The sequence below is a fragment of the Phyllostomus discolor genome, chromosome 9 (assembly GCF_004126475.2).
Source record: "Phyllostomus discolor isolate MPI-MPIP mPhyDis1 chromosome 9, mPhyDis1.pri.v3, whole genome shotgun sequence".
NCBI classification, from domain to species: domain Eukaryota; kingdom Metazoa; phylum Chordata; class Mammalia; order Chiroptera; family Phyllostomidae; genus Phyllostomus; species Phyllostomus discolor.
This window is the reverse complement of record NC_040911.2, coordinates 57,606,703-57,750,881: the sequence shown is the minus strand read 5'-3', so window position 1 is coordinate 57,750,881 and position 144,179 is coordinate 57,606,703. Positions and strand designations below refer to the sequence as shown.

Here is a 144,179-nt window from a genome sequence, read left to right as displayed (position 1 = left end):
CTCATTAGCTCTAAAAGGGAAAACACACTTGCTTCCCCAATTTGAATAGCCAAAGGGGTGATAAGTTTCTCAGATCCCTGAACCCAGAGTGGCAGAGATGGATGCCTAGAGTTGTCTGTTGAGGTAGCATAGCTAATCCTGATCCCAAAGCCGGTGGGAGCCCTGAGGAGAAACTCAGGGCAACCTGAGAGAGGGACCAGTGCCTTGGAAAACGTTGTGATTCCAACAGCATCTGGTAAGCTCTTACTGGCCTTTGCTCGGATAATCTTAGGTGACTAAGAATCTGTGGGATAGGATGGAAACAACCTCAGGCCAAGATGGAGGCGTAGATAGATACTCTTTGCATTGTCACACAACCAAAAGGACAGTAACAAATTTAGAAACAAAAAATAACCAGAACTGACAGAAAATCTAAATATATGGAAGTCCAACAGCCAAGGAGTTAAAGAAGAAATGTTCATTCACACTGGTAAGAGGAGTGGAGATAGGCAGCTGGGGAGGAGAGGACACACAGTGAAGAGGTGGCCGGAGGACAGGGCAGTCCCACATTTGCCTGCAGATAAACCGGGAGGAACAGGGGAGGGAGACAGACCACACAACCCACAGTTCCAGTGCAGGGAAATAAAGCCTGAAAACCTCTGGCTGTACAAACCTGTGGGGATTGTGAAACTCCCAGCCTCACAGAAGAGCGTGGGAGAAACGAACAGGATCCTGAACATACACAAACCCACCCACCCAGGAATCAGCACCAGAAGGGCCCAATTTGCTAGTGGGTAGTGAGGTAAATGACTAAAAGCCGACAGAGAGCCAACCAAGTGGTACTGTTTCCTCTCTGAACCCTCTCCCACATATAGCGCCCCAAAAGAGCAAAGTGGGTTGCCCCGCCCTGGCTAAAACCTAAGGCTCTTCCCCTTACATGTAACTAGCATGCCAAGACAAAGAAATATAGCCCAAATGAAAGAACAGATCAAAACACCAAAACAAACAAACAAACAAAACAATACAACTAAGTGATGAAGAAAAGCCAACCTGTATCAGATGCACAGTTCAAAACACCGGTAATCAGGATGCTCATGGAAATGGTTGAGTATGGGCACAAAACAGAGGAAAAAGTGAAATAAAAATATATAGGGAACCAACAGTGAAGGAAAGGAAACAGAGACTCAAATCAATGGTTTGGACCAGAAGGAAGAAATGAACATTCAACCAGAACAGAATGAACAAGAATTTAAAAAAAAAAAAGAGACTTTTGAACCTCTGGGACAACTTGAAATGTTTCAATCTCTCAATTATAGGGGTGCCAGAAGGAAAAGAGGAAGACCAAGAAATTGAAAACTTATTTGAACAAATAATGAAGGAAAAATTCCCCAATCTGGCAAAGGAAATAGACTTCCAGGAAGTCTAGGAAGCTCAGAGTCCCCAAGTTGGACCCAAAGAGGAACACACCATAGCACATCATCAAGTTACCCAAGGTTAAAGACAAAGAGTGAATCTTAAAAGCAACAAGAGGAAAGGGAAGAGTTACCTACAAAAGAGTGTCCATAAGACTACCAGCTGATTTCTCAAAAGAAACCTTGCAAGCAAGAAGGGGCTGGAAAGAAGTATTCCAAGTCATGAAAGACAAGGACCTACATCCAAGATTACTCCATCCAGCAAAGCTTTCATTTAGAATGAAAGGGCATATAAAGTGCTTCCCAGATAAAGTCAAGTTGAACAAGTTCCATCATCACCAAGTCCTTACTATTTGAAATGTTAAAGGGGCTTACCTAAGAAGCTCAAAGGGATGAACAGTAAAATGACAACAAACCCACATCAACAACTGAACCTCAAAGCCAAAAACAAACTAACCAATTAGAACAGTAACAGAATCACAGAAATGGAGATCACATGAAGGGTTATCAGTGTGGAGGGGGAGAAGGGGGCAAAAGGTGCAGGGACTAAGGAGCATAAATGGTAGGTACGAAATAGACACGGGGATGTTAAGAATTGTATACGAAATGGAGAATACAAAGAATTTATATGTACAACCCATGGATATGAACTAATCAGGGGGAATGCTGGTAGACGGGGGTTGCAGGCAAAGAATAGTTAGGGAGGAAAAAATTGGGACAACTTAATAGCATAATAAAAAAATATATTTTAAAAAAAGAATCTGTGGGATACCATAAGGAAGTATTTCCTCTAGGGAATGAAACAGTCGTATAAGAATATCCACTACATTTAGCTCATACGGAGATGTGCATAGAAGAGCTGACTTTTCCTAGAAGTGTTTACACTCTACGAATCTCAAAATTAACATGGGAAATCATACCTCGGAGGCCAACAAGCCCCATTAACTGCCAGTCTCTCTAATACTTCAGATGGCTGAAGTATCCTCGATACTTCTAATTTTTGTACAATTACAAAAAAACTACTATAAAATAGGCATGATGAAAACATTTAGTTCGTCTCTCAAAGCTTTGAAGAGGATTTAAGTAATTATCAACCTATGATGTCATTTAGGTGTCAACACAATTCTTTGAGGTATTAAAAATGGCTGCTTTTATTTTAAGAAGGAAAGTCATTTGTTACCTGACTGGTAAGGACAGATATAAATTGTAAATGCCTCCAGGGCAAAATTTGTATACAATTGTTCTTTTATAGTTTCTCATAGCTAAAAGGTCTGTGTGCATGTGGCTATATATGTATGTTGTAAATATGAAATAATTTTCTACCTCTAGATGGTATTGTTAAATTTTTTAAAGGCAAGCACTTGTAAGAATTGACTATTCTAAAATTCTCAGAAGCACAGAAAGTAACTCAAAAGCTTTTCAAGTTCATGTGATTGAAGATCAATCCTTAGTAAATACAAGCTAGCTTAAGTTTTTGGTTTAAGTAAAACAGACACGTCTTTATTTTGCCTGGGTTTTACAAAAGCAAGTTTATATTAATAACTTTTTATGTCTATGATAAGTATTTCTAGAGGTTATATAATGCCCAAGCTAAAGAATGCTAATTGATTACTTACTAGTTTTCATTACACATTAAGGGATTAAGGTTAAAATCTCAAAATACACAGAAATAACTCTGAGGTGTTTCAGAAGATCCCTGTTAGGTAGCAGCTAGGAATGAGCGGCCAAATGCGAAATAAAGGCAGGGCCCTGGCTATTACAATCTAATAAATTAATAGAGGAGAGTTAAAGCAAAAGAGACATGCACCAATTAACTCAGCAGTCCTGAGTTCGGTTTTATAAAATTACCAGGTGTCCTGAGCATCACAAGAAAAAGGAGCACAGAAGGGGAGTCCTTGAAGACTGCGCTTAGAAAGGGGGCTTCTGTAACAATCTAAGATTGCAGGGAGTTCTGAACATCACAAGTGGGGACTGAGTGGGAAGAAGAGAGGAGCTTATGCTGGGAAAGGGAGCTTCTGTAACAATTTCACTAAGACAATGAGCCTTTACTAACTGAAAAAGGCCTTTATAGCTGTATATTATTTCCAAAGGACAAAAGAGGGGAAACCTTGAAACTCACTATAGTATATATCCCCTGAACCCCAACAGTCCGCATACTTAGACTAGCTAAGTACCCACTTGCAGCCTTGGCTCAAGTGTATACAATAAACTTACTTTCTTTCCTCAGTACCTGGAGCAGTTCGACTAGCTGGGTGCCTGCTTACAGCTTAGTGCTCATGTATGTTTATTAAACTTTCTACCTCATTTCCACTATGTGTTATCTCTTGCTTGAATTCGTCTCTTGCAGCGAGACAAGAATTGAGGCGGGGAGGCGGGGGGTGGGGAGGGGGTCTCCTGACTTGGATCTGTCTCTCCCTTCCATAACACCTTAAAACACCTGAAGATTTGAAATCCCATAGGAAGAATTGTAAAATAAGTGACGAAAACCTCTATGGTGTATTTTATTGGTAAATAGTGGTTGTCAATAGTCAGGTCTATGGGAAACCAGGACGGCTACCTGCTTTTCCCATGTTACCGGGATCCCTTTCTTTTCTTTCTTTCTCTCCTCTCTCTCTCTCTCTCTCTTTCTTTCTTTCTCACAATGAACTTACACTAGACTCAGATAAGGGAATTTATGAGTTGACACTATTGAAAGGAGACATCTTACACCACTGCCAAAATTTCACCAAGTCACTTAAAGAAGATGGTAACAGCTTCCTTTTATAGCAAGCTACCAGGAGACAAAGACTTTAAATATCATTGACTGACAGCTGGAGATTTTGATTTTTGGAAAGAACATTTTTAAGACAGCCTCCAGCCTCACTGGAAGGGACTTTACCAGGTGCCTAACCACAAACGGACATCTCCCTATCTGTGGAAATAAGACTCCTTGAGGATGTGAAACATCCTCACTTACATCAATACAAGAGGTAGACAGCAATCCCAAGACATCAACAAGGCCTGTATACCTATGGATTGATATTGAACTCAGAATTCAATGTTTATCTGTATGTTAAATATGAAACATTATATAGTTATATATATAATGATATGTAATTATATAATACTATATATTACATAGTATCAGCCATAATAGTTACACTTGTTCTTTGGGTTTTTCTATATAGTCCAACTATTTGATTACTGAACATATATAACTGATAGTACATGGCTTATGTAAATGTAATACTATCTGCCAAATATAGAAAAAAAAATGAGACACAAGGAAATACAGATCATAGGATGGAAACAATTCAGAGTGCTTTTTATTGCAATAAAGGCTGTTAAGACCTGATTGCCTCCAGTCTACCTACCTTTCCTGTTTTTGAAAAATTCAGCCTCAACTCATATCCCATGGTATTGACATCAATACTGAGACTTCCTAGGAATGAACCATCCTACCACTGTCAGATGGCACTATCCATCCTAAAGCTTGGTCACTGATGACTCCTTTTAAATTGATTTGACCAAAAGAGGGAACTGTGGATGAAAAAAAAGGGGGGGGGGGAATTCTATGAAAGTAATTTACAGGACAATCTGATCACGAATTCCTAACTGGGCAGGTCATGGTGGACAGTAAGCCTCAGGCATACAATTTTTTAAACTTATAAAAATTCTTTAAGGCAAGATGGCAGAGGAGTGAATGAATTACAATTAAATTGTGAGGAAATCACCCAGAACAAACAACTGAACAATAGTGAGAGAAGCCTTATAACCTCAGATAGCCACAAGAATCAGCTTCACTGCCACCTGACTGCACCTGTACAGCATCATACAAGACATGGTGGGCAGAGTGAGCCCCAGTCACCCAGCTGCAGGGAGGACCTACTGAAGAATGACCCAACAACAATCAAAACCCAATTAACATCGAGAGAGCCAACACAAATGGCAATAAAGGGCATTCCAAGAGCATCAAGTTCAGGAGATCGAGACAGCACCACTGACCCTCATAGGTTTCCTATCATAGAAGTTCATACCACAAAATCAGAGAGTCAAAACAGATCAATTTAAGAAACAGAAGCAAACAATGAGACTCACCAATATCAGCAAGACAAAGAAACAAACCCCCATCAAAAGGAAAGGAAGAATCCTCAGAAAGAGTACTAAATGAAATAGAAGCAAGGCAACCATCAGATACTAAGTTCAACAGTTATAAGGAAGCTCAATGAGCTCAGTGAGAATTACTTAAAACTACAGGGAAGCTACAAGGAACCTACTACAAACTATATAGGCATGAAAACAAACATAAAAACAATCAACAAGACAAGAGGAAATAAAGAACATATTTTTAAAGTGAAGAACACAGTAGAAGGAATCAAAAGCCGGCTAGATTAAGTAGAGGACTGAATCAGTGAGCTGGATGACAAAGTACAAAAAGACTCCCAAAAAGAGCAAGAAAAGGAAAAAAGACTCAGAAAGAACGAAGAGGGGTTAAGGGAACTGCAGGATGACATAAAATACAACAATATCCACATAATAGGGATTCCAGAAGAAGAAGAGGAACAAGGAATAGAAAACCTGTCTGAAAAAGCAATGATGGAAAACCTCATCAATTTGATTAGAGAGCAAGTCTCCAAACTTAAGAAGCACAGGGTCCCAATCAGGAGGAACCCGAAGCCTACATCAAGATGTATCATAATTAAAATAGCAAAATTCTAAGACAAAAAGAGAATCTTAAAGGCAGCAAGGGAACAGTAACATACAAGGGAGTCCCAACTAAGGCCAGCAGCTGACTTCGTAACAGAAACACTAAACCAGAAAGGAATTGCAAGAAATATTCCAAGTAATGAAAAGCAAAGGCCTGCAACCAAGACTACTCTTCTCAGCAAGTGTATGAATTAAAATGCAAGGTGAAATACGGAATTTTCTAGACAAAAGCAGGCTGAAAGAATACACCTCCACCAAACCAGTACTGCAACATATAGCAGACTACTAAAAGAAGAGGAAGAAAAAGAGTAAGAGAGAGGAACATAGGTACGGGAGCAGAAACTAATAAGCATCTATCAATAATAACCTTAAATGTAAATGAACTAAATGCTCCAATCAAAAGACATAGGGTAGCTGAATGGATAAGAAAACATGGCCCACCTACAAGTGACCCATCTCGGGACAAAAGACCTACACGGACTGAAAGTAAAGGTTTGGAAAAAAATATTCCAAGGAAATGGACAGGAAAATAAAGCCAGGGTAGCATACTTGTATCAGACAAAATAGACCTTGAAACAATGACCATAAAAAGAGATTTAGAAGGACACTTCATAATACTCAAGGGAAGCTTCCATCAAGAAGATAAACACTGTAAACGTATGTGCACTGAAAATAGTAGAACCCAAATATATAAGAAAAATCTTGGAGGACTTTAAGAAAGATATTGACAGTAACACAATTATAGTAGGGGATTTTAACACCCCTCTGTCAACAATGGATAGCTCTTCCAAAAAATATCAACAAGGATAGAACTGAATGACACATTAGATCAAATGTACTTAACTGATGTATATAGAACCTTTCATCCCAAAGAAGCAAAATACACATTCTTTTCAAACACACAGGGAACATTTCCAAAGATACACCACATTATAGGACACAAAACAAGCCTCAACAAATTCAAGAAAACTGAAATTATAGAAAGCAATTTCTTGGACAGGGCCTGAAACTAGAAACCAACCTCAAGGAAAAAATTCAAAAGCATTAAAAACTCATGCAGACTGAATAGCATGCTATTAAACAATTAATGGGTTAATAATGAGATGAAAGAAGAGAAAAAGTTTCTGGAAACAAATTAAAATGAACACACAACAATCCACAACTTATGGGACACAGCAAAGACAGTGCTGAGAAATATATGGTGATACAGGCCTACCTAAAAAAGACAAACATTTCAAATAAACAACCTAATCCTACATCTACAAGAACTGGAAGAACAATAAAAACAATGGTCAGAGCAAGGAGAAGGAAGGAAATAAAATCAGAGCAGAATTTAATCTCATAGAGACTAAAAGAACAATACAAAGGATCAATAAATCCAGGAGCTGACTGTATGAAAAGATAAACAAAATCAACAAGCCTTTAGACAGACTCAACAAGAAAAAAAAGGAGAAGTCCCTGAGAAATAAAATAAATCAAAGAGGAGAAATTACAACTGATACCACATAAATACAAAGGATTGTAAGAAATTAATATGAACAAGTATATGCCAAGAAATTTAAAAACTGGGTGAAGTAGACAATTTCTAGAAAAATACAATCTTCCAGAACTGAATGAAGCAGCACAAAGCCTGAACAGATCACTAACAGCTGGTGAAATTGAAGCAGTAATAAAAAAACTCCCAGCACACAGAAGCCCTGGACAGTTTCACAGAAGAATTTTACACATACATTTAAGGAAGAACTACCCTTATCCCTCTCAGACTATTTGAGAGAGAGAGAGAGAGAGAGAGAGAGAGAGAGAGAGAGAGAGAGAGAGACAGAGAGAGACAGAGAGACAGAGAGAGAGAGAGAGAACTCCCAAACTATTTTTATGAAGTAAGGATTATCCTAACCCCAAAACCTGATAAACACACAACAAAGAAAGAAAACTACAGGGCAATATTGCTGATGAACAGACACAAAATTCCTGAACAAAGTTATTGGCAAACTGCATCCAACAATACATTAGAAATATCATACACCATGATCAAGTGGAATTCACCTCAGGGATGCAAGGATGGCACAACATTTGCAAATCAATAAATGTAATATATCAAATAAACAAAAGGAAACACAAAAATCACATGATTATATCGATGTATACAGAAAAAGCATTTGATAATATACAACAGCCATCTATGATAAAAACACCCAGCCACATGGGAGTAGAGGGAGCATTCCTCAACCTAATAAAGTCCATCTATGAGAAACCTACAGCCAATATCATACCCAATGGGCAAAAACTAAAAGTTTTCCCACTAAATCTTAGTGGGAAAGACAAGGATGTCCACACTTTCACCACTTCTATTCAACGTAGTAGTGGAAGTCCTAGCCACAGTAATCAGACAAGAAGAAATAAAAGGCATCCAAATTGAAAAGGAGGAAGCAAATTAGTCACTGCTTGCAGATGACATGATAGCGTACATAGAAAACCCTATAGACTCCACCAAAAAAGTACTCAATACAGTAAGTGAATTTGGCATAACAGCGGGATACAAAGTCATTATTAAGAAATCAAAGGCACATTTGTACATCAACAATGAAATATCAGAAATAGAAATTAGGAAAAAAACTCAATTGATATAGCAACAAGAAAAATAAAGTAAAGGGAATAAACTTAACCAAAGAGGTAAAAGACCTGTACTTGGAGTACTCTATACAACACTGAAGAAAGAAATTAAGGAAGACACAAATAAATGGAAGCATATAGTGTGTTCCTGGATTGGAAGAATTAACATCATCAAAATATCCATACTACCCAAAGCAATGTACAGATTCAATGCAATACCTATTAAAATGCTAATGACACATTTCACAGATCTAGAACACTCCAAAAGTTTATATGGAACCATAAATGACCCCAAATAGGTGCAATTTTGAGAAAGACGAATAAAGTAGGAGGGAATACAATACCTGATATCAAAGTATATTGCAAGGCCACTGTAATCAAAACAGTCTGGTACTGGCATGAGAACAGACACTGGAACAGAATGGAGCCCACAAATAAACCCGTATCTCTATGGTCCCTTAACATTTGACAAAAGGGACAGAAGCATAAATTGGAGTAAAAGTAGCCTCCAACAAATGGTGTTGGGAGATATGGACAGCTACATGCAAAAAATGAAACTCAATGACCAACTTACACCATACACAAAAGTAAACTCAAGATGGATAAAAGACTTTAAGTCGCAACAGCATGAAATTCCTAGAGAAGAACATAGGAAGGAAAATATATGATATTCCACACAGTAATACTTTCAGTGATACGCCCCCTAGAGCATGGGACATAAGGGAAAGAATAAATAAATGGAACTATATAAAATTAAAAAGCTCTCACACAGCTAAAGGAATATCAAGAAAATTCTTGATATTCTGTCTAGATGACCTCACACAAAGAAGACAAACAATCCAATTAAAAAATGGGCAAAGGACCTGAACAGACACTTCAACAAAGAGGACACACAAAGGGCCCAGAGACATATGAAAGGATGCTCAGGATCACTAGCCATCAGAGAGCTGCAAATCCAAACCATTTTGGGATACCACTTCACACTAGTCACAATGGCTATCATAAACAAATCAAGAAACAGGAAGTGCTGGCAAGGTTGTGGAGAAAAGAGAACACTAGTACATTGTTGGTGGGAATACAGAGTGTAGAAGCCAGAATGTAGCCACTGTGGAAAACAGTATGGAATTTCTTTAAAAAACTAAGAATGGAACTGCCTTTTACCTGGCATACCCATTGCTGGGATTATACCCTAAGAATCCTGAAACACCAATTGAAAAGAACCTATGCACCCCAATGTTCATAGCAGCACAATTTACAATAGCCAAGTGCTGGAAGCAACCTAGGTGCCCATCAGTAAATGAATGGATCAAAAAACTGTGGTACATTTACACAACGGAATTCTATGCAGCAGAAAGAAAGGAGGAGCTCCTACCCTTTGTGACAGCATATATGGAACTGGAGAGTATTTTGCTAAGTGAAATAAACCAGGCAGTGAAAAACAAATACCATATGATCTTACCCACAAGTGCAACCTAATCAACAAAACAAGCAAACAAAATATAACCAGAGACATGGAAATAAAGATCAAAGTGACAGTAACCAGAGGAGACACAGGAGGGTGATAATGGGCAAAAGAAGGGGGAAGTTAGCCAAGGAACATGTATAAAGGACTCATGGAGAAAGCCACAGGGGGGAAGGATAGAGAGGGGGCAGGGGAAGGTGGTGGCAGGAAAATGGAGACAATTGTAGCCGAACAACAATTTTTTTAAAAAGTACAAAAAATACTATTTAGAAAATTTAGATGGAGTTCTCAATTAGAATATTGATACTGAATATTGATACTAAATAAGCTTTCTGCTGACTTCCCAGGAAAAAATATCTCATGGTCTGCAATGATCACAAAACCAAGTATCTGGCCTCCTGACCCTAGAATTGCTACATGCTAAGAACAGCGTGTACCAGGAATAATCTATTTAAAAAATCAAAAAATAACTTAAGTACAATAGCTACAATCTTCACAGGCAAAATTTTTCAAGATACTACATATCAATTTCAACAGAAATGTGACTTCCTACTAAGGAAACCAACTTTTTCTTATATGTTTTTTCCAAGTGATATTCCATATTTATAAATAACTTCAAAACCATGTAAGTGTACTACATAACTCTCAGTGTAACATGGTTTTCCTAAGTCAGAATTACATTTCTCTCCTTTTGTGTCAATTTATGAACACAAATGGATAAATGCTAAAAGCATTAAATGAGGGATACTAAAAGACAATTACTAAATTTTCAAGAGAAATGCCTATCACTATAATGAAAAAATGAGATTACTGTAAGTGACCAAGTTCTGTATCAACAGTATAACTAACATAATGCAACATTACACACATTTAAAATATTGTCAGAGCAAATGCAAGGTGAACACAATAATCAAGCCTCTAGACTAGAAAACAATAAATGACACCTGAAGAGAAAAAAAAAAAATCAGTAAATATAGGACACTCAAGAAAACTGCTGTTTTCTTAAAAAACTCAAAGTTACAAAGAAAAAAAGTGGGTAAGTGTTGAGAAATTAAGAGATTAAAGAATTTAACCAAATGCAATTTATAAACCTTGCCCGGACCTAGTTTGGAAAAAGTGGCTATGTAAGACATTGATCCATTTAAGTCAGTGATGAATCTTCAAGATACTAAAGAGAAACAGCTTATAGAAGTAGGCAAAAAGGCAGCAAAACTTAACAGGGATGCAAGAGCAAGATGAAGTCTTATCCTTTAGACAATGCAAAATTCATTATATTACCTCTCTTTATCTTCCTTCATCTATTCTCTCCAACCAATGTTACAAGAAAAATCCTTCATCTTTTGTATCTAGCTTACAGGGATGGGAATGTCAGCAAAAACTAGAGAAACACATGGCAGTGGTTTCCTTGTAGTCCATACCTCCTCCTGGAAGAATTCACTTCGAGTCCAGAATTGGTTTTCTTACCCACTGGTTCCTAATAATTAGCTTGACATCAATACTTACAAATGTTCTTACCAAAGAACACTTTGTAGTCTGCTGTAAATAAATAGATCTTAATTATGCATATCAAAGGGTGCCACAAAGGTACTTACAAATGCAGCCCAAAGAATGGTGTGAAGCAAAGCAGCTCTAAATATCTCATTTGCTATATTTTGTTTCTCTACTTGAGGACAGAAACCTTGGGAGAAAATAACCCCATGCACAAGTACCACCACCTCACTCCTGAATATTACATTTAACAGTGATGCCTTGGAAAACAGGTCTTCTGTTATGCTATCTCACATTGGTTGTAGAAACCAAGATTATCAAAATATTTAACATGCTTAGTTAACATGTGGGACAGTTTGCTGAGTAAAAATATAAAATGAAAAAGAAACATGTAAGCCTGTATTTATAAAGTAATAAACCTGCTATGACTTCTTTCTTGCCTGCTTTGAACTATTAATTTGACAAAGTTGGAACTGGGACAGCATAGGTGATACACCAATATCTTAACACTGCAGTGATTGATATACCATCAAAAATTGACCAGGCTCTATTTGAAGGATGGAAAATTTACAATACACCCAAGAAATCACATGGCACTGTGAAGAGAAAAAAGAAGTCAGGGAAACATGCCACTAACTGTAGTTTAGTGGGGGACAAAAAAAAAGAATGGAAGGCATTGGGTGGGAAGGATACTTGAGGTTCTAAGCTTTATATAGCTGTACCTTCTTTGAGCAAATTAAACTTCTAGTAACTCATCTAATAAAGTGAATTCATTAAACTAAATTATTTCTAAGGTCCATTTCAAATCTAGGTCTCATTGTAGAAAAAAAAAGGAATACAGTATTTCAGATCCTTGTGAACCCCAGGAAAAATACAAAACGCTGAAACATAGTAATGATATTATAACTGGTCATTATGAACATACAACTGAAGGACACTGTTAAAGTGGAACAGAAAAAAAATCAAATCTTCTATATCCCTGCAAAACTGACACCAAAGTAACTACCTTATGCTTCCTTAAAATAGGTTATTTTTCACTACTGAAGACGTAACTGAGTTAATACAAAAAGAAGAGTCCAAACTGTCAACTTTCAGTACTCCACATTCCCCTCTTTAATATGGCATTTTGCACTTATATACATCAATGAAAATTTGAAACAAAAAGAACTTTAGTCAAACTCCCCTTCCTCCTCCAGCTTTATTGGATAGTTTAAAATTACATTTCTATTATCTAGGACTTCAGTTGCTTTTTCCATGACTTTTAAAACTGATTACATCAAATGAAACACAGTTGTGTAAGTGATATAGTATACAAAAATAACATCTTGATTTCTGTGAAAATGCATTTCTCTGCAATTCCTGAATAGCTCCAAATTATGCTTACTCTGAACATAGATGTTTACTCAAAAAACCCATAGATGGGTTTTAGATTTCGTCTTTGCCAGAGAATGTGTTCTAAACCTTTGTCATTTGCATATCAAGTAGCAACATTAAGTTGTTCCTGTTTAGGCTTTTATACCAATTTTCCTGGCAGACGTTAAACACACATTTATTTTTTATTTTGTTTACTCCCACTCAACTGTATGATCTGTGTAGGGCCTGATACAGATGTTAATTGATGTTATTTAACAGCTACTGAGGTCAGACAATCCAAGACCATCATTATGCTAAAATTAAAGTTATTTATGGAAGCTCACAAACACTTCCAGAATTGGTTTTTACCTTCGACCTGGGAACATATTCAAGAAACCCAGAACGGGCTTACTAGTCTGATTCAGCTCTTCCCATTCATCAATCCCTATTCACCAGTGGCAAGGAAAGGGGGTTCTTTAACAAAGCATTATACATAACACCTCTACCAAACTAAACATAAACTTTTTTTTGTAGTTAAATGCAGAAAGTCGATTTTTTTTCCACCCCTTTCCTCCTTTTACATGGCAAGTAAAGCTCACTGGCCTGGGAGTAGCCTCTATCTGCCAACCTTTGGCCAGTGAAGAGGATCCAGAAAAAATAATACAACCATCAATCAGAAAAAGGAGGGGCGACAAAGGAAAATAATTAAGCTGTGGCCTCAATTGTGCATTCCCGTGCAAGGTGCCCTGATTCACCACAGCGGTAGCAGTTGACTTCACTTGTCTTGCTGCAGTTGATGGCTACATGACCAGTTTCACCACACCTAAAAAAATTAAAGTTTTCACAATGGAGCTCAGAAAACATAAAACTATATTCAAGTAATAGTCATTGCATAACAAAAAGCAATGATAAGTGAATTAACATTTATTTTCAAGACAGTAAATCTTATCATCAAACTCTAACCTAAAAGCAAAAAGGAACAAAGATATTCAGTTGTATGGCAAAACCACAAAATTAAAATTTCCCCAAAATGTATAAACCAACATCAAAACCTAAATACAGGCCAAGATATCTTTTTTTAAAAGAGATTTAATTTACTTTTAGAGAGATGGGAAGGGAGGGAGAAAGAGAGAAACATTGATTAGTTGCCTCTCATGTGCCCCATAATTGGGGACCTAGCCTGGAACCCAGGCATGCACCTTGACCAGGAATCAAACTGGTGACCTTTTGGTTTCCAGAACAATCCCCATCCCACTGAGCTATATACCATTCAGGACCAAGATGTTATATCTTTATGCAAAATAACCTCTAAGATCTGAGAGGTGTGTATATATTAAAACTTACAACATTCTTATTTTTAAGACATTAAAAATTCCAAAGTTGTATAAGCTGTCCAATTGCCATAAGATATCGTGGCAGAATACTGACTAATGTACAGACAGTTAGCTGGTTATGTATGCCAAAAATCTATCTCATCTGGTCACAGCCAACTTTTACTGAATGTACTCATCCATAAGTTTTTCCATTTATAGCTAATTCATCTCTAAAACATTATCTACAATAAGCAATCCAGCATCAACATTCTAACTTACCTATAGCACTTCACTTTGGTGCAGTCTTTTTGAATATGTCCAAATTCTCCACAAGAATAGCACTTCTGCTCATCTGCATGGTCACAGTCACGAGCCAGATGGCCTGGTTTGCCACAGTTGTAGCAACATTGCTCTCGCTCTCTCTTAGGCTCCTTGCAGTCCTTGGCAATGTGGCCACCTCGACCGCAGTTATAGCAGGCTTCAACAGTAAGAAAAAGAAGCAGACCAAGACTATAAAATCTTTACAAAATGTTGCTATGTTTTAAACCATACAATATGAAATCGCAAGGGTGGAAAATCTTTTCCAGTGTTATGTGCATACTCATCTCTCTACTTTCTAGAAGATATGAGAAGTGTTAAATACTTACCATCCTCCTGAAGATCACAATCCTTCGCAAGATGACCAGACTCACCACAGCGGTAACAGATGTCTGAAAGAGACGAGGAAACAAACTGGAAACCTATTTGGGGCAGAAACAAAAATGATTTAGCTAATCAGATGAGTCTTGATACTAATGAATATTCAAGTACTTAAAATTTTTTATTTGACAAAAATACCTCTATCCGAGGTAAAACCACCTCTGCCACGGCTTCTCATTCCACGACCACGGCCTCCACCAGTAGGGCATTCCCGGGCCCAGTGGCCAGATCGTCCACACTTGAAGCACTCATTGCTGCTCATGGCTGCAGTTAGATCTTCGAAATATTAAAAATGACAATATTTAACCACTTAAAATTATTTTTTACCTTTTATTTACCTTCATTGTGTTTTCAGATATTATTGTGGGGGAGTGGGGTATAGGAAAGCCAGAAAATATACTGGTTAGAAAAATAATCACATAACTATCTGCTTAAGGCATTATATGTATAATATAAAATATATAAAAATGAAAAAGTGTAAAACATTATATATATTTTCATACAATTTTTATTATTAAAAATATCAAGATTATGCATGCAGAGATCAATACTCAAATGTTAATTTGGTTATCGATTGAGTGATGGAATTTTCAGGGTATTAACGAACACCCATTATTAAACATAATTAGTAATACTTCATTCCAGGTCCAACTCAATGGACACTTTTCATGGTTATAAGTCAGTAAACTTTATTTTGGGCAACTGAAGTAATTTACTGGCCAGAAAATTGGAATAACACAAGATGGAGGCATAGGTGGACGCACCGTACCTCCATGCACAACTAAGATTAGAACAACAATTTAGAGCCAGAATAACACCTAGAACTGACAGAGAATTTATCTGAATGGAAGTCGGACAGCCAAGAGGTTGAAGTAGACCCATCCAGACTGGTAGGAGGGGTGGAGAGGAGGAGCGGGTGCGGGTCGCGGCAAGAGGAGATCAGGGAGAACTGGGCGCATAAGCCTTCCGGGAGGCAGCGGTGGGCCCTGAGTAAGCAAGCGGCGGCTGGCGGACCCAGAGAGGCGGCATTGTGGACCAGGGCAGAGCGTGCAACCCAGGATCCCAGAGAAGGGACTGAGATCCCAGGAGAATGGAGCTACCGCCATTATTCCCTCCCGCCCCCGCCCACAACGTCACAATCTAGCAACTGGGGTGCCCAGCCCAGGGGAACACATAAAGCTCCACCCCTCATTGTAACAAGAGCGACCAGACCAAGGGGGGCGGGGGGGAGCCAGAGCAAGACAGAGAGACAGAGAGACAGACAGACATGTCTCCAACAGAAGAACAGATCAATCCCCCAGGACTCATTCTTTTGAGCGACCAAGAGATAGCCGATCTATCATATCAGATGCACAGTTCAAAACACTGGTGATCAGAAAGCTCATGGAATTGGTTGATTCTGGGCACAAATTACATGAAAAAATGCAGGTTACCATAAAAGAGATGAAGGGAAGGAAACTGGGACTTAAAACAATAGAGTGGACCAGAAGGAAGGAAAAAAACAATCAAGCAGGAAAGAATGAAGAAATAAGAATTCAAAAAAAAAAAAAACGAGGAGAAGCTTAGGAACCTCCAGGACATCTTTAAACATTCCAACATCCGAATTATAGGGGTACCAGAAGGGGAAGAGGAAAAGCAACAGATTGAGCATGTATTTGAACAAATAATAAAGGAGAACTTCCCCATTCTGGCAAAGGAAATAGACTTCCAGGAAATCCGGGAAGCTCAGAGAGCCCCAAAGAAGTTGGACCCAAGGAGGAACACACCAAGGCACATCATAATTACATTAACCAAGGTAAAAATGAAGGACAGAATCCTAGAAGCAGCAAAAGAAAAGGGGCAGTAACCTACAAAGGAGTTCCCATCAGACTGTCAGCTGATTTCTCCAAAGAGACCTTACAGGCAACAAGGGGCTGGAAAGAAATATTCCAAAGTCATGAAAGGCAAGGACCTACATCCCAGATTGCTCTATCCAGCAAAGCTCTCATTTAGAATGGAAGGGCAGATGAAGTGCTTCTCAGATAAGGTCAAGGTAAAGGAGTTCATCATCACCAAGCCCTTATTTTATGAAATGTTAAAGGGACTTATCTAAGAAAAGAAAATAAAGAAAAAACATGTATAGTAAAAAGACAGCAAACTCACAATTATTAACAACCACACCTAAAGCAAAAACAAAAGAAACTAAGCGAACTAGAACAGGAACAGAACCACAGAAATGAAGATCACATGGAGGATTAGCAACAGGGGAGTGGGAGAAGGAGAGAGGGTGGAAAAGGTACAGAGACTAAGTAGCACAGATTGTAGGTTGAAAAATAGGGGGAAGGTAAGAATAGTATGGGAAATGTAGAAGCTAAAGAACTTTATAAGTCTGACACATAGACATGACTAAAGGGGGGGATATGGGTGGGAGAGGGTGTACAGGGTGGAGGGGAGTGAAGGGGGAAAATGGGACAACTGTAATAGCATAATCAATAAAATATATTTAAAAAAAGAAAATTGGAATAACACAAACAAATTGAGCTGTAGTTAGGATTCTGTGAGGGGTTGGTGCAAAATAATTTCTCTGTGTAACCACAGTACCTAACACAGTGCCTAGTTATACTATAGCTCTTGCTTGCTAATTTGAGTCTTCAGAGCAGATATATTAATAGAAATGCAAGATATAAATTTTACCTCTAGAGCAGGGGTGTCAAACTCATTTTCACCGGGGGCCATATCAGCCTCGAAGTTGCTTTCAAAGGGCCAAAATAATTTTAGGACTTTAACTACTCCTTAACTGTTAAGGAGCTGAAATTACATTTGGCTCTTTGAAGGCAACTGCAAGGCTGGCGTGGCCCCCAGTGAAAATGAGTTTGACACCCCTCTAGAGGGTAAAGTAAAAAAATATCAGAAAAACAACAAAGAGGTACACCAACGTGCTAATACCATCTAAAGCACTGGGAACATTTATATTTTTCTATTCTTCTATTTTCAAATTGTTCTATAATTTTACGTTTAAAACAAAGTTACTTGGAATTTCATAAGACTCCTTTATTTTATATTGTTTCCAAATGAAAGCAAACTCCTACTAAAGCAAATGGATTTTATACTTTTGTGTAATGATCTAAAAATAAACAGACTATTCCTGGAATGGAAATGGAATGTTGCAGGACAAACTCCTAGTAAAGTGGCCTTTAAAAAAGGAAATAGCTAGAAATAATGTAACCTTTACATTGCCAAACTTCCACATCTAAACATTTTTTACCCTTAATTCCAATTTCAAGCAACAGCACACAAGTTTTTAATTTAATTTTATTATTATTTTTTAAATCCTCACTCAAGGACAATTTTTCATTGGTTTGAGAGAGAGGGAGAGAGAGAGAAACATCAGCCTGCTACTTCCTATCTGTGCCTGGACCAGGACTCAAATGCACAACCCTTTGGTTATGGGACAATGCTCCAACCAAATGGACCACACTGGCCAGGGCAGTACACACATTTTTTATTTATTTATTTTTGGCTTCACATCAATTGGTTGCCTCCTGCATGTGCTCCAACCAGGGACCAAATCTGCAACCTAGGCATATGCCCTGACTGGGTATTAAATCGGTGACCTTTCACTTCACAGTAAGATGCCCAACCAATTGAGCCATACCAGTCAGGACATTTTTAAAATACCCTCTCAAAGCCAAGCATGAACACCATGATCTAGCAAAACACAGTTCCATATGGACTGATTGGTGGAATCACCAGACAAACCATAGCATCTTTAAGTCAGCACATGGTACATAATGGTTTATTAAGTTGTATGGGAATCTAGTGACCAAAAAATTAAGCTGCAATTGAGTTTCACAAGTTTCCATTGTGAAGTATTTTTTTAAATTCAATATTTACTTATCCTAACTCTGCATCAGATTCAGAATAAACTTTCAGAGAAATCTTTCAACCAACTCTTGCCACTTGTCAAAAACTTATTATTGTCACCACCCAAAAAACACACATGGGGCAACACCTGCATGGGATACTTGTACTTAGTGGTTTCACATATATAATGCACCTTTCTAGACAGAAGAGACCAGTCAGGGAAGATTAAAAATGTATTTTTGCAAAATTTGAGATTACATTTGCTTTCTTATAATGGTGTTATTCTAAATCATGTTACATACTGGTTTCCACCTAAGAGAACAGCCAGGATTAAAAAAAAAAAAAAAAAAAAAAAAAAAAGAATGGCATATAAAATAATTATAGATAAAAGCTGATTACAGCACCTCATCCTTCCTCATTTCCATTTTCTTCATTTTGCATCTTCTCCGGTTTATAGTCAGATCTATTTGAGCACATTTAACTACTGCTTTCAATGGGTTCTTTACACAGAAACAATCACTTCCTTAATATAAGATAATCCAGGGTAGCCCTGGCTGGCGTAGCTCAGTGGATTGAGCGCAGACTGGGAACCAAAGTGTCCCAGGTTCGATTCCCAGCCAGGGTACATGCCTGGGTTGCAGGCCATAACCCCCAGCAACTGCACATTGATGTTTCTCTCTCTCTCTGTCTATCTCCCTCCCTTCCCCTCTAAAAAAAAAAAAAAAAAAAAAAGATAATCCAGGCAATGTGAAAAGTCCTGAGTATTTTAAAATTTAATATTTAAACAAAACACTATCTTTTAGAAAATATGATAATCCAATAGTCAACATGCATTTAAGCCAAAAAAAAAAAAAAAAAAACCCAACAGTTTGGGCAATCTCCCCTTTAGACTACTGCTTTAAAAGAACCTCTTATTTATTTCATAATAGTGAAGTACAAAAAGAATATGTTATAATGAATCATCAGGTGTTTATCAGTGAAATAAAGTCAGCAGTTAAAAAATTTCGGGTTTACTTCCAGCACAAAAATACTAGTTTAAAAATATTCAGCTACTCAAGAAAAATCTATGTGTAGATATTTCATGAACTGTTTTTTCCTCCATTCTTAGAACCCAGATCCAAAGTGAACAGAGTAAAAAGAAATGGCAGAAGTATTTTAGAAAGAAAACAATTAACTAAAGTAACACTTTCACATTAAACATAAAACTCAACTTCTTCCAACCCTGATTCCTAAATGAAAGTTGGTTAAAATGTGATTTCTATATAAACTGCAAATTTAGGGAAAGCAGTATATCTCCATTTAGATTGCAATTAAGCCATTCTGTGAAAGACATGCACAATTCAGAGGGAAAGGCAGAACTTTATACATTGACACTAGTTTTGGTTGTTTTGGCATCAACAAATTTTAATCTCACATAAATTTGTTTACTGGAGCATCTTATTTTTCGGACCATGAGACACACCTAGGGTTTAGAGGAAAATAGGAACAAAATTTTGAAGCAAAAAATGTGGTAAAGTATTTAATAAAATAACAATTATTTCACCAATGTAAATGTAAGCAGAATTCAACAGCAGCATTAACCATTACTCCTCCCAAACTTGGGAGGGGTTGGGGGGGGGGGGGGGGCGGCGGCGCATCTTATTGTCCATAAAATAGGCAACGTTTTAAAAGCCCCACTAAGTCTTAAAGGGAAAGGAAACATTAACTTCATTAATATTCCAAAATCCATCATCAGTGGAGCATATCCCAGTGGGCTTAGATAATGTGTACACAATCTGCCTTCTTCCCTCCTAGGCACAATCACAGCCAATCAGCTGGTCTACATTTTCACTGAGTCTCTTGCCATAGATTCATCTCTGTAGTAACATTAAACCAATTGGTTCCCTGTGTGTTTCAGAGGCCTGCTACTTATCCTAGGAGGAAGGTCCCCATCCCAATAGTTATATACAAATGTACTTAGCCAAAAGGTCGTCAGAGAATTTCATGCTACTCCTTAGGAAAACTAAAGGCAGGAAGGGTTAAGACAGAGTTGAGACTTACGGCTTCATGATTCTCAAGACCTATGGCTGCTCTTGGCTAGAATTTTGCTGCACTGTCCTACCTCTGCCCAATCCACCACCTGTCACAACCTTTCCCAAACTTCAAGGGCCAACTCAAATGCCAACCCTATGAAAGAATCTGATGTCTCCCAGCCTGGAACTCTCCTTCCTATTATTAAGACCCAGGACACTTTGTTAACATCTGCCTGATGGCACTACTATCCTTGCCTTTTATCACATTCCTTGAGGGCAGAGACCAAATGATTCATCTTTGAATTATCACAACACCCCATGATTATTCTTTTAGTAGTTATATAGTTCTATTTTAACTGCTTTTGAGGGAATGGGAGGCCTAATAGTCATTTGCTGGATGAAAACAAACTGTTTCTTTTACAGACACAATTCAATCTAATCAAGTACTGACAATAAAAATACCTAAATCCTTGCTATCATGAGTCACTGCATCATTAGTTTAAAGCGGTGATCTGCAACCCTTTTCATCTCAAGGCACACATAAAACTATTTACTAAAATTCTGCAGCATGCCAAAAAAATGTTTTTCGCCAACCTGACAAAAAATAGGTGTAATTTTGATTCATTCACACAGGATGGCTGTTGTTGTTAGCCCCTGTCATTTTTTAAAATTTGACAATCTAAGGGAAGAGATTAGTGCCCCTGACTATTTTAAAAATTCTTGCAGCACACCAATGTGCAAAGCAACAGTGTATTTTCAATTAGGTACTCATTAAGGATTGACTACAATCACTCTAAAACTCAAGAATATTTAAGATTATCTAGTAAAAACCCCCTATAAAACAGAAATTTTCATTCCGGTTTACTAAAAAAGTCAGCAGTCAAGAGCCAGGACCTGTAATCTGCCCCCTAGGCCCTTGCTATTACTCCAAGAATTCACAAGCAACCTCAGTAACATTTTACAGAATGCTACAAAATACACATATATACTAACTTAAAAGATAAAATACTGTATTTTCACTGTTGCCAGCAAGAGAGCATATCTTTTCTTTTGCTGCTAAAAATCAACTGCAGTATCTACACCAATATATCCTTACACAGTAAGATTTGGGACCATTAGGTTACTGTGGGTTAACCATTTGACCCTCAGGCACTTGACCCCCCATCTGTCCTTAATTTGGAAAAGATGGTAAAACTATCTTTGATGAGAATTGTTCCCAGGCACCTCGTGCTTAACAGATACTCAACTAAAAAAACTGCAAGGGTTTATGTCCTCTGCTTACATAGTTTCTTATCCATTCTCCCCTCAATTAAGTCAGACTGCTTAAAAGTAAACAGAACCCAGATTAATGTCTACATAGCAGGCTTAAGTGGGCTATTATACTCAAGTTTCCCCATTTCATAAAGTCTACTTCCTGAAGAGAAGAAACACAGTTGAATTCTAAATGACTTCACATTTTCAACAGAAATCAAATTATCTGTTTCCATTTAGGTTTTTGTTATCAGATTTTAATGACATAAACTACACCTAAAGATATGGTCAGAGCACAGGGCAACCAGGTAGCAGCTGTAAACTCGGTCAAGCTATTGCTTGAAAAGACTGAAGATTCACTGTGTGGGGCCATAAAGTATATTGTAAACTAAGAGGTCTGTTTTACAGATTTTGCACTCCTCTAGGCTTTAAGGTTTAAATCCTGGAATTAGTACCAAAACACAACTGCTTACACTAGTTTATTTCCATTAATGTCAGTAGTTATACCACATTTTTGATACTAAGAGCAAAGCCAGTAAACTACTTAAATCTTAACAGTACATGGCCAAGACTAACAATGAGATCCAGTGAATAAAAGAATGTAAGTCACCCCACGAATACATTTAAAATAAGTAGCAAAAGGAAAGTTGTGTGTGTGTGGGGGGGGGGATCTAGCTAGCTCTAATTTTTTTATACAATTTTCCTAACACTGCTGTATATACTCACGTTTGCTCTATGTCTAGTTATTTTCACCAAGTTTAGGGTTATCCCTGACTCATCCACTTTGTTGACCTACATGGAGCTTTTGCTCCCGTGAAAGCACTCACTCATTTTTATGCTTGCTCTAATAAATCAGTTTAGGTTCCAACAGGGTACTGAAACACTTCAGACTGTTAACAAAAACAAACTACACAAAGACTGGAAAGAAATTACATTATGTATTACTTGCACTCTGGCCAGAATAATGAAGAATAGAGTACAATACTGGGAGCAATTCTATGTTTTCATACTGGTTCCTGCATTTACCACATGACCTTATTTATTATTTACAGACAATTCTGCCTGCCCTGGTTACCCCCAAGGGTTTCAATTAATAGCTCATCTACGGTGAGTCAAGGGTTAATCAACACATCTATAGTCCTTAAAAGCCTGCAAGTTATATATTCTTGCTCCCATTTTACTCATAAAGTGGGGATCTGAGACCAAATGACTTACCTAAAGCCATGTAACTAGAAAGTTCTAAAGTCAGGATTTCAACCGTAGAGGCTTTTGTTAGGGCTAAGGGATAATAAAGTATACGAAAATGCTATTATTAGAAGAGTATACCAATTCACTCCCTAATTCAAAAATATTATACAAAATGTTACTACTATAAAGCAAATAATTGTACGAAGTACATGCTAATCTGAATTTTAATGAAAAAAGTTATGTTTTCAAATATATTTTTCAGAAATAACTTGTTTCAAAAAGTTCTCTACATTTCAAATATATTTTAAAACTCTATATATTTAAAAATCCACAGCCATGAATGAATTTATTCACAGCATACTATCCCACAGCTTTCTTGAATTTTAAGCCAAGGCAGATACTCTTCTTAACCTTTCTCAAGGTGTAAGTTAAGAGTGCCACCAAGACAGAAAGACTGGCATCTGATTTCATTAGTTAATACTCTTATTTGTAATTCTGGAACCACTCCAGGTAATCACTGTACTATACTCTCATACTACTGATTAATAACTAATTGAGTTACAACTTGAATTCTGGGGGCCACAGCTCTCATTTCATTATTCCAGCAGCTTTTTACATACAACATGAAAATGGTGCAGTTTTACTGGAATCTCTCAGTGGCACACCCTTAACTGCAACAGCATGTGACACTATCAGAACAGGAGTTCTATTAAGTGAGACAGTACCGAAAGAGCGTTCTTCACACAGCAGGCCAGAAGGCTTTGGTATCAGTCTCCTGGCTCTCCACTTACTGTCAGGAGGCTAGGAAGAGGAAAGCCAAAATTCTGAAATACACACACAACACAAAAACAACTCTCATTCCTGCAGGGAAAAATAGAAGAGCAAAATCTCTCCTGGGGTCAAGTGTTTAGTTAACAGACCAATCTTTCCAATTAAAGGTGCATGTCAGAGATATTGTGGGTTTGGTTCGTAGTAAAGTTTTAATCTTTTTGCTGATAGAAGATCCAGCCTTTGATTTATAAAAAATGCAACACGTGCTGCAATAAAGTGAAGTGCAATAAAATGAGGTATGCCTGAAGTCAAATCGTGGCTCTACTGCTTATGAGCACTAATTTGGCATGTTCCCATACATATACCATGTATTTTTATTAGATTTTAAAAGATAAAAGGAATCCAAACAGTCATAAAGTCATACTACAAAACTCACTTATAATACCTTTAAAAAGATCACTCTACCTGCCCCAGATGTTCAAAGGCTTGACGTGCCTCAAAATATTTGACCCTTGGTCTTCCACTGATTTGGCTCAAATATTTGAGGCCGCATGTTTGAAACATCACCCTCAAAAAATAACAAACGAAGAAACGTATCACCCCTTACTATGAATATGAAAAGAAATGTGGACCTTTGGTTGCCAAAAAAAAAAAAACTTACCCAAGTTTTCTAATGTGACATAAGTACACATATACTGTTAGCCTGTTAGCTTTCTTCTTCTTTTAATTCTGTTGCCAAGAGTTGCAACTTGGAAAAATATTTCTTTGTTCAGTTCTTGGGAATCTAATAAATTATTCTTGTTATATTCCAGCACACAGAGAGCTTTTCGTAGACAAGAATAAGGCTCAACAAGCTAAAAATAACAGGAACCTCCATATGTGACACTTGGAGGTGTTTGATTAAGCCATGACCAGTGTGATTTGTTAGAAGCATTTGAAAATAATTGCTTTGCAGGGTGAGGAAAAAAGCCTAAGAGGTAGGAACTTCATTTCATACATCTTATTAAAGACCTCAAATTCTAATTTGCGATTATGGTGCTTAAGCAAAAGAGAAAGTGGTTAATTTAAGATTCTCAGTGATGCATAAATTAATTGGTTATGGTGCTGTTTCTAAAACTGGGCCATACAACAGAAAACAAAGAGAAACTATTTTTAAAAACTTGGAATTTGGGGGCAAGACGACATAAATGAATCCTCCTTCACCTTATAAGAAACAAAAAACGAAATCAGCCTTTTACACACTATCTGAAGTCACAATGAGCAATGTTTTCTTTTCCTAAGGCCCCCGAAGACCAGATGTCACTTCCTTGGAAGGGTCTGACACCATGTGGTTAACATGTGGCAAAGAGCAAAATCCTTACCCATAATAAAATTAACACGCAAACCCAAATGTGAGCGATGATGCCTTTCTAAAGCAGGCTTTCACATTGGGAAAATCTAGGCGGAGGCTGGCTAATTAACCATCGTGTTACTTTTCGATTCACTTTTAGAATCAATAGTATTCGTTTAATTAATGTAATGAATGATGTGATATGATTATGGAGACTTGACAAATTCATGTTTTTTTTTCTGATAATGGGATTTTTTTAAAGGTCCCTCTAACTTAAAATAGTGTTGATTCACGGAAAGTGGGCCTCAGCTGCAGCTTTTCGAATTGCAACGGACGATAAAGATTCAAGAACTGGGAAGCTGTCAAGTAGAGAGTATGAATTCCAAAAACTCTCAGGACTTCCAGAGGGGTGTCTCACCACTCTAAAAGCAAAAACTTCTCCCAGGACCATTTTCTAAGTCCAGGAAAACCTCTGGCACATGGCCCGCCAGACCCACTACCCCAGCACACGGCCCGTATCCAACCCCATCCCCCTCCACCCCCGCATCCACACCAAGGGCTTTTTCCCACCAGACCGCCTCCTTTTACAAGTTCCCGCCAAAACCCCCCCCTCCGCCCAGCATTCTGAGTCCCTCGAAGTCTCAGAGCCTCAGTCCTCAGGGCGTCCGAGCCAGGGCCTCATTTGCTGGAAGGCTATGGCTCGAAATGAGGCCTTGGCACTGGGAGAGACCACATACCCGAGTGGGCCCAGCTTCCCAGGACGGAAAGAAGGATGGGAGGGTCGCCCGACTGCAGGAGGCCAGAAACCAGGCCCCGAGGTGGCGGTGGCAGCCAAGTTTCCCGCCTGACGCAGCAGAGCGGAAAAGGCCAAAGTGCGGCCGCCATCTCCGCCTCACCACTCCCTACCCTCTTCTTCCGCTTCAGACCAGGGCCCGCAGGGCGGTTAGCCCCAGCCCCAGCCCCAGCCCCAGCCCCAGCCCCCACTCTCGGTTCTCACCTTCGGTGTCTGAGCCGGCCCGCAGCGGCGGAGACTACGACGCAGGCCAAAGTAAGCGGCTCCCACGGCAGCGGCTGTTTATTTTCAGGAGTGTCCTTGCCTGCGCCACACGCGGGTCTGCACACGGCCCCACACACGCCGCTGCGCACGGCTCTCCTCCGCCTCGCCCACGCGACCAATCAGCGCGCAGAGCTCGGATGTCCAATCAGAGCTTCTTGCAGAGATGACCGCCCAGCCAGAGCACGGCGTGGGGAAGCGCGGGGCGGGCGTCTTCCCTGCTCTTTGATTTTTCCAGTAGTTACCTCTGCGGGACCTTAATTTCCTGGGTTCCCAAGCCTCAGTCCCACTTTGGCCTTTTTCGCTTACTCCACGCCCCTCCCGACCAGGTGTGGATTGGTCTGTGTGTCCGCGAAGTCTCCCAGCAGCTCGCGACGAGGGATTCCAGGGGACGGGTCTCAGTCAAGTGTTTGTGATAAACGTGGGCTTGGAAAAAATTCCTTTCCCTTCTTGGCCACCAAAAAGAGTGCCCGCCCTTATACTCCTGGCTGGCGGTGCTTTCAGAGGTAGGCCCTATTTCCGGATACTTCAGTTTGGGAAAAAGTGGCCTGTCTAGTCACAGAAGAGGCTGGAGCTGTAGCTGTAGGCCACAGCCCCTGAGATTTGTTTTGGTTTTTGTGTGAGCCAGGGGCAAAGCCCAGATGTCTACTGCTTTCACTTTTAGGTCTATATACCCGCCTCAAAGTAAAACTGGCTCTGGAAGTAAAGGCGCCAGCCCTGGAGAGGGTGTGAAGATGGTGAAAGGTTGTCACTAAGACTTAATAGCATCCCAAAAAACCTTGTGACAGATTTAGCACATTTATGAACATTCCCTGTGACCTAAGGTGTAATCGCGAGTGCCAAGAGAGCCATGTGGCCTAGGCTATCACATTCAGGAATGGCCTTTTAGATTTTGTGTTTTCTCCAAAAAAGATTGTGTCATATATATATTCATAGATACTGTTAAGATAAAGTCAATTTAAGTTGTTCAATGTGAACAAAAAATTAACAAAATTCTGTGTAACTTTTGTGTAACGGGGAAAAAAAGCGTTGTCCCCATTCTCTTGAGTTTTAAAAGGCCCCAAAATTACTATAGGCTTATACAGACTTAATATGCAAGGTGAAATTAGTATGCAACCCATGTTGGTGTCAGCAATGTACTTTTTATTCTCTTCATGACTATCTGATTCTTTGCCCTAGTTTGACCTCGCTGAATCCTTCCATTCTCAAGGCAGTATGACTTTTGAAATCATGTTTGTGAAGTGGCTGTACACTGTTTAAGAGCACACGCGTTAACAGGCGTTAAATCTGGGTTCAAATGACTAGTGATTGTAAAGCATTTAGTAGATTGTGCTCAACATAGTGCTCAATAAAGGGTAGCAATTATTAAAGAAGAAATGGACTATTTTAAAGATCAAAGTTTTTTTTAACTTTTGTTAACTAAGATATTTGAAGTAAACTTATTGTTAAATTCAGAATGAAAATGTCCCATTTCCAGTAAGATAGAATTGCCCAGCACTTTTTGTATTGAATTGTAACATTGTAGTTACCAGTAACAAAACAGTATTTTGTATTTATACAGGTGTGTTACCAAGAAGCTTGTACATCTTTATAAATTTCCCCTCCCTGACTGATTAATGTTTATAATATCCAGGTAAGTAGTAGTGTAATTGTAGACATTTTAGTAGTGATTTCCTGAGTGAATCAGTGGAATGTGTCAAAGGTTCGGAAATAGCCAAAGTAAAACCAAAGAGTCAGTGAAGTAATCATTGGTAAAAATTTACTGTGCACATGCCACAAAGACAGTTTGTAAACTGGGAGCACTCAAACCAAAGCATGGAATGAGATTCAGGGGTTTACCGTTACAAAGCAGCTTTTACAGTGAAAAAGTAGTGTCTTTGCAGTGATTGGTAATTAAGCTAAATTAATGACTGAACTGGTTTTGTCTCAGGAAAGCTTCAAGGTTGGTCTCTGCTGCTGCTGCTGCTTTTTTTTTTTTTTTTTTTGATATCACTTAATCCAAGGAGAGGTGTAAACAGTTTTTGGCTTGTCTGTTGCATTTGTTGTCTGTTCACTGGTGTCCTAAATTATCAGTCTCTCTCTCTCTCTCATCCTTATCCAAGGTTTATTGATTTTTAGAAAGAGAGAGAGAGAGAAACATCAATGTAAAAAAGAAACATCAATTGCTTGCCTCCCATATGCACCCAAACCAGTGATCAAACCTGCAACCTAGGTATATGTCCTGACTGAGATTGAACCCATGACTTTTTTGTGTACAGGATGACACTACAACCAACTGACCCACCTGGCCAGAGGTATTTGTTTTTCATTTTAACAAATGTAAGAGTCTAGATAGGAAGTCCACATTGGGTGCATCCATGCCCACTAGGAAGACAAGTTGAAACTGTAATAGGAAACATAAATTATTATTTCCTGGCTTGACTTTTGTTTACCATTCCAACCATAGAGCTACATAAAAATTTTGCTATTCATTATAGACCCAAGGATGAATATTACTTGTATTTTTTTAAGTGGGGCTGGGTATGAAATAGAGAAACTCAACATAATATTCTTTTTTTAAAAGATTTTATTTTTCAATATTTTAAAAATATTTTATTGATTATGCTATTACAGTTGTCCCATTTTCCCCCTTCACTTCCCTCCACCCTGCCCATCCCCTCCCACCCATAGTTCCCCCCTTTAGTTCACGTCCATGTGTCATAAGTTCTTTAGCTTCTACATTTCCCATGCTATTCTTGCCCTCCCCCTGTCTATTTTCTACCTATTGTTTATGCTACTTATTCTCTATATCTTTTCCCCCTCTCTCGTCCTCCCACTTCCCTGTTGCTAACCCTCCATGTGATCTCCATTTCTGTGGTTCTGTTACTGTTCTATTTGCTTGCTTAGTTTGCTTTTGTTTTAGGTATGGCTGTTACTGTGAGTTTGATGTCTTTTTTTTTACTGTTCATATTTATCTTCTTTTTTTAAAATTTTATTTATTTATTTTTAGAGAGGGAAGGGAGGGAGGGGGAGGGAGGGAGAGAGAGAAAGAGAGAGAGAGAGAAACATCAATGTGTGGTTGCTGGGGGTCATGGCCTGCAACTCAGGCATGTACCCTGACTGGGAATCAAACCTGCGACACTTTGGTTCACAGCCTGCGCTCAATCCACTGAGCTATGCCAGCTGGGGCCATATTTATCTTCTTTTTCTTAGATAAGTCCCTTTAACATTTCATATAATAAGGGCTTGGTAATGATGAACTCCTTTACCTTGACCTTATCTGAGAAGCACTTTATCTGCCCTTCCATCCCAAATGAAAGCTTTGCTGGATAGAGCAATTTTGGATGTAGGTCCTTGCCTTTCGTGACTTGGCATACTTCTTTCCAGCCCCTTCTTGCCTGCAAGGTCTCTTTTGAGACATCAGCTGACAGTCTGATGGGAACTCCTTTGTAGGTAACTATCCCCTTATCTCTTGCTGCTTCTAGAATTCTCTCCTTCATTTTTACCTTGGCTAATGTAATTATGATGTGCCTTGGTGTGTTCCTCCTTGGGTCCACCTTCTTTGAGACTCTCTGAGCTTCCTGGACTTCCTGGAAGTCTATTTCCCTTGCCAGATTGGGGAAGTTCTCCTTTATTATTTGTTCAAATGACTTTTCTACTTGTTTTTCCTCTTCCCCTTCTGGTACCCCTATAATTCAGATGTTGGAATGTTTAAAGATGTCCTGGAGGTCCCTAAGCCACTCCTCATTTTTTTGAATTCTTGTTTCTTCATTCTTTTCTGTTTGGTTGTTCCTTTCTTCCTTCTGGTCCCGTCCATTGATTTGAAACCCAGTTTTCTCTCCATCACTATTGGTTCCCTGTGTATTTTCCTTCATTTCTCTTATCGTAGCCTGCATCTCTTCATCTAATTTATGACCAAAGTCAACCAATTCTGTGAGCATCCTGGTCACCAGTTCTTTGAACTGTGCATCTGATAGGTTGGCTATCTCTCAGTTGCTTAAAAAAACTGGCTCTGTTTGAGCCATATTTTATTTTATTTTATCTTATCTTATTTTATTTATTATTTTATTTTATTATTTTTTCCTTTTTGGTCTGGTTGTGCCTATTATGTATGAGGGGCAGAGCCTTAGATGTTCACCAGGACGGGGCACCCCAGCTGCTGGGTCATGATGTTGTATGTGGGGGCGGAGTCCAAGAGGTAACAATGGTGCCTGCTCCGCTCTCTCTAGGACTTCAGTCCCCTTTGCCACTTCCCACAAGCAAATTGGGCCCTTCTGGTACTGGCTCCTGGGCGGGTGGGCTTGTGTACTTTCTCGGACTCTGTGGGTTTCCCCAAGGAGCCTCCTGTGAGGCTCAGAGAATCTCCTGGCCTCAACACCCCCCCCCCCCCCCCCCAGTGTTTTCAATCGGTGCCTTTAGGCTTTGTTTCCCAGCTGGGTCCCTGGGTTGCAAGGTCTGTGTCGCTGCCCAATTTTGCTTAGTTTGTCTGCACATGAATGTGTGGCTGCAGACTTGCAAGCCTCACTGGATCTGCTCATTGCCTCCCATACCCAGGGTTTGCCACCAGTCCATCAGCTGCCCCTGCGCTTCTGGGGTCAGCCAACTGCTGTCTGCCCCCTGTGCGCCCGTGTCTGCCAGCTGCCGCTTTTTCCTGCCGGGACCCCTCGATCCCTCTCTGTAGGCCTTGGACCCCGCCTCCCCTTACTGGTCTGGATGTATGGTAGTCAGACTTCCGTTCGGTTCATTTCTCTCTGTTCTGGTTGTTTTTCTGTTTGTAAATTTTTGTTGTCCTTAGTTATGGTTGTGCGAGGAGGCACAGTGCGACTACCTATGCCTCCATCTTGGCGGGAAGTCATCAGATACTGGACATAATATTCTTTTACAGGTTTTAAAAATTTAAAAGACTTTAGTAGAAGGAATAGAAACATAATATGGTCTTTGCTGTTTGGCTTTGGAAGCAGTAACAGCTAATGGTTCTTCTCTACCTGGCTTCCAGGTTTCTGTAATGACTATTATTAATAGAGCCAAACTGATCATGAGGCATTCTGTCTCCAGAGAAGGTCTCTGATGAAATTTAACTGCAGTGACTCATGTTGCCTGGATATGCCCTTGGTACACCTATTCATTAGAGATGTTTGAAAATAAGAAAGAAAAAAGCCAACCCACTCAAAAGATAAACTTCCAATTGCATTTGAAGAAAGAGGTTCCTATTACATTTCCATTCCACATAAATGTGTTTTATCCCCCTCCCCCCTTCCAGTATTCAGACTTATCCAGGTACTGTGTTGAATACTGCAGTGGTTACAAAGGTGACCATTTAAGACATGCACTTTGCCCTTCATCTTGTAGGATGACAAGGGCCATAAGAAAGTATTAAGTGTCCTGAGAGAGGACCAACTAAAATGCTGATTCAGCATGATTCAGGATTTCTTAAAATGCATGCCAGCTGAGTAATAATGCTTGCTAACTCTTAATTTCTGCTAAAGAGCCCAACTGCATAGCACATACCTCAGCTTCTGCTATTAAAAGGAAGTGATATGGGTATACGAGAGCTGTCCAGAAAAACTCCATCCATTGTTATAAAACCAGAATAGTTTGTGCGACATTGATGTAACCTGGAAGCCAAGGAGAGTGGACTGGAATGCACCTGCATGAACAATGACAACTTCACTGTACTAGTCAGTGTGGGTGGTATACACTGTTTAGTGAACATATGGACTGTGTGGCCCTCACATTCAAAATGACTGAGCAAATAGAGCAATGAATCTGCGTCAAAGTTTGCATTAAGCTTGACACTTTATCCCGTGGAAACTGGGTGATTCAGAAGGCTTTGGGGGACAATGCAATAAATGTACCGCAAATAAAAGTGTGGCACAAATGCTTCAAAGATGGTCAAAAATCTGTTGGAAGTGATCTGTGTTCTGGAAGGTCTGAAACACAGGTTGAAGACTTGAGAATGTTGAACATGTACAGGCTGCCATCAACAAAGAATAGTGATTGTACTGTCTTGTACTGTCATACAAGAACCAGAAGCTAATCTGGGGATTCCAAAAACTACTGTGTCCAAGATTTTGAGTCAGGATCTTGGCATGAAACATGTTGTGGCAAAATTCATTCTGCAGCTTCTGTTACCAGAGCAGAAGGAATTTCATGCTGCTGATGGGAGAAATGTGTGAGGTCCCAAAGGCACCTACTTTGAAGGGGACTGAGGTGTAACTGTCCTATGTACAATGTTTCCTGTATCCTTTTTCTTCTTCTATAGAAGAATATGTGTCTCTATTTTTCTGTAGAAGAAATGTCTCTATTTTTTAATATTACATGGCTGGATATTTTCTGGACAGACCTTGTATATCCTTTAAAACCCGTCCATGTCTTCTTCTCTCTGCCAGCAGAAAAGTAGTCTTTGTGACTTTACTTGGAAAGCATGCAACTAATTTTAAGGAAAATACATTGTTTCTATCTCTCCTGTCTGCTTCTGAAGCAGAAACATAGTTTACTAAGCTAAATCCTGAAATAGGCATCAGTTATATTAATAAATAGCTAACAGTTAACATACATAGTTTCTGTAACAGTGTGTGGCATAGAGTAATATCTACTAAAGTGTTATCTATTATGATTGTTGTTATTATTATGTATTGAGTGCTTGCTATATGCCAGGCATTGTTTATAACCTCTTTATAAGTTTTTACAACATCCCTATGAGGTAAGTACTATTATTATCCCTATAAGGAAACAGGTTCAGAGGATTGAAGTAATCTTTTAAAGGTCACAGAGTTAATAAATTACAGTACAGGCTTGAGAGGCAAAGTGCTTAAACACAAAGCTTCCAGCCTCAGTAGTTATTAAGACCTAATTCTACAATTTTTCATTGACCCCTTAAAGTGAGTGTGGGGCCCTGGCCAGTGTGGCTCAGTTAGTTGGAGCATCATCCCATGACCAAAAGGTTGTGTGGGTTTGGTCCCTAGTCCAGCCACACATACAGAAGCCAATCGATCAATATTTCTCTCTTGCATCAATGTTTCTGTCTCTCCCTTCCTCTCTCCTTTCCTTTCTCGCTAAAAAGCAATGAAAACATGTCCTTTGGTGAGGATAAAAATAATAATAAATAAAGTGACAGTGTAGGGAATATTAATTGATAAGGAAAATATGAAACACTAATAACTTAGCATTCCATCAGTTGGCTTTGTCCTCTGTGACCTCATATTGAAACTGTCTTTACTTCTGCAAACTAACTGTTAAGAGAAAAACTTTATTTGCAAATACTTTTTCAAATTTCAAAGTAAAGGGGGGAAAAAGGAAAAAATTTCAAAGTAAAACCACCTATTCTCTTTTTTTCCTTAAAAGAAATGTAGAGCCCTGACTGGGTGGCTCAGTTGGTTGGAGCGTCATCGTCATCCTGTTACCTAAAGGCTGCAAATTCGATTCCCGATCAGGGTATATACATACCTAGGTCTCAGGATGATCCCCGGTCAGGGTGCGTATGGGAGACAACCAATCGATACTTTTTTCTTATACTGATGTCTCTGTCTCTGTCTCTGTCTCTGTCTCTCTCCCTCTCTCCCCCTTCCTCTCTCCATTTCTCTCTCTCTAAAAGCAATGGAAAAAATAAGTTCTCAGGTGAGGATAAAAGAAAAAAAAGATGTTTTCATTAAAAAAAAGTAATTTCTTATCAAGCATCTACATTATTTAAACTTTGAAATAGGTAAGAATAGAAAAATAATGTTTAAATTGCTTCCAAATACTTTTTTAAAACAAGATGTCTTAAATTATTCTGAGACAGCATTATAAAGTGCAAAATTTGATCATGTAGCTCTCATAATTTACAAAATAATGTAATTTATTTTTAATTGACAAATAACTCATATAATTGGGTGAATTAGAATTTAAGATCCAGAAGAGTGTTAAGTCTAATCTCAGAGTATGTAGTTTAATTCTCTAGTTTTAAATGAGCACGTGGGACCTATAGAGTTGCAGAGCTCCTCTTACGAGTCCCAAAAAGAACTGATGTTTTTAACCAGATGCCACCCATGTATTGTAAGGTCCTATGCTTGTTGGCTATGCTAGTAACCTAATTAATCCAATTAAATGCAGTGGTGGTAAGAAAAGCAGAGCCCATATCTAATCTATACATTTGTTCCATGTGTCTCCATCCCTTTTCTTTGGAAAATAACACAAATGGGCATTGTACTTTATAAATTATTCACATGTTTGGCAAGAATCAGTAATCAATTTCTCAATCTTGAGAATTATCGTCAGACTTCAGTTTAAGAAACATTAACTGTAGACTGTAAATTTTTATGCTAGAAAAACATAACTGAAAGACATTTCAGTTATGTATTATTACTACAAAAGAGAACATTTGAATTTACACCTGGCAGTAGAATGGCTTTTAGGCAATTCAAATATGACAGATATAACTAATGTGCCCTTTAACTCTCTTCAGCACAAGTCCCACTTCTTTCCTTTCCTCCTGATATAAAAATGGTGTATATCCTTCTGGTCTATTTTTTATATGTGTGTCATAAAATTATGTATATATCAAACCATACATGAACAATTAAACATTTTACATCAATATCTTTTTACTAATTTTTTGTGTTCCAAGATTATAACATACACAAAGCAATGACTTGTCTGGCTTTGTCTATTTTCTGCTGTATTTCCAGGTTCTAGAAAAGGTCCATATACTGGGTAGGCATTCAAATATTTTCTGAATACATAAATATCAATCTGTGCCTCACTTTTCAAAGTTGATATTCTGTTTCTAATATATACCAGGTCTGTCCAGAAAAAAGTCATTATTAATATAACAAGGACCGTTTGTGTGACATCAATGTAATCCAGCAACCAAGAGTGGACTGGAATGTGCATGCATGAACAATGATGACTTCACTGTACTAGTCACTGGGGCTCATAAACATTGTTGAGTGAGCACGTGTACTGTGTGGTTGTTAAATTCAAAATGCCTAAGCGAGTAGAGCAACAAATCTGCATCAATTCTTGTTTCAAGATTTTATTTATTTTTAGAGAAATGGGGAAGGGAGGGAGAAAGAGAGACAAACATCAGTGTGTGGTTGCCTTTTGCACACCCCCAACTGGGGACCTGGCCTGCAACCCAGGCATGTGCCCTCACTGGGAATCAAACCAGCGACCCTTTGGTTCCCAGGCTGGTGCTCAATCCACTCAGCCACACCAGCCAGGGCTGCATCAAATTTTGCATTAAATTTGAACATTCCTCCGTGAAAACTATTCAGATGATTCAGAAAGCCTTACCTACGGGCAACTGGTAATTGGCAGCTTCATTACTACAACAAGCCCACACATGCATCATGTCTTGTGCAGAGTTTTTTGGTGAAACATCAAATCACCCAGGTGGCTCAGCCCCCTATAGTGCAAATTTGGCACCCTGCGATGTCTGGCTTTTCCCAAAACTAAAATAATCTTTGAAGGGAAGACATTTCAGACCATTGACAGCATTCAGGAAAATATGACAGGGCAACTGATGGAGACTGGGAGAACACTGTGAGGTCTCAAGGTGCCTACTTTGAAACGGACTGAGGCATCATTGTCCTATGTACAATGTTTCTTGTGTCTTGTGCCAGGGTCCAGCGTCAGCAGGGTCTCAGGGTCCCCAAAGGATGTGTGGCTAAGGCGTAGAAACTGAAGGGAGACACCCAGTAGGGTGCCGGAGGACAGCCAGGCTTTTTGGGCCTGACTGACTCACCGAGAAAAATCAGTCTTTACTTTTATAGGGGAGGTTATACAACATTCAATGCATAGTTTGATTATTAAAACAGAAACGGTTACCATAGAAATAATTTCTAAAAACACAGAAGGTTTTACAGATCGATCATGTTAAACAAATAACTGAAAAGTACAGGAGGTCCCACAGGTGAACCATATTAAACAAAGGTTGTTTTGACCAAGAGGGTCATTAATCAGATAGCCAACGAAGCTATATGGGCACAGACTTTCAGGTGCCATATTAGTAACTTGGTGTCTATTAAGATTCTAGGGATTGGTCTAAATTAAAAGGGTGCAAGGGGTGATTTATAGGTTATATAGAAATTAGTTACTGTCCATTAAGGTTAGATTTGTCTCGGTTAGGTAACTGATTTTTTGCCTAGGTTTTCTGATTTATACATCTTGTGGGGGGGCATGTTTTGTGTTCATTTCTATGTATTGAGATTATTATTTTCAACTAGAACTCCTTGCTTCTATATACTCCTGTCCAGGGTATGGGAGGGGTAGTAGCTTTAATAAATCTTAAGCTTTTAAGTGGTGACTCCCTAAGAAACATTCCTAGCAACAGCTTCCTTCAGCATTCTGGCAGTTGGTCTGCCCATAGTTTAATTTTTGTCCTTAACTTCCCAGATGGGGGAAGCAGGCAGCACTAGGGTTACTAGGGGTCTCTATTCTGTGGTCAGCAAGTCATTTCTCGCAGAATCAGAGGCATCGTGCAGATTTTTTGTTACAACACACAGGTACCCCAAAATCCTACCACCTATTGCTAGCAGGGATAGGCATACAGGAAGAGATAGACAGGAGATCCGACCACAGTCGCCTCTGCTGTGCAGATGCATCTCATCCGACCTGACTGTGTCAAAGGTCAGCTGTTTGTTGGCTCCTCACAATCTTGCCTTTAATAAATGTCTCTATTTTTCATATTACATAGCTGGATACTTTCTGGATATTTATCTAGTTCATTATTTTTTTTTGCTGTGTATTATAAGTATACTGTATTTTATTCATTCATTCCCCTGTTGGAGGACATTTATGCTTTGCTATTACAGACAATGTTGTAATAAGCCCCCTTGTATACAGGTGTTATCTGGACATGCAGGAGAGTCTCTCTAGCGTGTACAAACCCAGAGGGAAAATGGCTGGATCAATGAGAGGTGTGTATTTTAAATTTCACTGGTTGCCTGCCATATTACTCTCAAAAGTGGCCATACCAAATTATATTCTCAGCAGCAGTGGTAAGGGCACCATGTTTCTGAATTTTTGGCCAACACTTTATATTGTGAGATTATTGAATTTGTTTTGCCAACCTGGTGGATGAAATATGCTGCCTCTTTTTTTGTTTGTTTTTATTGAGATAATGGTGAATTCACATGTAGTTGGAAAAAGTAATACCAAGAGATCCATATACACAATGTCTCCCCCAATGATAACATCTTATAAAAGTATAGTATAATATCACAACCGGGATATTAAAATTGACACAGTCCACCAATTTTACTCAGGTTTCCCCAATTTTATGTGTATTCTCTCTGTGTGTGTTTTCTTTAGTTCTATATAATTGTATGGCATGTACAAGTCTGTATATACACCTCTACACTCAAAATACAGAAAGAACAGTTACTACACCACGTTTCACTCCTATTGCCCTTCTATAGTCACACCTACTTTCCTTCAACCCTGTCCTTCCTTCCTAATCCCTATTCTCCATTTCCAAAATGTCCTTTGTCCTTTCAGAGATGTTATATAAATGGAACCATGCAGTATGTAACCTTTTAGGATTGACTTTTGTCACTTAGCATAATCTCCTGGAGAACCATTGAATTGTTATGTCTATCAACAGTCCATTCCTTTTATTACTGAGTTGTATTCCATGATCTGTCTGGATGGACCAGTTTCTTTAACCATTATCCATGGAAAGACTCCTGTGCCATTTCCAGTTTTTGGCTGTTGCAAATACAACTACGAACATTCGTGTACATTTTTAGGTGTGAATATGAATTTTCATTATTTCATTTTTTTCAAATAGTATTCCCCAGATTACCAATGAGGTAATAATACATCTGTAGGCTATTTAAGTTTCCTCTTTTGAAAAGGGCTAATTTTGCTCATTTTTTTCTATTGGGTTGTTACCTTTTCCTTACTGAATTGAAAGAGTTCTTTATATGTTTTGGGTACCAATCCCTTGTCAGTTATACAAGATTGTATGAGTTAACATTGTGGTAATCATTATTGCACAACGTGATGTGAAGTTTAGGAAGGGGTAAAGAATTTCTGAAGAATTCCTGACTTGGATTTGGATCATTGATGAAGGGACAGAGCAATTTCATTTAGGGAATGTCATTCAGAGCTGTCCACATTGAGTTTGGAGAGACTGCTGCACTCCCACCCTTTGTAGCATCTCCTTTGATCTGTTAAATGCCAACAAACTGCTTAAGTGGTGGTATGTTGGATGCTAGGCAAAACATAGCAAAACTTCTTCCTGCTTGAGGACAGATACCATGAGCCCTTAGATCTGCTTTTAGCAAAGCCTTTCCTCCTTTGGGAGGGGCATCAGGTACATTTACTGCATTACAAAACCATGTTTTTTTCAGCATTTTGACCACCCCTTGGAAACTGCTGACATCATGATGTACTCTTTTACTGGTGTTTCCATTTTCCCCAGTTCTGCAGCCAGAATTTAGAATCCTGACTCACCCTTCAGCCTGCCACAGAGAATGCTTATTATTCTGGCATGGTCAATGCTCACAAAGTGACTCTGAAGGGGGAAATATCTTTTTGAACAAGCCAAATTCAGTACAATTTCAGGTAATAGTGAGACTTTTTCTTTTCTTTCTCATCTACTCAGATGCTTATTCTTTTTCCCTTCACAGAAGCAGAAACAATGCTTCTGCAATCCTGGCCACAATACTGTGGATGATACAGGCTGGCATGGTCAGTAGTGTCTTAAGCTCAGTGAGCTCTTAGGGCAAGTCCTAGGATTTCTAGGAGTATGCAGTTTATACGTATGTTATACAAATAAATATTGAGGAAAACAAGACTTTGGACATTTTTAAATGATTGTGGTAAGGATTAAATAAACCAGAATATAAGAAAATGCTTTGCAAATTCCAAAGTGTTTTACCAAGGTAAAGATCAGTTTCTGTCATCCTGATACATCAAAGTCACAAAATTCCTTTTCCACACTGATTTATTATATATAAAGGAAATATTTTGGACATGTCAATAGGCAATCTACTATTTCTATTGCCTTTGAAAAATGATTAGAAGTAATTTTTTCCCTTTCAGTGATGGATTTCTTTTTAAAAAAGATTTTATTTATTTTTAGACAGAGGGGAAGTGGGGGACAAAAAGAGGGAAACATCAATGTGTGGTTGTTTCTCATGCCCCTCCTACTGGGGACCTGTCCTGTAACCCAGGCATGTGCCCTGACTAGGAATTGAACCACCAATCCTGTGGTTCACAGGCCAGCACTCAATCCACTGAGCCACACTAGCCAGGACTAATAGATGGATTTCTCATTTTATGCAATAAGAGTTCTCAAGGGACTAAAACTGACTCTAAAAGCCAAAGATTTATCCAAAATAAAATTTTCTTTGGGTGATACAGAATTCAAAGACAGCTTTGAACCAAACAGAAATGGGTCATTAATTTGATCTTTTTGTGCGTTCTTTTCTTCCTTTTGCACACTCTGAATACACATCTAGTTTTCTAGTGATTTCTTGAGTTGATCAGGGCCACTTCCTTCTCTCTTCAAGATTGACCTGCCCTGTTCCGTGAGGAACAGAAACCTCACGGAGCCAAGCACAACCCCTGTAAGTAAGAGATATATATTTAAGTAGGATGACAACCTAGTATTTTTTACAAGGTGGAATGCATGGTATTCTTTTCAGTGGTATATGGCAAAGCATCAGCTAAAGTTGCATTCTACCAGCCTTTAGTTCCTCAAGAACACTGTATTTAACCTTTATTATTGAGTAGAGCCTAGGTTAAGTAGCTATGTAGAATGTTATCATTTTATTATGATAACATAATATACAAATTATACTGTTTTCTCACTTGTAAAGTTTTCTCTTTTTTGCACATGCATACATACATATTTTATTGCTAAATAATCTGAGAGTAAGTTGCAGACTTTGTATTAATACATTTTAAAATCAAGATATAATTGACATATAACATTATATTTAGTTTCAGGTATACAATATGATTATTCAATATTTGTATATATTGTGAAATGATCACAGTAAGTCTAGTTAAAGTCCGTTAGCACACATAGTTACAGCTTTTTTTTTCTTATGATGAGAACTTTTAAAATCTTCTTTGGGAGACTTCCCGCCAAGATGGAGGCATAGGTAGACACACTGTGCACCAAGATAGAGACAACAACAGTTTAGAAACAGAATAACAACCAGAACTGACAGAAAATTGATCTGAATGCAAGTCGGACAACCAAAAAGTTAAAATAAACACATTCATCCAGACCGGTAGGAGGGGCGAAGTTGTAGGAGGGGCGAAGTCAGGCAGCCGGGCACAAGTCACGGCACAGAGAGCAGAGACTGTTGGGACTGGGCACGTAAGGCATCTGGGGTGGGCAAGACCGAAGCAGGTGGACCCTGAGTGCACAAGTGGCAGCTGGAAGGAAGACCCAGCGAGGCAGCGATTGTGAAACAAGGCACTGCTCACAATCCAGGATCACAGCGCTGGGTAATAGAGCCTTGGGGCACTAATTGAAAACACCTGTGGGGAGTTGAGGCGCAGGAAGAGACTCAGCCTCACAGGAGAGATCCTTGGAAAGTCCCATGGTGTGCACAAGCCCACCCACACGGGAATTGGCACCAGAGGGGCCCAGTTTGCTCGGGGTAAGTGGTGGAAGGGACTGGGGTCTGAGGGAGAGTGGAGCAAGTGCCATTGTTCCCTCTCAGACCCTGCACCCACATACGTCATCACAACCCAGCGACTGGGGTGCCCCACCTATGTGAACATGTAAGGCTCCGCCCCTCATACATAACAGGTGTGTGCCACGCCCTCTTCCAACCATGTTTTTTGACAAGGTCTGAACATGGAAAGAGGGCATTCAAAGAATCCATCCTCCTGGAAGAGAGCGTGGCATACAAAGGGGGGCGGTAATTTTTCTGGGGATTGCTTTTAATAATTTCCTTGCTAATATTAATCATGGTCTTACTTTGTAACCTGATTCCCATAAGAACAGGCCATGAGAAGAAAGAGGCTCGAAAAGAGTCAATGATTGATTTTGAGGGAAATTCTGAAGGGACAACTAGTTCTCCCTAGACTATTGAATCATGCCCAGATTGTTTTAAATAAGGTGTTTATAAACCTGAGTAAGAAATTATCCCCGATTGTTCCCATAAAAGAATTCATAAATCAGTTACAATAGGTTGAATTATTGGCGGACTTTCCCACGCCTGTTCCTTACCCATAGATACAAAGAATCTTTCAAGAAAACAAGAAAAAACTATATAGACCCTTACCCACAGCCCAGGGATACCCCTGGGTAGCATATTAAATTACTGGCAAATTATGGTATCCCCCAAAAGAAGCTAATAGTCTCCAGAGGGTTACAGATCTCCCATTGTCTCATACAGGAGCATAAATGAGGGTGGCATTAGAATGGTCAATAAGGATGAAGTTCAAGTGCCTTATAATAGTCTAAATTTCATGGAAAGGCTAGCTTGAAGCAGACCTCCCTGGTGTTTATTAACTAAGAAATAAAAAGAGTTTACTGTAGCTGAATTTCCTGTTTATCTCTCCTTACCTGTTTGTTTTGGAGATTAAAAGGTGGTGGGATTGTTAGATATCTGTATCTCAGGTTTATTGATTCGCATAATTCCAATGAAGTTGTATAAAATAATTTCTTGACCAAAGAATAAAATCCCCTCTAATGAAATAGCCCCTGAGTGTCTAAAAGTTGTTGGAGTAACAGCCCCACCTTTACCTTGAATAGGAATATATATCAAATAGAATTAGACAGGCAAAGAAATAAGAAAAGCTGGTTAACTATTATAAATTAAGCACGTAGAAACAGTTACCAGGGAGTTAGAGTCCATGGTACACAGAGAAATATATTAGACAGAAAAGGTAAATAGGTAAGTTAGACATCACAAAGGCCTTATAATAAATTTCCTATAACCTATATTCAATTTATCGTATCCTTTTGCCCCATGACAAATTCTGAGAACTTTAATACACAATAAGACATTCAAACTTTGTATGTACAGCTATTTCTAATTGTCTGATTTATGGCTCTCCTGGTTAAAATAATCTTTGTTTAATATAACTGAATCTATGGGAATTTCTGTATTTTTCCTGGATACCTTTGTATTAATTTTTTTTCTGCTTTACCTAATCGCAAATGTCAATCACTGCTAAAAATGAAAGTATAAAAACCTGCTTGTACTTGCAATAAACGGAACAGAGCATCACTGTCCTCTGAGGCGTGTTGTCGTGTGTCTCCCACCGCCGATGCCTTACCCACCTTTCAGGAACCCCTGGACCTAGCTGCAGCTGGACCGCAGCAGGTGTGACCAGACCAAAGGGTGGGGGGGTGGCTCAAACAGAATTGAAAGCTCCACAACCAGTATTTTTAAGCAACTAAGAGATTGCCAACCTATCAGATGCACAGTTCAAAGAACTGGTGACCAGGATGCTCACAGAATTGGTTGATTTGGGTCACAATTTAGATGAAGAAATGAAGGCTACAGTAAGTGAAATGAAGAAAAATGCACAGGGAACCAATAGTGATGGAATGAAAGCTGGGTCTCACATCAATGGAAGAGACCAGAAGGAAGAAAAAAACATACGACCAGAAAAGAATGAAGAAATAAGAATTCAAAAAAATGAGGCGAGGCTTAGGAACCTCCAGGACATCTTTAAACGTTCAACATCTGAATTATTAGGGGTATCAGAAGGAGAAGAGGAAGAGCAACCAGTGGAAAACTTATTTGAACAAATAATAAAGGAGAACTTCCCCAATCTGGCAAAGGAAATAGACTTCCAGGAAGTCCAGGAAGCTCAGAGTCCCAAACAAGTTGGACCCAAGAAGGAACACACCAAGGCACATCATAATTACGTTAACCAAGGTAAAAATGAAGGAGAGAATCCTAGAAGCAGCAAGAGACAAGGAGACAATAACCTACAAAGGAGTTCCCATCAGACTGTCAGCTGATGTCTCAAAAGAGACCTTGCAGGCAATAAGGGGCTGGAAAGAAGTATTCCAAAGTCATGAAAGGCAAGGACCTACATCCAAGATTGCTCTATCCAGCAAAGCTTTCATTTAGAATGGAAGGGCAAATCAAGTGCTTCTCAGATAAGGTCAAGTTAAAGGAGTTCATCATCACCAAGCCCTTACTATATGAAATGTTAAAGGGACTAATCTAAGAAAAAGAAGATAAAAAAAACATGTATAGTAAAATGACAGCAAACTCACAATTATTAACAACCATACCTAAAACAAAAACAAAAACAAACTAAGCAAACAACTAGAACAGGAACAGAACCACAGAAATGGAGATCACATGGGGGGTTAGCAACAGGGGAGTGGGAAGAGGAGAGAGGGGGAAAAGGTACAGAGAGTAAGTAGCATAGATGGTAGGTAGAAAATAGGGGGAGGGTAAGAATAGTATGGGAAATGTAGAAGCTAAAGAACTTATGACACATGGACATGAACTAAAGGAGGGGGAAATGTGGGTGGGAGAGGGTGTGCAGAGTGGAGGGGCATGAAGGGAAGGAAATGGGACAACTGTAATAGCATAAACAATACAATATATTAAAAAATAAAAAATAAATAAAATAAAAATCTTCTTTGGCAACTTCCAAGTATACAATACAGTAGTATTAACTATAGTCAGCATGCTGTACATAACTTCCTGGGATTTATTTACTTTTTAACTAGAAGTCTGTACCTTTTGACCACCTTTACTCATTTCACATACCCTGTACCTTGTCACTGTCAACCACCCATTTTTTTGTTTTTTAGATTCCACATATAAAAGATCTTGTGGTATTTGTCTTTGTCTGACTTATTTCACTCAGCATAACACCCTCAGGGTCCATCTATGTTGTTTCAAATAGGAAGATTTCAAATTTTGTGTAATGGCTGAACACTATTCCATTGTACTTCTTTTTTAATTTTTTATTTGTTCACTTTTATAGAGAGAGGAGAAGGGAGGAAGAAACAGAGGGAGAGAAACGTTGTACCCACCCAGTTCTGAACCTGCAACCCAGGAATGTACCCTGACCAGGAATCAAACTGGCAACCTTTTGCTTTACTGGATGATGCCCAACTAACTGAGCCACACCAGTCAAGGCTGCATACTTCTTTATTCATTCATTCATCTGTGAACGGACACAGGTTGCTTCCAAAAGGTTCCTCTTTAAATAGGAATAAAATATGAGTTAATTTAAAAATAAGTATGAAATAAGAGCAGAGGTACAACAAAATATAAACAATCACAAAGATAGTGCACAATAATAGGTAAACTTGGCAAAAATGAAGTGGATGGCAAGTTGAACTAGGGTGGGAAACCTGGTGAAATCAAAAGGAATATTTAATGAAGAGAAGGGAAGTACATGAGCTACATTTTTACAACCTTCGAAACTAAGACAACTTTGGTATCTGCCTTCAGATTCTGACAGGCCCTGAGAGTCACCTGTGTAATCTGAGTGATAATTATCATGGAAGAAAAACCTTCAGGAAATATACTATTACCATTAAAAGCAAAACACAAGCCCTGGCTGGTGTGGAATGAGTGCTGGCCTGCAAACCAAAGGGTCACTCACTGGTTAGATTCCCAGTCAGGGCGTGTGCCTGGGTTTCAGGCCAGGTCCTCTGTGGGGGGTGCTCGAGAGACAACCACACACTGATGTTTCTCTTCCTTTCTTTCTCGCTCCCTCCCCCTCTCTAAAAATAAATAAATAAAATCTTTAAATAAAAAAAGTGAAACACAAGATTGTTTTGTTTCTTTTATATGGCTATTCAGTAATCATAACACTAGCCAGATATCCTTAAGGATTAAAAATGTTTTTAAATTAGGGGAGGACTGAACCAAGTTTCTATTTCTGATTCCTTCTATGTGCAGTGTTCAGAGCAGAAGAATCTGGAGCACAGGATGTTTGAATGTCTGCAGATTGTCTGTTCAAACAGCTTTTCACAATGGTTTACTATTCTGAGGAGACTGTCTATGGGGCTGTTTGTTGAGGGTGAGAGGGCCGTAAAGGGATAATAGAAGGGACATGTGAGAGTTTCAGTTTCTGAATGGTGTGTACAGTCTTCAAAATTCAGTGAAGGTGGTAGGTGTTAATTCTATTTAGCTTCTTCCCAAATTCAGAGCAACAGTCTGGCTCTGTGTGTGTACACACCTGCATGCAGCACTTTACACACTCATTATTATTGGAAGATTGGAAGAATGACACAGGAAGGTAAAGCTTCCTTGAGATAAATAATCCCAAGAGTGTTAACTGAGCCTCAGGGGGACCTAAGACCCAGCTGGAGGGTGAAAATTGTCTTTGATTTCTGCACCTCTTCTTTTTCACAACTCCTTTTCCCATTACTATTACCTCTCCAGTACTCTTAGGTAATGGTCCCAGCTGAATAAGAGCCAATAAATAACTTCCCATCAATAGGTTAGGGATATTAGCCAAGGGTCTTAGCTTTCTTTGGCTTCTTCCCTGGGTTCTTCTTGAAGACTCCATTATATCCTTTGTGATAGATTTCACAGAGAGGCTAATGAAATAGAGTCTCCTCAAAGTTCTTCACACCATAGCCACAGAACCTTACCTACTTTTCCCTCCTACCCACTTTTAAGACCTTTATATATTCCTATTAAGGAACAGTACATTGGGTTATTGTTTAGGTACATAGATGTTGAAACTGTAGGTTAAGATTCACAATAGAGAAAAAAATAACTCTGAAGAGTAAAGTCATAGGAAGTCTTTGAAAACACGTCTTAGTTTAATTGTATGATTCTAAACCATAGGCATAGACCCTCCAAGAGCATGGGTTGACAAGGTCTAATTTTTATAGTTCCAGTACCTAACAGAGTAAGGCACTAGAACATGAACCTTACATGAATTTTAATGAGTAAATGAGGATTTCATTTTCCCTCTTGGCATCACACCTGAAATTGCTCTAATTGTTCATTGTCCTCAGAGCCAACATTTATTATATCTCAGTCTAAAGTTGCTAAGTCAAGGCATTTTCCACAGGCTTTTTCTGTTTGTTTGTGTTTTTTAAGTACCTTCCAATCTTGATTTATTGGTGACAACATCAGCTGTCATGCGTTTTATGCTGCCCTTGCAATGATACAGTAAACAGAATCTGTAATCTCCAGAACCTATGTTAATACAAGTAGAACTACCACACAAAGGGAAGGTTGATATTACCTCACCAGAGTTATGAGTTTAGAATAATGTATGGAAGAAGCACTTTTTAACTGTAAATTGCTACCCATATATTATTATTAGAATACCAGGAAAAAACTCATAGGACCTTACAAAGAGTAATTCCAGGTCATTTTTACTCTATATAACAAAGCAGTATTCTCCAATATTTTTGGTCAATTAATAATTTTGGCAAAATACCTAATGACTTGTTATCTCATTCACTCTTAGTATACAATCCAAGAGTTTTGCCAGGATGAATGGGAAGACAAGAACTATTTTGAATTTCTAGTTTTCAATAACTTTCTGCCAGGAAAGGAAAAAGGAAATAAAAGAAGTGTGGAAAGGAGTTCCAAGTACAAGATCAATGATTAGATTTTTTATCAACTCCAGACTCCTCCAAGGTCAACTATGATTAGATTCTTGATGAAGCAACAAGAAGACAAGGAAATCATTAGGGAAACCCAGAAAAGGGTCCAGAGGTGGAAGGACAAATGAATACAAGACATACCACTGTGCCTGCTTTTGTCCACCTCTTAATCTTTAGTCAGTGTTACTGATCCATCTTTGCCTGCTTTCTCCCTCAGTTCCTAATCTCCCTGTTTCAACTACCATCAACCTAAGATGAAACGAGCCAACTAAGATAATTTGGGGATAGAAAAAAAAAGATTTAAACCTGAGCATGGGAACCCACCTAACTAAGAGCTCCAGGTAGTTGTTGCCTTTGGAGAATATGAGATTAGGAGTTCCAGAATTTTTGACACAAGGTAAAATTGTTTAAAAAAAGTTTTTATCCTTACCAGAGGCCATGTTTTTCATTGCTTTCAGAGAAAGAGAGAGGAAGGGAGAGAAACACTGGTGGGAGAGAGAAGCATGGATTGGTTGTCTACCATATGTGCCCAGTGAGGGAATCCAGTGTATCCAGACCAGGGATCATACACACCCAGACCAGGATCAAACCCAAGACCCAGGTATATACATCCTGACCAAGAATCAAACCTTCAGTTACAGGACAATGCTCCAACCAACTGAGCCACACCAGCAAGGGCAGAAGTTAAAATACTTGGTTTTTGTAACAAATCTCCCAATTTGCAACTGTAGGCAATTTATATTAAAAATTGCACAGAAGGAGGACTTACGGCCAAGATGGAGGTATAGGTAGACACACTGTGCCTCCTCGCACAACCAAAATAAGGACAACAATTTAGAAACAAAAAAACAACCAGTACTGACAGAAAATTGTATGGAAGTCTGACAACCAAGGAATAGACACATTCATACAGACCAGTAGGAGGGGCAGAGACGGGCAGCCAGGTGAGAGGGGTTGAGGCAAAAAAAGCGGTTGCTGGTGGACCCTGGGTGCCAGCTGGCAGTGGGCAAACACAGCAAGGTGGCAGATTGTGGAGGGGCACAGCGCACTAGTGTCTGGCAGACTGGGCAGTTCCACATTCATGCACAGCTAAACCAGGGGAAACTGAGAAGCGAGACAGACCACACAACCCAGGGTTCCAGCTCAGGGAAATAAAGCCTCAAAACAACTATTGAAAACACCTGTGGGGGCTGAGGTACCGGGAGAGACTCCCAGCCTCACAGGAGAGTTCGTAGGAGAGATGCATAGGCTCCTAGAACGTACACAAACCCATGCACCTAAGAATCAGCACCAGAAGGGCCTAATTTGCCTGGGGGAAGTGGTGAAAGGGACTGAACTCAGGCAGAAGGCACAGTAAGCACCATTGTTCCCTCTTGGACCACACCCCCACATACAGCGTCACAAACCAGCAACATGGGTTGCCCCACCCAGGTGAATACCTAAGGCTCCACCCCTCACTACATAACAGGCACGTCAAGACAAAAAAAAAAAAAAAGGCCCAAACGAAAGTACAGATCAAAGCTCCAGAAAAAATACAACTAAGCAAAGAAGAGATAGCCAACCTATCATATGCACAGTTGAAAACACTGGTAATCATGATGCTCACCAAATTGGTTGAATTTGGTTGCAAATTAGATGAAGAAATGAAGGCTATGCTAGGTGAAATAAAGGAAAATGTATAGGGAACCAATAGTGATGGAATGAAAGCTGGGTCTCACATCAATGGAAGGGACCAGAAGGAAGAAAGAAACATACAACTGTAACAGGGTGCAGCCAAGAGGGGAGCCTCAAATAGGGATCTGTAATAAGATCCAGAAGAGCCTGGAGATAATTGGCTCCACACCACAGGGACACACCTGCCCAGAATCTGGCAGCTGTAGCCAATTGTGAGTGGAGCCGGAAATGGGGCTTCAGAGGAAAATTGGCACTGGGATTTAAACTGAGACGCGACAGCCATTTGAGGGGGAGAACCATGCACAGCCCTGCAAGAGAGAACCACACAGCTTTAGCAGAGTGAAGACTCTCGTGGCCCTGAGGGAGAGAACCACGTGGCTCTGGCAGAGTAGGGACTCCGTGGTCTGGGGAGAGAGGACCACGTGCCTTTACCAGAGTAGGGACCCCTGCAGCTTTAGGAGATACAGTACTCTAGACTGGGCAAAGGGGGAAGGAAGGAAGGACTGTGTCTGTTTGTGGGTGCTTTAAGGGACTTTAGGATTTTTGGTGAAGACATTAGGTCCCTACTTTAAGTTTGGATAGCATTAAGTAAACGTTTCCTTTCCTTTTCACAAAACTCTGGCATTGAGAGATGTCTCTCCTCTGGTGGCGGACATAACGGACCTGGGGGCTTCTTTCAGTAATAGTATATCGTCTCAGGCCCCCCTTGTTTGTTCTGTAACACAACCAGAAAAAAATAAACAAGAACTCAAAAAAAATGAGCAGAGGCTTAGGAATCTCTAGGACACCTTTAACATTCCAAAATCCGAATTATAGGGGTAGCAGAAGAGGAAGAGCAACCAATGGAAAACATTTGAACAAATATTAAAGGAGAACTTCTCCAATCTGGCAAAGGAAATAGACTTCCAGGAAGTCCAGGAAGCTCAGAGAGTCCCAAACAAGTTGGACCCAAGGAGGAACACACCAAGGCACATCATAATTATGTTAGCCAAGGTAAAAATGAAGGAGACAATCCTAGAAGCAGCAAGAGACAAGGAGACAATACCTACAAAGGAGTTCCCATCAGACTGTCAGCTGATTTCTCAAAAGAGACCTTGCAGGCAAGAAGGGGCTGGAAGGAAGTATTTCAGGTCATGAAAGGCAAGGACCTACATCCAGGATTGCTCTATCCAGCAAAGCTTTCATTTAGAATGGAAGGGCAGATCAAGTGCTTCTCAGATAAAGTCAAGTTAAAGGAGTTCATCATCACCAAGCCCTTACTATATGAAATGTTAAAGGGACTTAGAAAAGGAAGATAAAAAACACGTACAGTATACTGACAGCAAACTCACAATTATTAACAACCGCACCTAAAACAAAAACAAAAACAAACTAAGCAAACAACTAGAACAGGAACAGAACCACAGAAATGGAGATCATATGGAGGGTTAGCAACAGGGGAGTGGGAAGAGGAGAGGGGGGAAATGGTATGGAGAATAAGTAGCATAGATGGTAGGTAGAAAATAGGGGAGGGTAAGAATAGTATGGGAAATGTAGAAGCTAAAGAACTTATGACACATGGACATGAATTAGAGGGGGGAATGTGGGTGGAGGAGGGTGTGCAGAGGGGAATGGAGGGGGGGAATGGGACAGCTGTAATAGCATAATCAATAAATATTTTTAAAAAATACACCCCCCCCAAAAAAGAAAACACTCAGCAAAGTGGGAGTAGAGGGAGAATTCCTCAATGTGATAAAGGCAATGTGAGAGAAACTTACAGCCAACATCATACTTAACAGGCAAAAAATAAAAGCTAACCCACTAAGATCAGGAACAAAAGGATGTCTGGTTTCACCACTTCTATTCAATATAGTATTGGAAGTCCTACCCACAGTGATCAGACAAGAAAAAGAAATAAAAGGCATCCAAACTGGAAAGAAAAAGTGAAGTAAAACTGTCACTATTCGCACTATGATATGATAGTATACATAGAAAACTCTATAGACTCCACCAAAAAAAACCCAAAAAACAAAAAAAACAAAAAAAACCCCTCTACCTAATAAGTGAATTTGGCAAAAGAGCAGGATTCCAAGTCAATATTCAGAAATCAAAGGAATTTTTATACACCAACAATGAAAGATCAGAATCATTAATGAGGAAAAAAACCACATTTGCTACAGCAACAAGAAAAATAAAGTACCTAGTAATAAACCTTACCAGGGAGGTGAAAGACCTATACTCAGAAAACTATACAACGCTGAAGAAAGAAATTAAGGAAGACACAAACAAATGGAACCCTGTATCATGATCATGGATTGGAAGAATCAACATCATCAGAATGTCCATATTACCCAAAGCATTTCATAGATTCAACACAATCCCTATCATAATACCAATGACATATTTCACAGATATAGAACTAACATTTTAAAACTTTACATGGAATCGTAAATGACCCAAATAGCCGTGGCAATTTTGAGACATAAGGACAAAAGTAGGAAGGATCGCCAATACCTGATATCAAACTATATTACAACACCGCTATAATCAAAACAGTATGGTACTGGCATAAGAACAGACACATAGATCAAACGAACAGAATAACAGCCCAGAAATAAACCCAAGTCTCTATGGTCAATTAATATTTGATAAAGTGGGCAGAAGCATAAAATGGAGTAAACATATCCTCTTCAACAAATGCTGTTGGGAGATCTGGACAGCTGCATGAAAAAAATGAAACTCGATCACCAAATTACACTATACACAAAAATAAATTCAAGGTGGATAAAAGATTTAAATATAAGTTGTGACACCATAAAAGTCCTAGAGGAGAACCTGAGGACTCCTAGAGGCAGGATAATCTCAGATATGCGACACAGCAATATTTTCAGATATGTCCACTAGAGCAAGGGACATAAAGAAAAGAATAAACAAGTGGGACTTCATCAAAATAAGAAGATTCTGAACATCTAAAGAAAATAGCATTAAACAGAAACAGAACCAACCGTATGGGAAAACATATTTACCAATGACCCTCAGACAAGGGTTTAATCTCCAAAATATATAAAGAACTCACACGGCTCCACTCTCAGAAGACAAGCAACCCAATTAAAAAATGGACAAAAGACTTGGACACTTCTGTAAAGAGGACATACAGAGGGCTCAGAGACATATGAAAAGATGCTCAGCATCACTAGCCATTAGAGAGATGCAAATTAAAACCACAATGAGATACCACGTCACACCAGTCAGAATAGCCATCATAAACAAATCAACAAACAAGTGTTGGAGAGGTGGTGGAGAAAAGGGAAACCTGGTGCACTATTGGTGGAAATGCAAGACTGGTACAGCCATTGTGGAAAACAGTATGGAATTTCCTCAAAAAACTAAAAAGGGAACTGCCTTTTGACCCAGAAATACCACTGCTGGGATTATACCCTAAGGATCCTGAGTCACCAATCCTGAACAACCTATGCACCCCAATGTTCACAGCAGCACAATTTACAATAGCCAAGTGCTGGAAGCACCTAAGTGCCCATCAGTAAATGAGGGGATCAAAAAACTGGTACATTCACACAGTGGAATACTAGACAGCAGAAAGAAAGAAGGAGCTTCTACCCTTCATGACAGCATGGATGGAACTGGAGACCATATGATAAGTGAAATAAGCCAAGCAGTGAAAGATAAATACCATATGATCTCACCTATAAGTGATACCTAATCAACAAAACAAGCAAGCAAGCAAAATACAACCAAAGACATTGAAATAAAGAACAAACTGACAGTAACCAGAAAAGAGGGGGAGAGGGCCATCAAGGAACATGTTAATGGATACATGGACAAAGCCAAAGGGTGTAGGTTTGAGGGTGGGACATGGGGATGGGTGCAGCTAATGTGGTCTTGGCGGGGTGAAATTGAGAAAACTGTATTTGAACAATGAAAAACAACAACAACAAAAAAATTATTTGGTTTTAGAAGGTAGAGTAAAATCAAATACTTATATTTCTTTTTTTTAAAGATTTTATTTATTTATTTTTTAGACAGGGAAGGGAGGGAGATATATATATATAGAGAGAGAGAGAGAGAGAAACATCAATGTGAGGTTGCTGGGGGTTATGGCCTGCAACCCAGGCATGTACCCTGGCTGGGAATCGAACCTGCGACACTTTGGTTCACAGCCCGAGCTCAATCCACTGAGCTACACCAGCCAGGGCTATATTTCTTAAAATACAATTTTCTGACTGACATCCCTTAACCCTACATGTACATTATTTCCTGACAGCAGATTTTGAAAAGGCAATCAATAAGCAGACAATTTAGGTCATTTTAAAATAATATGAGGAAAATAAGGAAGCCAAAGAGAAAAGTACCAGCATTCAACTGAAGAGCCAGACTGTTCCACCCAGAGAACTTTGTGAGAACTGGTAGAAAGGGGCCTGAACTGCTGAAACCATTCCCTGTGAATTCACAGCATGACAGGGTAAAAAGGTAAAAGTCCTCTGGACTGTAAAAATGTTGAGTAGAGAAATGTGGTGTCCCTTCTGACAAAGAAATTTAAAGCAAACTTTAATTGTGTCCAAATTCATTGGGTAATGTCTCTGCTATTCAAAGTTAGTTATTTTTTCCTTGCTGAAAGATGTAAAGTGGTTTATTGTGCAACACAGTTGGTTAGAACCTGTCAGATATTAATAATTTGTACTAGTTTGAAAAAATAAAAAATAAAATAAAATAGCATGAAGACATACTTTTTAAAGATATGGTTATGATTCTTGGTATTTACATACACATCCTATGGTGGGATGGGTATGAAAATGAAATAAGAATCAAAGATGCAAATAAAGTTTCACTTCTGCAGGGAGGTGAAACTCGTACTGGGTCCCATGGGGAAATGACAAAGTGGACAAGCAGCCAGGTTCCCCAGGACCAGCTTCTGCAGAACAGCATCTACATCATTCACGTGGGTTCACGTCCTGCAAATGACATTCAGAGACCTTCCAACACTGTCACTGAAAGCTCATCTAGGATTTTAAGATCGGTCTCTTTGGGGGAAGCTGCTCATGATCTGCAAGTGGCTCTGTTATTTTACTCATTGTTAAAGGCAAACATAAAACAAACTTCATCACTGAAAAAAATAGAGCTCAGTCAGATACATAACCTTGTGAGGGGCCATCCAGACACTTCACTTACTCAGGGTGGGGATGCTCGGCGATCACTGTTCCCAGTCCCTCTCTGGATGCCCTGCTGTGACCAGGTGGCTCTGTGTCTCCTCCAGGGTTGGTGTTCTCACCTACATAAGTGGGGCTGGTGGCAAGGTCCCCCTGAGTCCATGAGGAAAGCAACTCATGCATGGTGACAGTGTGTGCCTCCATCTGGCACTGCAGGCTGTCCATCTTCTGCTTCCAGATAAGGCTTCCAGCTGCACTTTGAATCTCATTTTTTCTTTAAGAACCTGCCATATCTCATCGTGAGTTTCAGCCACAGAACTTTCCAAGGACATACTGCTGTAGATGCTGTCTGTCCAGTTCTACATCTCCCTATTGAATCCAGGATCCAGTCTTGGTGTTCAGCTGCAGTGGCCTGGAGGACATCTGTGATGGACAGGAACTGGCCCAGGAAACTGGTAACGATCTCCTGTCCATTGACCACGTAGGAGGGAGTTCACTAGTGCTCCTGCAGTTCACTGGAAGGTGATGTACCGCCCACCCCCCACATGGAGATACCACTACAGGAGAAGTTGTTGTTCTTGTTCCTATATGCCTCAGACATATTGTCACCAGTCAGGGATGAGTTCCAGCCTCAGGGCACAGGTTGACCTCAGTCACCACTGATGTCATGCTACTTTGGTTCTGCTTCAGGGAGGCCCTGGCAGAGTCTATAGCCAGAACATTTCCACCCAAATTCCCAGCGTTGGGGTCTTCGGTTCTATAATTAACCAGGGACCAAATTTTGCTTCATTTGGAAACTTTTTCTCCTTAGGATGTGCTAGCAGCCCTAAGTGGCCCACTTTCAGCCACCAAGGCATGCTGGGCACAGGAAGAAATATTCCTTTGTCATAACCACAGTGCTGGCTCTTGGTAAGATTTCTGGGTTCAACGTGAGTTCAGGATCGAGTGTGTGAAAAGGTCGTGTTTCAGCTGCAGGTTGGCTGGACTTTCCACAGAAGCACACAGAAATAAACTGTATATCCTAGAATTACATCTGACTGATCACATTTGTTACATGGGAGTTCTTGATTAGCTTCAAGAGCAGGATTCACTCGTTTTTGGTGCAGCTTCACCTTATACTGTTGGAGTTGTTCCTTCAGCTGCTTCCAAGCCTGAAGTTGGATCTGCTCTTCCTTCTTTAGGGGCAGTGAAGCATCTATTGAGCCTGGAAGGACATCAGGACTCACTGGACTCATGGAAGGACTGAGAAGGTGGGCCTGGTAGCTGTGGTGTCAGCCCGTTCTGACAGCCATCTCCCTCTCTGGGCACAACTGAGCTTTCTCCTTCATCCACTGCTCTGTTTGCCTCAACAATGGCATGCTGGGCTTTATCCCAATGGTCAGGCGGCACCCCCAAGCCCAGGGTCTTTGGGAGGGTATCAGGGAGGGCTGAGGTGTCACTGAGAGATTCATTCTCCAAGAGGCCACCCTACACAGCCAATGCTGGGTCCATGGTCCAGACAACTCAGACTGGCTGACATTCAGGGGCTGCACGTGAGCTGTTGGCAGGCTCTGTTTCTGCCATCATCAACAGTCTGGATCTCCTGAGAAGGATGGCAAGAGGTTTTCCATTTTCAAGAAATTTAAAGTTTCATAAATGGCTGGAAATCAAAACATTATACTCATGTAGAAATGCAGCTTCCTGACTTGCAGGACCAACTCTGACAGAAAGCTGGACAGTAATGACATTTTTTGAAAGAGAAAACAATTCAACCCTGTGGCTAAACTTCCTAAGGGTGTCTGATTCAAAGGACCTTCACAAATTGCATCATAAGCTCCTCCAGGGTCCTGGGATGCCAGAACTGGGTCCTTGCATATGAAATATGTTCCTTCTTTATTTATGCAGGTATGATTTGTGCTTACTCCACCATATCGTGTGTGTGTGTATGTTAGCTGTTTATGTAAAGACAAACTTGTTCTGGGGACTTTTCACTACAAAATCCCTAGCCCCAGGTTTAATCCAATGTTTACTGGGTCCAAGTATTATAGTTTGTATAAAGAAGCTCACTGAAGGCTGGGGCAGGTACTCCTTTTTGGTTTATTAGACCGTCATTATTCTTCAGTCTGCTGGTGGGTGGAGATATTCTAACACTTTCTATTCACTGTCATAAGCTTCTGGTGAGCCATTTAACAACTCTTCAGCCACACCAACCCTTTTGGAGGGTGGAGAGAGCCTGCAGATAGCTGCTTCTCCTCCTATTTTGTAGTTGACAGGAAAATTCTCAGTAACCTTGAAGTTTTGTGATAGGCCCATTAGACTTAACAGTCACACACAGAGAAGAGCAAGATTGGTATTTATTTTGTTGCATGGGAACTAAGGATCCACAAGAAGCTGAGCTTCCCTCAGACTCCCAGTCCAGGGTTCTTTCATAACACACACAAAAAATCATGCATCTGCATGGAAACATTGGTTTGTCTTTAGATGTCAGGTTTTTCTTTTTACTAAATCAGTGATCAACATGAAGAAATTTCTTATTGCATAAAAATAAATACGGAGTTACCCAAACCAGGCTGGAATCTGAGCAGTCATTTATTCACTCAATTGCAATTCACTGAGCACCTACTATGTGCCAAGTGTCAAGGATATGGCAGATGAGGATCTGCCTTAACAGCTAAAGTTGGAGAGAGAATAAATAGACAAATGTGATGGTTAATTTTATGTGTCAACTTAACTTGGTCAAAGTGAGCCCAGATATCTGGTGAAATATTCTGGGTGTTCCTGCAATGATGTTTTTGGATGAGATTAACATTAAATTAGTAGACTGAGTAAAGCAAATTATCCTCCCCAAAGTAGGTGGGCCTCATCCAATCAGTTGAAGGCCTGAATGAAACAAAAAGGTTGAACAAGTGGGGGCTACACCTGCCTGACTGCATTCAAATTGAGACATCAGTTTTTTCCTGACTTTGGACTTGATATGAAACATCAGCTCTTTCTGGGTCTTGAGGCTGCCCATCTTCAGATAGGAATTATACCATCAGCTGTCCTGGTTCTCAGACCTTTGGACTTGGACTAAATCATTGCCTCTCTTAAGTTTCCAGATTGCTGACTGCAGATCTTGGGACTTGCCAGCTACCATAACTGCATGAGCCAATCCCTTATAATCAATCAATCTCTCTCTCTCTCTCTCTGTGTATGCATATATCTCCCATATAATGCCTGTCCAGAAAGTACCCAACCATGTAATATGAAAAATAGAGACATTTACTGAAAAAGACACAAGACACAAGAAACACTGTATATAGGACAATGATACCTCAGTCCGCTTCAAAGCAGGCACCTTGGGACCTTACACAGTTCTCCTAATTGCCATCAGCTGCCCCAATCGTATTTTCCTGAATCTTATCAATGGTCTGAATCTCTTCCTTTTCAAAGGTGACTTCAGTTTTGAGAAAAGCCAGCTACCAAAGGGTACCAAATTTGGTCTGTAGAGGGGTTGAGTCACCTGATGATTTGATGTTTCACCAAAACACTCTGCACGAGACACGATGCACAAGTAGGCACACTGTCGTAATGAAGCTGCCACAGCTGCAACCTTCTGAATCATCTGAATAGTTTCCACAAAGGAATTTCAAACTTTACACAAAATCTGATGCAGATTTGTCACTCTACTCACTCAGTCATTTTGAACATGACAGCCACACAGTACATATGCTCACTCAATGGCATCTACTGCCCCCACTGACTAATACAGTGAAGTCATCACTGTTCACACATGTGCATTCCAATCCATTCTCCTTGGCTGCTAGATTACATCAATGTCATGCAAACTGTTGTCACTATATTAACAATAGCTGGACTTTTCTGAACAGACCTCATGTATCAATCTCTTTCTCTACACACACACACACACACACCACACACCACACCATGCACATTTTATTGTTTCTGTTTCTCTGCAGAACCCTGACTAATACAACAAGCAAAAGTATGATCATTTTGACAGTGGTAAATTTCTATGAATAAAAAAAACAAGATCATGGAAAAGAAAGGGGATGGTACTTTACCTATAGAGGTCAGAAATGCCTCTCTGAGGAGGTAGCGCTTCAGCAGACCCAAAGCAAGACAGCAACAGCCATGTAACACTCTGGCTGCTTTATGACCCTAGTTTGTTATGTTATCTTGGGTAAATGCATATACCTCTCTGAATTTTAGTTTCCTGTAATTGTTGTGAGGATCAAATGAGATAATATAAGAAGATGAATTAATACTGTGTCTGGACCAGAGAAGTGGTTGTGGAAATGTCAGTTTCTCTTCCTGGTTGTTCACTAGGGGCAATGATTGGTAAATGCTGACAAGCTGGGGAAGAGGGACTGACGTGAATTTCTAGAATGCAGTATATAGCACACCCTTTAACAAAGGACCACCCTACTAGGATTATAATCGAGGGAAACAATGGAAAACAGGAACAAAATGTCCACCAAAGATGTTCATCATTAATGTCATTTACATAGAGAAAAACTGGAAACAATTCAGTTTCTGAGAAGAGATGGTTTAAATAAATGTTTGGTACAAGCTAGAGTTTTGCAGTTAAATAGACTTGGACTCAAACTTTGGCTCTTTAACTGCATCCTCCCTTGAGTGACTTTTAGTAAGTCATCCAATTCTGTAAACCTCAGTTAACTTGGAGAATGGGGATAACAACAGCACACCCATCACCTCAAGGGTTAAATAAGAGTACATATGCAACACATAACACAGTGCATGGCACCCATCAGACCCCCCAATACATGGGAGCCATCAGGGGAAAATGAAAGTAAAACAAGATTAACTGTAAAAAAGCAAATATATATATGGTAATTCTAAAGATTGCTTAAGTTGATCTATAGATTTAATCAATTCTAATTAAAATCCCAACAATTTGTTTATAGAACAAACTTTATTTGGAGGATTGATATGAAGGAGTAAACACCAAAAAGAGGCAAGACATGCTCCAAGAAGAATAAGACAGAAGGATTTGCCCAACTAGATATTGATATCAATACTTATTCTAAGATTATGATAATTAAGACCATGTAGAATTGACAGAGGGAAGACAGAGAATGATACATAAGAACAGAGTGATGGCAGAGGAATGGCAGCACGAGAAATCCTCTGGATCTCCCCTCTTGAAATTTCAACAAGTCGAACATCTATAATTCAATAAAGGATTCCCTGATCAACATACAGGCATGCTTGAGAGATCCGAGCATTGAAGTAACTATGGATGCATCCCTGTAGCCAGGAGATCACCACAGAAAAGGGAGGATGCCAGCTGTGGCTAGTGCTTCCTTCAGCAGGGAGGAGCAGAGAGACCCGGTAGCCATTCTTGCAAGAGTGAGAAGTGCAAACTGTGAACTGTGTCTGAGCCAAGACATCTGGGCAAGGACATGGCACACAGGTTATGCCATGTCTGGCTGTCTGGCAGTTAGCATTGCAAAGAAAAAAGATGACAGAGGCCCATAGACTCCCAAAACTCACCTCCCATCACCCTTGGTGTTGGGTTACAGAGCAACCTATCTGCAAACCTGGGAACTATCACTACAGAATCACTATTTCCTCTAAGCAAAGGAAACACTCTGTAATAGATCCCCAGTTGGGGTGTGTGTAGTGGGGGCATCATGTGGAGGTCCAAGGAGGTCACCATTACTGAGAGGGCAAAACAAAGAAGATAGCCAACCCCCAAGCACTGACCCACCCCCAAGCATCCTAGGTATAATGACAGCAGCCATCAGCTTTGTGATTTCACAGAGCTGAAAAAAACTTGTGATTCAGCACCACCTATTGAAAATTAATAGGCCCTGGCTGGTGTAGCTCAGTGGATTGAGCGCAGGCTGAGAACCAAAGTGTCGAAGGTTCGATTCCCACTCAGGGCACGTGCCTGGGTTGCAGGCCACAGCCCCCAGCAACCACACATTGATGTGTCTGTCTGTCTGTCTGTCTGTCTGTCTCTCTCCGTCTCTCTCCCTCTCTCCCCCTCCCTTCCCTCTCTAAAAAATAAATAAATAAAATCTTTAAAAAGTGGAAAAAAGACACCATCTATTAAAAACCATAAAAAAAAGAAAATTAATAGGAAGACCTCTGTAGTAATTTGCTAGGCAAGTGCCATTTACAGATAGATGCCTCGACAGAAAAGGAGCATATCAAATACAATGAGTAACCAAGGTAGCAAGACAGCTCAGAAAAAATATAAAAACATCTTCAGGAAGCAAACTTGAACACATGGAAATATATGATATGAATAACAGAATTCAAGATTGCACTACTGAAAATACTCAACAAGAAGTGCGAAAATGCAGAGAGATAATTTAACAAGCCCAGAAAACAACACAACAAACAAAATGAGTATTTCACTAAAGAGATTGAAACTTTAAAAAAGAACCAAACAGAAATCCTGAAGATGAAGAATTCAATGAAAGAGATGAAGAATGAATTAGTGAACATAGGGAACAAAGCAAAACAAAGGGAGAAAAGGATCAGTGATACTGAAGACAGAAATCTAAAAATGATGCAGAGAGAAGAAGAGGGGAGACCTGAGTGTAAAAAAAAAAAATTAAAGAGCTCTACAAGAACTATCTAATTCCATCAGAGAAAGCAATAAAAGAATAATAGGTATGCCAGAAGAAGAAAAGTGAATAGATGAGAAATTCCCAAACCTATGGAAAAAACTAGATTCTCAAATCCAAGAAGGAAACAAAACACCTAGTTACCTCAATCCCAAGCAGCCATCTCCAAAGCATGTTGTATTAAAAATGTCAAAATTTAATGACAAAAGAAAGAATTATCAAAGCAACCATAGAAAAGAAGGATATGACCTATAAAGGAAAACCCATCAGCAGAGAGTATAACCAAATATTCAAGCTACTGAAAGAGAGAAATTACCAGTGAAAAATAATGTATCCACTAAAGTTATCCTTTAAATATGAAGGAGAAATAAAGACTTTTCCAGACATACAAAAGCTGAGAGAAATCACCAGAACACCTCCACTGCCGGAAATTCTCCAGGGGGTTATTCTACTTAAAACAAAGAATCAAAGGTCACACCAGTAAGAACACCAAATAAATTTATGGCATAAAAATGGATAATCAAAACATAAAAATAAAAACAATAAAAGGGTGACAATAAAAACAAAAGGGGAGAGGGTAAAGGTCTGAATTTCTAAAGAAGGACAGACATCAGATGTATTCAAAAGAAAAAAACTGTATATATGAAACTTTCTTATTCATAAACATAATGGTAACCACACACAAAACCCCCAAAACTAAGACACATAGCTTTAAAAAAAAAAAAAAGAGGAAACACAGGGAAGAAGTATCAAGTACCACCAAACAAAAACAGACAGAAACACAAAGGAAAAGAACCAATGGAGGCACAGAGCTACCAAAAAACAAAGGATAAAATGGCTATAGAAATCCTCACACATCAATAATTACGCTAAATGTAAATGCACTGAATTCACCAATAAAGAGGCACAGAGTAGCAGATTGGATAAAAAAAACAAAACCCAATCATATGCTGCCTTCAGGAGACACATCTAAGCTGCTAAAACAAAGGTATATTCAAAGTGAAAGGATGGGAAATGAATCTCCAAGCAAACAACATCCACAGAAAAACAGGAGTAACCATACTTATATATGACAAAAACAGATTTCAAGATAAAGGTAACAAAAGACAAAGATGGACATTTTATAATGATAAAGGGAACACTACATCAAGAAGACTTCTTAATATATATGTATCCAATCAGGCAGCACTGAAATACATAAAGCAATCACAGAACTAAAAGGATAAACATACCAAAACACAACCATAGTTGGGACCTTAATACTCCACTGACAGCTCTAGATAGATCATTCAAACAGAAAATCAATAAAGACCTTTATTTTGAAAAAATTATAGCTGTAACTGAGGAATATTTAAATGGACACGAGCAATAATAGTAGGGAATATATTGAATTTTATAAATAAAATCATGTAGTTTGTGAGAAAAAAAGGAAATATTGTCTTTAAATGAAGCAGATCAAAGGAACGTAATTGACATTTACAGAGCCTTTCACCAGAGATTATCTGATTATACATTCTTATCCAGTGCACATGAAACATTCTCAAGGACAGACCTTAAGTTGGGTCACAAAACTACCCTTAACAAATTCAAGAAGACTGAAATTATACCAAGCATATTCTCTTACCACAATGCCTTGAAATTAGAAATCCATGACAAAAAGGAAGTGAAGAAACCCACAAATATATGGAGATTAAACAACATACTATTAAAAATGCCTGGGTCAAAAAAGAAATAAAAGGTGAGATCAAAAGATACATAGAAACAAACAAGAATGACAATAAAACTTATTAGAATTTCTGGGATACAGTAAAAATATAATAAGAGGGAAGTTTATATCATTACAGGCCTATCTAAAAAAATGAAAAAAAAAAAAAATTCCAAGTAAACAACCTAACACTACATCTTAAAGAACTAGAAAAAGAAGAACAAAAGCAACCCAAAGTCAGTAGAAGAAAGAAAATAATAAAAATTAAAGTAGAATTGAATGAAGTAGAGAACAAAAAGGCTATACAAAAAATAAATACAAGAAAGACCTGGTTCTTCGTAAAGATCACTAAAACTGACAAATCCCTGGCTGGGTTGACTAAGGAAAAAGAGAAAAGACCCATATAAACAAAATCAGAAATGAAAGAAATCACAGCCATCACAGATACAGAAAGGATCATACCAGGTACTATGAAAGACGACATGCCACCAAATTCAATAACTTAGAAGAAATGGATAAGATTCTAGAAATATATAAGCTTCCTACACTGAATCATGAAAAACTGGAAAATCTAAATAGACTGATCAGCAGTGAGGAAACTGAAACAACCATCAAAAACATCCCCAAAATTAAAGTCCAGGGCCAGATGGCTTCACCACTGAATTCTACTAAACATTCAAAGAAGATCTGAAACTATCCTTCCCAAACTGTTCCAAAAAATTGAAGAAGAGTTTGAATGTGATAAAGACCACATTTTATAAAATGTTAAAGGGACTTATCTAAAAAAGATGATCAAAAATATGAACAGTAAAATGACAAACTCACAACTATCAATAACCGTACCTAAAAAAAAGAAACAAGAACAAAAACAAACTAAGCAAACAAGTAGAACATGAACAGAACCAGAGAAATGGAGATCACATGGAGGGTTATAAGCCAGGATGGGTTGGGGGAGAACGGGGGGAAAAGGTACAGGGAATAAGAAGCATAAATGGTAGGCATAAAATAGACAGAGGGAGGTTAACAACAGTATAGGAAATGGAGAAGTCAAAGAATGTATATGTATGACCCATGGACATGAACTAAAAAGAAAGGGTTGCTGTTGGGAGGTGGGGTGTAGGGCCGAGGGGAATAAAGGGGAGAAAAAAAATGACACAACTGTAATATAATCAATAAAATATACATAAAAACAGAAAAACATAAAACCTAAATTGGACAGCAAAAAAATTTTAATTAAAAAAAATCAATACATCACTATCAAGTGGGGTTCATTACAGGGGAACAAAGATGGTTGAACAGAAACAAATCAATCAATGAAATACAAAACATTAACAAAAGAAAGGTTAAAATCATATAATCTTATCAAAAGATGCAGAAAAAGCAATTAATAAAACAATCATTTATGATAAAAATTCAATAAAGTAGGTATAGAATTAAAGTACTTCATCATAATAAAGGCATATATGACAAACCCTCAGTCCACATCATACTTGATGGTGAAAAACTAAAAGCTCTTCCTCTAAATTCAGTTACAAGACAGGAATGCCTACTGTCACCACTCTTATTCAATATAGTTCTGGAAGGAGGAAGTAAAACTGTCATTGTTTGCAAATTACATGACAGTGCACATAGAAAACCCTATAGAAAAGGGGTGTCAAACTCATTTTCATCAGGGGCCACATCAGCTTCGTGGTTGCCTTCAAAGGGCCGAATGTAATTTTAGGACTATATAAGTGTAACTAACTATTCCTTAACTAGGGGCAAGGAGCTTGGAGCTGCTGCTGGGTAGAAACAAGGTGCCTGGCTAGATAAAACAAGGTGGAAGGTTGTATTTGGCCCACAGACCTTGTGTTTGTCACCTGTGCTATAGACTCAACCAAAATAATATTTGGTTATTATCACTAATAAGTGAATTTGCCAAACAGCGGGAATACAAAGTCAATATTCGGAAATTGAAGGTATTTTTGTATACTAATAATGAAATATCAGAAACAGAAGTCAGGAAAAAAATCTCATTTACTATAGCAACAAGAAAAATAAGTACCTAGGAATAAACCTAACCAAGGAGGTAAAAAACCTATACTCAGAAAACTACATAATATTGAAGAAAGAAACTAAAGAAAACACAAACAAATGGAAGCATGTACTATGCTCATGGATTGGAAAAATTACCATCATCAAAATGTCCATATTACCCAAAGGAATTTATAGATTCAATACAATCCCTATTAAAGTACCAATGACATATTTCTCAAATATGGAATAAACATTTCAGAAATTTATATGGAACCATAAATGACCCCAAATAGTTGCGGCAATTTTGAGAAAGGAGAACAAAGTAGGAGGGATCACAATACCTGATATCCAAATGTATTACAAGGCCACTTTAATCAAAAAAGCCTGATAATGGCATAAGAACAGACACATAGATCAAAGAAACAGAATAGAGACCCCAGAAACAAACCTATGTCTCTATTGTCAAATAATATTCGACAAAGGGGGAAGGAGCATAAAATGGAGTAAAAATAGCCCCTTCAACAAACGGTGTTGGGAGATCTGGACAGCTACATGCAAAAAAAAATGAAACTCAATGACCAACTTACACCATACACAAAAATAAACTCAAGATGAATAAAAGACTTAAATATAAGTCACAACACCATAAAATACCTAGAGGAGAACATAGGAAAATATCTGATATTCCATGCAGCAATATTGTCACTGATATGTCCCCTAGAGTAAGGGACAAAAAAGGAAAGAATAAACAAATGGAATCTCATCAAAATAAAAAGCTTCTGCATGACAAGAAAATCCCAGCAAAATGAATAGGGAACCAGCCGTGTGGCAAAATATATTTGCCAATGACACCTCTGACAAGGGTTTGATCTTGTCAATATACAAAGAACTCACACGACTCCACACCAGGAAGACAAACAATCCTATTAAAAACTAGGCACCTGGACAGACACTTCTCCAAGAAGGACACACAGAGGAGCCGAGACACATACGAAAGGATGCTTAGTATCACTATCCATCAGAGAGATGAAAATTAAAACCACAGCGAGGTTCCCCTTCACACCAGTCAGAATGACCATCATACACAAATCAACAAACAAGTGTTGGAGAGGTGTGGAGAAAAGGGAACACTAGTACATTATTGTAGGGAACGCAGACTGGTGCAGCCATTGTGGAAAACAGTATGGAATTTCCTCAGGAAAAAAATGGAACTGCCCGAGGACTGCTGGCCAAGATGGAGGCATAGGCAGACACACTGTGCCTCCTTGCACAACCAACAGAAGGACAACAATTTAAAAACAAAAAACAACCAGAACTGACAGAATATCGAACTATATGGAAGTTGGACAACCAAGGAGTTAAAAAAGATACATTCATCCAGAGACCGGTAGGAAGGGCTGAGTCTGGCAGCCAGGTGGAGAGGACTTGTGGCAAGGTGGTGGCTGACTGACAGGCGAGATGGCGGATTGTGGAAGGGCGCAAAGGCTGCAGCTGGCCAGCAAGACTTACAACAGCATTGGTGGAGCCCACAGTCCCACATTTGCCCATGCAGATAAACCAGACAAAACAAAGGGGAAGCAAAACAGACCGCACAACCTAGAGCAGAGAAATACAGCCTCAAACCACTGACTGAAAAAACCTGTGAGGCCCTGGCTGGTGTGGCTCAGTGGACTGAGCACTGGCCTATAAACCAAAAGGTCACAGGTTCATTTCCCAGTCAGGGCATATACCTGGACTGCAGGCCACATATCCACTAGGGGCCGAGTGAGAGGCAACCACACATTGATGTTTCTCTCTCTCTGTTTCTCCCTCCCTTCCTCTTTCTCTAAAAATAAATAAATAGAATATTTTTAAAAATAAATAAAAGATAATGTCAAGAATAAATACATATCTGTCTTAAAAAAAAAAAAAAAACACCTGTGGGGGTTGAGGAGGCAGCAAGAGAAACTCCGAGCCTCACAGGAAAGTTCGTTGGAGAGACCCACAGGCTCCTAGAATGTACACAAACCCACCCACATGGGAATCAGCACCAGAAAGGCCCAATTTGCTGGTAGGAAGCAGGGGAAGTGACTGAAATCTGGCAGAGAGTAGAGTAAGCACCATTGTTCCCTCTCAGGCCCCTTCCCCACACATAGCATCACAACCCAGCAATGTGGGTTGCCCCACCGTGGTGAACACCTCTCCCACTCATACCTAATAGGTATGTCAAGACCAAAAAAATGGCCCAAACAGAAAAACAGATTAAAGTTCCAGAAAAAATACAAGTAAGCGACGAAGAGATAGCCAACCTATCAGGTGCACAGTTCAAAATACTGGTAATCAAGATGCTCACCGAATTGGTTGAATTTGGTTGCAAATTAGATGGAAAAATGAAGGTTATGCTAAGTGAAATAAAAGAATATGTACAGAGAACCAACAGTGATGGGAAGGAAACTTGAGACTCAAATCAACAGTATGGACAAGAAGGAAGAAAGAAACATCCAACCAGAAAAGAAGGAAGAAATAAGAATTCAAAAAAATGAGGAGAGGCTTAGGAACCTCCAAGACGTCTTTAAACATTCCAACATCCGAATCATAGGGGTACCAGAAGGGGAAGAGGAAAAACAACAAGTGGAAAAGTTATTTGAACAAATAATAAAGGAGAACTTCCCCAATCTGGCAAAGGAAATAGACTTCCAGGAAGTCTAAGAAGCTCAGAGAGTCCCAAAGAAGTTGGATCCAAGGAGGAACATACTAAGGCACATCATAATTACATTAGCCAAGATTAAAATGAAGGAGAGAATCCTAGAAGTAGTAAGAGAAAAGGAGACAGTTACTTTACAAAGGAGTTCCCATCAGACTGTCAGTTGATTTCTCAAAAGAGACCTTACAGGCAAGCAGGGGCTGGAAAGAAGTATTCCAAGTCATGAAAGGCAAGGAACTACGTCCAGATTGCTCTATCCAGCAAAGCTTTCATTTAGAATGGAAAGGCAGATCAAGTGCTTCTCAGATAAGGTCAAGTTAAAGGACTTCATCATCACCAAGCCCTTATTATGTGAAATGTTAAAAGGATTTATCTGAGAAAAAGAAGACAAAAAATATGAACAGTATACTGACAGCAAACTCACAATTGTTAACAACCACACTAAAACAAAAACAAAAGCAAACTAAGCAAACAACTAGAACAGGAACAGAATCACAGAAATGGAGATCACACGGAGGTTTATCAACAGGGGAGTGGGAAGGGGAGAGAGAGGGAAAAGGTACAGAGAATAAGTAGCATAGATGGTAGGTAGAAAACAGACAGGGGGAGGATAAGAATAGTATGGGAAATGTAGAAGTCAAAAATCTTATTATGTACAACCCATAGACATGAACTAAAGGGGGGAAATGTGGGTGGGAGGGGGTGTGCAGGATGGAGGGGAATGAAGGGGGGAAATGGGACAACTGTAATAGCATAATCAATAAAATATATTAAAAAATAAAAAATAAAATAAAATGGTATGGGAAACATAGAACTCAAAGAACTTATATGTACAACCCATGGATATGAACTAAGGCAGGTGAGTAACGCTGGAGGGTTGGGGGGACAGAGCAGAGGGGGGACAGAATGGGAAAAATGAGAAAACTGTAGTAGTATAATCAATAAAATATAAATATAAAAAAGAAGCAACCAATGAATGCATAAATAAGTGGAATAAACTTCTCTCTCCCCTTCCCCCTTCTCTCTCTGAAATCAATAAATAAAAACATTTTTAAAGGGTAAATTTTAAGGTATGTAGAGTTTGTCTCAATTTTTCAAAACTAGTAAAATTAATAAAAATAAAATCACAGCTAGGATATTGCTATTGGTAAAAATTGAGAGTTTGTCTCAATTTTTCAAAACTAGTAAAATTAATAAAAATAAAATCACAGCTAGGATATTGCCAACATTACCCAGATTTCCCCAGTTTCCCTGGTACTTCCAGTATCCTGTGTTGCTACAAAGGACTTAGAAGTTATCATGGAAAATGTATACTATATTTTTAAAACAATAAAAACCTTAGTTATTTATAAGCCAATTCTTAAAGCTGGAGCCATACCCACAATTCTCACTGTAAAGATGAGGTTTATAAAAATTGTCCTTGATACATAAAAGGCTATTTTAACTCAACACAATTTATCAGTATTTCGCCATCTTAACACAACAATCCCAATCTCTGGAGTTCTTTTCTGGTTTTTAACCATGAGGCAAATTTTTTTCACTTTAATTATGAACACATTTACACCCTTTTATTTTTTAATGTGTCATTTATTATTAGAAGTTTGCACATTGCCTCCCGAGTCAGCAGAAATATCCCTTTGTCTAATTACTATGTTGTACACCTAAAATTAATATATCATATGCCAACAATAATTTAAAAAATAAGTTAAAGACAAAAACCAAACAGAAAAGAAATATTCCTTTATAAAGAGTGCAGACTATTTCATCCCATGGCTGTAACATAATTCCCATAATCATCCCCTTATTGCTGAACATTTAGGGTGTTTCCAATTTTCTTGCTGCAAACTCCTAGAGTGGACAATTTTATTTTCTTCTTCTGGATGATTGCCTCTGGATAAGGAGTGGGGATACTAGTTAAAGATTTTTAAAATTTATTTATCCGAAATAGATAAGGAGAAGAAGGGGAGGGAGGGAGATAGAGAGATAGAGAGAGAAACATCGATTTGTTGTTCCACTTGTTTATTAATTCCTTGGTTGCTTCTTGTAGGTGTCCTCATCAGAGATTGAATCCCCAGCCTTGGCAGGTTAGAACGACATTCTAACCAACTGAACTACCCGCCCAGGGCCATTGGTTAAAGATTTTTGAACATCTTTCTGGCTTCTGACAATTGCTCCTTGGCCCAAGACCGTTCTTCCCAACCCCAGCTTCCCGCCAGTCCCAGAACCAGCGGTACTCCACAAAGCAAGAAGGCTGGCCCCTCCCCCACCCCCTCTTCTGTTTTACTCACCTTCTCCCGCGGGTCTTTGTCCCAGCGTCTTGGGCTCCTCTCCGTACTGCAGGCCTCCTCCCTCCCCGTGACCTGCTCCCTTCCGAGGCAGACTGGTGCCACGCGTCGCAGCGCTAAGTCATCCAGACTCGGCTTTGCGGTAGCCGGTGCAATTTGGCACGTTGGCACACACCGCCCTTACCCTGGCCTCAAGGTGTTCCGCCAAACTGGCCAGGAAGAGAAACCCTGAGCGCTGCTTCTTTTTCCTCTCTTCCCATCTCTCCCGCCCCCAGCGCTAGGCGGCGCATTTTGATAAATACCCAAAGCATTTAAAAAGCGCATTAAAGTTTCTATGCTCATCTTTTACTTTAGTTAGATCCCTAAAAGTTAAAATACAAAACAATTTACACCAAAGGCAGACGTGATAGGAGATGGGCAGATGTATTCAATAAATTTTAAGAGCAAGTTCAAGCATTAATTTATTCAACAAGAGTTTACCGAGTATGCTACAGCAATGAATTAAAGGCAATAAAAGCAATAAAGTAAAAACAGTCTGTTAGATGGTGACTTGAGCTAGAGAGAAAATTCAGGCCAAGGATGAGGAGGATGAGGACTGAAAGTGAGGAGTGGCTAGAGAGGCCTCCCTTAAAAGGCGATAATAATAATAACAGATAACATTAATTGGGGGGTCTACTGCTAGCCAGTGTGCTAGGGACCTCACTTCCAAAAGCCCGTTTAAACTTACGCCACAACGCAAAGCCACTCCTATTGTACAGATAAGGTGGGCGTAGGGGTACCCGTCAATTCCGATTCTAAGGCTTCCTCCGGCCCTCCCCGCCGCCGCCTTCCCGACGCCGCCGCTGCCGCTGCCGCCGCCAATCCCCGCTGACCCCTCGCCGCGGGCCTATTCCCGGCTAGGATAGAGTTAAAGGCGGACCGCACCACTAGGCTGTAATATGCGCATGCGCTGAGCGCGCTGGCGGAGAGTGCTGGGTTACGTGGCCGGCCGGAAGTGGTTTGTGCAGAACCGCCATCATACCTTCACTAGCAGTCGCAGCTGCTCAGTGAACGGCTGCTACTTTACTCCCTCGTTGGCACCACGATGCTGAAGAAATTGGACAAGAAAGACGAGGAATCGGGTGAGGAGCTCAGGCCTGTAGCTAGGCCTGGCGTAGGCTGGGCCATCCCTCAGGATCTCAACATCTTCCCTGGGAGCCCTCCTTCAGGACTTGTGTCTTGACCCGAGGCGGAGGCCCAGTGAAAGACAGGCTTGTGCGAAGGTCCACAGCTAGTCAGTAGCAAGCCTCGGAGAGCCCAAGCATGCTCTACTGCCCCAATCTGTAGCTCGGCCCACGCACGATTCACTGGGTGACCTTGGGCGGCACCCAGTGAATCCCACGCCCCTCTGGGCCTCAGTTTCCACATCTGTCGGGGAAGTAGCAGATGCACCTTTGTTCCTTTCTCCATTGAATCCCTTCGGATTCGCCGGGGCTGCGTTGGTGCTGGCCAAACTGGGACGTTATCTGAGGAGCCAGTATCCTGCGGCTGAGAACCTGAACCCTTTCATTTATTTTTTCAGCAAACGTTGAACATTTTACTGTGTTCCGATAGTGCAGTAGAACAAGTGAAACACTCACTGCCTAAGCTAGGAATATTAGAATAGTCACAGGCATAGTGGGGGAGAGAGACATAAACAAAATGATAATAAAGCCTGTAATTAACCACAAATGTGATATCTGCTATGAAGAAATCCTAGTCACTAGGAGATGGTGGTCCCCACATGTAATAGGAATTCAGTTAAGTATCATTTGCATAAATGAATGTAGGGCAAAGAATACACTATGAGATGCACAGAAGGACTGTACCATGGATGCTGGGTGATTGTAAGTGGTTTGGGGTTGAGAGAGACCCATGCAGGAAAGTGGTGTGATTTATATGAAGCTTATAGAGCTTTGATTGCCATTCAGAGGAGCTTGAACTTGACTATTAACTAGGCAGACAGTAGGGACATCTGTCCCTTATCTATGGGAGACTTTTGAAATTTAGGGTCACAACCTGTACTCAGTTTTCTTTGTTCTCTGATTGTAGGTGGAGGCTCCAACCCATTCCAGCACCTTGAGAAGAGTGCAGTACTCCAGGAGGCAAGTGTCATTTGCTCCCCTCTATATTTCATCATTACGTCCAGGATGAATGTGATTGAGATGCTAACACACTCAAAGTTCTTATTTTAAGAACAGTAGGGGAGGCCTGGCTGGTATGGCTCAGTAGATTGAGTGCTGGCCTTGAAGCAAAGAGTTGCTGGTTTGATTCCCAGTCAGGGCATATGTCTGGGTTGCAAGCGAGGTCCCTAACAGGGGGTGCTCCAGAGACAACCACACATTAATGTTTCTCTCCCTCCCTATCTTCCTCCACTTGCCTCTCTAAAAATAAATAAATATAATCATTTAAAAAAATTAAAAATAGATAAAGAATAATAGGGGAGAAAACCCATTCCTTGAAAGGCAGAAAAACTTTGTTCCTAGAGAGAGTTTATTATGTTTACATTTTTGTTATTCTTCATTTCTCTTCCTAGTTAACAAGTGTTTACCAAGTATATGTTAGTTAATAAATCAGTACATTCCTAACTAATACTTAAATTGAAGATTTCAGAAGATGTTAATAGATGAATTAAAAAAAAATTTCCTATGAAAATAAGCTTATCCAAGGAAGTGTATTTATTTATTCTGGGACCTCTCAGCCCTTGAATGTGCTTGAGTATAGTCAATGGAAGGGAAATAAACTGGACTACAAAGTAAATTATCCTTGGTTACTTCTTCTTAGGCCCGTGTATTTAACGAAACTCCCATCAACCCTCGGAAATGTGCTCACATTCTCACCAAGATCCTTTACCTCATAAACCAGGTAACAGGGTGAAGCTTAGGGGTGGAGGAAACAGTGTTGGGAGATCTTGGAGTACATGAGTGAAATAGCCCTTTGGCTATTCAACAGCCTCTGTGTGGTCGTAGCCAAGAGCCCAGCTCTGGGTCCCCTCAGCATTCAACTCTGATGTGTTGCCTTTGATAGAACCTCTGCAGGGGCTGAGGATCTGGCCTGGACTGATTGAGCAAAAAGAGCCTTATGGCTTCTCCATCCCAAGCTGAGACTCTTTTCTTGATTAAAATAGGGAGAGCACCTGGGGACCACTGAAGCAACTGAGGCCTTTTTTGCCATGACCAAGCTCTTTCAGTCTAATGATGTAAGTACCCCAACCCCACTTTCCTTGAGAGAAGACAGCTGTGACAGGGTGGTTGGAGGGTCAAGGGAAAGGGACTCCGCCAGTCAGTATGGACTGCCTTTGTATAGTCTGGAGTTTTCTTTTTCTAACCCTGGCCATCATGCTGAGCTAGGGGTCATAGGGCTTTTTCCATCTCTTTCCTAGCCCACCCTCCGTCGGATGTGCTACTTGACCATCAAGGAGATGTCTTGCATTGCAGAGGATGTCATCATTGTCACCAGTAGGCAAGTCCTGGGTCTGTGGATGGTTCCTTTGATGGGTTCTTTTGATACAGAGACCATTTTTTCTCCTGTGTACTAGAGAATGAGACTTTTGATTGATTCTCTCATCTTTCATTTACCACTGCGCATCCCATGGCAGCCTCCAGAGTGTGCTGTTTCCCTGTTAATTCTCTGGCCTTAGCTTGGGCACAAACCCTTCCTTCCCTTGATTCCTTTTAGTCACCTGAGCCAGCCTGGAACTCTTGTAAAGTCTTTAGTGAGTACCAAGAGAAAACATAAGAAAAATGGACATAGAGAATGCAAGAGGTATACAAATAGGCTTCCTTACTAAGTATTGGTTTCTACATTAGGCTGCATGATTCAAGGGAAAGATGTGACTGAAGTATAATCCCTGCTCTTAAGAACTTGGGCTCAGTTCTCTTATTTCTTGTCAGTTTTTCGGGGGGGGGGGTTATAGATGGGGTGTTATATATTCATTTATAGGTTCATTTAGAAAATGTCTATTTACTGTCTATCAGTCCTATGTTTAGCTGTGGGAATAGAGCAGCAAATAAGATAAACATGGTCTCTGCAGCCCCAGAATTCACGGAGAAATAACCAGACAGGCTGTGAGAACAGACCAGAAGGGCACCCAATTTGAATTTGTATCAGAAGACCTGTCTGAATGAAATCCTGAAGGAGGAGTGAGAAATAGCAGGACAGAGGTAGAGGTGAGGGGCTGAGGAGTTCTCCAGGCTAAGAAAAGAGCATACACAAATGACTGAAGTGGAGAGATCACACAGCTTATTTGGCTATTTTTTTGTTAAAGAGCTTGTGCTTGATGGTAATGGTAGTAGGAAGCCTTGGAAATGTTTTAGTGAAGGCAGGCAAGGGACCTGGTCAATTTTGAGTTTTATAAAAAAAAAATCCTCCATCTTGCTGCTTCATGGAGTATTGCTTAGATGGGACAAAAATAGAGAACACTAGTTAGGAGACTCGTATAGTAATCTAGGTAAGTGTGGTGCTGAGAGGAGTGGGTGAGGACTTTGGTGTGGGGAGAACAGGCCAGGCTCCAGCATGTTGACAGTGCCTTCCTCCCCCTGTAGCCTGACAAAGGACATGACTGGGAAAGAAGACAACTATCGAGGCCCAGCCGTGCGAGCCCTCTGCCAGATCACTGATGTGAGTCTGCTGCCCTACCCAGCCATCTGTCTTTTCCCTATTTTTCAATCAAGGTTCAGTCTCATCCTTTGCATGCTTTAGGTTTTCTGCATCTCCTGGGCAAAGGAAGTGATGAAGGATATGGTGAAAAGGCAAACACATTTGCTTCCTCTTCACCTCACTGCTGCATACCCCATTACCTACATTTCCGAAGTTTGCTGAGAATTGACTGGGTCCTCTCTTGCCCCTCTTTGTCCCCACAGAGCACCATGCTGCAGGCAATTGAGCGGTACATGAAACAGGCTATTGTGGACAAGGTGCCCAGTGTCTCTAGCTCTGCCCTGGTGTCTTCCCTGGTGTGTAGCTGCAGCTGGGGCCCTGCAAGACCAAGGGTTGGGAGGGTAGGATCGGGAAACCAAAGAGAATATAAGAATTGTTTTCCAGTAGGTAATAAAAAATGTTTCTGTATTCTCAGATTTGAGAGTCCCTCTAACCTTCTTAGTGAAGAGTGGTGGGTAATTCTGGATTGGTTGAGGAAGGGCAGTTGAATGGCCTTGATCCATCCTTTGGGGTGACAGCTTGTTGGAGTTTGGGCCTGGGAGAGGGAGGGTGGGAACCATCCTATGCTTGTATGCCATCTCAGAAGACCAGGACAATGGTGAGGTCCTGAGCTTTGAGGAAAGAACTAGAGCTAGCTGAACTGTAAGCCAGGTCCAGGATATGTGATGAGAGAGCCTCCTCCTGCTTGCCTGCCACTTAATATGCCCTGTTGCTCACAGCACCTGTTGAAGTGCAGCTTTGACGTGGTCAAGCGCTGGGTGAATGAGGCCCAGGAAGCAGCATCCAGTGATAACATCATGGTCCAGGTGAGGTATAAGCAGAGTAGTGGTATTTGAAATACTTAAGACATATCGCGTGGCACTGGCCAGTCAAAATGGGACTCTCACCACAGAGATCCTGGTGACCCCTAGCCAAAGCAGACTTCAATCCTTTTGTCATTGAAGACAAAGGGAGATTGCCATGTTGGGTCGGGGGAGGGGAGGTGGCAGGGCAGGCTTGGATTAGACTGCTTGCTACCTGGTACCAAAATATTAAAGTATTTTGATAAACCACTGAGTATTGTTTTGGGGTATGTGATGTAGCAAACCTTGCCCAGGCAGGCAGAGGGCCTTTGCCACACTGGCTTTGTTAGTAATGCATGGAAATATCTTAGTGGGACTTTTGTCTATGAAACTCTTCTTTAGTGTTCTAGGCCCATAATTCCTTTTATCTGTGTACTTCTCAGTTTGCTTGTCTGTAAAATAGGAATGAGTTTCTGCTTCACAAAGCTGTGAGGATGAAATGAGACAACATCTATAACATTCAACACACCTGGTGCTTACCTGTAGGCAGTACCTATGTGTTTATCTCTTTTCTTTTTCCTCATCCTTCGCACTGTTCTCATCTCCAGAGTCAGCTGTGGCCCCTCAAAACACTTTCCAGGGTCAGAGAAGCTTCTCACATCTAAGGCACACACAGCCTTCTTAACACTTTAGTGCCACTCTAGTAAGGAAACAGAAAAGAGCAGAAGGGACAGGAAATAACTTTTTGCCTTACATCTCTCTAGAACAGAGTCCCTGGATTTCAGGTTCTCTAGATCTCACTTTTCCAGTACCAACCATGAGTCAGTGGGCTAAAAATATCTCCCTCTGTAGGGTTTACTATCATAAGGTCTCATATCTGAGGTGTTTTGCATGACACCTTACAATACATGTCCATGCTCGGGGCCCAGATCCCTCTTTTCCTTTCTTGTCTAAAGACACAGTTTCCTTCCAATCTCTGTGGTGTCTGTGTTCTCCTTCACATCTGTACTTATGATGTCTGTTACAGCCCTTGCTATAATTGGGGACAGAACAAAAACTACAGATAACACTCGTGTGATTTGTTGAGCATTGTGTCAGGAGCTATCTGTACATACCATCTGGGGAACTTGTCACAGCAACTCCGTGAGGCAGCTACTATGATGCCCGTTTTAAAAATGAGAAGGCTAAAGTCTAGGAAGATACAGTGGTCTGCCCAGGGTCACAGTTTGTAGACCTGGGCTTCACATGTTTGTACTCTGCTGCTATTTTCTGTCTTCTAGTACCATGCACTAGGGCTCTTATACCATGTGCGTAGGAATGACCGCCTGGCTGTCAATAAGATGATTAGCAAGTTCACTCGGCATGGTCTCAAGTCTCCGTTTGCCTATTGCATGATGATCCGGGTGGCTAGCAAGCAGCTAGAAGAGGAGGATATCAGGTAATGGCTCTTGTCTCCCCTCATTAGATAATTTCTCATTCACCCTACCACACTGTGCTATTTACAACTTCTTACTGCCTATGTTTTTTTATAGCCATGACAGCCCATTGTTTGATTTCATCGAGAGCTGCTTGCGCAACAAGCATGAGATGGTTGTTTACGAGGCTGCCTCAGCCATCGTGAATCTGCCAGGCTGCAGTGCCAAAGAGCTGGCCCCAGCTGTGTCAGGTTACCAGATACTCCTTCACCCCAGCCTCACACATTTTTGCCTGCTAGGAACTAGGCCCTGGGCTAGGGGTCAGGTGAAGAAAGAAAATGTCCTTCAAATAGGCCACAGTCTAATTAATGTTAAGAAAAGGAATTAGTACCTACTAAGCACCTGCTCTGTGCCAAGCACTCTACCTAGCTTCTCTCATGTGTTACATTTAAGGGATGGCATACTTTTAGTTCCATCATACCATTGAAGAGGTTGGGACTCTAGGAAGTGGCATAGGTAAGGTTCAAATCTGCTCTGCAGCCTATAGGGTAAGAGGGCCTGGTGGAGAAACCCAGGATTTATGAAACCAGTGCATGCTCTCTAGGGGCTGAGCTATCTCATGTAAAGGAGAAAGCAATTCAAAGGGGTGTTTCAGAGCCTGGACACTGGAGCCTGATAGCCAGGGTGGAAGTCCTGGCTCTGCTATTTAGCAACTGAGTGAGCCTGGACAAGTCATCCATTCTCTCCATGCTTCACTTTCTCTAGAATGTAGATAGTAATTGTTCTTGTTACATAAGGTTACAGTAGACAGTAAACTTATGTGATCTATACAAATGGCTTAGAACTGTTCATAATGCTTAACACTGTGGTGAATACAGAAAGTATTAAACTTGCTGCTGTTATGGGGAGTCCACCATCTCTAGTTGTTTTTGATCTAGTCTGAGTATTCATTTATTGCTTTGTTTGTGCCAGTCCCTGTACTAGGTGTTGCGATCTCACTGTATATCAGAATAGCAAGCATGTGATGTGCCAAGTGGTTGGTACTGAGAAAGTGTATATGTATATGTTGAGCTAGGAAAGGAGAGGTTCTGAGGAGTACTATATTCAGAGAGAGAGGGTTAGTGTTCTAGAAGGGATAAACCCAATGAAAGCCCAGATGTTATGGCAGGAGAGTTGGAGTTACAGATATTTTGGAATGATTGGACCTTTTATTCTAATCTCCATAATAATAGTAGAACCCCAGGCAAAGAGAGGGGGTTCATGTGTGGAGAGAAGTCTCTCTTCCTTCTTAGAGACAAAAATACAAGAACTAAATTAATTCATTCACTAATTTGGGTATTTATTCATCCTTATTATATTCCTCATATTTCCAGAATAATGAAAGATGTAAATAAGATGGAGCCTTCAAAATAAAAGTTAACCTTATTTTAAGAAAAACAAAAATAAGTTCTGAAAAAGTGTAAGAAAATAAAAGCCAAGTTATAGAAAGGAACATGGACACCTCAGAAAACAGTAGCCATGTTTGCTACTACTCCGCACAAAATCGAGCCCCTATTTTCCTAACAACGAAGGCACAGAGAGGGACACACTGCCTAATGTGCACCAGCATAGTATAGGAACCCAGGCCATTGTTTAAGCCAGAAATGAAGAAGGTCTGTTGGTTTCTGTATGTGCCTCAGAAGAGAGTAGTATTCTACCTTGCAGGGGTCTGTAGCTCAGGCTTCAGGTGCAGGCAGTCCTAGATTTCAGTCCTGGTTCTGCCATTTACTGACTGCTAACCTAGAGTAACTTTAGTTTCTTTACCCCTTTATGCCTCAGTCTCCTTATCTGTTAAATGGGTATGATAACAGTGGCTGTGTCATAAAGTTGTGAGGAATCCATTAGACAAGGCACGACAGCTCATCAGCATCGTGCCTGGCACACAACAGATGCTTAGTAAACAGCTCTCATCATTCACGAGACCCATTGGGCTGTCACATGCATTAAGGCCTCTGTGTTCATGGCTCAGGGACTCAAGGAGAGAACTCTTTCTTGGTTGAGGTAGGGGTGCCAGCAGGGAAATGAGCAGAAGGTTTGGGTCTGAACAGTCTCAGAGCCCTTGCACACTTATGATGCCCTGTTTATCTTCCTCCCCTGGAGGCCTGCCTGGGTTTTTCCTAGCTGCCAAGCAGTGAGGGCAGCCTGGTATATGACATCTGTCTCCCCACAGTGCTTCAGCTTTTCTGCAGCTCACCCAAGGCAGCCCTCCGCTATGCCGCTGTTCGAACCCTCAATAAGGTAAGTGTACAACGGTGGATGGAAAAGGGACCTGGCCTGAAAGGGTCAGGGGAAGTGGCCTGGTCCAGGTGGAGGTACTTCCTAATCCCTAACCTTAGCTGGATGGGTGTAGCTCTGGCCTCAAGTTACTTCAGCAGTTTGTACCAGATGGTAAGATGAGTTTGTCCAAAGGATCTCTGACTAGGCCAAAGCCATGCAGTGGAATGACAGAAGTCCTATTTTTTATCTCTTGTTCCTGTCCTCTTTATTATCTCTTTCCTCCCAAAATAGGTTGCCATGAAACATCCTTCAGCAGTAACAGCCTGCAATCTGGACCTAGAGAATCTGGTAACAGATTCGAATCGTAGCATTGCCACATTGGCCATCACCACTCTCCTCAAGACCGGCAGCGAGAGCAGCATTGACCGCCTCATGAAGCAGATCTCCTCTTTTATGTCAGAGATCTCGGATGAATTCAAGGTACCTGGGGCACTTTGGGAACATCCACAGTCACCAGAGTTAGGAAGATGCCCTGTGCCCCCTCTCCTTGCTCCCCAGCCACTGAGCTAGGGTTGATCTGAGGGGCTATTTAGATCTGAGGACTCAGAGGAGAAGGCTGGTACATAACAATTCACAGGGTTTGGCCTTGGGAGATATGCATAGTCCTGCTTCTGGTGTTTGCCTACATTGTTCCTTTGTACAGCCAGTTGGCAGGGCATGTTGTGAGGATCAAGGGAGTAAATGTTGTCAAAGATGATGTTGTTTTCCAGTTTGGGTTGATGGTGGTGCCATTGATCGGTTTGTGGAAGGAGGGAAAGGTTATGTATTGGGTGAAGTCGGGGAAAGTATTGATGGTGACTGTAGATATGCTGTGCTTGTGGGCATCAGGTGGAGTTATCTGGTAGACATGTGGAAACACCGAGCTCAGACAAGAGACAAAAATCTAGGAGTCAGTGGCATAGAAGAGGTAGATAAAACCATGGGAGGAGATACGATTGCTGAAGAGAAGAGGAGAGGAGGGAAGTGGAGGGGAGGGGAGAGGGGAGGTGGGGGGAGAGGGAGAGGAGAGGAGATCCAAAGAGGAGCCAGAAAAGCTGATTGAGGGGAATCTCAAAAGAGTTAGGGATGGTAGGAAGAGAGGCAGGACAAGTGAGATGGAGTGGAGGCTCATAGACTCACTTTGAGGTCTGAGTAACAAAGCAGAGTTTGGGGTCCTAGAGTATGGATCTGGGACTATTAGGAGTGTTCTGCATGCCACCCTGCCCTGGGTGGACTCAGGGACTGTGGTCCCTGAGGGTGGGGATAAAGTTCTCCTTGTTTCCCTGCCCTGTATCACATCCAAGGCCTGGCTGGCCCTTACCTAAGGAAGGACTTCATTGGCATTTGGTAAACGAAGTTAACTCCACCCTGGTGGCAGGAGGCTGATGCTTATGAATGTCTGTTTGATTCAGGTGGTGGTTGTCCAGGCCATCAGTGCCCTGTGTCAGAAGTACCCTCGCAAACATGCTGTCCTCATGAACTTCCTGTTTACCATGCTGCGGGAAGAGGTAAAAGCAGGGGGCAAGCAGGGCATCCCAGGGCTCCTGGTGCTGGGAATGACTCAGCTGCTGGTTCTATGTCAATTTAGGTGTACCCAGACCGACTTGTTAACTGGGTTGGCTTCCTTTTTCCTATGGCCCTTTAAACTCCTCACTAATTAACAGATAAATATGTAGCAGTTATAGTAATTACAGTAGTAACTATAATGATTTGGTATCCTGGCTTTAAAGACACAGTAGATGCTCTGAGACGAAGTTTGTGCAGCTGATAGGAAAACATGTTTTGTACTAGTAACTAGTATAAAAATATTCTGAATTATTTCAGGAGCTCCATGGGGTGGTTTCTTTTGAAACTATGCTAATATTGTGACATCTGTTTTCTTTTTTTGCCTGACATGAATTAATGATTTACTAACACCACCTTTCTTGGATTAACCGGTTTCTCAACAAAACTGGTTAATTCAGAGAGCAGAAACAAAGTGGCTGTGGAATAGATTTGGTCCCCAGGTATTTGTTGTCCCTTTGCCCCAGCCCTATAGTGCCTCTTGGACCAAGGCAGTAGAGGAACCATTGCCTTGGGTGTCTTTGGGGTTCCTAAGAATATTTGAAATGGGGAGAGCACTAATGCTTAGGGAGCTTTCAGCTAATGGGCCTGGCACTTTGGAGACACTACACAGTGTATAACAGGCCTTGTCCATAAACGTTATTTTCTTCCTTTAAAAATCAGGTATTTGAGATTCAGAGAGGTGAAGTAACCTGCCTGTGGTCACCAAGACCTGGACCCAGATCTGTCTGACTCCAAAGCCCATGATTTTCTACTGGATCTCCTTTCCTCCCAGAAAAATTCATGGTTCCATGTAATGGTTGAGTGTAAGACCTTCACTATTAGAGTGCAACACTTAGATACTGAGACCTTGTCGTTTAGAAATAAGTCTGTTTCTAGTTTTCCGCAGAGAGGCTTGTCATTCTCTAATTAGAGCAGCTGCCAGCAAAGCCTTGATGTACTACTCTAAACTCAGTGCCTGCCAAGCTTGTTGACTAGCTATAGAACTAACCATGAAAATAGCAGTTGAAGGTTTACAGGTTTACAATGTACCTACTCATAGAACAGCTTTATTAAAATGTACAAATGCATCTTATTTATTCTTCAAAATAATCTATGAGGTAAACACTAATTATCCTTATTATGAAGAACATGAAGTTCAGGAGGGGAAAGTGGCTAATAGCCATAAAACAAAGTAATCTGAGAACAGGGTCCAGATATGATCCACAGTTAAGTTTTACTTGGACTGTACAAAATGACAAAGCTTTAAACATTTAAACATTTGAGAAAATGAACTGTTTAAACATTTCAAATTAGTAGCCATTATTTAAAAATCAGGAAAACAATTATAAGAGATTTCCAATTTCTCCTGAAAAACTTCCCAGATACGGCAACACAAGGCTGAGTAGTGATTTCCGTCTTTAGATGAGGCAGGCACTGTTTATTGCCCTAGTGTTCCCAATCAGTCTGTTTCATGTAGCCAGGTTACATGCCTGGTACCTATAGGTACCTCATTTGCCACCTCTGTCATTAAAGTCTAAGTAGCAGAGCATAGGTTTGATCTAGGATCTTCTGACTTTCCACTGCCTTTTTTTAAAATTGTGGTAAAACATGCATGACAAAATTCACTATTTTAACCAGTTTTAAGTGTATAGATCAGTATTAAATATATTCACATTGTTGTGCAGCAAACCTTTTTCATCTTGCAAAACTGAAACTATACCTATTAAACAATAACTACCCATTTTTCACACACACCCCCCCATTCCTGGCAACCACCATTATACTTTCTATGTCTGTGCATTTGACCTCATATAAGTGGAGTCAAGCAATATGACTGGTTTATTTCATTGAGCATAATGTCCTCAAGGTTCTACCACATTGTAGCATGTATCAGAATATCTTTTTATGGCTGAATAATGTTTCACTACATATGTAGACCACGTTTTGTTTATCCATTCATTCGTCAATGGACACCTGGGCTGCTTCCACCTCTTTGGTATTACAAATAATACTGCTGTGATCATATGTATACAACTGTCTCTTCAAGACCCTGCTTTCAGTTCTTTTGGGTAAATACCTATAAGTGGAACTGAGATCATATGGTAGTTATATTTTTAAGAAATTGTTGAGGAACTGCCATACTGTTTACTATAGCATCTGTACCACCCATTTGGCCTTTTATCTCAAAGTTAGGAAGAATAAAATTCAAACTATTTCTGTTACACCAAATACTGTTAGAACTGGAAAGACCCCAGCAAACATTCAATCCAGGTCTTTAGTTTTACACAAAAAGGAGATTGAGTACAGAGGGCCACATCCCTTGTCTCCAGATTCTGTGTGTGGACCACTGTCTTCAGTCTTGGTTAGGCTCTGAGCCTCACAACCCATTCTGGAGCAAGCAGCCTCCTTGTTCAGCTTGACCCCTCCAACTGCAGGGTGGCTTTGAATATAAGCGGGCCATCGTGGACTGCATCATCAGCATCATTGAGGAGAACTCAGAGAGCAAGGAGACAGGACTGTCACACTTGTGTGAATTCATCGAGGACTGTGAGTTCACTGTGCTGGCCACCCGTATCCTGCATCTCCTGGGCCAGGAGGGGCCCAAGACCAACAACCCCTCCAAGTACATCCGCTTCATCTATAACCGAGTGGTCTTGGAGCATGAGGAGGTCCGGGCAGGTGGGTCTGAGCCAGGGCTGAATTTGGGCTCTCTAGCTTGTTCTTAAGTGAATTCTGGCAAAGGGGCACGAGCCTCAAATGAGGACAGGGCATTTGGTGTTCTTGCCTCACAAACTCAGTTTTTGAGAATATTGTAGAAGGACCTTGGATAGTTAGAGGTCATCTAATTAAATGGTTCTTAACCTCTGTATTTGTTTGATGGAGTTTTTTTCAAGTTTCACTTAAAGTGTTTAACTTAATTTTTTTAACAATAGCTGTGAGATATAATTCACATACCATAAAATTTACTCTTTTAAGTGAGTGTGCAATTCTTTGTGCAACTATCATTATTTTTAATTTACTGTTCTTTTCTCTTCATGCCCATTGGACAGATTTTCAGCAATACATAATAATGAAATAACAGTTCATTTTCTCATTGATGCTAATCTAATGCTTAACCGAATTAAGGCCATTTGGATACAGAAGCTGAGAAGCCTGAAGTTGTGGCCACCTCCTGGGGCCTTATCCTAGTTAATGGTGAATATGGCTTCTGGAACCCTAGATTGGGGCTGCCTTGTCCATAAAGTAGATGAGAAAGTGAAAGTCAGGTGGTTCCAAGATCCACCCAGAGCCTTGTTGCACTGGCTCTGGTGTGTCAAGTATGTCTTATGTGCTTCATAAACATAGGTGCTGTGAGTGCTCTAGCCAAGTTCGGAGCCCAGAATGAAGAGATGTTACCCAGTATCTTGGTGTTGCTGAAGAGGTAAATCTAGGCCTGAGAAACTCTGATGGATGATAGAGTTCCCTCAGGCTCAGGCAACTGTCTTTTGTCTGGTTTTTAACGATAAAGGGGAGGGAGGAGGAGTTATATAACTATGGATTGTAGGGGGAAAAACAGAAGGCACAGAAGAGCATGAAAATAATACCATACAAAAATGCCTTCATTCAGATGTGACAGTTCATTTGAGTTTTTTTAAAATATATATATTTACTGAGATATTTTTGAGCCTTACAGTTCACTCATTTAAAATGTATAATGTGGCCCTGGCTGGCATAGCTCAGTGGATTGAGCTCGGGCTGCGAACCAAAGCATTGCAGGTTCGATTCCCAGTCAGTGCACATGCCTGGGCTGCAGGCCATGGCACCCAGCAACTGCACATTGATGTTTCTCTCTCTCCCCCTCCCTCCCTCCCTCCCTCTCTCTCCCTCTCTCCCTCTCTCTCTCTCTCTCCCTCTCTCTCTCTCTCTCTCTCCCTCTCTCCCTCCCTCCCTCCCTTCCCTCTCTAAAAATAAATGAAAATAAAATCTTTTTTAAAAATGTATAATATGATAGTTTTTACTATATTCACAAAGTTGTATAGCCGTCATCACAATCTAAGTTTAAAAGATCTTTATTACCTCAAAAATAAATGCTGTATCCACTAGTAGTCATTCTCCATCCCCCTAACACCCCCTGCCACTGGTCCTAGACAACTACTAATCTACTTTCTATCTCTGTGGATTTGCCTATTTTGGATATTTCATATAAATGCCATCATACAATTTGTGCCCTTTTGTATGTCTGGCTTCTTCAAAATGTTTTCAAGGTTCACCCTTGTTGCAAAATGTACCAGTACTTCTTTCCTTTTTATTGACCAATATTTCATTGTATGGCTATACTGCATTTTATTTACCCATTCATCAGTTCATGGACATTTGGATTGTTTCTACTTTTTGGCTCTTGTGAATGAATAATGATACTGTGAACATTTCTATACAGATTTTTATGTGGATGTATGTTTTCAGTTTTCTTGAGGATATAACTAAGCAGGAGTGAGATTGCAAGGTCATATTAAATTCTTTTTTTGACATAATGCTGTTAGATACAGGAGATTAGTTACTTCCTTGACTACAAGATATTAGTTACTTCCTTGACTGGGTGGGCTTTAGGGAGAGGATCCAGGGAATATGGATATAGTCACCTCCTGTTAATAAGTTAGATGGCTGGAAACCACATCTGGAAACTGAGCTCTCAGAGCTTTAAGAGACCAACTTTCTCTCGTTACTCTCTGATGAAGCTTTGCCAGCTACCTTCTGTAACTCCTGTGGGGCCCCAATGAGAAGTACCTTATGTTCTGGTTCCAGGTGTGTAATGGACGATGACAATGAAGTCAGGGACCGAGCTACCTTCTATCTCAGTGTCCTGGAGCAGAAACAGAAGGCCCTCAATGCAGGCTATATCCTAAATGGTGAGCCTTTCCCTGTCTCTGACTCTCTACCAAAGTTGTGACCCTTCTTATCACTACAGATCTGGGCAGGGGTAATCTGAGGCAAGACACTTTTCTGGACTTTCATGGCACCCCTGTGACCCCAGGAGACCTCAGGTCATGTGGTTCATACCATTGTAGGTGGAAACAGCCTAGTGAATTAAAACGCTGGTCGTTAATAAAACTTCTAGCCTAGCTGGTATAGCTCAGTGGATTGAGCATGGGCTGCGAACCAAAGGGTCACTGGTTCAATTCCCAGTTAGGGCACAAGCCTGGGTTGTGGACCAAATCCCCAGTAGGGGCCTTATGAGAGGCAACCACACATTGAAGTTTCTCTCACTCTCTTTCTCCTTCCTTTCTCCTCTCTAAAAATAAATAAAAATAAGATAAATAAAAAATAAAAATAAATAAAACTTTTATTTATACAGTGCTCTACCCTTTATCAGTCACTCTTGTATGTATCCTAACGAGAGTGGGGATGTGGAAGTAAAGGCTCAAAGAGTTAAGTGACTTTCTCAGGATCATGCAGTCTAAGGCCTCAGTTTTTCATGGGGGAATTCCTGGTACTCATTCTGTCATGCATTCCAAGCAGAGTGACTTCTGTCCTACTGGCCTCTAGGTTTGACTGTGTCCATCCCTGGTTTGGAAAGGGCTCTACAGCAGTATACTCTAGAACCATCGGAAAAACCTTTTGACCTCAAGTCTGTACCCTTGGCCACCACACCCATCACAGAACAAAGAACAGGTAAGTGACATCTGTACTTCTTTCAGAGGCTCTCAGGTTCACATCTCCATTGCAGGGTCTGCATTGGCTGCGAAGCCACTAAATCTAACCAGGATGGATGTGGTTGTGCTGGGAGGAGGGAATAATTCTTTTTGTCCCTGGCTCCTGGAAATGGAGACATACACGAACACTTACTCTCTTTCTCACATGTTGTGTACTACACACTCAGGAAATTATAATCCCTAAATAACCACCATGCTCAATGCCACACTGCCCCATTACTGTGCCTCATTAGTGGAGTTGTTGATCACCGTGTGTATTTGCTTCTGTAGAAAGCACCCCCATCACAGCAGCCAAGCAGCCTGAGAAAGTGGCAGCTACCCGACAGGAGATCTTCCAGGGTGAGTAGCAGTACTCGGTGGGTCTCTCAGAAGTGGGGCTCAGTCTCCTCAGCTTTGGAGTAGTTGCTCTGCTCAAGGGAATTCAGAGTAAGAACTATTGTTTATTGGGTCTGTCCTGAGTGCTGGGCTCCAATAGTACTTTAGACAATACATTTGATCCTCATTTGGGGGATATTAGGTCCATTTGGAATCTGAGGAATTCAAAGTTCAGAGAGAGTAATTTGCCCAAGGTTGCACAACCAGGAAGTGAAGGGACTAGAATTAAGATCCAGATAATACTGTCTCAGAGCTGGCTCTCAGTCTTGATTCTGAAGATTCAAACCCCAGGAACCCAGGCCAATTCAGGATGTCTGATTCGGCACAGTTGGGGTCCAGAGACACTGATACTTTTTCTTGGATCCAGATGTGTTTACTCTATATTGTAGTGTAACATTTTAAGTATTTATGTATTCCTCTGGTCTTGCATTTTTAAGGGACAAGGCTGTGTGTCTAATTGCCATACCATTTTATCCATTGCATTCCTACCTTCAAGGACTAGCACATACCCCTCTTTGGGAAGCCCTCCTTCATCTCCTAAGCTCTTCTGTCTGATCACGTCTACTCCATCTCTTCTGTTTTCCCTTAATATAGTTCTCTGTAGTTGTTTACATGTCCTGTCCTTTATTTTCTCTACCACAGCACTTAGCATAGTGTCGTTCTTCTTCAAAACAGACCCAGTTATTGTTGAACTGAATTAAAGTCCCCTCTTACCATTCTATTCCAGAATCCTGTCTCCTGTCAACATACTATCTTTCAGATTCAGGAAAACTAGGATCCTGAGCTAACTGGGATCACTCTTAACCGGAAACTTTTCCTTCTGTATTAGTTCCCTCATGCTGCTATCACAAGTCACCACAATCTTAGTGGCTTAACACAACACAAATTTCTTATCCTACAAGGTCAGAAGTCCAAAATGGGTTTTGTTGTGTTGGCAGTGCTGCTGAGCTCCCTCTGCATACTCTAGGGGAAGACTGTTTCCTTGCTGTTTCTACTTTCTAGAGGCCACCTACATTCCTTCTGTAGTGATCCCTTTCTCCATCTTTAAAGTTGGCAGCATAGCCTCTTCAAATCTGTCTGATTCTGACCCCTCTGCCTCCCTCTCATAAAGAATTTTGTGATTACATTTGGCCTACCCAGATAATCCAAGATAATCTCTCCATTTTAATATCTACCTTCATATATCTGCAAAGTCCCTTTTACCATGTGACAAAACATACTCACAGGTTCTAAGAATTAACACATTAATATTGTGGGAGCAATCATACTGCCATACTTTCCAAGGAAGATTCCAAGCCTCTTAGAGGTTATCAATTCTATTTTAAACAGTTCCAACAGCTAACATTTCTTAATCACATGATAAGTTCTAGGAACTTTGCTAGATCTTAACATTTATTGCTTCATTTATCTTCACAACAACCCTGTAAGCAAGATTATTTTATCTATTTTATTGATGATAACTCCTAGCAAAATCCCCCAGATAGGAAGTGTCAGGTCTAGAAGCTTGAAGCCTAGTAAAATGAGTTTTCATTATAAAAAGCACTCTGGTGGCTAATGATGATGATAGCTTAAAAGTTCTTCGCAATATCTAAGCTGGCTCTTTCTGGGTATCTATGGCCTATCCCTTTACCCCATAGTCAGGTTCTAGCAGTGGGCTGGGTCCTATTTCCTGCACATTTGTTAGATATGGTCCTTCAGGCTGCAGAAGACTGCCTGAGACTCTTTGTGGTAAGGAAGGAAGCAAAATAAAAACAGTTATGCCTTTCTGTCTCTATCCCTAAACCGTGAATTGAGTATCCACTAAGTACAGGGCAAAATATCACATCCCTGGCCTCAAGGTACAGTTCCTGTCCTTCAGCAGTTCAATTTAATTGGGAAGACAAGTTGAAAGTCTTAGAGCAGTAGTCTTCAAATATCACCAGGTATCAGTGATCTGAGGAACTCGTTAGAAATTCAGATTCCTGGGTCCTAAACCCAGAGATTCTGATAAAGCAGATTTGGGATGAGTACAAAAATCGGAGTTTTTAATAAACCTTCATTCTCAGGTAATTCTGACACAGGTAATTCATGACCATAGTTTGAGGAATCCTGCCCCTACCATATAATAGGGAAGCAAGCAGCAGTTTTAGCCATCATAGGCAGAGACACCATGTGTAGACAGCTGCCAGATGCCTCATTCACCTGGACAGGCCATGGTGGGGGTCCATAGAGATAGACCTTACCAGATGCCCATGGACCACTCACTCTTAAGTTGGGTTTTCTGCAATACTCTGAATCTGAACATATCCCTTTTTTAAAATGTATTTTTCAATTATAGTTGATATACAATATTATATTAGCTTCAGATGTACAATAAAACATTTTTATTACCATTTGTCTTAGCTGACAGATGTATAAGACTAGATCATTCTTTTACCTGATTCTGTAGCAACATTCATCCCATCCTCTTAGTATTTTCTTACTTTGCACCTTCTTTTAAGAATCTTTGCTGAGCTTCTAAAGTTGAAGAAGGTCTCCAAATGGATTATGCCTACAACATTGAGGTCTCCCAGTTAGTTTGTTGCTTCTGAGGTCTTTTGTGGGACAGAGGGGAGGAAAGTATTCATAGTGGGTGGTACAACTTGAGCAAAGTTAGGGAGACGAGACAATGTATTAGTATATTTAGGAAATAGTAAACAGTTGTATATACATATCAACCCATCTCAGTAGGGGGAACACCTTAAGAATTGGACATGAGCATTTATTAGAAAACATCACAAGTTGGTCTGGGAATTGAGAAGCTGAGTAATTGTGTGGTCTGTGGTTTTCAGAGCAGTTGGCAGTGGTGCCAGAGTTCCGTGGGCTGGGGCCCCTCTTCAAGTCCTCGCCTGAGCCTGTGGCCCTCACTGAGTCAGAGACAGAGTATGTCATCCACTGCACTAAACACACCTTCACTGACCACATGGTGTTCCAGGTGAGCAGGGAGGGCTGAGGTCCTGCTAAAGCCTCTTAGGGCCAAGGAATATTCCCAGGTGTGATGGGTCCTATAGGGTAATGTCTCCCCATACAGTACGTTGGTGACTGGGTCTGTCACCAGTTGGTATGTCTCTTACACCCTTGACCCAGGACCTTTTTGGCTTCTGTGTGTCGGCATGGAGACATGGAACCTGAGCAGGGTACCTGGGATGGGAGTTAGGTTGGCTCATATAGTGAGAGATAGCTATTGCAGTGGGAGAGGCAAGAGATTCTTAGACCTAGAACAGTGCCTTCAGTAATCCCATACCCCCTGGTCCAGTTTGACTGCATGAACACACTCAATGACCAGACCTTGGAGAATGTCACAGTGCAGATGGAGCCCACTGAGGCCTATGAGGTGCTCTGTTATGTGCCTGTGCGGAGCCTGCCCTACAACCAGCCTGGGACCTGCTACACACTGGTAGCGCTGCCCAAGGAAGACCCCACAGCTGGTGAGTTAATTTCCAGATACCCTCAGGATGAGAATGAGCTGGGCAGCTTGTGCACCAGTCATTTATCTCTAATTAAGAGCTTTAACTCCTTGATTTTAGTTCTGATAAAAAGAAGAATGGCTAAGTTCTGGGTACTTTTCATTTTCTCCTCATAGAAGACCTATGGGGATAAGTACTGCTGTCCCTATTCATAGATGAAGAAACCAAGACTTGGGTTAAATGACTTGTCTAAGTTCAAACAGCTGGTAAGAAGCAGAACCCGGGTCTATTGGGTCCTCAAATCAGTACCCTTTTATTATACCATGAAAGAGTACAAAGACAGACACAAACACCAAAACATTCCAAATCTTTTCCTTCCAAGGAAACCACCAGCTTCTTTTTCCAACCTGTGAAAGTGAGCCTGCAACTATTATGTGGGTGTAGCCATCCTGTGTCATTTCTGCTTTCCTCTTCCCCACAAGGGGACGCCTCAAACCCATGACTTGACTGTCATACCCTTCAACAAGGTGTTGCCTTCTGTCCAGATTTGTGGGGCTGGGTGGTATATTGTCACTACTGATAATGTGGCAAAGACCTAGAGAGCCAGCTGTTGTCACCTACCCCATGGAGGAGCTCATCCCCTGTAGTAGCTAGGGATATCTTGACCACCCAGCCTTCCTTTCCCACAGTGGCCTGCACATTCAGCTGCATGATGAAGTTCACTGTCAAGGACTGTGACCCCACCACTGGGGAGACTGATGATGAAGGCTATGAGGATGAATATGTGGTAAGAAGCTAGGGTCAGGAGGCTCAGTTTTATACATGAAGCTGAGAGCAACTCCCTCCAGAAGCAGACAATCAGACTTGAAACATTTTTTTGCTGTTTTGGGTTTTATAGCTCTCTTTGAAAGAAATTGTTTTTAACTTGAAAAAAAATGCATGCTCATATGAAATGTAAACTTGGGAAATGTAAAAACACAGTATAAACAAACATTACCCATAGTCCTTGGAAGTTATTTTGGGGTGGGAGTAAAGAGTTTCTAATTGAGGTCATTCTGTACATTATAGGTCTTGCTGTTTTCACTTGAAACCATAGTGTATTTTCCTATGTCATTACAAATGCTTCATAAACATGATTTTTAATGACTTTAAAATATTCTTACATAGCTATGTCATAACTCAATTCCTTTAATGTTAGGCATTTGGGATTCCACATTTTTACTATTTTGAATGCTTCATTAATAATCCCTTTGGGTATAAATTTTTATCTGCATTTCAGATTATGTCTTTAGCATAGATTCCTGGGAGGGTAGAGATGATTTTAAGACTTTTCGATTCATCTTGTCAAATTACTTTCTATAGAAGTTGGATGAGTTTGCATCTGCTAACCAGCCTTTTTGTGCACTGAAACAGCCCTTCCAATTCCACCTTTCTGAGCTTAGATGGAATCATTCTGTCATTTGACCATGGCGCAATGGCTCAGTGCCACCTGAGTGTAAATCATGATGCTCAGTTTGGGGATAGAAATTGTTAGAGCTCCTTACAACTAGAGGGCTAGGCACTGTGCAGTACAACTGACATCACTATTGTGTTGTGATATCCTAGAACCATTGTTGAGGAAGGACCTTCCCTGAGCCAGCAATGACCCAAATGGGCAGGAACTACCCTAGGACCAAGTGAGCTCCTTGGGAGAGCTGGGTCTGAGGCATTGCTCCTACTGTTGGGCCTAAGTCCTACTTATGCACACCTTAAACATCTGCTCAGTGAAGATCTGTTGGTTGAATGATTGGGAAACCTTTATGTACACTTAGTCCAAGGTGAGGGTGGTAATTATGTGTCATGTTCAGGAAGCACACAGATAAGATGGAAGTGTGGGCAAATATATGTCAGGCCCAGAAGACAGAGCTGAGATTAAGGGAAGGACCTATAGGAGTGACAGAGTCATAGGAGTCAAACTGCAATGAATGTTCCTATACAGTACCTGGATCCTTGAGGCGCTGATTTTAGGCTGGCTTCAGAAGGGATGTGATCTTACATTTAACACCCTCAGGTGAGTACTTGGGTCAGAGTGTTTTCCAGTGGAGTACTTGACTGTGAGCACTTTGAGGACAAGTACCTGGTCAAATTGCTGTATGTCCCCAGAGCCTGGCAGTATTCAGCACCTGGCAGTGCTAAGTGTATTTCAGGAAGATGGGAGCACTGAGTTCAGGGCAGAGGCCCAGAGGTATACAGAGCAAGGACTCTCTACTTGAGGTGTGTGCCTAACGTTTAACTTCCATCTCCCCAGCTGGAAGATCTAGAAATCACTATAGCTGATCACATTCAAAAGGTTATAAAACTGAACTTTGAAGCTGCCTGGGATGAGGTAGGAGATGAGTTTGAGAAGGAGGAAACATTCACCTTATCTACCACCAAGACTCTTGAAGGTAAAATCCTTGGCTACTGTTGAAGTACTTCTCATATTCCCTCCTGGATCCTTCTTCTCTAGGATCCAGGGCCATGACTACAGCATATACTTCAGATGCTACTTCATTAAAAGCCCCTCAGAGCAGGGTTAGGGGATGGAGGAGTTGTGATGGCACATAGTAGGCAATTTATGTGTCTTAACTAATACAAAGTAATATCGAATGTAAACTAATTGAAAAATGAAACTAGAAAAAATATGTAGCTTAATGATACTAGGATTTCTCCCTACAGAGGCTGTGGGAAATATTGTGAAATTCCTGGGAATGCATCCTTGTGAGAGGTCAGACAAAGTGCCCGATAACAAGAATACCCACACATTACTCCTGGCCGGTAAGCAACAGTTCTTGTTGGGAGGGGCCTGGGTAGTTTGTAGCCTAGATGCCATTGCATCCTGGGCTATGGGCTCCTGCTGGGAACATAGGGAGTCCAAATTCCTGATGTTGGAAATTCAAAATGGTGGCAACTTCCAGTCAAGATGGAGGTATAAATAGACTTGCTTCGCTTCCTTGCACGACCATAAGAAGGATCACAACTAACCTCAAAACGAAAAATACCCAGAACTGCCAGAAAATCAAACTATGGAAGTCTGATAAGCAAAGATTTAAAGAAGCCATATTCATCCAGACCAGTAGGAGGGCCAGAGACGGGGAGCTGGGGCAGAGAGGGCTCAGTGTGGCAACAGTGAGGCAGCTAGCAGAATACGCCATCCCACATTCACGTGTGGTGGATAAAATCGGGAGGGATACCTTGGGAGCAAGTGAAACCTTGGGAGCAAACGATCCCAGCCCCAGGCCAGACTGTGCAGCCCAGGGTTCCAGCATCAGGCAAATAAAGCCTTATACCTTCTGGCTGTAAAAACCAATGGGGGTTGGGGTGGCAGAAGAAACTGCCAGTCTCTTGGAAGAGGCTGTTTAAAGGGCCCACACAGTCCTAGAACAAATGCAAACTTACCCACTCTGGAAACCACCACCACAGCAGCCACGGCTGTCCAGCAAGACAGGACACCAGTTGCATATGGAAAGGGGGTGAAGTGACTGGAAACAGCGCAAGTGTCGAGCAAGCCTCAGCAGCATTGACCTCTCTCCAACCCCTCCTTTACATACAGAGCCAAAAAGTGGTGAAGTGGATTGCCCCACCCTGGCGAATACCTAAGGCTCCACCCTATACCACTTAACAGGTACACTAAGACAGAGCAGCTCTACACAATTAATACACTGGAACAAACACAGGTAGGATGCCAAATCCAGGAGACAAATGTGGCCCAGAGGGTTTTAGCCAAGATGGAGGCATAGGTAGAAACCCTTCAGTTCTTCAAACAACCAAAAGGAGGATAACAACCAATCTAAAATCAATAAACAACCAGAAGTGCCAGAAAATCAAACTGCATGGAACTTCAATAACCAAGGAATTAAACAATCAACCAGACCAACCAGGCTGGTAAGATGGGTAGATGGAGAGAACCCACAGAAAGGCGGCAGACCAAGCAGTCCAGGCTGCCTGAGAGAAGCTGCATGGAGGTGGTGGATCATGCGAGAGGGACTGGCTGAATGGGAAACTGAGACTCAGAGCTGACTGTGGACTATAGCGGGGGTTGCCCAATGGGAGAAACTCCCAGTCTCACACGAGAGTCCAAGGTCCATTGGAAATTGGGGCTAGAGCCCAGCAGGCGAGCTGCAATGTTCCCTTTCTGGCCCCATCCCCCACAGACAGTGACACAGCACAGCAACGAAGGTTGCCCACCCTGGTGAATACCTAAGGCCCTGCCCCCTTACAACTTAACAGGTGCACTGAGACAAAGAAATAGGGCCCAAATGAAAGAACAGTGCAAAACTCCAGAAAGATCTAAGCAAGGAGGAGATCACCAGACTAGCTTATGGAGAGTTCAAAGCCCTGGTAATAAAAATGCTCACAGAACTGATTGAGCTTGGTCGAAAAATGAAAGAATAAATGAAGGATACCCAAAGCGAAATAAAGCAGAATATTCAGGGAACCAAAATGACAGGAAAGAAACCAGGACTCAAAATAATGATTTGGAACAAAAGGAAGAAATAAACATTCAACTGGAACAGAATGAAGCTACAAGAATTCAAAAAAATGAAGAGATGCTTAGGAACCTCTGGGACAAATTGAAATGTTCCAATATCTGAATTATAGGGGTGCCAGAAGGAGAAGAACAACAGCAAGAAATTGAAAACTTATTTGAACAAATAATGAAGGAAAACTTCCCCAATCTGGCAAAGGAAATAGACTTCTAGGAAGTTCAGGAAGCCCAGAGAGTCCCAAAGAAGTTGAACCCAAAGAGGAACACACCAAGGAACATCATCATTAAGTTACCCAAGATTAAATATATAAAGAGAGAATCCTAAAAGAAGCAAGAGGAAAGGATAGAGTTACCCATAAAGGAGTGCCCATAAAGGGTAACAGCTGATTTCTCAAAAGAAACCTTGCAGGCAAGAAGGAGCTGGAAAGAAGTATTCCAAGTCATGAAAGGCAAGGACCTGCGTCCAAAATTACTCTATTCAGCAAAGCTTTCATTTAGAATGGAAGGTCAGATAAAGTGCTTCCCAGATAAGGTCAAGTGAAAGAAGTTCATCATCACCAAGCACTTACATGAAATGTTGAAAAGACTTATCTAAGAAATTGAAGAACTGTTCTTCAAAAACTATGAAGAATAGAAAACTATGAAAAAACTATGAATATCAAAAACTATGAACAGTAAAATGACAGCAAATCACAACTATCAGCAAATGAACCAGGAAAAAAAGGAAAAACAATGAAAACAAACTAAGCAAACAACTAGAACAGGAACAGAATTAGAGAAATGTGATCATGGAGGGTTTTCAGTGGGAAGGGGAAGGGGAAGAATAGGGGCAAAAAGGTACAGGGAAGAAGCAGCATAATTAGTAGGCATAAAATAGAAACGAAGAGATCAAAAATGGAATAGGAAACAGTTCAAAGAACTTACAGGTACAATCCATGGACATGAACTACAGGGGAGAAATGCTCTGTAGGGTTGGGAGGTGCAAGGCGGAGGGAGATAAAGGTGGAAAAATTGGGAAAACTGTAATAGCATAATCAGTAAAATATACTTGAAAAAAATAAAAGAAATATGGCTCAAGTTAAAGGGTATAACAAAATCCCAGAAAAAGAACTAAGTTAAACTGAGATAGGCAACCCATGAGATGAAGAATTCAAAACTGGTGATAATGATGTTCAGATAATTTATTGAATGTGGCAAAAATATAATGGAAGAAATGAAGTCTACACTAAGTGAAACAAAGAAAAATCCACAGGGAACCAACAGTAAGGGAAGGAAGTCGGAGTTCAGTAATTTGGAACACAAAAAAGTAAAGAACCAGAACAGAATGAAGAAAGAAGAGTTCAAAAAAGTGAGAGAATAAAATGATTCTCGGAAATCTCCAGAAGTGCCAACTGCTGAATTATAGGAGTGCCAGAGGAAGAGGAAGAAATTGAAAATGTAATGAAGGAGAATTTCCCCAAACTGGCAAAGGAAATAGACTTCCAGGAAGCTCAGAAGAGTTCCAAAGAAGTGGGACCCAAGGAGGAACACACCAAGGCAGATCATAATTACATTACCCAGGATTAAAGACAAGAGAGAATCTTAAAAGCAGCAAGAGAAACAGAGTTACCTACAAAGGAGTTCTCATTCGACTATCAGCTGATTTCTCAAAAGAAACATTGCAGGCAAGAAGGGACTCGTAAGAAGTATTCCAAGTTTTGAAAAGTAAGGACCTATATCCAAGATTACTCTACCAGCAAAGGTATCATTTAGAATGCAGGGGCAGATAAAGTGCTTTCCAGACAAGGCAAAGCTAAAGAAGTTCATCATATGAAATATTAAAAGGACTTATTTAAGAAGAAGATCAAAACTCTGAACATTAAAATGACAACTGATTTATGGAAATGAGGGGAAATGGCCACGGGGACAGGGGGACAGACCAGGTGGTGGCACTTGGCCTCTTGGCTGTTAGCCTGATCATCTTTACCTACCTGGGTGATTCTCTTGGTCCCCAGCACCACCAATTTAGGGCGAGTTCTCCATAAACAACTATTAAATGAAGGAAGGAAGGAAACCAAGGCACACAAAATGTCATCATCTTAAAGAAAAGCAAATGCCCCAGTGGTTTGATTGGGGTCAGCCCCTGAGGTGGTAGAGGTGGAAGGTAGGGTTTGGGGGAGCTGAGCAAGACTGGGAATGCACACCAGAGCTCTTCCAACAATGCCAGCAATTCATTGACAGCCAGCGTGTTATCCACAGGTATTTCCTTTCCCGAGCCTATGCCATTGCCATCCGACTAGTTGCTGGCCTTCTGCTGCTCCTGTTTGTGGGAGTGTTCATCACCTATGTAATGCTAAAGAACCAGAAGGTGACCAGGAAGGCTCAGTGAGGGCCCAGGGAGGATGACATTGCTGACCCCTTCTCTGGCACCCCTCCAGGGCATACCAAGGGTGGGGTCCCACAGGACTTGTCCAGGCATTGCTGCCCCCTTGAGCATGACTGCCCTGGAGATGCCCCTGAGGGATGGAGCCATTCACATTTGACTGACCAGAACCCTACTCCTCCCCTGCTCACTCTTCCAGAGCCAGGACCTGGAGGTCTCCCTCTCTCCCTCTTCTGGCTTAGGGTCTGAAAGATGCTTGTTTTCTCTACCTCACCTTCATATCCCGTTACTTTTTCCTCTGGGTCGTACCCTCTTGCCTCAATTTCCCTCGTGTTACTTGCTGATGTTTGGAATTGGTAGCTTCCGAGATATCACCTGGCTCGTCCCCACATTTCCTTTTCCTCCATGAAGATAGCTTTCCCAGTTCTGACATAGCCTGGGACCTCACAGAACTTCTGGATTTGAAAAGCCTAGGTAAAGGACTGACAGGCCTTGGAACCAGCACCAGTCCCTAGGGCACATTAAAATGGTAACAGCAGGCCCTCAGACCCACTTTTCATGGAGGCCCAGCCCATCAGCCCCTAGTACTGGCCTATTGAGGAGATCTGGACAATAAACATGGATGGTGTGTTTAAAAAGAAAGAAAATTACAACAAACACAATTACCAGCAACTGAATCTAAAAAACAAAAACTAAGCAAACAACTAGGACAGGAATAGAATCAGAGATAATGGAGATCATTTGGATAGTTACCAACTGAGAGGGGGAAGGTGGGGAATGAGGGAAAAGGTACAGTGATTAAGAAGCATAACTGGTAGGTACAAAATAGAGATATTAAAAATAGTGTAGGAAATGGAGAGGCCAAAGAACTTATATGCACTACCCATGGACATGAACTAAGGTGGGGGGATTGCTGGATGGAGGAGGGTTATTGGGTGGAGGGAGGCAAAGGGGGAAAAATTTGGACAACTAATAGCATAATCAATAAAATACTTAAATTCACAAAGTAAAAAAAGGCCTGCAGTGAAATGTCTCCCTCCTGACCCCTGCTGCCAATCATCCAGTTCCCTTCCAATGGGCAACCATTGTTACTATCACAAACAATGCCAGTATTTTCTTCCAGCAATTTTTAAAAATATTTTTAAATTTATTTTTAGAGACAGAGGTAAGGAGGGAGAAAGGGATGAAGAGAAACATCGATGTGGGGACCTGGCCCACAACTCAGGCATGTGCCCTGACCAGAAATTCAACTGGCAACCTTTTAGTCCATAGGCTGGCACTTAATCTACTGAGCTACACCAGCCAGGGCTTCTTCCAGTGATTTTATGGATATAAAAGCTAATATGTGCATATTTCCCTTTTTAATTTCAAATGTGTGGCCCAGTTGGGGCATTGTCTTGTAAACCAAAAGGTTGTAGGTTCAATTTCCTGTCAGGGCACATGCCTAGTTTGGTTTCAGTCCCTGGTTGGGATGCACACAAGAGGCAACTGATTAATGTCTCTCTCCTTTTCTCTCTTCCTCCCTTTCCTTCTGGGTCAACGAGCGTGTCCTCAAGGGTAAAAAATTTAAAAAATGAATAAGTTTTTAAAAATTCAAATGTTTATGTACAAATGGTTTTATTTTTTCACTTGACAGTACATCTTGGAAATCTCTGTTAACAGTTTCCTAATTATTTAACAAATTGTGGTAAAATATACATAACATCAAATTTACTATTTTATTCATTTTAGATGTATAGTTCAATGGCATTAAGTATATTTATATTATTGTGCAGGTATTGCCATTATCCATTTTTAGAACTTTTTTTTAATGTTCCCAAACTGAATCCTCATTTTTTTTTGGTAGCTGGCTGAAATTCCATTGTATAGATATACCATAATTTTATAAAACCAGCCTGCGTTAATGAACATTTAGATTGGTCCAGTCTTTTGATATTACAAACAATGTTAAAGTGAATAGTCACATATATACATGAGTACATACACACATACTTTATTTTGCTTGTGTGCATGAGATCCAAGTACACTTCTCATTTTGATAAATGTTTCCCATTGCCTTCCATAGAAATCGTGTGCCTTCTCATTCATACTCTGGACAATGCAGTCTGTTAATCAAACTATATGACCTTTGCCAGTCTGGGTGGAAAATGCTATCTTGGTATAGTTTTAGCTTACATTTCTTGTATGTTGAATGACATCAGACATCTTTGTAAATGTGAAGTACCATTTATATTCCTGTTTTGTGAATCATTTTCATATTTGTCTAATTTTCTAATAGGAATGGAATTTTAAGCAATCGTCATGGGATTTTTAAACACACAAAAAAATTTAGTACAGTGAACCCCCCATGTGCTCATCTTCCAGCTTCAACAGCTATAGCATCTATAGCCCTACTCGTTGTCTTCCTCGCCAGATTATTTTAAAGCAAATTACAAATACAGCATTGTATATGTAAATCTTTTGTATCTGTATGTTCCTGTAAGAGATAATGGCTATTTTAGGGGGAGATACAATTATCACATTTACAACGATGAACAAAAGGAAATAGATTTTTTTTCTAAATGTTTATAAACAGGGTTGGGAGGTAGCTCTGCTTCAGTGCCCTGCTCACAGCTGACAGTCCCTAAACCCATGTTTCTGACCACAGTAAAGCAACCCAGTCCCCTGGGTCTTGCTGACACCTGCTCTGTGGTTTGATCATGGTGGGGCTGTCCCCTTCATCTGTGCTCTTAGGTTCAGCCAACATGTGTGAGAGCCTCTGTGATACCAGGGAAACCCTTTTATGCCCATTAATTCACTTGATATTTGGCAGAAGCTTAAAATATGATTAGTATTATCTCTTCCACTTGTTGAGGATACTAAAGCCCAGAGAGGTTAAGTGACTTGTGCAAGGCCTCACTCAGAAATTTTAGCCCAGTTTTCCTGTTCCCAGGTCCGCTTTCCAGTTCACTACCCCAGAGCTGCCCTGATCAGTTGCTACAAATTCCACTTAAGTATAACCTCTGCAGCCGCCTTCTGCCTTATACACCTGTACTTCTCTCTTCCCTTCTAGGTGTGTTCCGGGGTGGTCATGACATCCTGGTGCGCTCCCGGCTGCTGCTTTTAGACACAGTTACGATGCAGGTGACTGCCAGAAGTTCAGAGGAGCTGCCAGTAGACATCATCTTGGCATCTGTGGGCTGAGGCCACCCTGCATAGACCCTACTCCTACCCTTTCCCCCCATTATGCAGAATTCAGACCTTCCTCCTGTACCCAGTGGAAACTCCTTCCTAAGCCTCTGTATTCAAAAACAATTAGGAATCATCTTTAATTTAACCTTTACCCCGGGACTGTTAGGGGGTAACTTTTTTTTAAAGGATACTTTTGGCTTCTATTAGAACTTGCCGCCCTACCTGCCAGGGAAGGACATCATAAGTTAATAAAATGCTCATATCTCTTGAACTTATCCCTGGAGAAACCATCTTATCCCTATAAATAAACCAGCATGTTATTTACTGAATGACTATTACTTCTGCAGACTCATGTTTAGGGTCTCCGCCTTCCCCTTTTGGCCTCCCCACAACCAAGAACACCTATCCCCTGTACATTCATAGCAGTCAAAGGGTTGCCATGAGGCAGGACCCTCTCCTACTCATCTCTGTCCTAGCCCCACACCCAGGAACAGGACCAGTGCAGTTTTGCTGAGGGAATGACACCAGCTGACAGGCTTTGAATGCATGCATTTATTCTTGCATTTTCACAAATAACATTCCTTTCCTAGGTGATAGAGGTCCCAGAGGGTTTGGGATTGATCACCATTAGGTCTGAAGTAGAATGTGTGCTGTAATTTGCCTGCTCCTGCTTTGGTCCAATTCAGGGAATGCCCAGAAGGGAACAGCCTTTACAGAGCACTTTATTGGCTCCAGATGCAGAAATCCCTGTTTTATGCCCCAAGGAAGCAGGCTCAGAGGCCACCTCAGCTGCATTTGTAAACTCAAGACAGGTGGTTTTACTCTGTGGCTGAAATACAGCTGCAAAGCCCATTTTTAAAAATCCAGGCATGATGTCATGGCTGGTGTACTTAAGTGGGCCTGCAGGCCAAAGGACCGCTGGTTCATGTCCCAGTCAGGCCGTAATGCCTGGGGGGTGTTTGAGAGGCAGCCACACGTTGATATTTCCCTCTCTAAAAATAAAGTGTTAAAAAAAAATCCAGGCCTCATCCTTAGAGACCATGATGGGTAAGGGGGTGAAGGTGAGGGCCTTGAGAGGGCTCATTCTGGTGCCCACTGAAGTTAAAGTAACATGTTTGATTCATGAAAGCTTTTCTGATGGTCCAATATTTGCCCCAACCTATGAGACAGTTCATAGAACTGTTAAGTAAAATGTTTTCTGATTTCACCCCTACCATGACCTGGTGCCCTACAGTTTACTTAGCATCTCTGCCAGCGTCCTTGGAACGAGCCTTGTCCTTGCGGATTCTTCCCTAGCCCTATTCCTTCGCTTTGCTGTAGAAGGGCAGTTAACCCCGCAGGGTTGGGGGGGGTGGGGGCGGGGGGCGGGCAGACAAATATGGAGGAAAGTGGAGCTCCAAGAACCCTAGTATCAAGGAGTCCGTAAAGGCAACCCTAGTCCCCTGAGGCACTTAGAGAATATTGAGATCCCAGGGTCCACGCCCTGATGGGAAAGGGAAAGGGAAAGAAACGAACTGCCCGGGCGTTAGGTATATCAAAGGAGCCACGCTGCACTTGGAGGTGGGGCTAGGCTACGTCACTGGGGTGGGGCCAGGAGCTTGGCAGGCAGAGTGTGAGAGCGGAGAGTGACGCTTGCCAGCCGGCGGGGCCCAAAGTAAAGGTCAGACCGCCGGGGTAGTCAAGCTGAGTTAGAGGGAGGAGATGTAGACTACTGGTGCTGGTCCAGGTGGGGGTGAGGCGACACTGGCGGCCGACTGGGCCAGGGCTGAGGTGGGGAGTGAGGCAACTCTGGAGGCCGGTGGACGAAGTGGGGAGGTGGGGTAGGGCCAAAAGCCGGACCGTACCGCTGTCGCGGAGGGCCCAGGTGACGCCAGCGGGCGGCCTTGGGGCCACCTTGATGCCGAAACTAGTTCCGGAGGTGAGGCGTTGTGGCCTGGGGGTCCCTGGTACTGGAGAGCAGAGGAGCCACGATGGATAAGAAAGAGGCTAAGTTTGGATACTACCCAGAGGTGGCATCTGGTTGCCATCATTGGGATTAGCTGGTGTTCCCTTGGTAAAAGGCTCTAATTAATCTTAGGAGGGGGCAGAAGGAAAGGGAAGTGAGGACGAGACAATATGGACAAAAAGAGTCACCCAGAGGAGGGAGCTAGTGGCTCAAACCTTCTCCCAATGTTTTGTAACCTAAAGGTTGTGAGAAGCCGCGTTGAAGAATGTGCGGGCGAACATCCTGCCATTTACCTAGAGATGTTCTCACGAGAGCTTGTGCCTATCAGGATCGGCAGGGCCAGCAGCGGCTTCCAGAGTGGAGACATCCTGACAAGTACTGCCCCTCTTACAACAACAGCCCTCAATCAAATAGCCCAGTGCTTGTGTCTCGACTGCACTTTGAGAAGGTAATCACTTTATCTGCCTGGGACGTGGTGATTTTCTACCTCTACGTAGATAACCCTTAAACAATGACCCTTAAACAATGCGGGAAGGGGAAGCTGGGTAGGGACGCTAATAATCCCCGCACCCCTGCAAAAGTCTGAAGAGTCTGAAAATCTTTGCTTTATATAACAACTTTTGACCCTCCAAAAATTTTACTAATAGCCTGCAGTTGACCGAAAAAGCCTCACCAATAACACAAACAGTAGATTAACACATATTTTGCATGTTGTATGTATTATACACTGTATTCTTACAATACAGTAAGCTAGAGAAAAGAAAATGTTACTAAGAAAATCATAAGGAAAGTACATTTACAATGTTTATTGAAAAAAAAATCCGCATATAAATGGACCCATGCAGTTCAAACCCGTGTTATATTTGGTGTGATGTGTATGCTCAGCCTCTGAGATGCATCGCAAAACAGTCCTTATTTGACCCCTAGTTGAGAACCACTCTGGGCCTCATTGAAATGTTTTATTGGTATCTTCTGATCTTGCAAGATAACTCGGTATTCTTCAGGCTCAATTTAAGTGCCTTCTTTATAGACATTCTACCCATAATGCATGTCAAATTTATATGACCCTTGTATCAGAATACATTTTTTTTAAGACAGCACCTTCCCAACCTCAGTGATCATCAGGGTCATTTGAGTATCTTTTAAAAAAGAAAAAGATTTCCATGTCTCTTACTAGTTTGTGCTATATCAGAATCTCTAGGCCTAAGGCAGAATTAAGACTAGATAATCTAAAATACCTCTGTTTCTTGACCACTGAAGTTACCATTCTTTCTGCTTGTGTTTTTAATCTTTTTATGTTTATTTACTAAAGTTAGAAACAGATGTATTTTGTGTGGTTATCTGAAGTTTAATTGCTTTCATTCTATTTATAGTATTTACCCACTGTAGTTTTGGAGTAACCAATAATATATAATGTTTTGGTTCTTTGCCTTATTTTTATTACAAGAATGCATGTGATAAAAATGTTTCACCTCAGAAGTTAATCATTTCTCCATATCTTTTTAAAAATTTATGTATTATGTAAATATCCTTGATATATTTTTAAAAATGATTGTTTCCATGCTGGATTTTTATTCCTTTTGATCCATAATGCTTAAGTCATTTTATAAAACTGATTATACCACAGCTACATACTCTTCAGAACTCTTGTGATAATGTGGTTGTCAAAAAAGACTCATTTCTACATTACAGGGCTCACATTATTTTGAAGTAAACAAACTAATAACATTGATCTTTTTGATAAATAAAGCTATTTACATAAAGCAGTTTATTCTTAAGCCATTTAAGAAAGTGCTTTTTTTTAATGAGGGGATAATCAAAATAAAGTTATATCAAAGGGAACCTGGACTGGGAAAGGAAACAGTAAAACATGTTTCAAAAGAAGGTATAACTTGAAGTAAAAAGAGAGAAGGAGTAAGTATATGAAATATTCTCTTTTAGCCTTGGTTCTTTTTGTACCACCTCTTTAGAATTATACAATGAATGTTAGCTGAAAGAAAAATTTGTCTAACAGATGTAAAGGCAGAAGAGTAGAAAGATTGTTACTTGTTGTGAGTTACCCAATCTGTGATGGATAGAGCAGTGTTCCCACTCAAGTGGATGTTCTCCAGAACTAGGAATGGGGAAGGTGGAGCCCCTGGCAAGAATAGCCCTCCTTTTGTGTCAGGGGTATGAATTTGCTGATTGATGGGTGTGATGACTCTACATCTTTAATAAATTATATTAAGGTTGCTAGGGTTTCATAATTTTAATAAATCGTTGAGGTCTCATTTTTTCCTCAAACCTGTAAATTATGAAGCAAAATTAGACTTCCAGCCAAGATGGAGGCATAGGTAGATATGCTTTGCTTCTTGCACAACCAAAAGAAGGGCAACACCATTTAAAGAGAAAAAACAACCAGAACTGCCAGAAAATCAAACTGTATGCAAGTCTGACAACCAAGGAATTAAAGAGGAAACATCCATCCAGACTGGTAGGAGGGATGGAGATAGGCAGCTGGGGCAGAGAGGACATGTAGCAAGGCAAGCAGCTGGCTGGCCAGGTGGGCAAGGAGGCAGCTGTCAGAGCAGGCAGTCCCACATTCATGTGCAGATAAACTGGAAGAAACAACAGGGGAGCGAGACAGACTGCACAACCCAAGTTTCCAAATAAAGCCTCAAGACATCTGGCTGTAAAAACCTGTGGGGGTTACAGTGGTGGGAGAAACTCCCAATCTTATGAGAGAATCCATTGTAGGGACCCACAGGATCCTAGAATCCACACAAACCCATCCACTCAAGAATCAGCACCAGAGGGGCCCAGTTTGATTATGGGTAGCAGGGGAAGTGACTGAAAGCTGGGGCAAGAGCCAAGCAAGTAGCATTATTCCCTCTCTGACCACTCCCCCATATACAGCACTACAACAAAGCAAAGTGGGTTGCCCCACTCTGGAGTATACCTAAGGCTCTGCCCCTCACAATGTAACAGGTTCACAAAGAAAAAGAAATATGGCCCAAATGAAATAACAGATCAAAACTCTGGAAAAAGAACTAAGTGATGAGGAGATAGCCAGCCTATCAGATACAGAGTTCAAAACACCAATAATCAGGATGCATGTAGAAATGGTTGAGTATGGTCGCAAAATAGAAGGAGTGAAGGCTATACAAAGTGAAATAAAGAAAAATATGCAGAAAACCAACATTGACAGGAAGGAAACTGGAACTCAGTGATTTGGAACAGAAGAAAGAAATAAACATTCAATAGGAGAAGAATGAGGAAATAAAAATTCAAAAAAAATGAAAAGGCTTAGGAATCTCCAGGACAACTTCAAACATCCCAATGTCCAAACCATAGGGTTGCCAAAAGGAGAAGAGGATGAACAAGAAATTGAAAACTTACTTGAACAAATAATGAAGGAAAACTTCCCTAACCTGGTGAAGGAAATAGACATGGAAGTCCAGGAAGCTCATAGAGTCCCAAAGAATCTGGTCCCAAAGAGGAACACACCAAGACACATCATAATTAAATGGTCAAAGATTAAAGATAAGGAGAGAATCATAAAAGCAGCAAGAGAAAAGGAAACAGTTACCTACAAAGGAGTTCCCATAAGACTGTCAGCTGATTTCTCAAAAGGAACCTTGTGAGCAAGAAGGGGCTGGAAAGAAGTATTCCAAGTCCTGAAAGGCAAGGACCTACATCCAAGATTACTCTATCCACCAAAGCTGTCATTTAGAATGGAAAGGCAGATAAAGTGCTTTACCCAGATAAGTCAATTAAAGGAGTTCATCATCACCAAGCCCTCATTATATGAAATGTTAAAGGAACTTATGTAAGAAAAAGATCAAAACTATTAACAGCAAAAATGACAACAAACTCATAACTATCAACAACTGAACCTAAAAAGCAAAAACTAAAACTAAACAAACTAGAACAGGAATAGAATCACAGAAAAGGAGATCAAATGGAGGATTATCAGCAGGGAGATGGAAGGAGGAGAATGGGGGAAAAGGTAATAAGCATAAATGGTAGGTACAAAATAGACAGGGGGAGGTTAAGAATAGTATAGTAAATGGAGAAGCCAAAGAACTTATATGTATGACCCATCAACATGAACTGTGGTCGGGCAGGGGAAATGCTGTGAGAGAGGGCTGAAGGGTTAATGAAGATAAAGGGGGGCAGATGGGACAATTATAATAGCATAATCAATAAAGTATACTAAAAAAATGAAGCAAAATTAGAACCATTTCAGCCGTTCATTTAATCCGTATCATCAACGGCCAGCACATATGTATAGATTGCAACATTTACATTTGAAACCACTGGTTTGCAAATCACTTCCTTTTTCATTCATCTACCCCAGAGCTACCAGCTCTTTTGGTCACAGTTCAAAAAGACAGAGGAAAAGATGACTAATATTGAGCCGTATTTTCAGTATTTTGGCTTTGCAGCCACTTTTTATTGAGTATTCCCAGTAGAGGGCAGCCTCACATTTAGGTCTGATTTACAGTTGTCCAGTGAACACATTCAAGTTAAAGGTAATCACTGGAATTTGTAAGAACAGGATTTCTCAACCTTACCAGTATTGACATTTTGTGTGGGGTAATTCTTTTCTGTGAGAAGCTGTCCTGTGCATTGTAACATGTTTATCAATATCACTGGCCTCTACCTACTACATGCCAGTAGCATTGTCCTGGTCATAATAATCAAAAATATCTCCTGATATTGCCAAATATACCCACTAGGTTTGCACACTACCCCTTCCCACCTGCCCTAGGTTTTGATTGTGATAGTGGTGGGATGGGTGGGTGTCAGAATTGCCCCTTGTTGAGAACTGTAGATGTAAAAGTGTTGTCTTACAAATTTCTGATGAGAGATCATTTACTTGGCCATTTTATTTACTTGGCTATATATATATATATATATATATATATATATAATTCTAATTTCTGCTTTGGGCAAGGATCTCTTCTGCTTAGAAGGCACATTTGATTCTGGAAGAGGGTTAGGGTTAGGGCCTAAGGCTCTGCATTTTCACACATTCGTTCTTCTTCCTCCTATCCCTGAGGAGATTAATACTTGGGTTTATGTCCTTTTACATTTCTTCCAGGGTTTTCTTTTTCTTAGTTATCCTGCACACATATTACTGTAATTTTTGTTGTTTTGGCATACAGTCGTCAACCCAAAGTCACTCATGTCAATTCAACACCAACAGGAATCTCCAACTTGGGGTGTAGTGAAGAAGAAAATTTTATTCCATGCAAATGGCCCAACTATGACACAGAACAGCTGTGAAAATAATATGGCTATTTGGTGGCCTTGAGGCCAGGCCCCTCGCCAAGTAGACAGCTCTGCTCTTCACTTGTCTGCTCTGCTTTGCTACAGCAAGGCATCTTCAGTGTTTCTTTAGTGTATCAGCTCTAGGAAGAGTAACATAGTCTTCAGTCTTTTGTGGAAAAGAAAAGTGGCTCTCAGAGCCAGAGGGGAGCTAACTTATGTAGACAGAAGTCCCTGCTCCTGGTCCCTGATTGCTCTATCCTCATGCAAATGAGAATGCCAAATTCTCACATTTTGGTCCAAAAGCCACTGTCCTGACTGGTCAGAATGGAGCTGCTGTAGTTGGTGGGTGAAGAAGCTGATGGGATATAGCTGCACAGCTCTATACAGGGACAGGGAATGCCACAATCTTATTGGTTGAAATAAGATCCCAGGAATTCATTTATAAGGGCTGGCTCAGAAGGCAGAAACACAGTGCCAGCAAGCAGTTCTGTGCAGGAAGCAGGCAGCTTAGTGCAGGCTTCTCCCTGAAGTGAAGTTGGCATGAGAATCCCCTGTATAGAAATGGCTGGTAGGCTCTGTGTTTTAAATTTGACCCCATTTAGCCATCCGGAGCCCTTCTTAGTTAGTATCTTCTTCCTCAGGGTCCACACATACCTAGGCCTCCTGTCTTTAAAAATGAAGCACACACACAGTTGATCCTCATTTATAGATTCTGTTTTTGCAAATTTGCCTACTTGCTAAATGTGTTTGTAACCCCCAAAATAATACTCCTGTTCATTCATGGACAATACAGGCAGTGAATATTTGAGTCACCTGATATACACATTCCCAGCTGAGACTGAATTAGACAAAGCTATTAAAAAACAAACAAAAAAAAAGAGGAAATTCTACCGTCTTGTTTCTGCTGTTACATTATGAACAAGTATCCTTTTTGCCATCTATTTAGTGTTACTTTTTTGCATTAGTGATTTCACTGTTTAAAATCTGCACCCCCCCCCCACCAAAAAACAAAACAAAACAAAAAACCTGTTCTCAAGCATAGCCCTAAAGTGCTTGCTGACTGGTATTCCCAAGTGTAAGAAGCTTATAATATGCCTTATAGAGAAAATACATGTGTTAGATCATCTTCATTCCAGCATAATTTACTGTGCTGTTGGTCATGAATTCAACATTAATGAATCAACAGTATATATGAAATAAAGTGTCTTTAAGCAGAAATAGAAATAAAATAAGGTGACATATTAATCAATTGATGAAAATATTGTCACCATTGGTTCATGGGAAACTAGTCCTGTATTTCCTCTATTTCCCCTAAGAGCAAAAGTTCAGTATTCACTAATTCATTGTTTGCATCACCATTGTAGAACCTGTTGTGAATAATGAGAATAGACTGTGTGTTGTATGTATGTGTGTGTAGAAAGGGGATTGACTAAAACAGGAAAGATTTTGAAAGAAGTGGGACAGGATCTTACCAAGAGCAACAAAAGATAAGCCCTTCTGAGACATCACTACGATGATTCCTTTCTTGACTTTCCTCATTCTACTATTTTCTTTCTAAGTACTTTTTCTTGGACTCTACTTTTCCCTTCATTTCTCCTTTTTTCTTTTTGTACCCCCAGGTTAAATTCTGTTTTATTTACTCCCTAAGAAACTTTATACTAACAATAGGTAGAAAATAGACAGGAGGAGGGCAAGAATAGTATGGGAAATGTAGAAGCTAAAGAACTTATGACACATGAACATGAACTAAAGGGGGGGAAATGTGGGTGGAAGGGGGTGGGCACGGTGGAGGGGAGTGAAGGGAGAAAATGGGACAACTGTAATAGCATAATAAAATATTTTTAAAATATTAAAAATAAATAATATCTTAAAAAAAGAAACTTTATACTACTGGTTTTACCAGCTACCTTTATAGTTCTAAAAATACCAAACTATAATTTGTATCCATATTCCATACTACACACTTTTTTAAAACAGAACTTTATTTGTAGTAGTTTTCAAGTATGTTTACAACAGTACACTGTTCAAGAGGAAGTCACATGCTTCCAGCACAAAGGTTGAATCACCCCTGCACCCACCCTAGGCCTGAGAGCTCCTTTTGGGATGGGGAAAATTTATGAGAGGGACAGATCTAGGGTTGAATAGGTGCTCCCCAATTTTCCATTAAGAGAGAAAAAAAAGCACAAATAGGAGGAAGAGGTGATAGACAGCTGATAGCTAAGCAGAGGAGTGCCCAGAATTTGGGGAAGGAATCCACGCCACACATTTTAATGACTCTGCAAGGTAGGTATTCTTTACTCTTTTGACAGAAAAGGAAAGTTGAGGATCTAGGAAGCTGAAACTAGTCCAACTTCATAAGTAGCAGTGAAGGGTTCTTTGAAGCAGGGTCTTACAAAGGCCTTATTTTTTCCTCTATACCAGAGGTTGGCAAACTATAGCCCTTAGACCAAATCTGACCCACTGCCTGTTTTTGTAAATAAAGTTTTCTTAGAATACAACCACACTCATTCATTTGTTCTTTGGCTGCTTTCACACAAGTGGTGGCAGAGTTCCGTTGCTTGAGTCATTGCAGCAGAGACTATATGGACTCACAACGCCAAAAATATTTACTATCTGGCCCATTACAGATGAAGTTTGGTGACCCATTCTCCCTACTGTGCTGCCTGTCTCCTAAGCTTTAAATCTACACACTTTTGGACATAGTAAACAGCGCTATTTGGATTTTATTCTAGTGACTTAAAATAACATTTATTATGTTCATTAATGAGGAATTAAGACAAAACATTACTGATATGATTTGTCTCTTCCCTGAAGTCTGGGGTCTCAGCCAAAAAGACTTGGCATCTGGGATTAGAATCATCTAGAGCAGGAGTCAGAAAACTAGGGCCCTCTGACCATTTTTGTAAATGAAATTTTATGGGCTACAGCAATATCCTTTTATTTATCTATTGTCTCTGTATGCTTTGTCCCTATAACAGTAGTTATAGTTGCAACAGAGACTGGCTCACAAGGTATTTAATATCTGGCCTTTTATTGAAAAATTTGCCAATATTTGATCTAGAAGCATCTTAAGTCACTTATCTGGCAGTTGATGTTGGCTCTTAACCTGGGCTGTTGACCAGAGTACCTATATGTGGCTTTTCCACACAGCCTGCACTTTTTTACACCATGGCAGTCTTAGGTTAGTTGGATTTCTTACATGGCAGCTCAGAGTTCTAAAAGTAATACCTGAGCAAATAAGGAGGAAGCTGAAAAACCTTTTCTGACTTAGCCTTAGAAATCAGTGTCACTTTGCCACATTCTGCAAATCACATAGACCCCAGGTCTCATGGGGAAAATGGTAAAGATTTATTGACCATTTCCTTAAACTGCCACAGGCTTGCTACTATTATCAGAAAGTCAAACATGATCTTTCCCCAAATCAAATCCTTCAGATTTTTTGTTCAATAGTGCCATCATTATTTCAGCCTTCTGGGCCTGAAAACTTAGTCACCCTGTCTTCTTTTTACGATTGTGCCACAATTTTATTTTTTCTATCTTTTGGATGTCTTTTTTTAAAGATTTTATTTATTTATTTTTAGAGAGCATATAAGGGAGGGAGAAAGAGAGGGAGAGAAACATCAATATGTGGTTATCTCTTGCACACCCCCAACTGGGGACCTGGCCCAACAACCCAGGCATATGCCCTGACTGAGATCGAATTGGCAACCCTCTGGTTCACAGGCTGGCACTCAATCCACTGAGCCACACCAGCTAGGGCTAGATGTCTCTTATTCTCAACTACTGTACCCAGAGCTACTGTATCCTTATCACCAAATCCCTGAACTATTGTAGTAGCACTCCAATGTATTCTCCACTACTGGTTTCTTCCAAACCATAGTGTACTGTGTCATGCAGAATAGTCTGTTCGTGCAGTCTAATCTGTAGATATCATCAAATTCTCAAGGGACAAATGCCAACAATAAAGTTTAACAACTATGTGTTGGGTGACCCCAAAACTACCCCCATATTTGGAGATTCATTAGAAGCACTCAACATGTGGCTAAGCTTTGTTATAATGAAAGGGTACACAATAGAATCAGTAAGGGGAAAAGACACAAGTAGAAATCTGGAAAATTTCATGTACATACTTCCTTATGTTCTCTTCTTGTGAAGGGACAAACTAAGTACATTGCTTTTCCAGAAATGAAAAATATAATGTATGCTCTTTTTCTGGCCAGGGGAAACCCATTAGAAACTCACAGCCCCAGGTTTTTATTGGGGGCTGGTCACAAAATTTCATAATTCCAGAAGTAAAGAGGATGTTCAGCATAAACCTCATTATTTGCACAAATGAATAGTCACAGTAAACCATTCTTATCAGTAAGAGAAAGGTGGGAACACTCAAAATCTTGTTTCCCAGATGCTAACTGAAAGCCAATGTTGTCAGCAGGCCCTCCTAAAAATAGTATCCTCACACTTGCTTTTGTGCACAAAACCACTTCCTGCATATTCTTGATATGGCTTCTTATATCATTTCATATCTGGTCTTTCCTCCCATCTCTTTTCTGTGACAGTCCTGTACAGTTTGTGGGGTCCATTCAAGAACCATCTTATCCTACTCCTGCCACTTTGGCCCCTTCTAAAGAGCTGATACTTCTCCATTCCATCCCTTATAGACCATTCGCCACAGAACTGCAAATACACTCACTGTATGTACCATTTAAATGGCCCTTAGCCTACTATTTTTATGTCTGTGTGGGCTCACATGTTATAGTATAAGCCCAATGAAGCTAAGCATTCTTCCACATGTCCCCATATCCCTTAATCACAGCTTGTACCTCATTGTATTAAGCTTGTCTATATGTGCCTCTTGAGAGCTGGTACTGCATAAAGTGCAGAGCCTAGCTCTATGTTACTTCCTTAGTAGGCACCAATTAAATGTTTGCAGGGACAAAACCTCTTTGTATCCCATACTCCACCCATCAGAATATAAGTAATATTCTAATAAATATGATTGCTAAAGAATACAAGTTACATAGTGATGTCACTAAACTTGTTCTCAAGTAGAATCTTTCCCTTTTAATAATCTATTTTTTGTATTTGATACTAATAGTAATGTATGTGCTAAATTTGGTTTCTTAAGTTTCATTATGATCTCACTGGATCTTAACCTTTTTTCTGACAGGGTGCAGACTCATCTGAGCGTGTCATTGCTCCCATGCGATGGGGCTTGATCCCATCTTGGTTCAAAGAAGGTGATCCGTCCAAACTGCAGTTCAACACTAGCAACTGTCGTAGTGATACTATAATGGAGAAACCATCCTTCAAGGTAGGTAGCTTATCTAGGGAAAAGATTTATTCTGGTCTTTTTTCAAACAGAGCTTTTAGTGACTTACATACCTGAAAAATAAAATAAAGCTCTCTTTGGAACCTCCTTTAGGGTCCCAAAGTGTGTTCCTTGTTGTTCAGGTTGATTGCTGTTTTATTTATTACTGTGTAACAAACCATGCCAAAATTTAATGGTTTAAAACAAATCAACTATTTATATTATATCACTTCTTATATCCTGTGGGTTAACTGGTCTCAAGTGGACAGTTTTCACATGGAAGTTCTTGTATAGTTATAATCAGATGACAGCTGGGGCTGAATGTCAAAGATGGCTTTTTTACCCACATGTCTGACATCCAAGCTGGGATGGGTAGAGCCTTTCCACATGCCTAGCTGTGGTTGTCAGCATAATCAGCCTTTTTACATGGCATTGGGCTTTCCCAAAGCACATGATCCAAGACAGCAGGGCAGAAACTGCAAGGCTTTGTGACCTAGCCTTGGAAGTCGCATGGCATCGCTTGTACAGTATTCTGTTGGCCCAGCCCTAAATCAGTGTGGGAGGGAACTACATGGGATGTGAATACTTGGATGTATGGCTAATTGGGGAGCCAACTTTGGAGACTAGCTACAGCAAGTGCCTATTTGTTAGAGAGCTATTGCTGTTGTATACATCATTTAATATTTTCAACATCTGTGTGAGTGGTAACTTTATACATATGAAAAGTGAGGTGCAGGGAAATTAAATAACTGCGCCAAGGTTACACATTGGTAAACTTAAGATTTTAACTCAAGTCCATGAAACATGATTCTATCACTAAGACCGTATCTTGCTCACATTTTCCCTCAGGTGCCTCTGGGAAAGGGGAGACGCTGTGTTGTTTTGGCAGATGGATTCTATGAGTGGCAGCGATGTCAGAGAACAAGCCAGAGACAGCCATACTTTATCTACTTCCCTCAAATAAAAACAGAAAAGGTATCATCATCAGCACTCACAGTAAATATTTAGAAAGGTACAGAGAAATTAATCCAAAGAAGGGCATTTTTTTCTTCCCTCATAGAATTTAATTTTTTAAAAAGATTTTATTTATTTATTTTTAGAGACAGGAAGGGGGAGGGGAAAGAAACATCCATGTGTGAGACAAACATCCTTTGATTGCCTCTCTTACACGCCACCCACCCCCACATACACACACAAATAGGACCTGGCCTACAACCGAGACATGGGCCTTAACCAGGAGTTGAATAAGGGACCTTTTGGTTCACAGGCCCATGCTCAATACACTGAGCTGCACCAGCCAGGGCTAGGTTTTCTTTTTTAATACCAATAATAGCGTTATTGATATAGAACTCATCTTTTTAAAGTATACAAGTCAGTGATTTTTTTTTTATCTATCAACAATTACTTTATTTTTTCCCCAATAACTTTATTTTTAATATATTTTATTGATTATGCTATTACACTTGTCCATTCTCCCCCTTTAATTCCCCTTAGCCCTGCACACCGCCTCCCACCCACATTCTGTCCCCCCTCATTAGCTCATGTCCATGGGTCATACGTGTAAGTTATTTGGCTTCTTTTCCTATACTATTCTTAACCTCCCTCTATTTTCTTTTTTTTAATTATTTTATTGTTGTTCAAGTACAGTTGTCTGCATTTACCCCCCATCTCTCCCCTCCATGGCCATTCCCACCTCACTCCCCTGATTCCACCCACCCTTGGTTTTGTCCATGTGTCCTTTATAGTTGTTCTGAAAACCCTACCCGCTTTCCCCTCATTATCCACTCCCACCTCCCCTCTGGTTACTGTCAGCTTGTTCTTAATTTCAATGTCTCCGGCTATATTCTGCTTGCTTTTTTCTTTTTGTTGATGAGGTTCCACTTAAATGTGAGATCATATGGTATTTGTCTTTCACTGCCTGGCTTATTTCACTTAGCATAATGCTCTCCAGTTCCATTCATGCTGTCTCAAATGGTAGGAGCTCCTTCTTTCTCTCTGCTGCGTAGTATTCCATTTGTAAATGTACTATCGTTTTTTGATCCATTCATTTACTGATGGGCACTTAGGTTGCTTCTATCACTTGGCTATTGTGAATTGTGCTGCTATGAACATTGGGGTGCATATGTTCCTTTGGATTGGTGCTTCAGAGTTATTAGGATATAATCCCAACAGTGGAATTGTCAGGTCAAAAGGCAGTTTCATTTTTAGTTTTCCGAGGAAATTCCATGCTGTTTTCTATAGTGGCTGTACCAATCTGCATTCCCACCAACAATACACTAGAGTTCCCTTTTCTCCACAACCTCACCAGTACTTCTTGTTTGTTGCTTTGTTTATGATGGCCACTCTCGCCAGTGTGAAGTTTTATCTCATTGTGGTTTTACTTTGCATCTCTCTGATGGCTAGTGATGCTGAACATCCTTTCATATGTCTCTGGACCCTCTGTATGTCCTCCTTGGAGAAGTGTCTGTTAACGTCCTTTGCCCATTTTTTAATTGTTTTTTTTGTCTCCCTGGAGGGGAGTTGTGTGAGGTCTTTTTATATATTGGGGATCAAACCGTTGTCCAAGATATCATTGGCAAATATGTTTTCCCAAATAGTTGGTTCTCTTTTCATTTTAATGCTGTTTTTCTTAGCCGTGCAGAAGCTTTTTATTTTGATGAAGTCCCATTTGTTTATTCTTTCCTTTATGTCCCTTGCTCTAGGGGACATATTGGTGAAAATATTGCTTCATGGAATATCTGAAATTTTCCTGCCTATGATCTTCTGAAGGACTTTTATGGTGTCACAACTGATATTTAAGTCTTTTATCCACCTTGAATTTATTTTTCTGTATGGTGTAAGTTGGTGCTCGGGTTTCATTTTTTTTTTTTATGTAGCTGTCCAGGTGTCCTAATACCATTTGCTGAAGAGGCTATTTTTACTCCATTTTATGCTTCTGCCCCCTTTGTCAAATATTAATTGACCATAGAGACTTGGGTTTATTTCTGGGATCTCTATTCTGTTCCATTGGTCCATGTGTCTGTTCTTATGTCAGTATCAGGCTGTTTTGATTACAGTGGCCTTGTAGTACAATTTGACATCAGGCATTGTGATTCCTCCTACTTTATTCTTCTTTCTCAAAATTGCTGCACATATTTGGGGTCATTTATGGTTCCATGTAAATTTTTGAAGTGTTTGTTCTATATCTGTGAAATATGCCTTTGGTACTTTAACAGGTATTGCAAATGAATCTACAAATTGTTTTGGATACTGTGGATATTTTGATGATGTTAAATCTTCCAGTCCATAAACACGGTATATGCTTCCATTTGTTTGTGTCTTCCTTAATTTTTCTTCAGTGTTGTGTAGTTTTCTGAGTACAGGTCTTATACCTTTTTGGTTAGCTTTATTCCTTGGTATTTTACTTTTTGTTGTTGCTATATCGATTGGAAATTTTTTCCCTGATTTCTGTTTCTGATATTTCATTGCTGGTATACAAAAATGCCTTTGATTTCTAAATATTAACTGTGTATCTCACTGTTTTGCCATATTCATTTATTAGGTCAAGCAGTTTTTTGATGGAATCTATAGGATTTTCTATGTACACTATGTACCATGTCATCTGCAAAGAATGCCAGTTTTGTTTCCTCTGTTCCAATTTAGATGCCTTTTATTTCTTTTTTCTTGTCTGATTGCTGTAGCTTGGACTTCCAATACTATGCTGAATAGAAGTGGTAAAATTGGACAACCTTCTCTTGTTCTTGATCTTAGTGGGAAAGTTTTAGTTTTTGCCCATTGAGTATGATGTTGGTTGTAGGTTTCTCATATATAGCTTTTTTTACATGAAGAAATGTAAACTTTGCTGAATGTTTTAATCATAAATGGGTGATGTACCTTATCAAATACCTTTTCTGCATGTATTGATATGATCATGTGATTTTTGTCTTTCCTTTTGTTTATGTGAAGTATTACATTTATTGATTTGCGCATATTGTACTATCCTCGCATCCCTGCGATGAATGCCACTTGTTCATGGTGTATGATCTTTCTAATGTATTACTGAATGTGGTTTGCCAATATTTTGTTGAGGATTTTAGTGTCTATGTTCATTAGCGACTTGGCCTAAAGTATTCTTTCTTTGTTGTATCTTTATCTGTTTTGGGGGCTAGGATGATGCTGGCTTCATAAAAACAGTTTGGGAGTCTTCTGTCTTCTTGGATTTTTTTGGAATAGTCTGTGAAGAATAGGGGTTAGCTCTTCCTTAAATGCTTTGTAGAATTCTCCTGTGAAACCATCTGGTCCAGGGCTCTTGTGTGTTGGGAGCTTTTTGATTATTGCTTCAATTTCATCAGTTGTTACTGGTCTGTTCAGGCTTTCTGGTTTGTCTTCATTCACTTATGTAAGGTTATATTTTTCTAGAAATTTGTCTATTTCACCTAAGGTTTCAAATTTCTTGGCATATAGTTCTTTGTAGTAATTTCTTAAAATCCTTTGTATTTCTGTGATATCAGTTGTAATTTCTCCTCTTTCATTTCTGATTGTGTTTATTTGGGTCCTCTCTCTTTTTTTCTTGATGAACCTGCTTAAAGACTTGTCGATTTTGTTTATCTTTTCAAAGAACCATCTCCTTGATTTATTGATCCTTATAATTGTGTTTTTAATATCTATGTCCTTTAATTCTTCTCTGATCTTGGTTATTTCCTTCCTTCTAGTGCTCTGAGCTTTGTTCTTCCTCAAGTTCTTGTAGGTCTAGGGTTAGGTTGTTTATTTGAAATGTTTCTATCTTTTTCATGTAGGCCTGTATTGCTATGAACTTCCCTCTGAGGACTGCCTTTGCCGTGTCCCATAAGTTTTCAGTTGTTGTGAGTTCATTTTCATTTGTTTCCAGAAACTTTTTGATTTCTTCCTTGATCTCATGCTTGACCCATTCACTAATTTTATGCTACTCAATCTCCATGAGTTTCAGTGTTTTTGAGTTTTTTCCTTGAGGTTGGTTTCTAGTTTCAGCCCTTTATGGTCAGAGAAAATGCTTGATATGATTTCAATTTTCCTGAATTTGTTGAGGCTTGTTTTGTGTCCTATCATGTGGTCTATCTTTGAAAATGTTCCATATGCATTTGAAAAGAATGTGTATTTAGCTTCTTTGGGATGAAAGGCTCTATATATATTAGTTAAGTCCATTTGATCTAGGACATTGTTCAATGCCACAATATCTTTGTTGATATTTTGTTTGGAAGTTTTGTCCATTTTTGATAGTGGGGTGTTGAAATCCCCTACTATAATTGTGCTGCTGTCAATGCCTTTCTTGAAGTCCTCCAAGATTTTCTTTATGTATTTGTGTGCTCCTATGTTGGGTGCATACATATTTTCAATGTTTATGTCTTCTTGATGGATTCTTCCCTTGAGTATTCAGAAGTGACCTTCTGGGTCTCTCTTTATGGCTCTTGTTTTGAAGTCTATTTTGTCTGGTATGAGTATTGCTACCCTGGTTTTTTTTCCCTGTCCATTTGCTTGGAATATTTGTTTTTAGCCCTTCACTTTCAATCTGTGTAGGTCTTTTGTTCTGAGGTGGGTCTCTTGTAGGCAGCATATGTGATGGTCATGATTTCTTATCCATTCTGCTACTCTGTGTCTTTTGATTGGAGCATTTAATCCATTTTCATTTAAGGATATTATTGATAAGTACTTATTCTTTGCCATTTTTTCATACCTGTGTTCCTCTCTCTCTCACTCTTTTTCTTCCTTTTCTTAAAGCAGATCCTTTAGCATCTCCTGCAGTGATGGTTTGCAGGAAGTGTATTCTTTTAGGCTTCTTTCATCTGGGAAACTCCTTATTTGGCCTTCCATTTTAATTGAGAGCCTTGCTGGATAGAGTAGTCTTGGTTGCAGGCATCTGGTTTTCATTACTTGTAATATTTCTTGCCATTCCATTCCTCGCTTGGAGCATTTCTATTGAAAAGTGAGCTGCTAGTGTTATTGGGGTTCCCTTGTATGTTACTTCCTGTTTCTCCTTTGTTGCCTTTATGAGTCTCTCTTTGTCTTGGAATTTGGCCACTTTAATTATGATGTGTCTTGAAGTGGGCCTTTTTGGGTTCCTCTTGACTGGGACTCTCTGTTTCCTGGACTTGTGTGACTTTTTCTCTCATCAAATTAGGGAAGTTTTCCATCATTACTTTTTCAAACAGGTTTTCTGTCCCTTGCTCTTCTCCTTCCGGTATCCCTATTATGTGGATATTATTAAATTTCACAGTGTCTTATAGTTTCCTTACCACCTCTTCGTACTTTCTGAGACTCTTTTCCCTTTCTTGCTCTATCTGGGTGTTGTTTTCTATCTTATCCTTCAGCTCGCTGATTGAATCCTCTGATTCTTCCAGCCTGCTTCCAATTGCTTCTAGTGTAATTTTTATTTCTGAGATTTTATTATTCATTTCTTCCTGGTTTTTGTTTATATTTCTACTTAATTTTTCATGCTGATGTAGTTCTCACTCAGTTCCTTGTAGTTGTCTGAGAATTTTTTGAGCATTTTTATATCCATTATTTTGAATTCTATATCTGGTAGTTTGCATACCTCCATTTCATTTAGCTCTTTTAGTGGGGAGTCTTCCATTCCTTTTGATTGCATGTTCTTTTTTTGTCTCGCCATTTAAGTGACTCTTTGTTTGTTTTTGTGCTTCCTGATGTTTTGCTTTGCTAGCTGTCTTTGTAGGGTGAACTTCTATGGTAGGAATTCTGTGGGGTTCATTGGTGTGGTCTCTTTGATCCCCTTGTCTGGATGCTCTAGATTTGCCCTTTCCTCTGTTTGTGTGGGCTCTCTTGTTATACTTGGTTTTTACCTTTTGGTGGTTCCTTTCTTTTTTTTTTTTTTTTTTAAAGATTTTTATTTATTTATTTATTTTTTTTTTTAGGGAGGGAAGGAAGCGGGGGAGAGAGAGAGAGAGAGAGAGAGAGAGAGAGACATCAATGTGCGGTTGCTGGGGGTTATGGCCTGCAACCCAGGAATGTACCCTGGCTGGGAATCAAACCTGGGACACTTTGGTTCCCAGCCCGCGCTCAATCCACTGAGCTACGCCAGCCAGGTGGTGGTTCCTTTCTTGGTGATTTTGTAACTGGAAAAGACACCGGCGTTCGGGCTGCCTGTCACTACCAAAGCCAATAAGCAATGACAGCAATTGAATCTTTTATGGGTGCTTTATTCAAATGTCTGGAGATCTGAGAAGATGGTGGGTTCATACCCTAACAAACCATCTTCCCTTCTCTTTCCAGGCCAGATCTTTTTATAAGGGGGTAGGGGAGGACAAACAAGGTGCAGTGAGGGCTTTGAGATTCAGAAGCTGCAATGTTCCTGTCCTCAGCAGTTAGCTGTTCCCAAGGTGGGGGGCAGGGGGTGGTGGTCACACAAAAGGCCCAGATGCCTCCAACTTGTCCTTAGGTGGTAATCTCTTGCCAGTGCCCCAGGAGGTCAGCTGTTTTTCCCAGGAGCCAGGATTGGGCCTTATCTGTAGTTTCTGAAACAAAAGCTTAACATACACATTACTTGCTGGACTTACAGCTTTTTACCTTAAGCTAAAATTTTCCAAGTCTTGAGTCCCCTATCAGTTTCTCCCCTCCAGCAGCTATACTGATGTTTGCAGCTCCCAACTATTCTTGTGTGTGACCAGTGGCAGGGGGTAGGCAAAATGGATTAAGACAGTAGGAGAGTATTTTATGGGATTTAAAGTATCAGCAAGTAGAGAAAGATAGGAGATTCTTTTGATAAGTATAGCATTAACTGTGACATGTCACCCAACTTGCCACTTTTTATAAAAGGTGAAAGAGAGATAACACTCTTTTTAGAGAAGAGGAGAACTGTGAGCTGAATCCAGAAAACAGAGCACTTGTGCAAGATTAGATGATGAGATACTGTGAGAGTAAAGGATAGAAAGTAGGCATAGTGTGAGAGACAGTACTTAACCACAGCAATAATCAATAATAATGCTCAGGAATAGTGAAGTGGGCTAAGATCAGGGAGGGTTACTGTGTAGTATGTACAATTGTATGGAACAAAAATTATTTACAGTAGTACTAGAACAATAATAATATGACAAGAAATATATGATTTGGATAACCAGAATAGAAAATACAGGACAAGAGTAGTGTGTTATTTGAACATGACTGGACTTGAGTGAAGTGAAAGAAGGAAAATTAGAATACAATAAAGAGAATAAGGAAAATCAGTCAAACAATACACAATACAATTAGAGAAATAAAGTGAGGAAAACTAACAAGGAAGAGAAATGTAAAAAAATCCTAATAAAATAAAAGTAGTAAAAATAATGAAAAAACAACAATAATACACATAAACAATAAAATGCCAGCTCTATGTGATAGCAAAGTGACATTTGTCTCAGTTTCTCAATTTTGGGGGTTAGCCTTGTGCTCCCCCTTTGGATCTGTCTCTGAACCTTTCGTAAGTCCATGTCTTATTGTCTCACTTGGGGGAAGAAAAAAAGGGAAAAAAAAGTGAGAGGAAAGAAAAAAATAAGCCTCCTTTTGACTTTAAACCCATTTAGCAAGTTATGCCAGTCTTCCTGGATGCCACAGGAAGAGGGGGGCTGGGCTTCACTTTTCTCCCTTCCTATGGTTTTGAGAGGATGAGGACCAGTCTGGGTCGCAATATTCACAGTTGCTCAGCCTCTGGCCTAGGTCCTCCATGAGCTACCAGGCTCAGATCAGCCCCTCAGTCTCTGGGCATGCTGTGTGAATCAAGGTCAGGCTCGCGGTTCCACTCAGCCACTCAGTCTCTGGGGCACACAGCTCAAATCACCCTCAGGGCCAGTCAGCCATTGCTGGAGAGTTCCTTACAAAGCAGCTGCCTGCTATTCTTATAAGTGTATGGCTTTTCACATGGCCGAACTTTCTAACCAGTCTGAAGACTATCCGAGTCTGGGTCAGATACGGCCCAACTCCTCCCTTCTCCAGGTGTAACCCACCACCACAGTTTCTCTGGTGTCAGCATCCACAGTCCCAGTGGATGTATACTTCCTCTGTGTGTCTCCCACTTTGTCTCTATTCCCCCCAGCAACTTCCAGCATCCAGGTCCCTCCTGGTGCCAGCTGCTGCCATCCCTGCTCTGGTAGGGGAGGGAGCTGATGATCTAACTCTCCTCCCTATATCCTGCAGCAAGCATCAGTCTGGGGGCCACAGCAGCCTAGGTCCCTGCACAGATCCCAGGGACCTTATCATCCTAGCTCAATCTCCTCACCATCTGTTTTTCAGTGTCCTCTACAATTTTTGACCTCCAAATTTCATATAAGCTGGGATTCCGTTGGCTGTTCACTCCATTTCTCAGAAGACTGGCTAGGAGTTCCAGCTGGACACAGGGAAAACTGGGCTCCCCTCCCACCTACCTCACCACCATCTTGTACCGGATAACTATTGCTAGTTGTTTTCTACTTGTTTCATCAGCTCTTTTTTTCTTTTCTTCTATTTTTTTTCTGTCTGCTTTGGAATGAAGTGTTGGGGTTTTTTTGTTTGTTAAAGATTTTATTTATTTATTTATTTATTTTTTGAGAGGGGAAGGAAGGGAGAAAGAGAGAGAGAAACATCAATGTGTGGTTGCCTCTCACAGGGCCCACATTGGGGTCCTGTCCTACAACCCAAGCATGGGCCCTGACTGGGAATTGAACCTGCGATGCTTTGGTTCACAGCCTGTGTTCAATCCACTGAGCTATGCCAGACAAGGCTGCTTTGTGCGTGCGTGTGTGTGTGTGTGTGTGTGTGTGTTTTAATGATTTCCTTTTATCCCCACCATTGGCTTATTATTTTTACTTATTTTTATTTATTTTTAAATATATTTTATTGATTATGCTATTACAGTTGTGCCATTTCCCCCCCTTTATTCCACTCCACCCTTCACATCCCCTCCAACTTACATTCTCCCCCCTTAGTTCATGTCCACGGGTCGTACATATAAGTTCCTTGTCTTCTCCATTCCTATACCATTCTTAAAATACCCCTGTCTATTTCCCACCTACCATTTATGCTACTTATTCCCTTTAACTTTTCCCCCATTCCACCCCTCCCCTTCCCTGCTGATAACCCTCCTTGTGATCTCCATTTCTGTGATTCTGTTCCTGTCCTAGTTGTTGGCTTAGTTTGTTTTTATTTTGTTTTTGGGTTCTATTGTTGACAGTTTAAGTTTATTGTCATTTTAGTGTTCATATTTTTGATCATCTTCTTTTTCTTAGATAAGTTCCTTTAACATTTCATATAATAAGGGCTTGGTGATGATGAACTCCTTTAGCTTGACCTTATCTGGGAAGCACCTTATCTGCCTTTCCACTCTAAATGATAGCTTTGCTGGATAGAGCAATCTTGAATGTAGGTCCTTGCCTTTCATGACTTGTAATACTTTCCAGCCCCTTCTTGCCTGCAAGGTTTCTTTTGAGAAATCAGCTGATAGTCTTATGGGAACTCCTTTGTAGGTAGCTGTTTCCTTTTCTCTTGAGTAATGTAATTATGATGTGCCTTGGCGTGTGCTTCCTTGGATTCAACTTCTTTGGGACTCTCTGAGCTTCATGGACTTCCTGGAAGTCTTTTCCTTTGCCAGATTGGGGAAGTTCTCCTTCATTATTTCTTCAAATAAGTCTTCAATTTCTTCTCCTTCTGGCAATTGTTTGATTCAGTTTTTGGAATGTTTAAAGTTGTACTGGAGGTTCCTAAGCCTCTCCTCAGAGTTCCTAAGAGTTTTTTGAATTCTTGTTTCTTCATTCTGTTCTGGTTGAATGTTTATTGCTTCCTTCTGGTCCAAACCATTGATTTTAGTCCAGATTTCCTTCCTCTCACTCTTAGTTCCCTATACATTTTCCTTTATTTCACTTTTCCTAGCCTTCACTTTTTCCTCTATTTTTGTGACCATGCTCAACCATTTCTGTAAGCATCCTGATTACCAGTGTTTTGAACTGTGCATCTGATAGGTTGGCTATCTCTTTGTTGCTTAGTTGTATTTTTTATGGAGCTTTCATCTGTTCTTTATTTGGGGCCATTTTTTTTTTCTAGGCATGCCTGTTACGTAGTAAGGGGTGAAGACTTAGGTATTCACCAGGGTGGGGCAACCATGTCACTGTGTTGTGGCCCTATATGTCAGAGGGCATCAGAGGGGGAACATTGCTGCTTGTTCTGCTCTCTGCCACTACCCACAAGCAAATTGGGCCTTTCTGGTGCTGATTCCCAGGTAGGTGGTTTTGTGTCTATTCTAGGATTCTGTGGGTCTCTCCAACAAACTCTCCTGTGAGGATGGGAGTTTCTCCCATCACTGCAATGCCCACAGGTTTTTTTTCAGTCAGAGGTTTCGAGGCTTTATTTCCCCATGCTGGAACCCTGGGTTGTGCGGTCTGTCTCGTTCCCCAGTTGTTCCTCCCAGTTTATCCACAGGCAAATGTGGGACCACCCACTCTGCCAACCGCCACCTCGCTCACTCCTCCAGCTGCCTCCTTGCTGTAAGTCCTCTCCACCCAGCTGCCCATCTCCACCCCTCCCAGTGGTGTAGATGAATATTTCTTCTTTAACTCTTTGGTTGTTGGACTTCCATACAGTTCAATATTTTGTCAGCTCTGGTTGTTGTTTGTTTTTAAATTTTTTGTTGTCCTTCTTTTGGTTGTGAGAGGAGGCATAGTGTATCTACCTATGCCTGCATCTTTGGCCAGAAGTCCTATTTTTACTTTTTTTTAAGGTTTTATTTATTTGTTTTAGAGAGATGGGGAAAGGAGGGAAAAAGAGAGGGAGTGAAACATCAATGTATGGTTGCCTCTAACACACCCCATACTGGGGATATGGCCTACAACCCAGGCATGTGCCCTGACTGGGAATTAAACCAGCCTATTTTTACTTTTGAAAAATTGTTTTACTAACTGCTCTGTAATTACATTTTAAATTACTATTTACTTTTAAATAATATACAGCTTCTTGTGTAGTGTAAGGACTTAATAGCACTGTATTCCCGATTCTTCCCATCTCTTGGTATATTGTCATACATCTTACTTCTTCATATGCTTTATATTCACGATATATTGCTACTGTTTTAGACAGTCAGTTATGTTTTAGAGTGATAAAAAAGAGAAATTTTACATTTACCTTCATTTTAGCCATTTCCATTGATCTTCACTTCTTTGTGTATATTCAGGGTTCTTTCTATCTGGTATCATATTCCTTCTACCTAAATAATTTCCTTTTAATATTTTGTATAGTGCATGTCTGCTGGTAATGGATTCTATTCTTTTGTCAAAAAAACAAGTTTTTCATTTTTTTAATAATCATGATTTTCTTTGGTGATATATAATTCATATACCTTAAAATTTACCCTTTTAAAGTATATAGTGTTTTTAGTTAATCCAAAATGCTAGGCAACCATTATCACTATCTAACTTCAGAACATTATTATCACCCCCTGAAAAACTCATTCCCATTATTAGTCACTGCTTGTACCCAGCACCTGGCAACCAGTTTGTGCATTTTTTAAAAAGATTTTATTTATTTATATTTAGAGAGAGGGTAAAAGGCAGAAAAAGAGGGAGAGAAACATCTATTGGTTGCCTCTTGCATACGCCCAGCTGGGGACCTGGCCCCAGACATGTGCCCTGACCAGGAATCTAACCAGTGACTTTTTGGTTTGCTGGATGATGCCCAACCCACTGAGCCTCACCAGTCAGGGCATACTGTCTGCATTTTTGATAGGTATTTTCACTGTGTTTAGAATTTAGGGTTGTCAGTTTTGGGCGCTTTCTTTCAGCACCTTAAAAAAGTACTTAATTATTTCTGGCTTTCATTGTCTCTTTTGAGAAGTCTACTGAAATTTTTGTGGTTTTTGTGCTTTTTTTCTGTTTGTGATGTGTACTTCTACCACAACTTCATTCCCCGATGCTTTTAAGATATATTTTTACAGATTTTCTCTTTGGTTTTCAGCAATTTAAATATGATATGTGTAGGGTGTATGTGTGTATGTATGTGTTTGGCATGTTCTCTGAGCTTCTTGGAGTCCTTCATAATTTTTGGAAAATTCTCAGTCATTCAAAAATTCCTTTGCCACATATTTTTTCTTTTTCTGGGATTCTAAGTACACATGTGTTAGGCAATTTGATATTGTACATAGTTTTTGGATGTTCTCTTCTGTATGCTTCATTAATTTTTCTCCATGTTTTAGTCTGGAATTTTTATTGACCTGTGATTCTTTCTGATTATGCCCAAATTCCTTAACTGTTCATGCATGTAGTCTACATTTTCTACAAAAGCCTTTAACATATCAATTAACTTTAAATTCCCTGATATTTCAGCATTTGGGAAATATAATCTCTTGAACCTGATTCTGTTGATTTCTTTATCTCTTGGCAGTTGATTGGTTATTGTTATTTTGTTTGTTTTTGGTTTAGCTTTTTTTATGTGTGGTGTAATTTTTGATTGCCGTAGTATGGATACCCTTATCCTTCTATTAGTCCATTAACATGTGGGACTGAGTGGATCTTGTCAGTGGAACTGGATTTGGATTTTGTATTTATGATTCCCTTTGTTTGCCACTGGTTTTAAATTTCTCTGGTGTCACCTTGTGTTTATAGTAAGGGTTGATTTTCCAGAGGGTTTTCCTTAGTTGCTCTGCTCCCTTCAGCCATAGTATTTCTTTTGATCTTGTGCCTCAGAGAGGATCTTCCCATGCTCTCACCCCTTATCCAGAATTAGACTGCTGTTGCTTGTCACTTGGTGTCACCAATTTGAAGGGGAATGGAGAGTGTTCTCTCTTGTCTTCGTTCAGCCTCAGTGTTAGGCAAAACTGTACCACTAACTCTCATCCTTCCTCACTGATATTGCTCCTTCCCCAGGCGAGTAGAGGATTTTTTTTCTTTTATCCTTCCCCAGCCTCAATGAGTCTTTATCTGTATCTTAAGGGTAATAGGGTTTATTACCCTTCCCCTGACTCTAAGGCTTTTATTCCTTAGAGCAGGGTTGTCAAAACTCATTTTCACTGGGGGTCACATCAGCCTTGAGGTTGCTTTCAAAGGGCCAAATGTAATTTTAGTACTGTGTAAATGTAACTACTTCTTAACAGTTAAGTGAGAGTTTGCTGCTTCCACCAGGTAGAAACAAGGTGCCAGGCTGGATAAAACAAGGTGGAGGGCCAGAATCAGCCCATGGGCCTTGTGTTTGCCACCTGTGCCTTAAAGGAACAGTGATCAGATAAAGCTTCATGCTTTTCCTGAAGCAGGAGAGCTTCCGTCTTCTAGGAATGCACCAGCAAGGAAGGCTTTCTCTAGCCTCCTGCCTTGACCCCATTCTTTCCTGTGAACAACTGAGAGGTCAGTGGAGAAGAGTCTACAAGCTGATGCAAAGGCCCCTGATCTCTATGGTTCCCAGGGATTCTATACTCTCAGGCTAGCCCACACTTTGCATTTAGCAATTCAATAATAATTTTATCTGATTTCTTATCTACTATATGAAGGACTTGCCTTCCTCATATTGCCACTGGTAAGCCAGTGCTCATGTCTGATCTCCCTGTGGAGGCCCCTGTCTTTGCATGAAGTTCAGGCTAATTGGTTGCCCTGTTACCTCAGTTCTGTAATGAATTTAAGAAAAGTTATGATTTGATAGATTATCTAGCTTTTTGTCTTATTAAGGTGGAGGTAATACTCTTTCTAGCTTTCTGTATTCTAGGCCTTGAACTGAATCTCAAATGGCAAGTAGGAATTGACATGATAAGAAAGGGTGGGAAAGACATTGTGGATGGGGTAATGTTTTAGCAAGACAGTGGGAACAAAATTGCATGGTAGCTTCATTGACAAACAGCAGGTTCAGATTAACATTGTAAGTGAAAGCTAGAATGATGGGCCAGATCATAGAAAGCCTGAATGCCTAATGAAGGTATTAAAGTGTATTCTGAAAGCAACGGAAGAGCCCTAAATCTATCTATATATATAGCTTTGAATGGTATTTGCCACCAACCCTCTTTCCTTTAAAAGGCAGTTAATAATCATGGGCTATTACTTCTAAAATGATTGCATTGCTCATAAGTCTGTAGTAGTGCCCAACTTGCATGTAGAAGGAAGCTGCCGAGTGTCTTATGTGCCCATGTAATTCTTCCAGCCTGGCAGCATTGGTGCTGCACACAGTCCTGAGGACTGGGAGAAAGTCTGGGACAACTGGAGGCTGCTAACAATGGCTGGGATCTTTGACTGCTGGGAGCCACCAGAGGGAGGAGACTGCCTGTATTCCTACACTATCATCACAGTGGATTCCTGCAAAGGCTTGAATGACATCCACCATAGGTAAGTCACACTTCTTATCCATGGGTCCAAAAGGATTCATGGAAGAGTTTGTTCTCTTTGCTTTTAGATAGGTTACTTTTGGAATGTAAAGTTTCTTATATGTACAAATTTAGACAGGTGGAAACTAAGACAGTTGCTTTGCAAAGTACAGTTAATAGTCAGTTTGTCTCCCTGTTCACCTAACCCAGATGTTCCAAAGGTGTCTCTTGTGTGGTTGTATGTGCTCTTTTATTGTAGTTGACCCTTCATTTCTGTTGGCACATCAGTGGGTAGAATTGACTCTCAAGTTAACTGGCTCTCAAGACTCTCAAGAAGACTGTGACCACAGTGAATGAGCCCTTGTGGGGTGCAGGGTTGGGAGTGCTGGCCCCAGGGCATGATTCACTTTAGCAGGGCTCTCATGCCCAACGAGCTCACCCTTTGGGTGTGTTTTTCATGGTGCTAATTGGGTGCTCCTCTGGTGTTATCTGAAGCCAGCCACCAGGTGTGTTGGTTCTGGGGATTCTTGGGAGGGACTCTGATGCAGGCCAACATTAGTCACTGCCTGTGACCAGCCTGGTAGGAGTTACAAAGTGATTTGCATTTGGTAGCTGCCTGTACTGGGCTTAAAGGATCCTAGAGTAGTTATGCTGTGAACCCAGGCTAGTGGCCACTAGTGCCAAGGTTTGGGTCGCTTTGCAAGAGGTATAGGGCACAGCAAGACCAGCTGCTGCTTGTAGAGGTTTTGGTTGTTTTTTTTTTAAAGATTTTATTTATTTATTTTTAGAGAGAGGAGAAGAGAGGAAAAGAAAGATCAATGTGTGGTTGCCTCTCACACCTCCTCCCCCCACACTGGGGACCTGGCCTGCAACCCAGGCATGTGCCCTGGGTTCCCAAACTGGTGACCCTTTGGTTCAAAGGCTGGCACTCAATCCACTGAGCCACACCAGCCAGGGCAGGGGTTTATAGATTTGTGAGAGATTTTAAGGAAGTCTACGGCACAAGCCAGGCCTATGCATTGAGACAGTGTCTCAGAGAATAACCAGCATGGGGCAACAGCAGTGTTATCCAAGTTAGTAGAATCTTGGATTTGGCATCTGTGTAGCTATTTGAGATGAGGGCTCAACAAAGGAAAAATGTCATCTGCTGGCAATTTAGTCCCAGACATAGCTACCCCTCCAGCCCTCTCCTTAAAGTCAGACAGTTCAGTTCCCCTCTGTATGTCCCTGGTGCTTTTGAACTGCTGTCTCTTCTCTTGAGCTTAGGGCGAGTATTTATGAACAAGTGACTCTATGTGCAGGCTCTTTAAAAGGATACCTAGGTCTACAGCAGGCAGCCCCTCATCTCACTTGCACTGAGTTCCTGCTGATTCTTATAGCCAGCTGTTGCAGTGACTCCCTTTGCCAGCACTGCTTCTCAAAGGCTGAGAAGCCATGTGTGAGCCTGGGACCCTTTGCTCCTCAATGGGAACCTCCACAGTCGAGATATCCCTCCCTATTCTTAACCACTACACATGAGTGTGTGGCCTGCTCATTTCTACCCCTGTTGCCATTCTCGAGGTGGCTGCTTTGTATCCTTAGTTATGGGAGTTCTTTATGTCCTTAATTATGGGAGTTCTTTATATTTTTAGTTATGGGAGTTATAGTGTTCAGGTGGTTCTCGAGGGTGGTTGTTCTAAATTTAGTTCTAATTTTGTCGTGTTGTGAAAGGAGGTGAACATGTTTACCTACTTCCTGTAAAATATTTTTTAAGTATGTTCAATATTTTTGAAATGAGAATAATGATTAAAATAGATGTTTATGCATTTGTCTCCTAAAATCAAGCACTCACCAATGAAGTGTGTACAATGCTCTGTGTTGGCCTAGAACAGGGATATCAAACTCATTTTCACTGGGGGCCACATCAGCCTTGCAGTTGTCTTCAAAGAGCCAAATATAATTTTCGGACTGTATAAATGTAACTACTCCTGAATAGTTAAGCAAGAGCTCAGCGCTGCCACCAGGTAGAAACAAGGTGCTGAGTTGTATAAAACAAGGCGGAGGGCCAGATTTGGGCCATGGGCCTTGTGTTTGCCACCTGTGATCTAGGACATAAAACTGGAAGCCAAACAAAGGATCTTTTTTAACATCTTCCTGGGTACCAGGAGTCATCTTACAGCCTCTTTGCTTTCAGAGGCATAGGTTCCTTTTGTTCAGAATTGTGTGAATAAATCTTGCTTACTGTAAATCTGTCATAGGATATAAGGCTGGAGATTATTGTTGATAGACAAGTTTTCCAGAATCTATTTCTCCTTTAATTCTAGGCTGGTGCATCATAGAAAAGTAACCAGTTTGCTAATGTGTGCACTGGAGTGTACTGGATCCACTCATAATTACTATTCACTGCCTTTGCCATAAAACTTTATAAATTGGCTCTCCTAGTGTTGAATTTTGTGCCCTGTTAAGTCAGAGAGCATATGGCAGCAATCAGTATGTGAGGCACAGAGAGAGGGCAAGCTTCTCCTTGTGGTGATTTGTGCTATCAGCTGATTCAAGTCTCCCTCCTTTCTCTCCCTACCCTCACTCTGCCTCTTCTAACCAATATCTTGACCTTACTGACTAGGATGCCTGCCATATTAGATGGAGAGGAAGCAGTCTCTAAATGGCTTGACTTTGGTAAAATCTCAACTCAAGAAGCTCTGAAGTTAATCCACCCCACAGAGAACATCATCTTCCATCCCGTCTCTCATGTGGTGAACAATTCCCGAAACAACACTCCTGAGTGTCTGATTCCTGTGGACTTACTGGTCAAAAAGGTAGGGGCATGTAACTTTGACAGTCCTTTTTGAGTTTTCTTCTATCAGTTTAGCATTTTCTTTTAGGATATGGCCTTTTACAGTCATAGCTTTCATTTAAACCACTCAAAACTCATACTCCTTTGTTATGGCAAAGGTGAGCAGAGCAGTGATTCAAAGCTGGCTGTTATGCCCTGGTCATTGTGGCTCAGTTGGTTGGAGCATTGTCCAGTACACCAAAAGGTCGTGGGTTCAATTCCCAGTCTGGGCACATACCTAGGTTGCGGATTCTTATGGGAGACAGCCGATCGATGTTTCTCTCTCTCTCCCTCTTCCCCTCTCTCTAAAATCGATAAAAAATATCCTTGGATGAGGATTAAAGAAAATAAAGCTGGCTGTAACTCAGAGTCCTCAGGAGACCTCTTTTTGAAATGTAAATGCCAGGCTCTATCTAGACATACTAAGTTGATCAGTATTCAGGAGTGAGCCTGGACTTTTCTATCATTGAGAATCTCTTGGCGAGTCTGGTAATAAATCAAGTTTGGGGACTCCTAATGTAGAGGGTGACTGTGAGAAAACCAAAGGGGCCCTTGACCATAATTGCATCTCTGCCTATAACCAACTGTTATTTTTAAAAAAGATTTATTTATTTTTAGAGAGGGGAAGGAAGGGAGAAAGAGAGGGAAAGAAATATCAGTGTGTGGTTGCTTCTTGTGCACCCCCTACTGGGGACCTGGCCTACAACCCAAGCATGTGCCCTGACTGGGAGTTGAACCAGCAATCCTTTGGTTTGCAGGCTGGCACTCAATCCACTGAACCACACCAGCCAGGGCCAACTGTGTTATTTTTGATGTCTCTTCTCTGTAGCTCTGCTTTCCCAACCACCAGATAGAGAAGTTCCAATCCTTGTTCTGCTTCAGGACAATTTGAGAACATTTCTGCCAAAAACTTTAACTTCTTAGAATTGGTAAGGATCCTGAAGATGTATTTTGAAGGGAAGTTAAACAAGCATTTGCATCTGTACTGGGGAGGGGAGCTCCAGAGCAAAACACTGGCCCCTACTGACATTCGGGGATAAACGTTTAGGAGTCACACTGTTTTTAGGTGTCATAGAGGGATCTGAAGTAGGACATAGCTCTGAGTATGCCAAGAACAGGCATCTTAGAATGCCTGCACAGTGTTAAGGACAATGATTACAAGAACAGCTACCCCTACCCCTATTTTTCTTTAAGTTTTTTAAGTTTTCACACCCACAGTCAGTGTCATCTTTTTTTTTTTTGCTCTAATTTCTCTGCAAACTCCTGCAACCCTGATACTTTTTTTTTATTAGATGTCTCTAAAAATCATTCATTGTACACTAGACACTGCCCCATTGCAGGCATGGTCTTTACCTCAATTTACATTCTGGAGAGGTGGCATTATGTGGATTCAGAAACCTCAGTTTACGGTAGGGTTGCAGGTAAGAGAAGTAGAAGAGAAGTGCCAGGCAAGAAGAGGCTATACAGAGGGGCTGGCTGCATGGCAGGGAAACAGCCTATTCAACCTTAGGCTGAATCCCTAATTATGGAGGCTGTTTGAAGCCTATCTCCCCTGCTTCACATCCTAACTCTCTGCCTGGTTACTAAATTATATTCTTTTCCCTGAGAATGCTTCATTCTCTGTATGTTTGAATGCCTGTCAGTGCTCTTCTCTGAATGGCCCCACATACCTCTGTGAAGCTTTCTCTAAGAGCTACCCCCTACCCTTTGTACCCCTTGGAGCACACTCAGTTGCTCGTTTCTTGCCTCTCCTGACTAATGAGCCCTCTCTGGTCTTCAGTAACATTTTCTAGTAGGGAAAGAGGCATCAGTACCTTGTGCCCCTTGGAGTTGTCCTTTTCCCAAAAGCTTAAGCTGAATGGGTTGAGCTTTTTTGTCTTTTTCCTAGGAGCTGAAGGCAAGTTGCAGCAGCCAGAAGATGTTGCAGTGGCTGGCCACAAAGGCACCCAAAAAGGAAAACCCCAAAACATCCCAAAAAGCAGAGTCAGATGTGCCCCAATGGTCCAGCCAGTTCCTGCAGAAGAGCCCATTCCCCACCAAGAGAGGCAGTGCTAGACTCCTGGAGCAATGGCTGAAGAAGGAGAAAGAGGAGGAGCCAATGGCCAAGAGGCCTCACAACCAATAATGCAGGGCTTTGAGAGATCAAGGTCATGGTTTGCTGCACTGAATACTATTGCTGATGACAGATTCTTGCATTGTGTGTATGAATTTGCTTTGGGAGGAGGTAGCATGGTGTTAGTTAATAGCTGTGGGTTTATGGGGGAGTGGCTATCCTGGCTGTGACCAGGAACCCACAATGGGGCAGCCTGGGAATGGAAGGGTCCACCTCAATCAATTCATAGGGGTTCATTGTGCCTGCAGTCTTTTCTTGGTAGGACTGGTTGGAGCCTTCCCTCAAAGCCTGACCCTGCTGGCAGGCAGTTCTTAGCACCAACCTTACCTGGTGCTGCCAGTAAAAGGCCATTTTCTACTCAGCCTTTGGACTCTTTCTGTCTTTTGGAATTAAATTCTTAATATGTATTTTTTTCTGATTAAATTATATTTGATAAACTGTATTTCAGAAAATGCTATCGGTGGGGGTAGTTTTGGATCTTACTATTTTGGGCTTTCTGTGGACAAAACTGCTTTTTTGGGAAAAATAAAAAAGACTAGGTGGAGGGTTCTTTGTTGAGTCCCTTTTCTCTCAGTCTTGGAAGTTGTCTGAATCCTATAGCTTAAAACCTACCTGAATGCATGCCTGCCAAATACAGGGGGCTGGGGGTAGAACGGGGTACAGAGGCCAAGACCCTGTCCTTACAATGGGAACTAGAGTCTGGGTGAGGAGAAATCCCAAAGTCCCAGCCCTTCAAGCCCTATGCAGATCCCCAGCCTCTGGGTAGAGCAGGGCACAGAGGATGACTTGGTCTTGTGGCACAAGTGGGAGCTGGCCATCTGTCTGTCCCAGCCTGGTCAGAGACCCTATGATTTGTTCTGTAAGCTACTCCTTGGCACTGAATCACTTTATAGTTAGTTAGTTAGTTATTTGGGGTAGTTATCTATTGTCCCTCTGTCACCCAGATCATTAATTCCATGAAAGCAGAGACCGCTTTTTCACAGTTTTGTTTTCCTAATGTTAACTGTAGATGTGCAAATATTTATTAAATGAATGTGAGCAGCTACTACATGTCCTGCCCTGTGCTAGGCATGGAGCCACAGGAGCCACTAGATGCCACACCTGGCAATTAAGTACACATGTGAGTGCAAGTATATGTGCCCCCAATTGGGCTGTGTTTTGCCAGGAGAGAGCCTTCCTGGGTGATTCGCTTTTAACTGTTTGGAACATTCAGGCCCTGCAGAATGCTGTCCTGTGCCGCTGTGTGGAAGCAGGCTCTGAGCCAAGTGGAAGGGCAGACTGTACCACCACCACTGGATCTCTGGAGGGTCTCTGGCTGAAGTCCCATGCAAATCAGGGGTCAATGTCTTCACCAATCAGAAGGCAGTTCCGGCACCTCAGTTCCAGGTGAGGGGAGGGATCTCTCTGCTTCGAACACTTGCAGTGACTTCTACCTACCATGCCTTGTCTCTAAATTTATCTTTAGATCACCATTCTAGGTAAGGAGGTGAGATCACCCTGGTGGTGGTTTGTACTCAAGAACCTTTCACTGAAGGTCAGGGGTGCTTTGCTCTGTGGCCTTCAGTTTTGTTTGAACTGATTTGCTGATTTGGAGGTTTTACTGAGAGACTTTAAAAATACATATAACTTACGCTGGTAAGCAGCAGGTTGACTGTTAGGACTTTTGTTATATTTGCTTCAGGTTTAATAAACAACAGAAATGAGATTCCCTTTATTTTTCATTACTATCTTCCCACTGTCAGGGTTGTATGTCAGTTTGGCAGGGTCTTTTCATTTTAATTAGAAGGAACAGAATGTCCTCAGCAGTGTGTTCTTTTCATTTAACTTTTTATACTTTTACATAAGTGTGATGTTAAAAGCATATTCTTATATCTGAGAACATATTTTGTGATTTCAAGTTTACATAAATGGTATTTTGGACATTTCATTCTGCAATTTTCTATCTGGGTCATCAGCTTTACTAGGTATTGCCAATTGTTCTCCAAATTTTCACTTATTTCATGAGCATGCAAATCCCCATTTTCCCACCTTTTGCTAATACTTAATCTTGCTTACCAGACCAATGGAGCATCTAATCCTGTTCTTTGTTTTTTAAGAACAAGTCTCAGGAACAAACAGGACAGCCTTTACCTCCCTGTCTGGATATAGCCAAGTCAGACTGGGCCTGAGGTTTTCTGGGGCAATTGGGACTGTCTGGCCCCTGGACAGAGCTCCCAGATGGCAGTCTGTCTTCACCCTCTGATTCTATGGGTGAGGTTACCAGGCTTGATTCTAGGCCTAATTTAGGGGATTCTTTCCTGCTTTGTAGTTTCAGAGGAGGCAGAAGCACCCCAGTATTTCAGGTTTTAATAGACAAGTATCTGCCCTCCACTCCTGTCTGCAGTACATCTGGATACATCTGGTGCAAAGCTTATGTGCCTAAAAGCCCGACCCTGTTTTGTACAGGACAGACCCAGGCAAGGGAGGGGTTCGACCAAGGCCAGTTTGGCCTAGATATGTTAAGGAGAAATACAAGGGGTTCATGATTTGGGAGGAGTGTTTAAGCTTAGTTTGGACAAGATTCTGCTTGTTGATGGGAAAGCCCACAGGGCAGGTTGGCAGTGGGCACCCAAGAAAGTAATGGGTGGCTTCAGACTCCTACCCTGGGCCTGTGCACCCTCCATCCTCTCACTCTGAGGAAGGATCAAATGATAAGAAAAGTGGAACCTCCTTCCTTGGGGAAAGGAGCTTTGGCTTAGGCTGTATAGGAGGGTTCCTAGTACATGTAAAACTGAGCAAGTCCTTTGTTTCCCCATCTCTAAATCAGGAGAGTTGGCGCTCACAATTGAACTCCCAGGAACCCAAAAGAACAGGTGCTGGTGTTGAAGACCCAAAATCTACCTTTGGGCTAGTGTTCCTCATGTGGAGATGGATCAAGGACCCCCCTTATTTCCCAGGACTCCAGAGAGGAGAGGCATGCTGCAGGCTCTATGGGCAAAACTCCCAGTGGGAGACAGAAGCTAGGACTCTTTGGAGGAGCTGGGGTATCAGTGAAAGGAGTTGGACAATCAAGCTAAACAACACAAAAAGTTCTAAATGGCAGCCCTGATAAGGAGATAGTCACAAGACAGACAGGAGCTGGGTGAGAGGCAAGATAAGGTAGGTGAGAAAAGGGGCCTCTGGAAGTATGTATGTGCAGAGTGCATTGCACAAGGGTATTGGAGAGGTTGTTAACGTTGGTGCAGAACCTCAGGACCAGAAGGCTGGGTCTTCGGCTTTTACTTTATGTCATTCTTTGTCTCAGTCTCCTTCAGAACACCATCATCCAGGGCTTCTTGTGAAGCAACCAGAAAGGCCTTCACAGAAGATCAAGTTGAGTGATCTCAAAGGGGAGACTGCAGGCCACATTGGGCTCACACATGATTTTGTTTGGTCCACAGAGTACTTATTCTTAATTGTTGAAAAATACACATAACATAAACTTTACCACCTTAACCCTTTTTAAAATGTACAGTTCAATAATGTTAAGTGTGTTCACATTGTTGTGCAACCAATCTCCAGAACTTTTTCATCTTGCAAAACTGAAACTTTACCTGTTAAACACTAACTCTCTATTTCTCCCTATCTCCAGCCCTGGAAACCACCATTTGACTTTATATCTCTATGAATTTGATTAGATATTTCATATAAGTGAATCATACATTATTTGTCTTTTTGTGTCTGGTTTATTTCAGTTAGCATATTGTTCTTAGGATTCATCCATATTATAGCTTATGTCAGATTTCCTTCCTTTTTTTTTTTAATCCTCACTCCAGGATATGTTTTCATTGATTTTTTTAGAGAGAGAAACATCACTGTAAGAGAGAAACATTGATTATTTGCCTCCTGTATGCACCCTGACCAGGGATCAAACCTGCAAACTAGATGTATGCCCTGACTGGGAATTGGACCCACAATCTTTTGGTGTATGGGACGACATTCCAATCAACAGAGCCACCTGGCCAGGGAAGAATTTCCATCCTTTTTAGGGCTGAATAATATTCCATTGTAAGGCTAGACCACATGTTGTTTATCCATTCATCCCTCATTGGACACTTGGGGTACTTCTACCTTTTGGCTATTGTGAATAATGCTGCCGTGAACATAGGTGAACAGGTAACTCTTTGAGACCCTCCTTTCAATTCTTTTGGGTGTATATCTAGAAATGGAATTGCTTGATCATATGGTAATTCTATGTTTAATTTTTTGAGAAACCACCATAATGTTTTCCACATCTGTACAATCTTACATTGCTACCAGCAGTGGGCAAGGTTTCCAATTTCTCCACATCCTCACCATTTGTTTTGTTCTGGTTTCCCTTTTATAGTAGCCAACCTAATAGGTATGAAAGAGAATATTTTGTTTTTTAAGCCCACATTTTAAAAGTGGGAGGTTTCACACACATAAAATGTTTATAATTTCCATATAAAAAATTCTGAGAGGTACTTGAGATGACTGAGCCTCATGTGGGACCACTGCCATGATAAGCATACTATTCATGCCTTTCTAAATGGCCCAGGCCTTTGCCCTTGCCTCTGGAGATGGGACTTTAAACATTTCATGAGGTGCTTCTGACACAGTCTGAAAAAATGAGAAGCTCTTGCCATACTAAGCCACATACTGCCTGGCAACAGTCAGCAAGACTGGATGATTACTGTCCCAATTCAGGTGGAGTCTGTGTCTTCCAGATGGCTAGACTGTGCTGTCTGGCCTGGTACCTTTGCACCTCTGAGTATGAAACCCAGGTCTAGTCTCTTCTCACCCTCGTCACACACACACCCATTTTATAATGGGGAACTGTTATGGCCTTGTCAACTCATCTAAGCTAACTACGTTTTCCAGAACTCCCACACTTTGTTTCTTGTTAGTGTGGGCTACAAGGCAGATACTTGCCAGATTTGGAAGGAAGCAACTATTTTGATTGCTGATCTGCTGATGTACCTTCCTGGTGTGAAGCAGCATCTAGGCCTTCATTTTTTTTTTTTAACTCCTCAACCAATTGTGTGCATGTTTAGCTCTGTGATGAAGGGCCTCGGCTTCTGCAGAATACCCTCATCACCAAGGTATTCAGAGACAGTAATAACAGTCCATCCTAAGATTCCAGTTTTTGCTAGTGAGTTTCAGCCTGCTCATGATCTTCACCTCCTGACTGAGCACCTCAAGCTGCAGCATCAGTTACAGAGATTTGGCCTTACAGAAATTGTTTATTCAGTCTCACAACTGTGCAGGGCAGTTCCCTGTAGCAATCAAATACTGCATAGGTGTGTGCCTATATCCCTTCTGGTTCTGCTTCTCCATTGAACTCCAACTGATATGGGAACCTGAAGCTCCGCTAACTATTCCTGACTCATGATCTATCAGTTAACTCACTGCTTTTACCATTCCCCAAACTCAGGAGCTTTTTCCAATCCTGGGGACCTGTGCTAGTGCTACTCCAGCCTGGAGTGTCCCTACCCAGAAGTTGATGATTTATTGTCCTCCTGCTGCATGTGGCTAAGCTCCTCCAGGACAGGCAGCAAGTCTGATAAGTCTGCAAGTGTCACTGCCTTCATTTTTCAAGTGTATGTGGCCCCAATAGCATTTGCTGCTTCATGACTAGTGGAGCTGCCTAGGTCTGACACCTGTTAAGGTCTGATACCTGGGACACTGAGATTTCAGTACCCTTGTGCTCACTGCTCAGACCTTCCAACAGGTCTTGTGCTCAGCACTAAGCCCTGTCATGGTAGATGAGTTTCACCTAGGTTGGTCTACAACAGTTAATTGGATGAATTGCTGAAGTGGCACAGCCTGGAAAGGGGCTTTTCCAGTACCGGCAGAGCTGCCCTCCAGTCATAAAGTTGGATCTAGGGACCCAGAAACTAGACCTTAGGAGGTTCAGTGGCAGGTGGGGTAACCAAAGGACAGAGCACTACCCCTAGGGGTACGCAAGGGTCGGGGGCAGGAAAACTTTGGCCAGAGGCAGTGTGTTCAGACTCTCTCTGGTTAGCAGATGAGTAAAAGAAATCTTTCTTGGCTCTACTTACAGACGAAGAAACTGAAGCTTGGGGAGAACAGTCTTTCCCAAGACCAGAAGACCATAGGGGAGATAGGCCCAAAATACTGACCTTAGCCTCCAGGACCTGGTCCCATTAGACCTACCTCTCTGATGCAGTGGATGCTAAGAGGTGCACCACCAGCCTGAGCCATTGCTACATATCTTGTCCTTTGCCTCCTCACTGCACTTGAGTCACCTCCCCCATGAAGCCCTCCTCCTGGGCCTTGCAGTATAATGTGCCTTCAATATTCATCTGGAATTGAGGCTCCGTGAAACCAAGTCCAAGAGACACAGTAGGTAAATGGTGTGTCCTGGGCTTCCCAGCTCCCTACAGGAGGTGAATGTGGTGTCAAGGCAGAAAATGAGCCTCCCACTCTCAGCACCCATACCAGTAAGATGAATTTTTTTTTAAGATTTTATTTATTTATTTTTAGAGAGGGAAGGGAAGGAGAAAGAGAGAGAGAGAGAAACATCAATGTGCGGTTGCTGGGGGTCATGGCCTGCAACCCAGGCATGTACCCTGGCTGGGAATCAAACCTGCGACACTTTGGTTTGCAGCCCGCGTTCGATCCACTGAGCTATGCCAGCCAGGGCATAAGATGAATTTTTGAACTCCTCACTGGGGCTATCATGAAGCTAAGATGAGGCCTGTGCATCCTTCCTCAGAGTGCCTGGCACACACTGAATGTTCACGTGGGGCTGATTGTGGCCATCCATCTTTCAACTTAGGGTGCATATCAGAGATGTAGGATCCACCTACAGAGGTGCAGCTCTGCTGAAGTGAGCAAGCTGCAAGGAAGGGAGGGGCCTGTGAGTATAGATTGGGACACTGAAGGGTGGTTTCAGGGGAAGAGCAATTTGAAGAGATGAAAAGGTCCAGGATATGAGCATGGGAGGGTAAAGTGAGTCAAAGGAATGAGAGACCGATTGCAAGTAATGGAAATTCACTTCAAACTAGCTTATTTAAAAAGCAATCTAACAGCTGACATGACACAGGTCTAAACTTGCCTCATCACGGCTGGATCTAGAGGTTCCATTCATATTCTCGGGCTTCTGTCCATTTTTCAGTTCCAACATTCTCTGTTTTGGATCCTTTTTCAGGTGGGCTCTCCCTATATGTTGATAAAGATAGCCACTGTTAACTCTGGCCACATGTACTACCCTTTGTGATCCCGGGAGAAAAGAATAGTCTCAGTAGTTCCAGGAAAAGTCCCAGGACTTTCAGTGAACCCACTGGGGTCAAGAACCCATTTCTGACCCAGTCATTGTGGCAAGGTGAACTGACAACCTTTATTCACTGCATCTTTGGGTCATGCAACCATCCCCAGGACTGAAGGGATCCGACTCCCAGAACCACGTGGCCTGGAGTAGGATAGGTTGAGTCTCCAGAGAAAAATTAAAGTGTTCTTTATTATCAGAAGAGTGGGAGACCTGCCCTGAGGGCTGGTTCAGTGGATGCTCCAGTGCTCCTGGGGGAGGCAGCTCTTAGGGTGGAGTAGAAAACAAGCCAGGGGCCCAGGTGATCAGGGGAATAGAGAGGTGGAGACAGGACAGAGTACCACATCATCAAAGCGGGAGGTCCCTGGGAGAGCAGGGAAGTATGAGCAGCAAAGGGAGAATTTTGGTGGGAAATATGGAAAGGCAGTGAGGAGTAAGGATGACCTGAAGGACATTTGGGGTGTCCTAGTGCTCATGGGATGTTCTCAAAGGAGACAGTCAGCAGGGTTGGGGGCTTTGGTCAAGTAACACTCCAAGAAGGAGATGAAACTCAGTGTGAATTGCTAGGCAGAAAGGAGCAGTATGCAATGCAAGTGTAGAATGCAAGTGTATGCAATGCCCTTGCAGAACACTCGACAACCCTCTCTGAACCTTAGGGCCACCTGGGAGTTGGTCAGAAAGCCAAATTCCAGACCCCAGACTGATTCCAAGTTGGCGAATTGCAGTGAGCCCGAGGCATCTAGGCTGGATTTCTGGTTTAGGGAAAGAGAGTAGAATCTGAGGGATCACATTTAATTTATTAGGAGCACTGTGCCCCAGAATTCTAGATAGGCTGAGGCCTCTAGCTGCTGTCCTACTTACTGGCCCTGCAGCCAGTATGGATGGGACAAGGCCCTAGGCTAGCTCAATAGAACATGAGCTGGCAGGGTGGGTGGGGCTGTCAGCCCTGGCCCACTACTCTGTGTCTCCAACTCTCCTGGATGTCCACAGTTCCTCAGAACCTAAACATCCACAGCCAAGTCTAGCATCACATCTCCTCCTTTGACCTAATGACAGTGCTTCCTGCAGCCATCAGTCATGTCTCCACACTCAGGTCAGGATCCCATCTTGCACTCTGAATTGCCTAGAGAGTAATGACATGCTCAGCAATTCATCTTTGACAGGAAGATCAGACAGGGCAGGCGCCTGTACTTATTTTGCCCACTGTTTTGTCCTCAGCCCAACACAGAACAAGGCAGGTGAGACATTGGCACCTGGCTCTGCAGTCCCCTAAGGCAAGCAGCAGTGGGCAGGAGCCTCCAGAGGAATATGAAGAGACTTGAAGAGGGAGTGGAGTGGCCACTTGCCCTTGAAGGGTCTGCAGGATGGTAGGTGGTTGAGGTCTGCCCTGTGACCCCACCTCACGTACCAGGGAAGGGTAGTTAACTAACACTCCAGTGTGAGGGGTGCAAACTTCTCCAGTGATACTCCCTCCCTTCCCCCAATCTATTGCCCTTCCCCTCTTTCTGTAGTCTATGTAGAGGGCCAAAAGATCCCCTGAACCTCTCACCTAACCCTAGCTCAGGCCTGCCCAACTTGGTACATGTACTACCCACTGTTCTAGAAAATGCCCTGAATTTTAGAGTTTTTTAATACCCATTTTACAGGATTGACTTTTCAGAATAGACCTGTCAGAAATAAATCAGAATAGCTTCAGCCTGCTGCCCAACTCTAGGAACAATTCCAGACACCAGGCACAATGCTAGACACCAGAGTGTCTCAGGGCTGAGGATCATTCTCAATTCATCCAGAAACCCTCCTGTCCTGTCTGCAGTCCAGATTAGCCAAATGGATCAGTCAGGCCACACCTCAAGTTGTGGGTAGTGAACCCAAGTCCAGGGCCTCCATATCTCCCTGTCATATCAATACTAAGTAACCCAGAATTCAGAATAACTAACTTCCATAAAAACCCAAAAGGTGTCCTTTTAAGAGCTGAGGAGCCCTTACCAGTAAACCTTGAAAACGACCACTTCCCCTACCCCAAGACTGAGACCATTGTTGGGAACTGAACAAGGCTATCTATCTCCAGCATCTTTTCATCTGCGTTCACAGGATGTCGGTCCTGAGCACCCTTCCGGGAAGAACCAGGAGAGGACTCCTGGGACCCACCATTCCACCCAAAATGTGCACCAGGCGCGCCCATCCCTAGCCCGCTCAGAAGAAAATCAGAGCAGTTCAAAGGTTTGAACAATTTATTGTGCCCCACAAAGGCCAAGGAAATTAAGGGAAAACCCACACAGTACCGCGCGATTGTTTGTCGCGCACGCAAAGGCTGGCGAGTGGGGAGCCGGGAAAGGGAGGCACAGTGGCTTGGGCCGCTGGCGCCTAAGGGCGGGTAACCATAGCGACAGCCGTTGCCAAGGGCGAAGAGCCAATGGGGGCGTCGTCGTGGCCATTTCAAAATCTGAAGCAAACACAAAAACAACAACAAAAATATACTACCACGGCGGGCGGGGGATGGGACAAAAGAAGGGGCCCTGGCCCCCTTGCTGCACTCAGAGGAGGCGCGGCGGCCCAGGCCAGGGTAACCGTATAAAACTACATATACTTGGGGTACAAAAACCAAACACCCGCCCGATCAGCAGATTTGTGCGCTCACTTGCGGCCTTTTGGTACTTTAGGGACGCTGGGCTTTGCGGCCTTCTTCACTTTGCCCCCAGCTGCCGCAGCTTTCTTCGCCTTGCCGCCTTTGTGCTTCTTAGAGGCCGCGCCCTTCTTGTGCGAATTCTTCTCAGGCTTCTGGTCCAAGCGCCGGGGACCCACCGCCTTCTTGCCCTTGTGCACGACTGTGGTTAAGACCGCGGTGGCCGTCGAGGCTCCGCGCCGCTCGCTGCCGCCTTCAACCTTCTTGCGGTTGAGCTTAAAGGAGCCGTTGGCGCCGGTGCCCTTCACCTGCAGGAGCGTGTCGTTCTGCACCAGTGCCTTGATGGAGTACTTCAGGTAGGTGCGCCCATTCTGTTGGTCGAACCACGCCACCTTCTTGGCCTCAGTGTAGATCTTCGCCAGCGAGGAGCCATTGCGCTCGCCCAGCCTGCGAATGGTCTCCACCACCAGCTGACTATACTTGCCCGGCTGGTTTTTCTTCTTGTTCTTCCTCTTCTTGGAGGGGGACAGCGCCGCCGAGCTGCTAACCCTAGCTGCCTTCTTGGCTGTCCCCTCGGTGGTCGTCAGCGGCAGGGCCTCTTCGAGCTCCACAGACATAGTGGCCAGCGGATTGGTGGCAGGCCGGACGCAGAAACCCGGTGGCCGCGCCGGGAAGAGGAAAGCGAGAGGCCGAGGGGACGCCGGGGGGCTGGGGGCGCGCGGCGGCTCCAGGCGGGAGCGGCCGCGGCCGGGCCTGGAGCCTGGCGGCAGGGCTGAGGAGGGGGCCGGGCCTGAGCCAAAGCGTGAGGAAGAAACCGGACCGGGGCGGACCGGAGCAGAGAAGCTGCCCAAGGGAGCAGCTGCCGCTGTTAACACCACTCCCACCAGAGCTCTCTTGCTGCGCTGCACAGAGAAAGAGGGCGCCTTGCTTCCCTTTTATGGCTCTGCGGCGGACCACGTTGAGAACAACAACAGCCTGGTCCGGAGCCAGCTCCAACTTGTGCTTTTTGGAGCCGCTTCCCCGGCCACTGGCTTTCCGGACTTCACCTCACCGGCCTCACTTTGCTCGCAGTCGTGCTCCTTGGGCAGAGTCCAAACCCTAGGGGCAGCGAAGAAGCGGTCTGTTCCTGGGAATGGACCGGCATTGGGGAACAGAGGGGTGCACCTTAGGCTGAAGAACGCGAGGTGGGGGGGGGGGGGGGGGGGCGCTGCTTTGCAGAGAAATACGGTAGGGCCTGGGGGAGGCTACACTGCTCCGAGCTTCGCAGCCCACAGCCAAGAATGCGCTACGGGCACCTAAAGCCTGACTGCGTCCAGAGAACCCTGGCCTTTCCGCAGGACCAACTTTAATTTGTCCGAACTAACACAGGGCACGCCCTCACGCGGTCGGCTGGGGCACAGTGACATGAGCTAGGACTTCTTCCAAGGGAACCTCCACCCGCCTCCAGCCGCGAAACCACGGTCGTGAAGTGCAGTGCCTCCCTGGGAACATTTTCTTCTTGATCCCCAACCCCTACTTCTGATGGTCCAAGTACCCTACTTTGTGGGTAGCCCCCTCAAGCCAAATGTCGGATCCTGGGTGGAGCTGAGTGGGGGTGTGTAAGGCCACAGGGGAGTTGCTTTTAGTTCCCGGCCACACCCCACCCCCTTTCTGGGGAGGGAAATTCAGAGTAGGTCCTATAGAGAGCCCTTGGATACTAGTTGAAGACCTGGTGGATGTGAGCTTTGCTGCACCCAGTATTGTGTTGCCAAAGAGGTGCGTGCCTCAGTCTTAAAGCCAAAGAAGCTTCCACTTTGGGAAAGCTGAGACCATGGGCAGAGACTGGGGAGAAAAGCTGACATCTTTGGAGTAAGTGATTTAAGGCCCTTGGACCACTGCAGAAGTGTAAACAAGAAACAGTCCTCTGAGCTCTCAGGGTGTGGCTCAGTGAATTGAGCAGGTGCCTATGAACCAAAGGGCCGTTCGTTCGATTCCTAGCAGGGCACATGCCTGGGTTGCAGGGCCAGGACCCCCAGTAGGGGGTGCGTGAGAAGCAACCGAACATTGATGTTTCTCTTCCTCCCTTTGAAAAAAAGGAAAAAGTCCTCTGAGACCCAAGCATGGAGGGGGAGGGGTGGATAGGAGGTAAGGGTTCCAGGGTGCAAAGAGCTGGAGGCTGTGAGGTCCCTAAAAGGGAGGGGCGTGTTTTGGGGCCTTCTGCCCCATCAGATTCGTCTCTGTCAGCTCTCACCCTTCCATACCCATTTGCCCTTGGAGAGCTAGTGACCCAGGAGAGGCTGGGAAAGGTGGAACTGCATGGGTTTTTTGAGGGGTGGTGGTGATTCAGGAGCATGGGTC

At 41.3% G+C, this 144,179-nt stretch overlaps 5 protein-coding genes and 1 long non-coding RNA gene across 14 annotated transcripts; 4 read left to right on the top strand and 2 right to left on the bottom strand.

Moving 5' to 3' along the window:
- Positions 1–12,726: 12,726 nt before the first annotated feature.
- Positions 12,727–26,565, bottom strand: LOC114506265 (CCHC-type zinc finger nucleic acid binding protein). Of its 6 annotated transcripts, none has more exons than XM_028523871.2 (5): positions 26,395–26,565; positions 15,141–15,278; positions 14,951–15,043; positions 14,583–14,781; positions 12,727–13,813 (listed from the first exon to the last, which is right to left on the bottom strand). In XM_028523871.2, the coding sequence occupies exons 2-5, from the start codon at positions 15,262–15,264 to the stop codon at positions 13,696–13,698; spliced, it is 534 nt and encodes a 177-aa protein (XP_028379672.1). In that variant the 5' UTR covers positions 15,265–15,278; positions 26,395–26,565; the 3' UTR covers positions 12,727–13,695. The 6 variants fall into 6 exon arrangements, with proteins under 6 accessions (XP_028379672.1, XP_028379671.1, XP_035865304.1 ...); XM_028523870.2 differs by having other exon boundaries at positions 14,583–14,784; positions 26,395–26,548; XM_036009411.1 differs by having other exon boundaries at positions 14,583–14,784; positions 14,951–15,013; positions 26,395–26,548.
- Positions 21,804–35,230, top strand: LOC118496752. The gene is made up of 3 exons (XR_004899311.1): positions 21,804–21,929; positions 32,831–32,835; positions 35,219–35,230. It is a non-coding gene; the product is annotated as an uncharacterized LOC118496752 (long non-coding RNA).
- A 34,762-nt stretch (positions 35,231–69,992) lies between these two features.
- COPG1 (COPI coat complex subunit gamma 1) lies at positions 69,993–99,600 on the top strand. The gene is made up of 24 exons (XM_028523672.2): positions 69,993–70,148; positions 71,098–71,150; positions 71,830–71,910; positions 72,173–72,244; positions 72,428–72,507; positions 73,590–73,665; positions 73,908–74,000; positions 74,424–74,510; positions 75,767–75,924; positions 76,019–76,152; positions 78,111–78,178; positions 78,449–78,637; positions 79,609–79,704; positions 82,177–82,420; positions 83,087–83,162; positions 84,524–84,627; positions 85,265–85,390; positions 85,702–85,770; positions 88,617–88,759; positions 89,081–89,252; positions 89,921–90,018; positions 91,519–91,657; positions 91,929–92,027; positions 99,153–99,600. Exons 1-24 carry the CDS (start codon positions 70,112–70,114, stop codon positions 99,281–99,283), a joined length of 2,625 nt encoding a protein of 874 aa, XP_028379473.1. The 5' UTR covers positions 69,993–70,111; the 3' UTR covers positions 99,284–99,600.
- Positions 92,173–96,827, top strand: LOC118496903 (dolichol phosphate-mannose biosynthesis regulatory protein-like). Its single transcript, XM_036010116.1, has 2 exons — positions 92,173–92,178; positions 95,873–96,827. The coding sequence occupies exons 1-2, from the start codon at positions 92,173–92,175 to the stop codon at positions 96,104–96,106; spliced, it is 240 nt and encodes a 79-aa protein (XP_035866009.1). The 3' UTR covers positions 96,107–96,827.
- Positions 99,601–100,838: 1,238 nt separating the features above from the next.
- Positions 100,839–133,876, top strand: HMCES (5-hydroxymethylcytosine binding, ES cell specific). 4 transcript variants are annotated; one of them, XM_028524896.2, is made up of 7 exons: positions 100,839–100,931; positions 101,459–101,664; positions 111,640–111,783; positions 112,630–112,755; positions 126,865–127,046; positions 129,627–129,819; positions 131,725–133,876. In XM_028524896.2, exons 2-7 carry the CDS (start codon positions 101,482–101,484, stop codon positions 131,959–131,961), a joined length of 1,065 nt encoding a protein of 354 aa, XP_028380697.1. In that variant the 5' UTR covers positions 100,839–100,931; positions 101,459–101,481; the 3' UTR covers positions 131,962–133,876. The 4 variants fall into 4 exon arrangements, with proteins under 4 accessions (XP_028380697.1, XP_035865301.1, XP_035865302.1 ...); XM_036009408.1 differs by having other exon boundaries at positions 100,874–100,931; positions 112,630–112,776; XM_036009409.1 differs by lacking the exon at positions 112,630–112,755 and having other exon boundaries at positions 100,875–100,931.
- Positions 133,877–141,432: 7,556 nt separating this feature from the next.
- Positions 141,433–142,938, bottom strand: LOC114506484 (histone H1.10). Its single transcript, XM_028524239.2, has one exon. It carries the CDS (start codon positions 142,457–142,459, stop codon positions 141,854–141,856), a length of 606 nt encoding a protein of 201 aa, XP_028380040.1. The 5' UTR covers positions 142,460–142,938; the 3' UTR covers positions 141,433–141,853.
- Positions 142,939–144,179: the final 1,241 nt, after the last annotated feature.

Excerpts from the sequence above, each read along its gene's own strand:
- COPG1 (XM_028523672.2), top strand. The coding sequence starts at position 70,112 with ATGCTGAAGAAATTGGACAAGAAAGACGAGGAATCGG. Across the intron at positions 74,001-74,423 it reads CTGCCCTGGTGTCTTCCCTG|CACCTGTTGAAGTGCAGCTT; the intron begins GTGTGTAGCTGC and ends TGTTGCTCACAG. Across the intron at positions 79,705-82,176 it reads TTACCATGCTGCGGGAAGAG|GGTGGCTTTGAATATAAGCG; the intron begins GTAAAAGCAGGG and ends CTCCAACTGCAG.
- HMCES (XM_036009408.1), top strand. The coding sequence starts at position 101,482 with ATGTGCGGGCGAACATCCTGCCATTTACCTAGAGATGTTCTCACGAGA. Across the intron at positions 112,777-126,864 it reads TATCATCATCAGCACTCACA|CCTGGCAGCATTGGTGCTGC; the intron begins GTAAATATTTAG and ends TAATTCTTCCAG. Across the intron at positions 129,820-131,724 it reads TGGACTTACTGGTCAAAAAG|GAGCTGAAGGCAAGTTGCAG; the intron begins GTAGGGGCATGT and ends TCTTTTTCCTAG.
- LOC114506484 (XM_028524239.2), bottom strand. The coding sequence starts at position 142,459 with ATGTCTGTGGAGCTCGAAGAGGCCCTGCCGCTGACGACCACCGAGGGG.
- LOC114506265 (XM_028523870.2), bottom strand. The coding sequence starts at position 15,264 with ATGAGCAGCAATGAGTGCTTCAAGTGTGGACGATCTGGCCACTGGGCC. Across the intron at positions 15,044-15,140 it reads TGGTTTTACCTCGGATAGAG|GTTTCCAGTTTGTTTCCTCG; the intron begins GTATTTTTGTCA and ends TGCCCCAAATAG. Across the intron at positions 13,814-14,582 it reads ACCAAAGTGAAGTGCTATAG|GTGTGGTGAAACTGGTCATG; the intron begins GTAAGTTAGAAT and ends TAATTTTTTTAG.